The sequence below is a fragment of the Ovis aries genome, chromosome 10 (genome assembly GCF_016772045.2).
Source record: "Ovis aries strain OAR_USU_Benz2616 breed Rambouillet chromosome 10, ARS-UI_Ramb_v3.0, whole genome shotgun sequence".
Taxonomy (NCBI): domain Eukaryota; kingdom Metazoa; phylum Chordata; class Mammalia; order Artiodactyla; family Bovidae; genus Ovis; species Ovis aries.
The window spans coordinates 58,035,596-58,179,774 of NC_056063.1; positions in this window are offsets into that span (position 1 = coordinate 58,035,596).

Below are 144,179 nucleotides of genomic sequence, written 5' to 3' on the forward strand. Positions count from 1 at the left end.
TGAATAAACTTTAGTGGGTGTTGGACTGGAAGGAGAAGTATCCTTAACTCATGGTTTATCAATGTGTATATGTAGTTAAATAAATGACTGTAGATGCACGCATGTGTTAATGTATTTATATATGTGTACATATATGTGTTTATCCATACGTTCTCTGTCTCTGTGCAAGAGAGAGCTCTGGATCAGTGAGCCCCAAATTTAAAACCATAAACACACGTAACATTAAAAGGAACCATGATTCCTTGGAAAAATGACTGATCATAACAGGACTTTGAGTAGAAGCAATACAAGGTGAATCAGTAACTTCCTGTTGTGTCAAAAACAAAGAATAACTCAAACAAAGATGGGACATGTCAAAAGCTTGAAGGGGCACCCATTTGCCAAGTCTCTCTAAATTTGGCCTCAAAATAAATGATTACATGGATTTTAAGTCACTGAAAGAAAGGGAAATTGTGGGTTCTTGCTGTCAAGGCTGTATATTGTCACCCTGCTTATTTAACTTCTATGCAGAGTACATCATGAACGCTGGGCTAGAAGAAGCAAAGGCTGGAATCAAGATTGCTGGGAGAAATGTCAGTAGCCTCAAATATGCTGATGACACCACCCTTATGGCAGAAAGTGAAGAACTAAAGAGCTTTTTGATGAAAGTGAAAGAGGAGAGTGGAAAAGTTGGCTTAAACTCAACATTCAGAAAATGAAGATCATGGTATCTGGTCCCATCACTTCATGGGAAATAGATGGGGAAACAGTTAGACTTTATTTTGGGGGGCTCAAAAATCATTGCAGATAGTGATTACAGCCGTGAAATTAAAAATTGCTTACTCCTTGGAAGGAAAATTATGACCAACCTAGACATCATATTGAAAAGCAGAGACATTACTTTGCCAACAAAGTCCCGTCTAGTCAAGGCTATGATTTTTCCAGTGGTCATGTATGGATGTGAGAGCTGGACTGTGAAGAAAGCTGAGCGCCGAAGAATTGATGGTTTTGAACTATGGTACTGGAGAAGACTCTTGAGTCCCTTGGACTGAAAGGAGATCCAACCAGTCCATCTTAAAGGAGATCAGTCCTGGGTGTTCATTGGAAGAACTCATGTTGAAGCTGAAGGTCCAGTACTTTGGCCACCTGATGGGAAGAACTGACTCATTTGAAAAGACCCTGATGCTGGGAAAGATTGAGGGCATGAGGAGAAGGGGACGACAGAGGATGAGATGGTTGGATGCATCATCGACTCAATGGACATGGGTTTGGGTGGCCTCCGGGAGTTGGTGATGAACAGGGAGATCTGACGTGCTGCAGTTCATGTGATTGCAAAGATTCGAACACGACTGAGCGACTGAACTGAACTGACGCAGCATCCCAGAAAGCGAAGTGAAGTCGCTCAGTCATGTCTGACTGTTTGTGACCTGTGGACTGTGGCCCACCAAGCTCCTCCATCCATGGGATTCTCCAGGCAAGAATACTGGAGCAGGTTGCCATTTCCTTCTGCAAGGCATTCCAGAAGGCCTTTAAATTTCACTGGATCACAGTGTTGAGCATTTCACTGAACAAATAAACTTCATAAATGTATATTTTAAGTTTGGCATCAGTTCAGTTCAGTTCGGTCACTCAGTCATGTCCGACTCCTTGCGACCCCATGAATCGCAGCACGACAGGCCTCCCTTCCATCACCAACTCTCGGAATTCACTCAGATTCACATCCATCGAGTCAGTGATGCCATCCAGCCGTCTCATCCTCTGTTGTCCCCTTCTCCTCCTGCCCCCAATCCTTCCCAGCATCAAAGTCTTTTCCAATGAGTCAACCCCTTGCATGAGGTGGCCAATAAATTTAAAAGTGTGTATCTCCTTTTTTCCTAGTTGTTAATTTTATGAAATCTTTATGGATTTCATAAAGTAAAAATTATCTCTAAATAACTTCATATATTAGAGTTTTTAAACCTGGCCTAGCCAAAAATTCTTTGGTATGTATGGTATTGTCATACTATTAAAAGACTTATAGTATTCTAATACATATGTTCAATATCCACATTATCCTGTATTTCATATTTATGGAGATATCTTTCCTTGAGATCCTATGCTTCTTGTTCAGCTTTCCTTTATTATGGATCTTGGATTCCATGCTTTATTATTTCAAACCCTCCTGACATTCTTCTTCCACAGCATATTTTTGATTATAAATGTAATTATTTGAAGACGTGTGTGTTTGGTGAGGGGATATTGCACAAATCAAATAAATTGTTAGTTAAAATTTTAAGGATATCATGTTACAATGTTTGTTAATTTATAGTTTAAAAAGATACATTAAAGCCACTTGTAATTTACTGATATAAAGTTTAAGGAAGATATAGCAATTGCTGATAACATCTAAGAGCTGTGGTAGGAAGAATGAAAGTGTATGAAAGCATTTTGTTTTTATACTTTTCTCTATACAGTCTATAGACTCTTTATTACTTTAAATTTAATACTTGACCATATGTTTCTGTATAATTAATAAAAATCTACTTGAGTTTTCTCTAAGTCAGAAACTTTTAGAACCTTTGAATATTTGCAGCATTGCAATAGCTACTGTGATCAATGCTAAAGAAAGAGATAATATTGTCTCTAAAATTAGGGAATATACATGTTGCCTTTACAGGAACATTGGATAAACCTCTTATAGACTTACATGATACTTTAAAATATAAAAATAATTAAATGGCCACATTAACAGAGATAATGATAAAAATTCAAATAAAAGACAGTGAGTTCATTATAAAATCTGTATGAAGACTAAGTTTCACAATAAATGATAAAGCCATATCAATCTGTGTTGAATAGATTTCCATACTATGTAGAAATAAACAAAATCATCAGCAGATAAAATGTTGTTTTCAGAATATCTAAAGAAAATTTCCTATTCAACTTTGGATGCTATGTATAATTCAGTAAGTTCAAAAGTTAATAGATTAATAATTTATATTTAACAAAGACAAGTGCAGAAATGTGCCACTTCTATGTACTCTAGTGCCTGAGAATCCACATATACAATTTCATAATTATTATTAGTTATGATGTCATAACTCAGAAACTATGAAGCTATGTGTTTTCATTTATTTTTTTTATTTATTTTTTTAATTTTAAAATCTTTAATTCTTACATGCATTCCCAAACATGAACCCCCCTCCCACCTCCCTCCCCATAACATCTTTCTGGGTCATCTCCATGCACCAGCCCCAAGCATGCTGCATCCTGCGTCAGACATAGACTGGCGATTCAATTCACATGATAGTATACATGTTAGAATGGCATAGAAATTAGTAAAACTTTCATGGAAGATTCTGTAATGCTATTTCAGTTCTGTAGTCTTATTTAAATTTCATTGACAAGACAGACTTGAAGTTTTCAGTGAAAGGGGACAAAGCTATGGTAATGGTGTGCATGTTTAAGGTATTTTAGCTATTCCATGAACTACGGGTCTTACAAAGATGATACTGCTATGTCTGACCTGTTCTTTATTTATCTCTTTCTTTTATTGCAATTAAGATGACTAGTTCAACTTTAAAAAATATTCATATATTTTGTTACTTCAAAAATTATATTCCAAAAAAGAAGTGATACAGAACAAACATAGTAACACTTGGGAAAAGGTTTTTTGTTGTTGTTGTTGTTGTTGTTGTTGTTTAGTCACCAAGTTGTGCATGACTCTTTGAGATCCCATAGACTGTAGCCCAGCAGGATCCTCTGTCCATGGGATTCTCCAGGCAAGAATACTGGAGTGGGTTGCCAATTCCTTCTCTAGGGGATATTCGGATGCCATGATGTTCGTTTTCTGAATGTTGAGCTTTAAACCAACTTTTTTGCTGTCCTCTTTCACTTTCATCAAGAGGCTTTTAAGCTCCTTTTCACTTTCTGCCATAAGGGTGGTGTCATCTGCATATCTGAGGTTATTGATATTTCTCCCGGCAATCTTGATTCCAGCTTGTGTTTCTTCCAGTCCAGCATTTCTCATGATGTACTCTGCATATAAGTTAAATAAGCAGGGTGACAATATACAGCCTTGACGTACTCCTTTTCCTATTTGGAATCAGTATGTTGTTCCATGTCCACTTCTAACTGTTGCTTCCTGACCTGCATACAGATTTCTCAAGAGGCAGGTTAGGTGGTCTGGTATTCCCATCTCTTTCAGAATTTTCCACAGCTTATTGTGATCCACACAGTCAAAGGCATTGGCATAGTCAGTAAAGCAGAAATAGATGTTTTTCTGGAACTCTCTTGCTTTTTCCATGATCCAGCAGATGTTGGCAATTTGATCTCTGGTTCTTCTGCCTTTTCTAAAACCAGCTTGAACGTCAGGAAGTTCACGGTTCACATATTGCTGAAGCTTGGCTTGAAGAATTTTGAGCATTACTTTAATAACATGTGAGATGAGTGCATGGGAAATAGATGGGGAAACAGTGGAAACAGTGTCAGACATTTTTTGGGCTCCAAAATCACTGCAGATGGTGACTGCAGCCATGAAATTAAAAGACACTCACTCCTTGGAAGAAAAGTTATGACCAACCTAGATAGTATATTCAAAAGCAGACATTACTTTGCTGACTAAGGTCCATCTAGTCAAGGCTATGGTTTTTCCTGTGGTCATGTATGGATGTGAGAGTTGGACTGTGAAGAAGGCTGAGTGCCGAAGAATTGATGCTTTTGAACTGTGGTGTTGGAGAAGACTCTTGAGAGTCCCTTGGACTGCAAGCAGATCCAACCGGTCCATTCTGAAGGAGATCAGCCCTGGGATTTCTTTGGAAGAAATGATGCTAAAGCTGAAGCTCCAGTACTTTGGCCACCTCATGTAAAGAGTTGACTCATTGGAAAAGACTCATGCTGGGAGGGATTGAGGGCAGGAGGAGAATGGGACGACAGAGGATGAGATGGCTGGATGGTATCACGGACTCGATGGACGTGAGTCTGAGTGAACTCCGGGAGATGGTGATTGACAGTGAGGCCTGGCGTGCTGCACTTCATGAAGTCACAAAGAGTGGGACACGACTGAGTGACTGAACTGAACTGAGGGATCAAATTTGCATCTCCTGCATTGACAGGTGGATTCTTTACCAGTGAGCCACCAAGGAAGTGGGGGAAAGGTTTTACACAAGGAAAATGATTAATTAATCTGAAAAATTACATATTCATAGAGTATTTTTACAGTGTGTTATATTTATGTACAGACACAAAACTACTTTGACTCAATAATATAAATGTGATTTTTTAATATAAAATATTGAATATAAATCCCACTCTGCTTTTCTCATTAATGATGTCTTCTTCTCTTTTAATAATTAAATAATTGAAAACTAATTATTTTATTGTAAATCACAGCAAAATATAATCAGGACAATAAATCTGCTGCAAAAAAATATATATAATATATATCATTTAGAATACACTTTCCTATATTTTCCCCATCAACAGTACAGATGCCTGAGCAAATTGTTCATGTAGGTGAATGAATTAACAATTTGTTCATATTACTAGAATCACCATGATTTATATTCTTTCACCTTTGATATACTCATCTTACTTTTTCCAGACAAATGTTAAGTATGTTAATTATTGTTTTTATGTAAATGTCTATAATAAACATTAAATAGTATTTAAAAAATATTTTTCAATGTGAAATTATATTTATAAAAAGTGGCTCATCAAGAAATATAAAATGGCTCAGTCATGGAAAATTTTGCTTTTGATATTTAGAAAATGGACTGAGATGTTGGGATCACTCCAGGGGTAAGAAATAAACAAAAATCTAGTCAAATTAAGTAAGAAGAGTAAACTTTACTTTCAGGTATATATTTAGGGATCTTAGTTTAGATGCAAAGATATTCAAGGACTATTTCACATAAACTGTGTCATATAGAGAAGATATTTAGGATATTTTAAGTGGCATTGACCTATTTGAAGAATATATAATGAATCTCTACTTTTTGCATCCATATACTGATGATTATTTGTATTTGTTCTACATGTCATTTTGGTTGGATATGAAGTAGCAGACATTCCATTAACATCATGAAATTAAGAATGTTAATGGATGAATTAAGTGTGGTAATGAATGGAGTTACTTTCAGATAAATATGTATACAAATAGGTTATATCCATAGCTTTGATCTGAGTAAAATTTTAATGAGAATTTAACAATACATTCTTAATTATTTTTACCAAGGGTCAAAGTGTGAAGAAAAATGTGTATTATAATTGTTGCAATACAACAAAGTAATTACATCATAGTTGTCAATAAGGAGTTTGCAAAGTAACTTAGTAGGATTGCAAAACTATACCAAGACAAGTTTAAAGTGATAAAAAATATATAATATATAGAAAAGATTAGTCAACCTATGCCTGATATGGAAGACACTTGGTGAATTTAAAGAAAAAAGATAATGTGAAATTTTTATTCAGTTGGATATTGCAATAATTACTTCACTTAAATTCCACTTCCCAGGTGACTCATTTTCAACAATTAAAGAGATTATGACAGAAGAGAGATCAGATTAACAACAATCTGTCTTCAAATAACACAGTACTTTTTTAAAATGAGCAAAAGATCATCCAGGGAGAGGATAACTGTGCTTCAGGCAGTTTGGGCAATACAAATGAGAGATCAGTGATTGTTAGAGAGTTAAAAAGTTTCCCCAAACAAACTGTTCCCCTGTGAAAAGTTGAGTTACTTGTTGCATTTGATTTTGACTAGGAGAAGCTGGCCTTGACATCTGTTATCTTACTAAGCTTATTATTACTCCAGATGGCAACTTCAAACTGTTCTCCAGTGTTTCACTTCTATAGAATAATAATTTTGCGCTTTCAGAGCACAAGACACTTATCTTCACATCACTGTTTCCATTTCATTATGTTTACTAAAATGTTTTATCAATAAGATTTAAGGATATAAATTAAACAGTGGCATTGATAAAGCTTTTTTGAACTAGACAAATAATCTCCAAAAACAGCTATTATTTAAATACTAAGAAAAAATGTTTTCCTAAAAATCTAATAAAATCACATTTTATCTCTTCTAATTAGATAAATAATTCTACCATGTCAGACCAAATGAAAGAAAATGAAACATAGAATTTAGGAAGGACGCAAACCAGAAATTTGGAGAGCAGTTCTAAATTCAGCAGAACAAAATATCAGAAAGATAATCCTTCTCCAAGATTAAAAAAAATAAATAAAAAAGCTCATGCCTAATTACCAGATTTAAGCTATTGATCAGAATTTTCTAATTAGTTTCATTAACCAATTATCCTTAATTCTTCCACAAAATTATGGGGTTCAGCTCCTGCTTATGGAATTTGTTTGGGAAGGAGGGTAATCATAAAAGGAGGATTAAATGAAAGATATTATCAATAAGACATATAACCCGAAGTAGCTGATTGGGGAGATAGAGTAAAGAAACAGAGACTGTGATATGAACTGGATAGTGTTGAATAAATTTAAACTGAGCAAAGATTGAAGACAAAGTAGAAGGAGGAAGAGAAGAGGAAGTAGAAGAAGAAGGAGGAGGAACAAAAGACAAGAAAGAGAAGAAGGAGGAAGAGAGGATGGGTAAGGGAGGAGATAAAAAAGTAGCAAATCTCTGACATTTATACCTAAGTGCACTGTAATAGAAATAGTTGCTAAGCTCAATCACAGACTTGGTATTATTTCTCATGATATTTTTTAACGTGCTTTTTCTTAACGAACTACTCTTTTTCACAGATAAGCAGTCAAGAAAAGGGAACATACACAAACATGCACACACGAGGCAAAGAAAAATGAGTGAGAAGAATACAATTGATAGTTGAGGAACTGGAATTTTGGGGGCAAAGAACCAGAGAGAGGAAATGGATCAGAGGGGGCAAAGAAACAAGCACCCCAGAAATTTGCATAAATATCATTGTAGTCTCTCATTAAATAAAAACATGTTCGCATGCAAGGGGAAATTCCACAAGGCTAGGAAAATTGCTACTGGATCAATGTTAGACGAACATTCCCAGAACTCAGAGAAGGACTTGAGACTTTCAAATTCCAACCAGCCAGGTGGAAAAAACCTAATTGAATAAGTATTATACTCAGTAAAGATCTAAAACAATTTACACAGTAATTATAAGTCTAAGCTAGAATTAAAACAACTCTGAGTAGATCATAATATAACTTAAAATGAAAATGTAAAAGAAAATGCTAATCCACAACTTAATGGCATTCAAATAAATTTCAACAATCTTAAATCTGCAGAAAGATAACAAGATCCACAGAATCGCAAAAGAATATTCATCAACGTCAGTATTGAATCAAAAAATTACTAGACAAAATTTCTACTTACAAGTTTCAAAAAAAAAAAAAAAAAGCCAGTTGCACATGGCAAAATAAAACAGAACTTGAAGACTAATCAACAGAGATTATTCAGTCTAAGGGGAAAAAAAAAAAAAAAGGACACTTAGTGACCTATGGACAATATATTGTGTATTGTGACTGAAGTTGCAAAAAAGAGAGAAGACAGTAAAAGGGGTGGAGGTGGGAGGTGGGGCATTTGTAGATAACTACTCAAACATTCCTAAATTTTGTTTGAAAAAAAATTAGAAATATATAAAATTCAGGGAATATCATTGGATATATTAAAAGACAACAATGCCAAGGTATATCATAGTCAAACTGCTGAAAACAAATTTTAAAAGACTATCTTGAAATCTTCTGCAGATCAAAGACAGTTATAACTGAAAAGGCAGTTATAACTGAAATTCCCAAATTGTCTAATTAACATAAACAACATTGAATTGCTTTTCCCAGTGTTGTCTGAAACCACCTGAATTACCCACTTCTCTTATTGTGTATACGTATAGTCAGAACATAGTAATGAAGAACCTTTATATATTTCTAAATTGTGTAATGAATGTGAATATTATCCTATCATGTTTTTGTTTGAAAATGCCAAATCATGTGAACTTTGCTTGTGAGACAGAACCAACTGTCATATAGAGACCATATTCTGAGAAGGCCACTAAGTGTTTACAAAAAGCAATGGAAAGAAGCTTTGTAGATTTCTGAAATTAAGCAAAGTCTTAAAGGTTATAAAGAAGCATAGATATGCCAAGCTAAAGTCCTCCTCTCTTTATTTGCCCTAAGGAGAATATTTAATTCACTTTTACCAATTCTATCAAAACAATGATTTGTAACAGATATGAGCAAAAACTCCAGGAGATGTGATGGACAGGGAGGCCTGGTATGCTGCAATGCATGAGCTCATAAAGAGTTGGACAGGGCTGAGCGACGGAACAACAACAATGAGAGAAAATATAGCATAGGGTGAAAGTAAAAGTTGCTCAGTCATGTTCAACTCATTGAGACTCATGTTATATACACTTTATGAAATTCTCCAGGCCAGAATCCTGGAGTGGGTAGCCTTTCCCTTCTCCAGGGGATCTTTGGAATACAGGAATCTTATCAGGGTCTCCTGCATTACAGGCGGATTCTACTCCAACTGAGCTATCAGGGAATTCCTTGCATAAGGTAATGCCATTCTTAAGACATTCAGTTCAGTTTAGTTCAGTCTCTCAGTTGAGTCCGACTCTTTGCGACCCCATGAATCGCAGCACTCCAGACCTCCCAACTCCCAGAGTTCACTCAGACTCATGTCCATCAAGTCAGTGATGCCATCCAGCCATCTCATCCTCTGTCGTCCCCTTCTCCTCCTGCCCCCAAGCCTTCCCAGCATCAAAGTCTTTTCCAATGAGTCAACTCTTCACATGAAGTGGCCAAAGTACTGGAGTTTCAGCTTTAGCATCATTCCTTCCAAAGAAATCCCAGGGCTGATCTCCTTCAGAATGGACTGGTTGGATCTCCTTGCAGTCCAAGGGACTCTCAAGAGTCTTCTCCAACACCACAGTTCAAAAGCATCATTCTTCGGCGCTCAGCTTTCTTCACAGTCCAACTCTCACATCCATATATGACTACTGGAAAAAACCCATTTTTCATCCATTTTGAATAAATTTAGGAAGACTTTGTATAGCAATCCATTAATACAAGTAAGTAGAAGAGTAAGGTTTAAAATGTAAGATTATTAGTCTTTCCAATGCATAATATTTGTTTTACATGTGAAGAGTCTTATCTTGAGATTCAGCAAGCTATTTCCACATAGTTGAAAACACTTAACAAATAAATTCACTTAGCTTAAGGTACAAAGCACAATCTGCATAAAGCCTAGAACTAATCATTATATTCTTCCTTTCCCAAAATATTTATCTCAATCTTGTTTTTTCTTTTCCAACAGCAAACTATTTTAAATTTTATTTTTGCTCTACTCAACAGATTTTCCTTGAGAGATAATTATATATAAGAACCTAGATAGACACTGGGGATTCAAGGTGAAAAATGCTAATAAGATTTCAATCTGGTAGATTATTTAACATGCATGCAACTAAATATAGCATAAGATGAGGTAAAAAATGTTCTCCAAAATTAGACTTGGGTAACAAGCATGGAATGAGTCATTTTTCCTGTATTATCTTCAGTTCAGTTCAGTCACTCAGTCTTGTCTGACTCATTGTGACCCTATGGACTGCAGCTCACCAGGCTTCCCTGTCCATCACCAACTCTGGGAGTTTGCTCAAACTCATGTCCATCAATCAGTGATGCCATCCAAACATCTCATCCTCTGCCATCCCCTTCTCCTCCTGCATCTATCTTTCCCAGCATCAGGGTCTTTTCCAGTGAGTCAGTTCTTCACATCAGGTAGCCAAAGTATTGGAGTTTCAGCTTCAGCATCAGTCACTCCAATGAATTTTCAGGACTGATTTCCTTTAGTACTGACTGGTTTGATCTACTTGCAGTTCAAGGGATTCTCAAGAGTCTTCTCCAACACCACAGTTCTAAAGCATCAATTTTTTGGTATTCAGCTTCCTTTATAGTCCAACTCTCATGTCCATACATGACTACTGGAAAAACCGTGGCTTTGACTAGATGGACCTTTGTCAGCAAAGTAATGTCTCTGCTTTTAAATTGAGATTAGTGGGAAAATTATTTTATGTTGCAAGCATGTTTTATTTTGGACTTTGTAATAGATACTTGTAAAAGTATCTCTGTTTTCAGTTAATTTTCTTTAACTGGCAAAGTAGGACAACCCATATTAACATAAATGGGGTAGACGGTCTCAATGATATATAGCATGTCCACAAGCATAGCCAGAAACCTTACAAGTCTATTCCTGAATCACACCCCTCACTGCATCTCTGAATGATTCTGTTACAATATAAACATTCCAAGAGAGAAAAAAAAATATTTCACAACTGAAAAAAAAATCTTACAAATTATGAAATATCACAAGTATACTATTTGAGACTACATGATTTAGATATTAAACAGAAATTGTAGCCTGGATATGTTAATACTAACCTTGGAAAGATGAATTGGAGAAGAAGTTTGGTAGTAGGAAAAACTTTTTTGATACCTGAATTTGTAATTAAAGATGAGTAGAGGGCTGCCATCAGTTCAGTTCAGTTCAATTTAGTTGCTCAGTCATGTCTGACTCTGTGACCTCATGAATTGCAGCACGCCAGGCCTCCCTGTCCATCAGCAACTCCCGGAGTCCACCCAAACCCGGGCAGTCTTGATTTCAGCTTGTGCTTCTTCCAGCCCAGTGTTTCTCATTATGTACTCTGCATAGAAGTTAAATAAGCAGGGTGACAATATACAGCCTTGTTGTACTTCTTTTCCTGTTTGGAACCAGTCTGTTGTTCCATGTCCAGTTCTAACTGCTGCTTCTTGACTGCATATAGGTTTCTCAAGAGGCAGGTCAGGTGGTCTGGTATTCCCATCTCTTTCAGAATCTTCCACGGTTTATTGTGATCCACATAGTCAAAGGCTTTGGCATAGTCAATAAAGCAGAAATAGATGTGTTTCTGGAACTCTCTTGCTTTTTCCATGATCCAGCAGATGTTGGCAATTTGATCTCTTGTTCCTCTGCCTTTTCTAAAACCAGCTTGAACATCAGGGAGTTCAGGGTTCACGTATTGCTGAAGCCTGGCTTGGAGAATTTTGAGCATTACTTTACTAGCATGTGAGATGAGTGCAGTTATACAGTAGTTTGAGCATTCTTTGGCATTGCCTTTCTTTGGGATTGGAATGAAAACTGACCTTTTCCAGTCCTGTGGCCACTGCTGAGTTTTCCAAATTTGCTGGCATATTGAGTGCAGCACTTTCACAGCATCATCTTTCAGGATTTGAAATAGCTCAACTGGAATTCCATCACCTCCACTAGCTTTATTCGTAGTGATGCTTTCTAAGGCCCACTTGACTTCACATTCCAAGATGTCTGGCTCTAGATTAGTGATCACATCATCATGATTATCTGGCTCATGAAGATCTTTTTTGTACAGTTCTTCCGTGTATTCTTGGCACCTCTTCTTAATATCTTCTGCTTCTATTAGGTCCAGACCATTTCTGTCCTTTATGGAGCCCATCTTTGCATGAAATGTTCCCTTGGTATCTCTAATTTTCTTGAAGAGATCTCTAGTCTTTCCCATTCTGTTCTTTTCCTCTATTTCTTTGCATTGATCCCTGAAGAAGGCTTTCTTATCTTTTCTAGCTATTCTTTGGAACTTTGCATTCAGATGCTTGTATCTTTCCTTTTCTCCTTTGCTTTTTGCCTCTCTTCTTTTCACAGCTATTTGTAAGGCCTCCACAGACAGCCACTTTGCTTTTTTGCATGTTTTTTTTTTCCCTAGGAATGGTCTTGATCCCTGTCTCCTGTACAATGTCACGAACCTCATTCCATAGTTCATCAGGCACTCTATCTATCAGATCTAGACCCTTGAATTTATTTCTCACTTCCACTGTATAATCATAAGGGATTTGATTTAGGTCATACCTGAATGGTCTAGTGGTTTTCCCTACTTTCTTCAATTTAAGTCTGAATTTGGCAATAAAGAGTTCATGATCTGAGCCATAGTCAGCTCCCAGTCTTGTTTTTGTTGACTGTATAGAGCTTCTCCATCTTTGGCTGCAAAGAATATAATCAATCTGATTTCGGTGTTGACCATCTGGTGATGTCCATTCTTACTCAGTCCCAAAGTTCCCATATAATCACTACTTCTGGCTCTAAGTCTGAAATTTTTTGGTGTTACATGGTTTTCTCTATATCAGGCCAAATATATGGCTTCTTTTTTATTTTCGAGAATTATGACCTTAAAAGAAAAGTTATCTTCCTTCCAAAATCAAACTATAAAGTAATGGAATTGAGAAAGGCAATAATAGTAAAAGAGGTTTCAGGCAAGAACTATTAGATTGCAAGATATATAACCAAAACAAACCACAGGAATCAAAATTAAATATAGGCACAGAGGAACATTAGTTATAGGCACATTAGTTATTAGTTTAAAATTAATCTTATTAATTAAGCAATTATCTTAGTGGTTAAATGGTTTATATAGCATATAGTCAATAAAACTAGATGTATGATTCTACTGGGAATTAACTGGGCTGATTTTATGCCTCATTATTAATGACCTGAAACATTAAAAAAAATAATTTAGGCCACTGGATACTTACTAATTTTAAAAATTATGTTTTTATAATAGTCTCAGTATATATATATATTGAACTTAATAATTTCCCTGTGCAATAATTCAAATTTATGGAAAATTATTAAATATTTAAAATTATTAGTAGACCAACAAAAATGTTAATTAGTCACATTCTTACCAAAGGTAACAATGTAGTTTGGGGGAGTCAATAATTGAATATCAAGTCCAGGAGAGTTCATGATTTTCAATCAAAATTTTTCCCTTTTATAATGTTGCTCCATAAATATAGGACAATCTATTTTAATTAGTATATAGGAGAAATATGTATTAAAAATTTGTATTACCTTTAATAAGCTTTTGGTGTTGTAAATGCCAAAGAATTACAATTATTTTCAGGAAATACATCTAAGAGGAAAACAGGCTAAGAATGTCATAATGAAAAAATGATTATTTGCATCAAATTTTTAAAATAAGCCTGCCATTGTCCAATCTGTACATTTGTTGTAAAAGTGCTGAAATGGTATAGTATCATGCATTTGCATGTTTCTTCTCTTTGTTCAGTTCAGTACAGTCACTCAGTCGTGTCTGACTCTTTGCGACCCCATAAATTGCAGCACGCCAGGCATCCCTGTCCATCACCAACTCCTGGAGTTCACTCAGATTCACATCCGTCGAGTAGTGATGCCAATCCAGCCATCTCATCCTCTGTGGTCCCCTTCTCCTCCTGCCCCCAATCCATCCCAGCATCAGAGTCTTTTCCAATGAGTCAACTCTTCGCATGAGGTGGCCAAAGTACGGGAGTTTCAGCTTTAGCATCATTCCTTCCAAAGAAAACCCAGGGTTGATCTCCTTCAGAATGGACTGGTTGGCTCTCCTTGTAGTCCAAGGGACTCTCAAGAGTCTTCTCCAACACCACAGTTCAAAAGCATCAATTCTTCAGTGCTCAACTTTCTTCACAGTCCAACTCTCACATCCATACATGTCATTTAACATAAGCCTAACTAAATATTTTAAGTATGTTATATTAAAAAAATTATAATTTCATGATCAAATTTTTTGTGGAATAATCACTTACACAGTGGTTTTTGAAAGTTCTTTAACTACAAGGCTTTTAAATCATCAGCGAAATAGTACAACTTCCAAGAAATGCCAAAAAGTTTCCAGAGTAAAAAGACCCACAGAATGATCATGTGATCAGTAAAGACTCATACGTAGATGCACTGCCATAAATTTCAAAATCCTTGATAAAAATAACAAATCCTAAGAGTTTTTACATAGAAGGAGAGGCAGACAGGAAGACAGACAGACATAAAGATAGAAAGAGACAGAGAACATTAAAAGAGGAGTTTTAAATGGCAGAAAACTTTTCAAAATACACTATACGTTCTGAGAAAAGCAATGCAATATGCTTTCAAAATTTGTTGTTTATAATCCAAGATTTCAAGAAGGCGTAATATATAGTCTTAGGAAACTTATTTTCAGATATGCAGGAAAATAGGCCTATATGTAATCTTTGATGAACAGTAGGCACCTATTTTCTTAAAGTACATCAAGATCTTTGAAGAGTTGCTTCAAGTTAACTGATAAACACGAATATTTTCATACTGACTAATTTGCATTAACAAACAAACATGAAATTAGGGAGTTCAGTATCATGCTGTTACCTTCAAGAAAAAACATCACAAAATTTATTGTCTCAAACTCACAGTATTTCATGCAAAACTTCATTCAGTCTGTTCCCAACTTGTTGCTTCTTTGGCTGGTCCTCTGAGTGCCTTTTTCTGGTGGCTTAACTAAGGCTGGATGGTCAAAGCCAGCCTCACTCACATATCTGTGGGTTGCATGAGGCTGCCATGTATCTTCAGCACTCTTCATTGATTTGTATCCACCATGACTAGACTGTTTCTCAACCAAAGATATATTTATTCCAACCTTGGTAAGATGAATTTAAAACTGAGACCTTCTTTTAAAATAATGCTTTCTCAAATATTTAATTTCACTTTCTCACATGGCCATTAAGAAAATGTGTCCCCTAAAAGAGCCTCTATTTCTATTTCCCTAAGTCTTAGAGAACACACAACCTCCTTCATACAAAGAAAGATTTAGAGATCAGGCATCTGAAAAGAAATTTCCTGTAGTATGTGTATTCCCAATCCATTCAAGCATGTAACCGAAAGGATGTCCCATGCTGCTTTTCCTCCAGTGAAGGCAACTTACATCTAGAGAACCACTGTCTGATCCCAAAACAAGATTTAGTTTTAGTGTAATTTACTTCTAATTATGCTAAGCAAGATCCTTCTGAATAGGTATGAATTTTCATTCTATCTGTCCTCTTTGAGCATAATTTTAACTCTAAAAGTTCTTAATGTATCTTCCTAATACTTACTCCAGGATTAAAATACACAGATCAATGGTCTCCAAGTTTTTCCTCATACAATCCCATATAACAAGTTTTTAATAACTCCATAATATTTTTAGAGTTATGCTCTATACAGTCAACAGAAACAAGACTGGGAGCTGACTGTGTCTCAGATCATGAACACCTAATTGCCAAATTCAGAATTAAATTGAAGATAGTAGGGAAAACGGCTAGACCATTCAGGTATGACCTAAATCAAATCCCTTATTATTATACAGTGGAAGTGAGAAATAGATTTAAGGGTCTAGATCTGATAGATAGAGTGCCTGATGAACTATGGAATGAGGTTCGTGACATTGTACAGGAGACAGGGATTAAGATCATTCCCATGGAAAAAAAAATGCAAAAAAGCAAAGTGGCTGTCTGGGGAGGCCTTACAAATAGCTGTGGAAAGAAGAGAGGCAAAAAGCAAAGGAGAAAAGGAAAGATATAAGCATCTGAATTCAGAGTTACAAAGAATAGCTAGAAGAGATAAGAAAACCTTCTTCAGAGATCAATGCAAAGAAATAGAGGAAAAGAACAGAATGGGAAAGACTAGAGATCTCTTCAAGAAAATTAGAGATACGAAGGGAATATTTCATGCAAAGATGGGCTCGATAAAGGACAGAAATGGTCTGGGCCTAACAGAAGCAGAAGACATTAAGAAAAGGTGGAAAGAATACACAGAAGAACTGTACAAAAAAGATCTTCACGAGCCAGATAATCATGATGATGGGATCACTAATCTAGAGCCAGACATCTTGGAATGTGAAGTCAAGTGGGCCTTAGAAAGCATCACTACGAATAAAGCTAGTGGAGGTGATGGAATTCCAGTTGAGCTCTTTCAAATCCTGAAAGATGATGCTGTGAAAGTGCTGCACTCAATATGCCAGCAAATTTGGAAAACTCAGCAGTGGCCACAGGACTGGGAAAGGTCTATTTTCATTCCAATTCCAAAGAAAGGTAATGCAAAAGAATGCTCAAAATAAAGCACAGTTGCACTCATCTCACATGCTACTAAAGTAATGCTCAAAATTCTCCAAGCCAGACTTCAGCAATACGTGAACCGCGAACTCCCTGATGTTCAAGCTGGTTTTAGAAAAGGCAGAGGAACCAGAGATCAAATTGCCAACATCCACTGGATCATCGAAAAATCAAGACAATTCCATAAAAACATCTATTTCTGCTTTATTGACTATGCCAAAGCCTTTAACTGTGTGAATCACAATAAGCTGAAAAATTCTGAAAGAGATGGGAATACCAGACCACCTAACCTGCCTCTTGAGAAATCTGTATGCAGGTCAGGAATCAACAGTTAGAACTGGACATGGAACATCAGACTGGTTCCAAATAGAAAAAGGAGTATGTCAAGGCTGTATATTGTCACCCTGCTTATTTAACTTCTATGCAGAGTACATCATGAGAAACGCTGGACTGGAAGAAACAAAAACTGGAATCAAGATTTCCGGAAGAAATATCAATAACCTCAGATATGCTGATGACACCACCATTATGGCCGAAAGTGAAGAGGAGCTAAAAAGCCTCTTGATGAAAGTGAAAGAGGAGAGTGAACAACTTGGCTTAAAGCTCAACATTCAGAAAATGAAGATCATGGCATCTGGTCCCATCACTTCATGGGAAGTAGATGGGGAAACAGTAGAAAGTGTCAGACTTTATTTTTTTGGGCTCCAAAATCACTGTAGATGATGATTGCAGCCACGAAATTAAAAGACGCTTACTCCTTGGAAGAAAAGTTATGACCAACCTAGATAGCATATTCAAAAGCAGAGATATTACTTTGCCAACTAAGGTCCGTCTAGTCAAGGCTATGGTTTTTCCTGTGGTCATGTATGGATGTGAGAGTTGGACTGTGAAGAAGGCTGAGCACTGAAGATTTGATGTGTTTGGACTGTGGTGTTGGAGAAGACTCTTGAGAGTCCCTTGGACTTCAAGGAGATCCAACCAGTCCATTCCGAAGGAGATCAACCCTGGTATTTCTTTGGAAGGAATGATGCTAAAGCTGAAACTCCAGTACTTTGGCCACCTCATGTGAAGAGTTGACTCATTGGAAAAGACTCTGATGCTGGGAGGGATTGGGGTCAAGAGGAGAAGGGGTCAACCGAGGATTAGATGGCTGGATGGCATCACTGGCTCGATGGATGTGAGTCTGGGTGAACTCCGGGAGATGGTGATGGACAGGGAGGCCTGGCGTGCTGCGATTCATGGGGTCGCAAAGAGTCGGACATGACTGAGCGACTGAACTGAACTGAACTGAACTGATAATAATTAAAACTCACAAGAGTTGGACATGACTCGGTGACTAAATCACCACCACCATATTAGAAGTTAATACTGAGAAAAATTGTAAAGCATTTATTTTTCATTAAAAAAATAAGAAACATTACTTATTAATATAAAGGTGTTTTATGAAAAATTACTAATTTTCCTAAAAGAATATTAAGAGAATGGTATTATCTTGCAAGTCTTTCAGTTCAGTTCAGTCGCTCCGTTGTGTCCCCCTCTTTGTGACTCCATGGACTGCGGCACACCAGACTTCCCTGTCGATCAGCAACTCCCAGAGCTTGCTCAGACTCATGTCCATAGAGTCAGTGATGTCATCCAACCACATCGTCCTCTGCTGTCCCCTTTTCCTCCTGCCTTTTATCTTTCCCAGCATCAGGGTCTTTTCCAAGGAGCCAGTTCTTCGCATTAAGTGGCCAAAGTATTGGAGTTTCAGCCTTAATGTCTTGGTAATTATGAAATAAGTTGATTTTTATGTCTGCTTTACATTAAATCTGTTGCAATATGTTGTTTGGGTTTAAATGTATGAAGTCATGCCTCACAGAGATATGCAGCTGAGACTAAAAGGAATATTTAATAGTGCTTTTAAGTATAATATGTTTTTATATTCTTCTTTGATAATAAACAAGAATGTGGTAAGTTGAAGCTTCAGAAAGACTGGCTGCAGTGTAGAATGTGAAACAATACCAATGATTTTTTGTGCTCTATTGCATTAAGACTGGCCTGTCTTCCAACTGGAATGTATTTTTAATACATGTATAATTGAATAAGATTTTGCTTTCATCATTTCTTTAAAAAAATTGAATTTAAATCTGTACTCTCCCAAATTCTGTTATTTGTGAAGATGTGTATCATATGCAAAATTGAACAAACTAAAAAGTTAGTATTTAACAGAACTTACACACACACACACACACACACACACACCACGCACACATACACAAACAGTCCTGAAATATTTTGATGGATAAGGAAAAACCATTTCAATTCCACATTATTCTTATAATTTTGTCAGTTCTTAATTTCATATGCAGACTTGGCCTTAAACTATACAATCCAAACTCATTACATAAATTTACAGCTTAAACGAACAAGCAATCTCCTTGTTCTTTACAGTTTTTTCCTACCATCATATCTTCTACTATCCTTCATTAAGTAACTGATTGAAAGCCTCCTTGACAGGCTGCCAGTGCAGGAGACACAAGAAATGCAGGTTCAATCCCTGAGTTGGGAAGATTCCCTGGAGGTGGACATGGCAACTACTCCAGTATTCTTGCCTGGAGAACTTTCATGGACAGAGGCGTCTGAAGGGCTACAATCCATAGGGTCACACTGAGTCAAACACGACTGAAGTGACTTAGCACGTATGAACATACGCTCCTTGACTATAGCGTATGTTAACCATACTTTCTTAGCAGTGCAAAGCTGCAAAGAATAACTGAAAAGATTTACCATGAAGTGACAGAGGTGTAGAGGCAGGGGATTGGAGGCTCTAACAGAGCAAAACAAAAGGTCATTTTTAAGTTGAAATATAGTTGACATTTTCTATATTATGTTAGTTTCAAGTGTACTACATAGTGGTTAAACATTTACATATATTATGAAGTGATTACCACAGCAAGTCTAACAGCTATCTGTCCCCCTGAAAGGCAATAGAAATATTATTAACCATATACTTATAGGTATATTCATACATGCTAAGTCACTTTAGTCGTGTTCGACTTAGTGCAACCCTATGGATTGTAGCCCTTTAGATGCCTCTGTCCATGAAAATTCTCCAGGCAAGAATACTGGAGTAGTTGCCATGTCCACCTCCAGGGAATCTTCCCAACTCAGGGATTGAACTTGTATCTCTTGTGTCTCCTGCACGGGCAGTCAGGTTCTTTACCACCAGCGCCACCTGGGAAGCCCCATCAAGGAGGCTTTTAATCAGTTATTTAAACAATAAACCCTGTGGTATATTTATTTTCTAACTCAAAGTTTCTACCTCTTAAACCCCTTTACCTATTTCACCCAATCCACCACTCTCCTTCCTTTAGGCAAGCACCGATTTGTTCTCTGAGTTTATGAGTCTATTTTCATTTTATTCTATTTGTTTTGTTCTTTGGATTCCACATTTAAGTGAGATTGAACAGCATTCGTCTTTCTGTCTGACTTATTTCACTTTTTCACTTAGCATCATACCCTCTAGGTCCATCTTTTTTTTTTTTTTTAAATCATTCTCTACAGGTTCTCCTGAGACTATCTTGTCAGAGATACATTGGTAAGCACTGCTAAGCTGGGGCAACACTGTTCTAATGACAAGATTTCTAGCCAGTACCGCCAAGGAACAAACATAACCGAGTTGAGACTTGTGAAAACTCAATATTCAGTAAAGGAGAAAGAACTTGAGAAATGAACTGGCCAAAGCTTTCAGAATGTTCTTTTCTGATTTTGCCTTATTTTCCTAGTTTAATGGCAGCTGATTCCAGGAATTATCATGGTTAGTCATTTTTGATTTTATCTCTCTAGATAGATTTTATTACATCAATTTAGGTTGAAATTATCTTAATATAGTTTGTAACTCTAACATGTAACTTTATTTAAAGTTTATTTTCCCTCTTTTTCCCCTTTTACAAGCGTAGACTGGACTGGTAGTAAAGAGAAATTTTATGAAGAAAAGTTGGAGATGGGCCAATAAAACTACCGTTTTACTTTCAAATTCAAATTGTTATCAATGGAATGTAGGTCTAACCCTTGAAATTAAACAGATAAACATAATTGCTTGTGGTTTATAAGATTTTATCTGATACCATTTTGCCTATTTACAGCACTTCATATATAATGAGGTTTTCCCTCAGACTTGAAATAAAACCAATAAGGCCTGGTGGGACCTTAATAGCTTAGGAGCTCAAATTATGCCCCAGTTTTTCTTTTGTCAATTTTTGCTTACCTAAAGCCAAAACATTCAAAAAATTTGTGGGATAAATGCAGTCACTGTTCTTAACAGGACCGTTAGTCATACTCATGGATATAAACATGTTAAGAACTAGCACACTGTAAAAAAGCATCATTTTAGGTTTTTCAGAAGTTTACCATGTTTGTCACGATAAATGGTAAATTACCATCAGTACACTTTTTAGAAAATTCTTTGTGTGTAAAGTTGCTCAATCATGTCTGACTCTTTGCAACTCTATGACTGCAGCTCAACAGGCTCCTCTGTCCATGGGATTCTGCAAGCAAGAATACTGCAGTGGGTTGCCATGCCCTCCTCCAAGGGATCTTTCCCATTGGAAAGATCCAGGGATTGAACCTGTGTTTCTTAGGTCTCCTGCTCTGACAGGTGGGTTCTATACCACTAGTGCCACCTGGGTGACACATTAAAGATTGACTTGTCTGCAGTTTTCGTACAGTCAGGACACTGCTATATTTGTGTATGAAATTAAGGACTCAAAGAAAAAAAATTAACATTTTTGAGCATTTAGTTATTCTACTGTGCTATGTTAACTGCTACATCAATTAAATTACTGATGTAAATAATAATGAATAGAAATTAAGTTATTTTTTCAAGTTATATAGACTACATATAACATTTTAGGGACTAGATCTGATAGACAGAGTGCCTGATGAACCATGGACTGAGGTTCATGACATTGTACAGGAGACAGGGAACAAGACCAGCCCCGTGGAAAAGAAATGCAAAAAAAGCAAAATGGCTGTCTGGGGAGGCCTTACAAGTAGCTGTGAAAAGAAGAGAAAGTGAAAGTGAAAGTGAAGTCGCTCAGTTGTGTCCGACTCTTTGTGACCCCATGGACTGTAGCCTACCAGGTTCCTCTGTCCATGGGATTTTCCAGGCAATAGTACTGGAGTGGATTGCCATTTCCTTCTCCAGGGGATCTTCGTGACCCAAGGATCGAACCTGGGTCTCCCACATTGTAGACAGATGCTTTACCTTCTGAGCCACCAGGGAAGTCAAGGGAAAAGCAAAGGAGAAAAGGAAAGATATAAGCATCTGAATGCAGAGTTTCAAAGAATAGCAAGAAGAGATAAGAAAACCTTACTCAGAGATCAGGAAAAGAAATAGAGGAAAAGAACAGAATGGGTGTGGAGGAGATGGAAGGCTTTGAGCAAATACTGAAAATGTATTTGCTCCACTCTTAATGAAGGTTGGAAGCTAGAACGAGCATCAATCAGTTCAGTTCAGTTCAGTCGCTCAGTCGTGTCATACTCTTTGTGACCCCATGAATCGCAGCATGCCAGGACTCCCTGTTCATCACCCTCTCCCGGAGTTCACTCAGACTCATGTCCATTGAGTCCTTGATGCCATCCAGCCATCTCATCCTGGGTAGTCCCCTTCTCCTCCTGTCCCCAATCCCTCCAAGCATCAGAGTCTTTTCCAATGAGTCAACTCTTCACATGAGGTGGCCAAAGTATTGGAGTTTCAGCTTTAGCATCATTCCTTCCAAAGAAATCCCAGGGTTGATCTCCTTCAGAATGGACTGGTTGGATCTCCTTGCAATCCAAGGGACTCTCAAGAGTCTTCAACAACACAGTTCAAAAGCATCAATTCTTCGGCACTCAGCCTTCTTCAAAGTCCAACTCACATCCATACATGACCACACGAAAAACCATAGCCTTGACTAGATGGACCTTAGTCGGCAAAGCAATGTCTCTGCTTTTGAATATACTATCTAGGTTGGTCATAAGTTTTCTTCCAAGGAGTAAGCGTCTTTTAATTTCATGGCTGCAATCACCATCTGTAGTGATCTTGGAGCCCAAAAAAAAAAAAAGTCTGACGCTGTTTCTACTGTTTTCCCATCTATTTCCCATGAAGTGATGGGACCAGATGCCATGATGTTCGTTTTCTGAATGCTGAGCTTTAAGCCAACTTTTTCACTCTCCTCTTTCACTTTCATCAAGAGGCTTTTTAGTTCTTCTTCACTTTCTGCCGTAAGGGTGGTGTCATCGGCATATCTGAGGTTATTGATATTTCTCCCGGCAATCTTGATTCCAGGTTGTGTTTCTTCCAGTCCATCGTTTCTCATGATGTACTCTTCATAGAATAAGCAGGGTGACAATATACAACCTTGACGTACTCCTTTTCCTATTTGGAACCAGTCTGTTGTTCCATGTCCAGTTCTAACTGTTGCTTCTTGACCTGCATACAGATTTCTCAAGAGGCAGGTTAGGTGGTCTGGTATTCCCATCTCTTTCAGAATTTTCCTCAGCCTATTGTGATCCACACAGTCAAAGGCTTTGGCATAGTCAATAAAGCAGAAATAGATGATTTTCTGGAACTCTCTTGCTTTTTCTGGAACTCTCTTGCTTTTTCCATGATCCAGCGGATTATGAGCGTTCACCAAGTGCCTGAGGCTGGGAACAGATAACGAAGGGTTATATGCCCGGCCTTGAGGCTTTCGAAGGCTTCCTCTGACCACCTGTTTCTGAGAGCAAGGACTAATGTTTCATGATAAGACTCCCTTTAGAGTTTCACCAAAGTTATGTTATGGCTTGGGTGGTGGGAACTGTGTTTTATGCTTAAATGCTTTGGTGTTTTTCTGAAATGGCTACATGCAAGTCTGTCTTATGCTCTATTCCTTGAAAATTATAAAACTACACAATTGGATAATAAACTTTGTCAGTCCACTAGAGGCTGTTCCTGAGTGTCCTTTTCAGAGTGCGGTTCTCTGAGCCTTACAATGGGAAAGACTACAGATCTCTTCAAGAAAATTAGTGATAACAAGGGAACATTTCATGCAAAGATGGGCTCAATAAAGGACAAAAACGGTATGGACCTAACATGAGCAGACGATATTGAGAAGAGGTGGCAAAAATACACAAAAGAACTGTACAAAAAGGAGCTTCACAACCCAGATAATCATGGTGGTGTGATCACTGACCTAGAGCCAGACATCATGGAATGAAAAGTCAAGTGGGCCTTAGAAAGCATCACTATGAACAAAGCTAGTGGAGGTGATGGAATTCCAGTTGAGCTCTTTCAAATCCTGAAAGATGATGCTGTGAAAGTGCTGCAGTCAATATGCCAGCAAGTTTGGAAAACTCAGCAGTGGCCACAGGACTGGAAAAGATCAGTTTTCATTCCAGTCCCAAAGAAAGGCAATGCCAAAGAATTCTCAAATGACTGCACAATTGCACTCATCTCACACAGTAGCAAAGTAATGCACAAAATTCTCCAAACCAGGCTTCAGCAATACATGAACTGTGAACTTCCAGATGTTTAAGCTGGTTTTAGGAAAGGCAGATGAACCAGAGATCAAATTGCCAACATCTGCTGGATCATGGAAAAAGCAAGAGAGTCCCAGAAAAACATCTATTTCTGCTTTATTGACTATGCAAAGCCTTTGACTCTGTGGATCACAATAAGCTATGGAAAATTCTGAAAGAGATGGGAATACCAGACCACCTGACCTGCCTCTTGAGAAACCAATATGCAGGTCAGGAAGCAACAGTTAGAACTTGACATGGAACAACACACTGGTTCCAAATAGGAAAAGAAGTACGTCAAGGCTGTATATTGTCACCCTGCTTATTTAACTTCTATGCAGAGTACATCATGAGAAACGCTGGACTGGAAGAAACACAAGCTGGAATCAAGATTGCCGGGAGAAATATCAAAAACCTCAGATATGCTGATGACACCACCCTTATGGCAGAAAGTGAAGAAGAACTAAAAAGCCTCTTGATGAGTTTGAAAGGGGAGAGTGAAAAAGTTGGCTTACAGCTCAACATTCAGAAAACTAAGATCATGGCATCTGGTCCCATCATTTCATGGGAAATTGATGGGAAACAGTGGAAACAGTGTCAGACTTTATTTTTGGGGGCTACAAATTTGCTGCAGGTGATGATTGCAGCCATGAAATTAAAGGACGCTTACTCCTTGGAATGATAGTTATGATCAACCTAGATAGTATATTCAAAAGCAGAGACATTACTTTGCCAACAAAGGTCCATCTAGTCAAGGCTATGGTTTTTCCAGTGGTCATGTATGGATGTGAGAATTGGACTGTGAAGAAAGCTGAGCACCGAAGAATTGATGCTTTTGAACTGTGGTGTTGGAGAAGACTCTTGAGAGTCCTTTGGCCTGCAAGGAGATCCAACCAGTCCATTCTGAAGGAGATCAGCCCTGGTATTTCTTTGGAAGGAATGATGCTAAAGCTGAAACTCCAGTACTTTGACCACTTCATGGGAAGAGTTGAATCATTGGAAAAGACTCTGATTCTGGGAGGGATTGGGGGCAGGAGGAGAAGGGGACGACCCAGGATGAGATGGCTGGATGGCATCACGGACTCGATGGACGTGAGTCTGATTGAACTCCGGGAGATGGTGATGGACAGGGAGGCCTGGCGTACTGCGATTCATGGGGTCTCAAAGAGTCAAAATATATATGCTCGGAGGGACTGAGTCATGTCCGACTCAATGGACATGAATTTGACCAAACTCTGGGAGTTAGTGAAAGGCAGGGAATCCTGGCATTCTGCAGTCCACAGAGTAGCAAACAGTCAAACATGATTTAGCAAACAACCGCAAAGACAACAATTGATGGATATGTGCACCTGGTGCATAAGGAATAGCTAGCTAATTCAGGTTTTGAGGAATAGAAATGAATATCGCTTTTCTAGGTCATACATTAACAACATTTAGGCTGCTGTCACAGGAAAGAGCTCACCCAATATGCGGTACCTGCTCTGCACTGTGATGTGCACTTTTATGTTTAAGATAAGTCATTTCCTTTGGTTAGCTCCCAAACAGTTTCTAGAAGGCATCAAAGTACAGGAGCAAAGAGCCACATCAGCAACTCTCTATGGTCTCCTGGCATGACTACTCCTTTTTCCCAAGCACCTATGATTCCCCCAATGTCATAAACTCCTTTAGTCTCTAAAGACAAGCTTGTTTTACCTGTTTCCTCTCCCCACCCCCACCTTCACCCCCCCCCCCCCCACTCAGGACAATACAGGCTTTGCTCTCCCTTTGTGATCTTATATATATTAGAATTTATTAGGTGATACCTCTATAACAGCAACAAAAATGTCTGGGTAGTTTACCTCAATGATATATTTCCTGCTCTAGTTACAGGTTCATTGTGGCTCAGCTGAGGCTTTGCTCCATGTCCTCTTTACTGTGCAACTAAAGAAAATGGAATAGCCTTCATCTGAGTCATGCCTAATTATCCTGGCAGATTAAAAATCAAAAAAGGAAAAGAAAATAAAAAGAATTGTGGTGGCTGTCACTCTGGCATTCATTATTTAAAGATGCTGGCCTCCAAGAAATATATATTATTAGCACTTTCAGTTCATTGCCCAGTTTGCCACAAGGTCCCACGAACCTACAAAGGCAGTAAGAAGTGCATACATGCTATCTGCTTCAAAGAGAGCAAGATAGAATATTCTGTTATAGCATGTTAAACATCATAAATCTATTTTTATGAGACGGCCTTAATCCCATGCCTCAGTTCTTGCCTAACAATCAGGAAGGTCTTCCTCTCTCCATGAGCCAATTGCAGAAAACAAACAAATTCCTCTTTTATTTTAAAAGGCTGCATTGCCCGCTATAACTGACATGAGCCAGAAGAGCATATATAAGGAAGTATGCAAAATAAATAACTACAATTAACATTTTCAATATGAATTTGAAGATATTGTTTCAGTTTATATGTAAAGGCAATATTCTCAAAGAAGATATAACAGATTCATGGTATTGCGCTCCTAGGGCAAACAGCAATGAAGGTGCAAGAGGAAAGAAGATGTCAGAAAGCAACAGTTCAGCATTCTCTTTGTTTACATACTTTACATAAGTGTAAATATATTTAAATTCAAAAGAAAGGGAAAGAAAAAATAAAGAAAGGAAGAAATGAAGAAACAAGGAAGGGAAATAATAAAATACAGAAAATATACTAAATAAAAATGTATGGGCCAAAAAACAAAGCAGGTGGCCCTTGATATTCAAGCATTGGGATTTTTTTTCCCCTTGGGAATAGGAAACTTATTTGTTTCTCAGAGGTCAGGAATATGATCAGATGTATATGCCTCAAGAGGAATATAATTGACATTATATATTTCAATTATTCATTACATAAGTCATAGTATATATGACAAACTTAGACTGCATATTAAAAAGCAGAGACATGACTTGCCCACACAGGTCCATATAGTCAAAGCTATGGTTTTTCCAGTAGTCATGTATGGATATGAGAGTTGGACCATCAAGAAGACTGAACGTCAAAGAATTGATGCTTTTGAGCTGTGGTGTTGGAGAAGACTCTTGAGAGTCCCTTGGACTGCAAGGAGATCAAAGTTGTCAGGACTGATGCTGAAGCTGAAGCTCCAATACTTTGGCCATCTGATGCAAAGAGCTGACTCATTAGAAAATATGCTGATGCTGGGGAAGATTGAAGGCAGGAGGAGAAGGGGACGTTAGAGATGGTTGGATGGCATCATTGACTCAATGGACATAAATATGAGCAAGCTCTGGGAGATGGTGAAGGACAGAGAAGCCTGCATTCTGCAGTCCATGGATTTGTAAAGAGTCAGACATGACTGAGTGACTGAACAACAGCAACAACAAAAGCACATATAGTATAATTTTATGATATAATTATATTGTATGGTATATTCTATGATAATATTCTATGATATAATTATAAGATATGTTAACTATATATTACCATGTGCTTATATTTAAAATATTATATATAGTTACATATTAATATAATAAGTATATTATTATTATAGTATATATTATTTGTTTTAAAGAATAACAATAATAAGATAGTAGCTTTCATTCACCTACTCCATGAAATAAGAATTATTCATCTACCTATGGTTCTCTAAAGTCTAACTATATTTAAATATATTAAAATTAGGCAACAAGAAAATTCTCAAAACCTGTTATCTATTAGGTTGGTACATAAGTCATTGTGGTTTCGGACTGTGAATTTTAAATCATTATAACTCGTCTCAAATACATATTTATTACTCAAAATAAGAACCATTACAATGAACAATTTTTGCCAAGGAGAAATGTTTATTTATTCCTGTAGCATAAAAATCCATGCTTTGGGATTCAGGGAATTCTTTTGCAAATATTTTTTGTCTCTTGCTGGTTGTGGAAGCCTGTTTCCCTGTAAAAAGTCATCATGGATGCTCAAAGAAGTTGTAGCAGGTTAGTAAGAGGTCAGATGAATGTGGCAGATGAGGCAAAGGTTCGTAGCCCAATTTGTTCAACTTTTGAAGCATTGGTGGCTTGGTTCTGACAGTCAGGTGTTGTCATGGAGATGAGTTGGGCCCTTTCTGTTGACCAATGCCAGCTGCATGTATTGCAGTTTTCAGTGCATCTCATGGATTTCCTGAGCATACTTCTCAGATGTAATGGCTTCACTGGGGCTCACAAAGCTGTAGTGGATCAGATCTGGCAGCAGTCCACCAAGCAATGCCCATGACCCTTTTCTTTTTCGGTGCAAGTTTGGTTTTGGAAAGTGCTTTGGAGCTTCTTCTAGGCCCATCCATTGAACTGGTCACTGCAGATTGTCATATAAAACCCACTTTCCATCACACATCACATCCAATCAAGAAATACTTCATTGTTGCTCCCTAGAATAAGGGAAGACACTTCAAAACAACATTTTTTATTTTTGCATCCACTTATTGAGCTTTTTCTCCTTTCCAATATAATGGTCTATGTTGTGTTCTTTGGCAACTTTTGTATAGTTGTAAGAGGATCGGTTTTGATGATGGCTCTCTATTGTCATTGTCAACTTCTGATGGCTGCCCACTATGCTCCTCATCTTCAAGGCTCTCCTCTCCTTTGTAAAACTTCTTGAATCACCACCACTTCACTGTACGTTTGTTAGCAGTTCCTGGGCCAAATGTGTTAATGTTGTGAGTTGTCTCCCTGCTTTTTGACCAATTTTGAACTCTAATTTTAAAAAAAAAATGCTTGAATTTTCTTTTTGTTTAATGTCATTTCTATAGTCTAATATATATATATATATAAAGCGCAGAAAGTAATGTCATTAGCCAAAAAAAAATAAATAAAGTGAGAAATGCACATTAAAATTATATTTAACATAACCACATTTACTTATTAATGTATTCCAATATCAAATGGCAAAGTTCAACAATGCAAAACCACAATTACTGTTGCACCAACCCATTACTGAAATGCTTATCATGTTCTAGGTATTAAACTATGCATATACTAATAATGGGATATCAATCATGTTAGGTAGCATTATTAGTATTAAATTTAGCAGGCACTTTGCCATGAAAGTCCCTTACCTAGTCAACACATTTAACCTTCACAATAGTTATAAAGTGAAGATATTATTAGTAGCTATATTTAATGGATGAGAAAACTAGAATTCAAAGAGGTTAAATAATGTGTTCAAGGTCACTACCTCAAAGTTGATGGTGGTGGTAATCAAACTCAAGTCTGGATACATGCTTTTCTCCCCACTGTGTGTTTGTTTTTCACTTTTTATATTATAATAAGAGCAAAAGTTTTGTCACATATGAATTTAAACAACGTAAAAACTAGTCACAAAAGAATAATCATAATAAAGAAGATGCACGTAGAAGGTGCACGAGGCTTTTAGAATGTGTGTACTTTCCTTACACTCAATTTGATTCCAGCACCTGAATGAATAAATCAATTACTTCTACTTTTTTTTCATTTGGGATATAGAGCAGAAAAATCTTATTTTCTGATGCCAATATTTTTGTTTTCTTTTGAAGACAGACTTTAATTTTCCTTTACAGAGGTAAAATGTCTTATAAATTTTTCAAATACACATTGTGTGGCAGGAGATACAACCAAGGGACAGAAACAGTTTTGAAAATCAGAGGTAAGTACAGTGCAGCTATTGTGGTTAAGCAAAGACAAAATATTTCCATATGTATCATGTCCCATACAGTCCAAGGATTTTTTTTTTCCAGAATATGACTTAAGAATAAACAAGCAGAGAATTTCATTTAATGTCACTGAGGAGGAAATTTGTAGTGAGTGAATTAAAACAAAAAAAAGAAAGAAAGAAAATAGGGCAAAATGCACCTTGTAACACAATTTTTCTCTTTTACTTTGTATTTCCATCCTAAACTCTAATTTGGGTTCCAACTGGCAAATCTTTTCTAATTCAGTATGTCACTAAACTTTCTAAAATGTGAAACACTGCAATTTTATTGGAATATAATAATTGATTACACATTCATTATTATAGCCATTTATTAATCTTCTATATGAATGCCAACTCAGCTTTTTTCTCATGTAAATCAAATTCGAAATAATTGCATGCATTCCTGTACATTTTGAATGATTTTATTAATTTATTTTGAATAATTTTCCTACTTTGAATTGTAAATTATGTCCCTATCTCTGAAATGTCCATGATTTTACAATACACTACTCACCTTATTTTTGTTTAATTCCCTGAGATTACCATTATTTTCTCCTTGCTACCTACATTAGGTTTTATAGGTACAAAACAAACTAGCTTGGAAGTGATTAGTTTAAGCAGAAGGATACATAGTTGAAGTCTCATAAAATACTAATTATAAAAGGCAAGATGCCTAGTGTCCACACTTACCAAGATTCTAAAGGGAGAAATGTAAGATTCTTTTAATCTTATTTAATGACATTTTTACAACAGTTAGAATTGGACATGAAACGACAAACTGGTTTTCAAATAGGAAAAGGAGTACGTCAAGACTGTATATTATCACCCTGCTTATTTAACTTCTATGCAGTGTACATCATGAGAAACGATGGACTGCAAGAAACACAAGCTGGAATCAAGATTACTGGGAGAAATATCAATAACCTCAGATACGCTGATGACACCACCCTTATGGCAGAAAGTGAAGATGAATTAAAAAGCCTCTTGATGAAAGTGAAAGTAGAGAATAAAATAGTTGGCTTAAAGCTCAACATTCAGAAAACGAAGATCATGGCATCTGGTCCCATCACTGCATGGGAAATAGATGGGGAAACAGTGGAAACAGTGTCAGGCTATTTTTTTAGGCTCCAAAATCACTGCCGATGGTGATTGCAGCCATGAAATTAAAAGACACTCACTCCTTGGAAGAAAAGTTATGACCAACCTAGATAGCATATTCAAAAGCAGAGACATTACTTTGCTGACTAAGGTCCGTCTAGTCAAGGCTATGGTTTTTCCTGTGGTCATGTATGGATGTGAGAGTTGGACTGTGAAGAAGGCTGAGTGCCAAAGAATTGATGCTTTTGAATGGTGGTGTTGGAGAAGACTCTTGAAAGTCCCTTGGACTGCAAGGAAATCCAACCAGTCCATTCTGAAGGAGATCAACCCTAGGATTTCTTTGGAAGGACTGATGCTAAAGCTGAAACTCCAGTGCTTCGGCCACCTCATGCGAAGAGTTGACTCATTGGAAAAGACTCTGATGCTGGGAGGGATTGGGAGCAGGAGAAGAAGGGGATGACCAAGGATAAGATGGCTGGATGTCATCACTGACTTGATGGACGTGAGTCTGAGTGAACTCCCAGAGTTGGTGATGGACAGGGAGGCCTGGCGTGCTGAGATTCATGGGGTCGCAAAGAGTCGGACACGACTGAGCGACTGAACTGAACTGAATAACATTTTTAATTATCCGTTGTGTTTAAACATATAAATAAAATATTTGAACTAAGATCCAAATGATTTCTAAGACTAAGAGATACCAACGAAATTAATGGAAAACGGTATGTGTTAACAACATGGGAAAAGGCCCAGATGACCTTCAGAATGCATAAATAAAAATAACTAGTGACACTTGCATAAGGGACCTGAAGATACTTCAATTTGTTTCTCCAAATGTCAAGTCACATGCAGTTTTAATTAAAAGTAGTTTCTTTTTCAATGCAGAAACCACTTTGGAGCTAAACTTTGTATCAGTTGGAAATTATATAATTCTCATTTTAATATGCATCTTAGTACCCAGAAGATTTGAATGTATTCACTAGAATAAATCACCAAACTCAGTTCTAAATTAGGTTGTTTTTTCTTATGTTGTTCACATAGTTTTATATTTTATATTCAAAAATTTTACACATCTAGAATGTAGTTTTATATAAAGTACATGTATAATGTTTTATGTTTTCCAAATTGATATCTAGTTGACCCAACACACAACCTGTGTGATGAATTTCAGAAATAAGATTCTCTAGCAATTATGAATATGTTCTTTCTTATTTGTATCATATTTTTATAACGTGTTTTTATATATTTCTATAAATTCACTGGGCTTCCCAGGTGGAAGGAGCAGTAAAGAACCATCCTGCCAATGCAGGAGACATAAGAGAAGGGAGTTTGATTTCTGTGTCAGGAAGATCCCCTAGATAATTGCATGGTGAACCACTTCTGTATTCTTGCCTGGAGAATCCCATGGACAGAGGAGCCTGGTGGGCTACAGTTCATAAGGTCTCAGAGTCGATCATGACTGAAGCGACATAGCAAGCATGCATGCACATATATTTACTAAGCATTCCTTTTTCCTCTGTTTCCTCTATTTTCTTTCAGATTGAACTTAAATAACAATTAAAAGACAAAGATTTCAAATAGTACAGATGATATCATCTTAAAAAAACACAAAAACTCACTTTTGTGTGCAGAACCTGTATTTGATATGTAATGGCTGGAGCTGCTGTGAACTCCTTGTCACTGAAAGTGGAGACCCTGATGCTGCTGGGAGCCATGTGTGCTAAGTTGCTTCAGTCGTGTCAGACTATTTGCAATCCTACTGGCTGTAGCCATGATCAGACACCAAATCTACCAGTGCTTTGATCTGGGACTTTCCAACACTCCAACAACTGTGAGAAATAAGCAATGTCCATCCATGTTATTGTAAATGGTAAGGTTTCAATATTTTTCTGTTGAATAAAATAATATTCCATTGTGTGTTTATGTATACCACAAGTTCTTCATTCATTCATTCATCGATGCACATTTAGGGTGTTTCCGCATCTCGGCTACTGTCAACAGAACCGCAGTGAACACAGGGGTCTGTATATCTTTTTGAGTTAACTAATGGTTTCAGTTTCTTAGAATGTTCAGAAATGTAATTGCTGGATCATATGGATCATTTTTTTGAAGACCTTCCCTACTGTCTTTCATAGTGACTACACCAATTTATATTCCCACGAACAGTGCAAAAGGGTTCCCTTTTCTCCAAATTCTGTCAACACTTGTTGTTTCCTGTCTTTTTGATAATTGGCCATTCTAAAAAGTAATATGAAGTAATATCTCACTGTGGTTTCAATTTGCATTTTCCTGATGATTAACAGTATTGAATATCTTTTCATGTTCCTTTGGCCATCTGTATATCTTCTTTGAAAAAATGTCCATTTGGAGCTTCTGTCCATTTATTAATCAGATCATTTACTTTTTTGCTATTAAGTTGCGTGTTATTTATGTATTTTGTATATTAACACATTATCAGATATATTTAATTAACTTTAAAACCATAAAATGAACATTAAGCCTGCATGTTATATGTAAAGAAAAAACATGTCAAAGAAATTCCAATGCTCACTAGGTATATAATAAAATTTTCTAACATGTTTAGCTTTCACCATATGCCAGTTACCATAATAAATATCTTTACATGCATCATCTCACAACGTTTCTGTGATAGGTAGAATTTAGAGAGCCAATTTTATAATAAAAAAACTGAAGCTCAAGAGGTAGTAACTTGCTGAAAGTCATACAACAAAAGAGAGGCATGGTCATATTTGGGACATGTTTGTTTGATTCCAGAGTCTGACTACTTACTCCTGCATTAGGTGGATTTCCAATGTGAAAGGACTAGAATTATAGGGTAGGAAGAATGGGATGTAGGGACTAGGTAAGTTAGCCTAGTAACTAGAGCATCACTTGTTCATTTGCTTACTCAGTAATTACTTACTTTCTTCCTAATATGTGCTGCCTCTAATACAATGATCACTGACAGAGGAAAATTCACTGCACTAAAGGAAATGCTCTTTAATCAAGCTGTTATCATTTTAATTAAGCCTCTAACCTCACAACTATTTCATTAGCTAAAATAAACATTTTAAAGTGGAGTATAGCACACTTGTTAAGCATAGATAGGGAAATATAAATAAAAGGAGCTGTGAAATGACTAGCGCAAGGAGGCATACAATTTAAAAAATATTAAAGGGGAACAAAATAGAAACATAAATGATGTAATATAGACCTGGACTACAATTTGAACTTTTGCAAGAAAGCTACTTTGAAGAAATCTAAGGGGAAAAAAAATGAACAGGATTTCTTGAACAATAGATGCATTCTGTAGAACTGAAACCCAATGAATTTCTAACTCTAAGAAGACTATACAAATCTGGAGGCATATACTAGGAAAATAAATGAATAGACTAGAAGACAAAAGAGAAGGTAATAGACGCAGGATGTCAAATACAGTATGTCATGATGCAGATTGTGTATACTGGCAATGTATAAAGCCCAAGTTCATAGCCTTTGACTAATATTGCCTGAAGTAACTGTAGGGTAAACAGTCACCCCCTTCATGAATCGCAGCCTTGTCCTGGTGAAGAGGCTTGCTAATTCAGTGAAGCTATGAGCCATGTCGTGCAGGGTCATGCAATACGGATGGATCCCAGTGAAAAGTTCTAACCAAACCTGGTCCACTGGAGGAGGAAATGACAACCCACAGTATTTTTGCCTGAAGAGACAATAAACAGTATAAAAAGGCAAAAATATATACAAATATGACACCAAACAATGAGCACCCCAGGTCAGAAAGTGTCCAATATGCTACTGTGGAAGAATGGAGGACAATTACTAATAGCTCAGAAAGAATGAAGTGGAAATGGTACTCAGTTGTGGATGTGTCTGGTGGTGAAAGTCAAGTCTGATGCTATAAAGAAAAATGATGCATAGGTATCTGGAATAGTAGGTCCATGTATTAAGGTAAATTGGATGTGGTCAAGCAGGAGATGGCAAGATTGAACACTGACATCTCAGGAATCAGTGAACTAAAATGGATGAGAATCAGAGAATTCAGATGAATGTTATACGTATTACTGTGTGCAAGAATGTCTTAGAAGAAATGGAGCAGCCCTCAGAGTTAACAAAACAGTCTGAAATGCAGTACTTGGGTGCAACCTCAAAAATGACAGAATGATCTCAGTTTATTTCCAAGGTAAATGATTCAATATCACAGTAATCCAAGTTTGTGCTCCAATCACTGATGCTAAAGAAGCTGAAGTTGTTAGTTTTATGAGATCTATAACACTTTCTAGAAATAATAACAAAAAAAGATGTCCTATTCATCAGATGGGATTCGAATGCAAAAGTAGGAAGTCAAGAGATACCTGGAGGGAGTAGCAGGCAAATTTGGCCTTGGAGTACAAAAATGAAGCAGGGCAAAGGCTAAACAGATTTTTCCTGAGAGAGAACTGGTGATAGCAAACACTGTCTTCCAACAACACAAGAGACGACTCTACACTTATACATCACCAGATGATCAATACTGAAATTAGATTGATTATTTTCTTTGCAGCTGAAGGTGGGAAAGCTCTATAAATTCAGCAAAAACAAGACATGTAGATGACTGTGGCTCAATTCACGAGCTCCTTATTGCAGAATAAAGAAAAGCGCTAGGCCATTGAGGTATGACCTAAATCAAATCCCTTTACGATTACACAGTGGATGTGACAAATAGATTCGGGGAATAGATCTGGTAGACAGAGTATCTGAAGAGCTATGATGGAAGTTTATAGCGTGGTTCAGGTGGCGGTGATCAAAACCATCCCAAAGAAAAGGAAATGAAAGAAGGACAAGTGGTTGTCTACGGAGACTTTACAAATAGCTGAGGGAAGAAGAAAAGTGACAAGAATGGGAGAAAGGGAAAGATATACCCAACTGAAGGTAGAGTTCTAGAGAATAGCAGGGAAAGACAGGAAGACCTTTTAAAATGAACAATGCAAAGAAATACAGGAAAATAGGATGCAAAAGACTAAAGACCTTTGCAAGGAAATTGGAGATATCAAAGAAACATTTCATGTAAGGAATGACACGATAAAGGACAGAAACAGTAAGGACTTAACAGAAGCAGAAGAGATTAAGAAGAGGTGGCAAGAATACACAGAACAACTACACAGACAAAGTCATGATGACCTTGATAATGATGATGATGTGGTCACTCAACTAGAGCCAGATATCCTGGGTGTGAAATCAAGTGGGCCTGAAAAAGTATTACTATAAACAAAGCTAGTGGAGGTGACAGAATTCCTGCTGAACTTTTGAAAATCTTAATTAATGGCTGCACTCAGTATATCAGCAAATTTGGAAAACTCAGCAGTGGCCACAGGACTGGAAAAGGTCAATTTTCATTTGAGTCCCAAAAAGAGCAATGACAAAGAAATTTCAAACTACTATACAATTGTGCTCATTTCACTTGCTAGCAAGGTTATGCTCAAAATCCTTCAAGCTAGGCTTCAGCAGTATGTCAAAACTGAGAACTTCCAGATGTACAAGCTGGGTTTAGAAAACACAGAGGAAACAGAGATCAAATTGCCAACATTTGTTGGATCATGGAGAAAGCAAGGGAGTTCCAGAAAACATCTACTTATGCTTCACTGACTGTGCTAAAGTCCTGGACTGTGTGAATCACCACAAACTATGGAAAATTCTTAAGATAGAAGAGTACCAGCCCACCTTACCTATCTTCCAAGAAACCTGTATATGGGTCAAGAAACAACAGAACCAGACATGGAACAACTGACTGGTTCAAAATTGGGAAAGAATGACAAGGCTGCATATTGCCATCCTGCTTATTGAACTTATACACAGAGTACATCATGTGAAATGGAAGTCCTGATGAATCAAGGGCTGCAATCAAGATTGCCAGTAGAAATATCAACAATCTCAGATATGCAGATGATACCATTCTAACAGCAGAAAGTGAAGAGAAACTAAAGATCCTCTTGATGAGAGTGAAAGAGGAGAGTGAAAAACCTGGCTTGAAACTCAACATTCAAAAAACAAAGATCACTGCATCTGGTCCTATCACTTCATGGCAAACAGAAGGGGAAAATGTGGAAGCAGTGACATATTTTCTTTTCTTGAGCTCCAAAATCACTGCAGATAGTGACATGACTGCAGCCATGACATTAAAAGACACTTGCTCCTTAGAAGGAAAGCTATGACACACCTGGACAACATTTTGAAAAGCAGACACATCACTTTGCCAACAAATGTCTGTATAGTCAAAGCTATGATTTTCCCAGTAGCCATGCACAGATGTGAGAACTGGACTGAAGAATTTATACTTCTGAATTGTGGTTCTGGAGAACATTCTTGAGGGTCCAAGGGATCAAGGTGATCAATGCAACGTGATCAAACCAGTCAATCCTAAATAAAGTCAACACTGAGTATTCGTTGGAAGTTCTGATGCTGAAGGTAAAGTGCCAATACTTTGTCTAAGGAACTGAGCAACAATATAAACTGCTCACAGGAGAAAAGAGGGCTAGTCACATGCAAAAGCCATACTCCTCTCAATTTTTCCTTTGTTTTTCTTTTGTATTAGAAATGGTGTGCCAAAGGTAAAATACAAATTAGAATATGTCAATATATTAGATACACAGTTATAGTCAAAGAAGAACCCAAAACTTAAAACATTGCTATTAATATAAATTTCCAGATTTTATGTCTCAGACAAAATGTGAGCAAGAGAAAGAAGTATATAAATCAGTGAGTGAGAGAAAGAAGTATATAAATATGGATTCCCAATAGTAGTCTATCCAATCCTCAGTATTCCTCCCAGTGTAAAAGTAGTACTGCCACAGTTAAACTTGAAGATATAATTCTCCAAAATTATGGAAGTCTCTTTCATTTGTGGTTCCAGAATAACCTTGGTGAATTGATTAGGTGCATAATGTTGAAAATGAAATTCTGAAGAGTTTTTCTTAACTTTTTTTTCTTCCTTCCCTTATTAACCTCATACATCAATAACAATGTAAAAGATAAGTTTTTAATTAAGCTAAGTTAAAAGGGATGTAGAATGGTTCTATTAAATCCAGTTGATTCTTTGGACTTTTGGGAAAGTGTGATATACAAAAGTCTTGGATTATTCAGATAATTTAAATTTAGAAATAGTAAAAGAACTGTATTTGATTAATTGGCAAATTAACATTGCAGTCTACAGTGCTAATCAGGCTACAGACTTCGTCAAAATATTAGTGTGATCAAAAAAAAAAATAGTAGTATGGGTTTCAAATTCCTCTACTGCATTGCTCTATGTTCTGTAGCAGTAACAGAAATGATATTATTTAACAGGAATACTGCTTAGTAGCTTCCCTATCAAGCTGTACAGGAAAATCACCTGGGTCATCTAAAAATGATATGCCCCAAACTACTGAATCAGATGAGGGTAAAGGAACATAGGTTGAAACATGTTTTTAGAAGCACTTTAGGTGAATTTTATGTAGTCATGTACTATATTTATTCAGAATAGCTCTTGAGGAAAATGCTGATCCAGGGTTTTCATTTCTTTGCGGCTAAAAAGAAAAAGAATTTCCCTTTAAATATCATAATTATATGTTTTATAGGATTTAATAATAAATTTGAGCTAATAGTTGCCTAACACAGAACACTGTATAACATTTGCAGTGGGTTATTTGAGCAATGCTACTATGTCAAATTATCTTTATTGGTAATTTTGATTAGAAGACTTAGCTAGGCATAATTCAATAGAGAAACAGACTAGGGGATAAAGACTCAGCAAGGCTTATAGTATACCTTTGGTGTTAGCTTGTCTTGACATGTTTCAGAAATACTTTTTCCTACACATGAAAAAGTAATTTTCCCGTCAGTGTCTCATCTACACAAATTCCTGGTCTATGGAATGAGGATTTGACATTGGGAGGCAAAAATATATCACTCAGCCATGAAATTTTTCAATATTCCTTGATTTTCTCTTCATGAGTGTGCAATTACCACATACACAGTGGACCATGAGCTAGGTCATTAAGTATAAACTTTTATTAATAGAAAGGACAAAAAGCATGTGAGCACAGGTCTCAAGTTCTTTAACTCACTAGGGGCTAGGAGTCTAATCTGATACATTTATTAGGGGAAATTTATTAAGACGTGTTTTCACTTCATACTATCAACAAGGTTATATTTTAAAATTAGAATAAAATTAATCAAAGATATACACTTTTTTATATAAGAAATTATAGAATATTACTGGAAAAGAAATCATATATATCTAAATAAATGAATAAGTACTTATTTCATGTTTATATGTTGTAAACATGGCATTTCTCCTCAAATTATTCTTCACTTTTAATGAAATACAAGTAAAATTTCAGGTGGATTTTTGAAGAAATTAAGAAGTAAGTTAATTCTAAAATTCATACAGAAATGGAAATAACCAAAGTTTGGAGGGAAACACTTAAAGAAAAAGAAAAAAGGGGAGGGGCCTGGGAGACTTGCATCACTAGCCACCAAGATCTATAAAAAAACTGTCACAATTAAGACAGTGTGGTAATAAAAAAGCTCACTAATGGAAGAGACTGCACAGTCCAGAAACATACACATGGATTTTTTTTCTGATGAATAACTTTTACTTGGGATTCCCTGGTGGCTCAGAGGGTAAAGCATCTGCACTTGGGCTGGACAAAACATTTGGAGAACTCTACTGCAGCTGAGAGCACTGACTCTGCTGTGCTGAACTGAGTCGCTAAGCCATGTCTGACTCTTTGTGACCCCATGGACAGTAGCCTTCCAGGCTCATCTTGTCCATGGGGATTCTCCAGGTAAGAATACTGGAGTGGCTTGCCATGCCCTCTTTGAGGGGACTTTCCAACCCAGGTCTCCCACATTGCTGGTGGATTCTTTACCATCTGAGTCATCAGGAAAGTCCAAGAATACTGGAATGGGTAGCCTATCCTTTCTCCAGTGGATCTTCCTGACCCAGGAATCAAACCAGAGCCTCCTGCATTGCAGGCTAAAATCAAGGGTATTTCTTTCTTTCCTCTGCTTTCACAGTTCAGAGCTGAACTGTGGTTTAAAGGCTTCTTTTTTGTCTTGACCTGTTCCCTTTAACTTTATATATATATATTTATCTTTATCAGATGTTTCCCCAATAATCTCTTGTATTTGTTATCTTCTCCTGGCACTTAAGTCTCAGATGACCTAAACTGACACCAGGAGCTATAAAATCATATGCGTATATGCATTCACATACAAAATTATCATCGACACATACTACATGTCATATAATACTAATATTGCCCATGTCTGTATATTAAGTTGAACTATATTGAAGGAGGGGACTGACTTCCCAGGTGTCACCAAGAATCGCCCAGTCAATGCAGAAGCCACAAGAAACACCAGTTCAATCCCTGGGTTGGGAAGATCACATGGAAGAGGGCACGGTAACCCACTTCAGTATTCTTGCATGGAGAATCCCATAAACCAAGGGGCCTGCTGGGCTACAGTCCATAGGGTCACAAAGAGCTGGACACAACAGAAGTGACAGCGCACACACACATATTGAGGCAGATTAGGCCTATATATATATATATATATATTTTGTCTCAATCATTAAGAATAAATTTCATTAAAGAACATTAAAGTTCATCAAAGGTATGGTAATTATTACATTTGAAATAGATGTATGTAAAGAAATTTTAACTTGTGTTTAAAAAGCACTATAGGGATTCCCCTATACACGACCCTTATGGCAGAAAGTGAAGAGGAACTAAAATGCCTCTTGATGAAAGTGAAAGAGGAGAGTGAAAAAGTTGGCTTAAAGGTCAACATTCAGAAAATAAAGATTATGGCATCTAGTCTCATCACTTCATGGGAAATAGATGGGAAACAGTGGAAACAGTTTCAGACTTTATTTTGGGGGGCTCCAAAAATCACTGCTGATGGTGATTGCAGCCATGAAATTAAAAGATGCTTACTCCTTGGAAGAAAAGTTATGACCAACCTAGATAGCATATTGGAAAGCAGAGATTTTACTTTGCCAACAAAGGTTCAACCTAGATAATAGCACATTCAAAAGCAGAGACATTACTTTGCCGACTAAGGTCCGCCTAGTCAAGGCTATGGTTTTTCAAGTGGTCATGTACGGATTTGAGAGTTGGACTGTGGAGAAAGCTAAGTGCCGAAGAATTGGTGCTTTTGAACTGTGGTATTAGAGAAGACTCTTGAGCGTCCCTTGGACTGCAAGGAGATTCAACCAGTCCATTCTGAAGCACATCAGCCCTGGGATTTCTTTGGAGGGAATGATGCTGAAGCTGAAACTCCAGTACTTTGGCCACTTCATGGGAAGAGTTGACTCATTGGAAAAGACTCTGATTCTGGGAGGGATTGGGGGCAGGAGGAGAAGGGGACAAAAGAGGATGAGATGGCTGGATGGCATCACTGACGTGATGGATGTGAGTGTGAGTGAACTCCAGATGTTGGTGATGGACAGGGAGGCCTGGTGTGCTGCAATTCATGGGGTCGCAAAGAGTTGGACACAACTGAGCGACCGAACTGCACTGAACTGATAGGGATTCCCTGGTTGCCCGTTATTAGGACTCAATACTTCCACTGCCAAGGCCTGGGTTCAATTCCTGGTTAGGGCACTAAGATTACACATATAATGTGGCATGGAGGAGAAAAACAAAAGAAAGAAAGATAAAAAGCAGTGTAAAACAGTTTTTCATAGACCTATATTATTATTTCCTTAAATAACAATATATTACCAGGAGCTCACTACCAGTATCTTTGAACTTCCCTCGTGGCTCATACAGTCACCTTGCTTATTTGACCTATATGCATAGTACATCATGCAAAATGCCAGGCTGGGTGAGTCACAAGCTGAAATCAAGACTGCCAGGGGAAATATCGAACCTCTGATAGTCAGATAATACCATCCTTATAGCAGAAAGTGAAGAGGAATTAAAGAGCTCCTTGATGAGGGTGAAAGAGGAAAGTGAAAATGCTGGCTTAAAACTCAGTATTCAAAAAGCTAAGATCATGGTATCAGGTCCCATCACTTCATGGAAAATAGATGTGGAAACAATGGAAATAGTGACAAATTTATTCTCTTGGGCTCCAGAATCACTGCAGATGGTGACTGCAGCCATGAAATTAAAAGAAGCTTGCTCCTTTGAAGAAAAGCTATGACAAGCCTAGACAGTATATTAAAAGGAAAGGCATTCCTTCGCCAACAAAGTTCTGTATAGTCAAAGCTATGATTTTTGCAGTAGTCATGTGAGAGTTGGACCATAAAGAAGGCTGAGCACTGAAGAACTGATGCTTTCAAACGGTGGTGTTGGAGAAGACTCTTGTGAGGCCCTAGGACTGCAAGGAGAGCAAACCAATCCATCCTAAAAGAAATCAATCTTGAATATTCATTGGAAAAACTGATGCTGAAGTTGAAGCTCCAAACCTTTGGCCACCTGATGCCATGTGTGTTTTGCCAGGCTCAGTCATGTCTGACTCTTTGCAACCCCATGGACTGTAACCCACCAGGCTCCTCTGGCCCTGGGGGTTCTCCAGGCAAGAATACTGGAATGTGTTGCCATGTCCTCCTCCAGAGGATCTTCCCAACCCAGGGACTGAACTCAGGTCTCCCACATTGCAGGCTGATTCTTTACCATCTGAGCCACCACCTAATGCAAAGAGTGAGCTCAATGGAAAAGACCCTGGTGTTGGGAAAGATTTGAAGGCAGGAGGAGAAAGGGTCGACTGAGGAAGAGATGGTTGGATGGCATCATCGACTCAATGGGCATGAGTTTGTGCAAGCTCCACAAGAGGATGGACAGGGAAGCCTGGCTTGCTGCAGTCCATGTGGTCACAAAGAGTCAGACACGACTGAGCGACTGAACAACAAAATGAAATGAATGTCAGTAATTCGTGTCTGACTGTTTATCACCCCATAGACTATAGACTGCCAAGCTCCTCGTACATGGAATTCTCCAGGCAAGAATACTGGAGTGTTGTCATTCCCTTCTCCAGAGGATCTTCCCAACCCAGGGATCAAACTCAGGTCTTCTGCATAGCAGGTGTTGGAGAGGTTTTAGAGATCAGAACATATTTCTCTTAGATGTTGGGGGAAGGTTAGAATTCTGCCTGTTGTGCATAGATTACCTGTGAAGTTGTTATTATAATTGTGACTTGATACTTCCTATCAGTTCAGTTCCGTTCAGTCGCTCAGTCATGTCCGACTCTTCGCGACCCCATGAATCACAGCACGCCAGGCCTCCCTGTCCTTTGCCTTTTCCTACTGTTCATGGGGTTCTCAAGGCAAGAATACTGAAGTGGCTTGCCATTCTCTTCTCCAGTGGACCACATTCTGTCAGGCCTCTCCACCATGACCCTCCCGTCTTGGGTTGCCTCGCAGGCATGGCTTGGTTTCACTGAGTTAGACAAGGCTGTGGTCCTGGTGTGATCAGATTGACTAGTTTTCTGTAAGTATGGCTTCAGTGTGTCTGCCCTCTGATGCCCTCTTGCAACACTTACCATCTTACTCGGGTTTCTCTTACCTTGGCGTGGGGTATCTCTTCATGGCTGCTCCAGCAAAGCACATAAATCAGCTTTTTTGAGGCTCAAAAATTGAAGTATTTGTATAAAATCTAGTCATTTGTGTCAGAGTTAGCTAGTTCTTAAATCAATGACCTCTAAATAAATGTATTTTCCCAAATAAAATGTATCCTTTCAACTTCTAGCTAAACAAAGGTAAAAGTGGAAACAAATAACTCCAATGGTTGCTGCCAATGCTTTTGTGTTTTGTTTCTGTTGAAACATACTAAGGAGGAGCGGCAGGAAATAAAGATGCTGTCACATAACCTGACTAATAAATGCTCAATATTATCTTGGTTATGGGGATTTCATAGCAGTCAATGAATATACACTAAAAGATGGTACATATGAATAATTATCCAAAGAATATCCAAAAGATTAGCTATTGTCATCATTGTAATGATCTATTTTTCTAGAGCTGCACTATCCAATACAGTAGCCTTATTACTGTGATTATGGGGCACTTGAAATATGGCTAATCCAAATTGAAATGTACCATCTAGTATAAAAGATATATCTGATTTAAAACGTTCAACATGAAAAGATATAATATGTCCCATTAATAATTTTATATCAATTATCTTTAAAATAATATTTTAGAATTTGGGGTTAAATAAATTATAGTAATAAACCAACCTCATGCATTTCTTTTAAATTATTTTAATATAGCTCCTTAAAATGTTTCAGTTATATATCTGTCTCATGTACGTATTGAGTCGTGCTGCTCTTTTTCTTCATTGGAGTATAATTGCTTTACCATGCTGCGTTAGTTTCTGCAGTACAATGAAGTGATATATATATATATATACATGGAACTGTGCTGCTTTTAAAACAACTTAGCAAGAAATACTTTCTTTAGGATCGACATTCACACTTGAGGAAATTTTTTTTTTTATTATTCCCTGCAGTTATTTATAATGTTTATTTATTTATAGATGTTATTTATAAACAAATCTTTTACCCTTCACTTACATTCAATCAGTTTGTTAAAAACAAATGAAAATGAAAAAAAATCAACATTTAAAATTGGAAAAGCTATTTATTTGACTGGGGCTTCCCACGTGCTGCTAGTTCTAAAGAGCCCACTTGCCAATGTAAGGGACATAAGAGACATGGGTTTGATCCCTGGGTAAGGAAGATCCACTGGAGGAGGACATAACAACCCATTCCAATATTCTTGCCTGGAGAATCCCCATGGACAGAATAGCCTGGTGGGCTATAGTCCATAGGGTTGTACAGAGTTGGACACGACTGAGCGACTTAGCAAGCACGCATGCCAATGCAGGAGACACAAGAGTCATGGGTTCAATTCCTGTGTTGGGAAGATTCACTGGAATAGGCAATGGCACCATACTCCAGTATTCTTGTCTGGGAAATCCAGTGGACAGAGGAGCCTGGCCAGTTACAATCCACAATTTATGGGGCCACGAAGAGTCAGACACAACTGAATGACCAAGCACAGACACACACACATTTATTTGACTATTAGAAACAAAAGGCCAATGAGGCTCTGAGCCTGGTGTAAACCAGATTCTGCTCTTGTCCTTGTTTGTACTCCAGACTGCTCCTCTGCTTCTTGAGCTCATTTCTTCTCTCCTTCCAAGTCTTATAAACTGACCCTAGTGTTCATCTTCTATTAATTCAAAAGGGGCTAAGTGCTTGGATCAGCTCTGCCTGGCACAGGAGAAAATGAGAAATGGGGCCACTGTTATGCACAGAAGGCCAAGAAGGCTAGGCTAAAGGGGATGACTCTTGGCCAGCTACTTCCAACAGAGCTTATTTAAAATTCTCACTTGTTTGACTAAAACAAAATATTAATGAATCTACTTAAGAGAGCTTATGAATGCTGAAGAATTAAAAAGGATGGAGCATGAAAGGCATAAGAATAATTTTTCAAAAAATTATCTCTGACCACTCATGCACAGGTATAATATGTATGTAACTTCTTATTTTTATGAATCTTTCTATTGTAAATGGAATCAGTATGACCTTTCCCATAAGGAGAGAAGAAAGTGATTTTTTGATAAAATGTCTTAGAGAGTTGCCTATGCTTTTAAAAAATCATAAAATGACTAAGTAAGTTTGAGTAACATACAGAGACTGGAGAAAGATTACATTGATAAACAAACTCTGCTTGGAATGGAAATAAATTAACTCTAAATTGAATGTAGGTAGTTAAGTCCAGAAAGGCTAATATATTTTTAAATTTTTAATATAAAAGGTTATATTGCATAGATAAGAACATAGTTGGTTTTCTTAATTTGCAAAATAATTAGTTTAGCTTCTTAGTATTTATATGTACCAACAACAAAATTTAATAGGTTTTTATTTGCTATTGATGCCTCTCAAGTGTACATTGTTTCTTTGATATACATTATTTGGGAAGTGTTTGCAAGTGTGAAAAGAAAAAAGAGTAAAAACGTAAAGGATTAACACCTGCATATCTCATAATAGCTGCAAAACAGCTCCATCTAAATAGTATGCAGACAGTAAACCTGCACTTGCGTTAACTATGCACGGTTTCCTTGAAGACACGATAATTTACCGTACAATGGCCATGCCTCAAAAATTATACACTGAAAACCCTTCAGAAGATTTGTAAGGCAACAGATTTATGAAGAAAGAAAAATGCATCATTTTAAACACTTGCATTAACAAGGAAGCAACATTTAAATTGAATAATAAAACATGAAACTAAAATTTTTGCAAATAACACTCTACATACTAATAAATGAAGATATTAAATGCAAAAACAGAGACTTTATTTTAGAAATGAACGATTTTATTTTTCAGCTTTGATATATTTGATACAAATCCATATTTGGTGCATGGAAGAATAACAAGGTTGACATAGTACTTGCTAGTCAAATTATAAAAATGGAAACAGAAATACTATGATCAAAATTTATAAAAGGAATAAATCTATAGAGATAAAATTAAAATTGTACATGATTGTAGACACGTTCTGTTAATAAATGGGCTTCCCTGGTGGCTCAAATAGTAAAGTGTCTGCCTGCAGTGCAGGAGACTGTGGTTCAATCCCTGGGTAAAGAAGATTCCCTGGAGAAGGAAGTGGCAACCCACTCCAGTACTCTTGCCTGGAAAATCCTATGTATGGAGAAGGTTGGTAGGCTACAGTTCATGGGGTCACAAAGAGTTGGATACGATTGAGAGACGTCACTTTCACTTTTCACTTTCTTTCTGTTAATTAGAGTGAATATTTCATTACTATGTTGGATATTCTAGATAAATGGAATAATTCAAATTGAGTTAAATCATTTAAATAAACAAATTGTGAAAAAAAGAAATTTAGTAACTTCAGAAAGCAAACTTCAGAAATGGCTTACTTCATAAGTAAGTGCTTTAAAATCTTAAGTATACATGACTATTGTGTAATTTTGCATCTTCAATAACGTAAAAGAAGCAGTAAACTCTTTTAGTTATTTTAAAAAAGAAAATTTAAACTTATTGCAAAAATAGAAAAATATATAAAAGGAAAAGAAAAACAAATAGAAATTGAATATGTATGCCTATAGTGGCTGAAATTACATATCATTAAATTGAATCCAGTGCATATATATATGTATTCTTTTTTTAAAGGAGAGAAAAGCCTTTAAATGCCCCCCACCCTCGCCTTTCTTCTTTCCTGTTGTCTGGCAAACACATGAAATTGTTGGTGCCCCAGGAGCTACCCTGAGTCATGGAATGACCTAAAATATGGAAACCACATGGCTGGGACTGATAGAAAAAAAAAAAAAAACAAAACCTTGGGCCAATGCTCCCTCAGTAGAGCTAAAATACTAACTTATTCTCTACAACTCTGTGCCTGTTTAGTTGAGAAAATTAACTCCTGTTTAAGCCATTATCACTTAATATTGAAATTAATTCTACTGATAAATTATTTGGATGTCTCAAATTTGCTTACTCCTTTGAGCATGATATGAAGATATAATAAGGGTAATATAATAAGGGTAAGGGAGGGGGTTAAGAAGAGTACCAGGGGCTTCCCTGGTAGCTCAGTTGGTAAAGAATCCACCTGCAAAGCGGGAGACCTGGGTTCAATCCTGGGTTGGGAAGATCCACTGGAGAAGGGAATGGCTACCCCCTCCAGTATTCCACCCTGGAAAATACAGTCCGTGAGGTCTCAAAAAGTCAGACAAGACTGAGCGACTTTCACTTTCACTTAAGAAATATACACTAGGTCTCAATGCATAAGATGTAAAATGTGGAAAGACTAATGTAAGACCAGATTATGGAGATGCTAGATTTATTTTCTATAAATATAAAATATTTGGAATATGACTTTAAATTTAACAAAAGTATAGTGAGAAAAGCAAGAAGTCCTGAACCATGATTTTTTAAAAATGAAACTTAAAAATACAGCTACTGAGTGATCCAGCTTAGTTAGAGCTATTGGTAACAAAAGCAAGGGCTTCAGTTGACAGAGTTAAGCACAATCAATGGTATGAGTGCTTCCAAAATCTCATACAAATTTAGCCAACAGAAGTAACATTATTAAAGTATGATTAAATGTTTTAATAGTATTATCAAAATATGATTACATGCCTGTTTTATTACTTCATTACTTTATCTTAAAATTTTTAAAGCACATAAAAATATCAAGTTTAATCTATGCTGCTTCAGTTCTCACCTGTTACTATATGTTGAATTAGCAGGTACTCAATAACTTATTCCACAGTGATGCTATTGTTTTCTAGATGTAGCATTAGTTCATAAGCCATTTTCACAACATGTTAGTATTATGAAACATTCAAGAACAATTTTCTCACAGTTTAAAATGTCTTAGCAATATATAAATTTCTGCATGAACTTCAGTCCTTATATAAGTAATGCATGAAACAGTAACCACTGTTTACTATATAGCATTCTCATATGTCTTATCATTTTTTCAATACATTTTTACTTCTATGAAATTTATTTTTGTTAAGAAATTAAAAGAAACATATTTTACTATTTGAAAACACAAAACATTATTCATCTGAATACCTTTGAGAGATTAAATAAGAACAAATACAAAATTATGACGCTCTTCTAAAATCAGAACAGGGAATTAAAGCTATATACAAACTCAAAATAATCTTTGATATTTAATTTCTCAAATGGTGATAATGAATTATACATGATTTTTCATTTACAGATAATTGTGATTCTTGGTAATCAAATCAAATATGGTATTAAAATAGTTTTTATAAGCTATTTGTCTTACACTAATAAAATACTCAGATCCCATTTATTTTTTTAGTATCTTACCTAGCTAATGTTTCACAGTATCTAATATCATTCATGTTTTGAATGTTTTACCAACAGAAATAGGACAACCAGAATGCAGTATTTATCAGAGCTTTAAAATAGTGACCACATTCCCTAGGGCATACATCTATTTTATCAGTTCTCATATCATTAAAACTTAAACAATCAATGTATACTAACAATTTGCTTTCAAATGTAATCTTAGAAATTCCTGAAAGCAGTGACCTTCATTTTTGTAAGCTGTTAAAGGCTTCCCTGGTGGCTCAGAGGTTAAAGAGCCTGCCTCCAATGCCAGAGACCCAGGTTTGATCCCTGGGTTGAGAAGATATCCTGGAGAAGGAAATGGTAACTCTCTCCAGTATTCTTGCCTGGAAAATCCCATGGACAGAGAAGCCTGGTAGGCTACAGTCCATGGGGTGACAAAGAGTCGGACATGACTGAGCAACTTCACTTTCAAAGGCTTTAGCAGAAGATATTAAGGAGAGGTGGCAAGAATACACAAAATAACTTTACAAAAAAGATCTTCATGACCAAGATAATCATGATGGTGTGATCATTCACCTAGAGCCAGACATCCTGGCATGTGAAGTCAAGTAGGTCTTAGAAAGCATCACTACAAACAAAGCTAGTGGAGGTGACAGAATTCCAGTTCAGCTATTTCAAATCTTGAAAGATGATGCTGTGAAAGTGCTGTACTCAATATGCCAGCAAATTTGGAAAACTCAGCAGTGGCCACAGGACTGGAAAAGGTCAGTTTTCATTCCAATCCCAAAGAAAGGCAATGCCAAAGAAGGCTCAAACAACAGCACAATTGCACTCATCTCAACAACTACTAAAGTAATGCTCAAAATTCTCCAAGCCACGCCTCAGCAATACATGAACCATGAAATTCCTGATGTTCAAGCTGGTTTTAGAAAAGGCAGAGGAACCAGAGATCATATTGCCGATATCCACTGGATCATGGAAAAAGCAAAAGAGTTCCAGAAAAACATATATTTCTGCTTTATTGACTATGCCAAAGCCTTTGACTGTGTGGATCACAATCAACTGTGGAAAATTCTAAAAGAGATAGGAATACCAGACCACCTGACCCACCTCTTGAGAAATCTGTATGAAGGTCAGGAAGCAACGGTTAGAACTGGATATGGAACAACAGACTGGTTCCAGATAGGAAAAGGAGTATGTCAAGGCTGTATATTGTCACCCTGCTTATTTAATTTGTGTACAGAATACATCATGAGAAACACTGGGCTGGAAGAAACACAAGCTCAAATCAAGATTGCTGGGAGAAATATCAATAATCTCAGATATGCAGATGACACCACCCTTATGGCAGAAAGTGAAGAGGAACTAAAAAGCCTCTTGATGAAAGTGAAAGAGGAAAGGGAAAAAGTTGACTTAAAGCTCAACATTCAGCAAATGAAGATCATGGCCTCTGGTCCCATCACTTGATGGGAAATGGGGAAACAGTGTCAGACTTTATGTTTGGGGGCTCTAAAATCACTGCAGATGGTGATTGCAGCCATGAAATTAAACACTTACTCCTTGGGAGGAAAGTTATGACCAGCCTGGATAGCATATTGAAAAACCCTCATATTACTTTGCCAACAAAGTTCCATCTAGTCAAGGCTATGGTTTTTCCAGTGGTCATGTATGGATGTGAGAGTTGGACTGTGAAGAAAGTTGAGCACTGAAGAATTGATGCTTTTGAACCGTGGTGTTAGAGAAGACTCTTGAGAATCCCTTGGACTGCAAGGAGATCCAACCAGTCCATTCTAAAATCCTGGGTATTTGGAAGGAATGATGCTAAAACTGAAGCTGCAGTATTTTGGCCACCTCATGCAAAGAGTTGACTCACTGGAAAAGACTCTCACACTGGGAGGAATTGAGAGCAGGAGGAGAAGGGGATGACAGAGGATGAGATGGCTGGATGGCATCACCAACTCTATGGACATGAGTTTTAGTGAATTCCAGGAGCTGGTGATGGACAGGGAGGCCTGGTGTGCTGCAGTTCATGGGGTTGCAAAGAACTGGACATGACTGAGCGACTGAAATGAACTGAACTGAACTGAAAGGCTTAAGGCAATTTTCCTCTTAAGGATTATAGTTCACATTACATTAAGTGAGATCACGCCAAAAAGAAAAAAAAAAAAATTCTGAGAATTAAAGCTATGAGTATCTATGTCAGAACTGCAGAAATATCTCATGGGGATATAATCATATTTTAGAGAAATAAAAATATATATATATATTTAACATTAATAAACTTTACATTTGAAAACCATTTTCATATAAATAAGAAATATAAGGATTTTACAAAGAACTTCCTATGCCTTACATTCAGTTTCTTTATTATTAATTTGTCACAGTAGTATTGTACACATCTTATAATTAACTAATCAATATTAATCCTTTATTATTAGTGAAAGCTCATGATATTCAGATTTGCTTTATTTTTTTCTAGGGCCTTTTTGTCTGTACCAGAATCTTTTCCAATATTTCAAATTATACTCAATCTGTCTTCTTAAGCTTCTCTTGGCTATGACAGCTTTTTTCATATGATTAAACTGGAGTTCTGGGGTGTAAGGATTGAGATCACAGAGGTTAAGTGTCATTTTCATAAAATTATATTAAAGATGCATTATATCAGCATGATTCACCATTGTTGAATTTGACTTTGATTACTTGGCTGAAGAAGTATTTGTCACTTCTTCAGTGTGAAGTTATTCCCTGTTTTCCTTCCTGGTTCTATCCTTTTCTTACTCTCTTTTTTGAAAGGAGGTCACTATGTACAGCTTATACTTAAGAAATGGGACCTTACACTCTTTCTGGAGGGCAAAATATCTTCATAAATCAATTGAAATTCTACACTGGAGATTTACTTCTTCTCCCATTGATTTGCTTATATAATGTATTAATATAAATATGGATTAACAGATGTTTATTTTATAATTTACTTTATTATCAAGTACAACTTTATTTGGTTACTTCAATTGTTTCAGCTTTGGCCATTTGGCTTTTTCAGTCTGGTGTCTCTTTGATGTTCATCAGTGTTTTGTCTTTTGAGCATAATTTTTTCTGGTCACTACAGATACTCCAGGCTCAACTTCTATATTTTTGTTTTCCTTGGTCCTAGAGCCAATCGTTTGTCCAAGGAGTCCTCTGACAGCTATTCCTCCTCAATCTTTTTTTAAAAAATGTTTTGCTCCAGCTTTTATTGAATTATTTATTTTTTGCTATGCTGGGTCTTCATGGCTGCATGGGCTTTTTTCTCTAGTTGCAGCAAAGAAGGATTACTCTCTGGTTGCAGTGCACGGGCTTCTCATTGCCCTGATTTCTCTTGTTGCAGAGCATGGCTCTAGGGGACCCGTGCTTCCGTAGCTGCTGCATATGGGCTCTGTAGTTGTGGCTCCCAGGTTCCAGAGAACAGGCTCAGTAGTTGTGGCACATGGGAGTATTTACTCTGAGGCACGTGGGATCTTCCTAAATCAGGGATGGAACTTGTGTCTCCTGCACTGAGAGGTGTATTCTTTACCACTGGGCCACCACAGAAGCCCATCTCCTGAATCATTTTGTTAATGATTGCTGTTAGAAACTGAAGTTTGATTCTAGGTGTGTTTTTTGTTACTGGGATCTCAGAAGACAACACAATTACATGCACTGTAGATATAAACCTATATATATATATATATATATATATATATATACAGATATCTGCAAATATTTCCATAAATAACCATGTGTATAGCTATTAAACTGCACAAATTTAGATGGATATATTCACCTTTATTATGTTACCACATGAATATTACCACAGAGTATATCCTTTTGCTAACTTGTATCCCCTGGCTCTGACAGTGAGGAACTTGGCCCCCACAGTCTGCTGTCCATTCACCTGTCTAATTTCAGAACTTTTCAAAGTAGTATCAGAATTGTTATCTTATGCCCAGATAAGATACTTTAAAGCTAGAGTGCAGTGTTGGTGTATAGTTCCCTTTCCCCTAGTTTTACAGTCTCCTCCTTTTTAAAGTTACTTAGGTTACATGGTATTCCTCCATACCTTCCTTCAGTGAGATTTTATCATGTGTTTTATACAATTCATTTGTTTTATCACATTCTGCCTTCCATCCTAGGATTCCTCCTACCCTTAAGGATTTCAAGAAAAGTTAAGTATATTGTTAGAAAGTATTTTATTTCCATTGTAGGCATTGCAGGTGAATTCTTTACCTGCCCAGCCATCAGGGAAGCCCAGCTTGTATACAGTCTCCAGCTATTCAATCAAAAGCTAGTTGTGATTAAAGGCAATAATAATTGAAGAAAGGGTTTGATTCAGGTTGAGTGAGTGAGTGAGTGAGTGAGTGAAGTTCCTCAGTCGTGTCCGACTCTTTGCGACCCCATGGACTGTAGTCTATCAGGCTTCTCTGTCCACAGGATTGTCCAGGCAATAGTACTGAAGTGGGTTGCCATTTCCTCATTTTAAAGATGCTAAGAGCAAAATGAATTCCAAGAATAAATGTCCACAATAGACTGCAGATTAAGCTTGTGTGTTAGAGGAAAGCTTCCAGCCTTCCTTTCCTGAAAGGACCCCCCTAGGGCAAGATGGCCTGCCCCTAACAATAAGATACTTGTCTAGCCACTCCCTAAATTGTCTGACCCAATTCCTTGCAATTAATTTTCTATAGGTTCTACTTCTCTGGTCAAAGAGGCTAATACAAATTTTGGTACCAAAAAGGGATCTAGAGAAAGAGAATTTTTTGAATATGTTCTCACAAATGGTGTTGGGTTTTCTGGAATTGTTTCTTGAATGTGTGTAGGAAGGAAACATTCATTCTGAGTGGTAAAGAAAGCATTGGCAGTCCTTGAAATGATTTTGTAATAGAAACATGTAAAATGCTGCCATTGGATACCACAGACTAAATATTTAACAGAAATTGAAGCCCAAGGTGACAATGTCAAACACTTCAATTTTGACAAATCTTTTTTGCTCATAGAAGTGAGAGGGTAATAGGTAGGAAGGCCAGGAGTCTCTAAATGGAGGAAATAGGGTGCAAGTGTCAGACATTTTTGATCTCTCTCAAGTGCTCTGAGGAAACAATCTAGTGTTATATTTTTTCTCCTTCTCTATACAAATCTAAAGACGTTTCTCTTAAAATTCTGTATTGCATAATGACACCTGGTTCCACCTGAACTTAACTTTTCTCAAACCTTGAGCTAACCAATGCATTTTTCTTATGGAAATGTTTGTCTTATGCTATTTTAATGTACCCTAGCATTTACCGTAGACTATGCATTTACCCTAGACTCTATCTTCAAGTTGGTTTCACCTAAAAGCTCAGAACTGACTTGACAAACCAGTATGGCATACTCATACATTGTTCTACTAGTCTGTGTTAATGAAATTATATATTTGTATGGAAATCTGCCTTTTTTCAAGATTCGTGTCAATCATTTTATGGCCCGGGATGACTCACCTGGTGCCATTCTCTAAGTTTTGAGACATTTCCTTTCTTTAATGAGCAGACTACTAGTAGCTATATAACATCCAGCTAGAGACTAGCAGGGGGGACTCTTTCTGCTCCCTTCTGATGTCCGTGTTAGAAGCTTTCTCTATCTCTTTTATGCTTTAATAAAACTTTATTACACAAAAGCTCTGAGTGATCAAGCCTTGTCTCTGGCCCCAGATTGAATTCTTCTTCTCCGGAGGCCAAGAATTCCGGCATCTTTTGTGGTTTGCTGCTAAGCCGCTTTAGTCGTGTCCAACTCTGTGCGACCCCATGGACAGCAGCCCACCAGGCTCCTTTGTCCACAGGATTAGGGAGTGGGTTGCCATTTCCTTTCATGATTTAGCAACAACTTTTCAGAAGCAACCCTTCATTCTCTCCTTGAGGATGTGAGCTCTCCATTGTCTGAAGAATTTGTAACGACCTCCCCCACTGATGGAGGAGCCTGGAAGGCTGCAGTCCATGGGGTCACTGAGGGTTGGACACAACTGAGGGACTTCACTTTCACTTTTCACTTTCATGCATTGGAGAAGGAAATGGCAACCCACTCCAGTGTTCTTGCCTGGAGAATCCCAGGGACAGGGGAGCCTGGTGGGCTGCTGTGCTTGGGGTCGCACAAGAGTCGGAAACTACTGAAGTGACTTAGCAGTAGCAAGATAGTTATAGAGTAAGTCACTGATGATTCTCCTCAAGACCTAGGCCAACACCCTTATGTTCTAGATTTATAAAGAGACTCGGGTCCCAAGAGACCCAAATTGTGATTGTGCTCCATAAAGTAGTGCACTGTACACCAAAATAGCAACACACATTTTCTAATTTGTGCTTAGCTGCTCAGTCATGCCTGATTCTCTGCAGTCCCATGGACTATAGCCCAACAGGGTCCTCTGTCTACGAGACTCTCCAGGCAAGACTCCTGGAGCGGGTTGCAATTTCCTGCTCAAGGGGATCTTTCTGACTCAAGGGATGAAACCTCCAGACTTTTGACCCTCCTGCATTGGCAGGTGGATTCTTTACCTCTAGCACCACCTGGGAAACCCCTTGCTAATTTACATTAACAGGAATATGAGGATATGTGTGGAAATGGATCTTAAGGGTGTGGCACCATGGTGAAAGGAAATGAAGTTCGAAGGCCAGATTTATTGACAAGAGCCCACTAAGCAGATATTCTAGATTACAAGTTGTAGTTTGAGGTGTCAGAAAGGACCCTTACAGTCGGTCTCATTTGTTGGATCACCCAGATGAGGGTGAAATGCGTAACTGCCTTGGTATACTGTAGAGGAAGGTATCCCAGGATGGAGAGAGAATGGAATTATGTGTGTAAGGTGTGCTTATCTAGATTGGGTTAGAAGGACATACATTTTACTAAGACTGTGAAAAATAAATTTGAGGAGAGTCCCAGAATCCTTGAAGAGCCTTGTGTTCACACCTTCAATATGTTGGAAATTATAGTGCAAACCCTTCTCATTTAACTGGGCTTCCTAAATGCAATGAAGATAATAGGACCTCAGGGTGGCAGGGGCTAAGGGCAGCATGTAATTACCACAGACAAGGTGGAGAGGTAATGGATAGCAGAGTCAAAGCAGTAATATGAATAATCTGACTTGCAGAGACCTATGCATTGATTATGGTATCCCTAGAAAGAAGAAAATAAATAGATTTGTCATATATTGGTTTCCTAGTATTCAATAAAAAACTACAATGAAGTGGTTGGCTGAAAATAGAAAAAACTATCTTCTCTAACAGGTCTGGAGGCTAGAAAACTGGAATCGAGGTGTTGGCAAGGCCAGGCCCCCTCTAAGTAAGAATCCTTGCTTTCTCTAGTGTCTAGTGATTGCTGACAACTCTTAATATCACTCATCCTTATTCTGTATCACATGACATTTTCACTGTATGTCTGTGTACAGATTTCTTCTTTTAATATTGACATGAAATTATTTCATTAGGGGACATTCGCCATTGTGACTGCATTGAGGAAAGAGAAATAGTCATATTCCCTAGGGATCACTGTACACAGATTCTGAACTGACTAATTTCTGAATATCCAAAGCATCACTATTGTCCACTAGTCAGAGAGGGGTTCATGGAAGTCAAGCAATCACAGGAGTTTCATCTCGGGTCTATCTCACGGTAGGCCCAGTTGTCCCTGTCTGCATCCTGTAGTTATTTCACCAATCCCAGAATATGTAATTTGAATAAATATTTTTAGCAACTGGCAACACCCTTACTGATTGGTGGTGTGAGGGCTTTTATGGTGGGAAAGTCCAAGTGATTTCCTCTGCATCCTATTCAACTTCTCATTTTGGCCTATGCAGAAAATGAATCTGGAAGAATGGCAGTGGATTACAGGAAGTTGAATCATTTGTTAACTTGTTTTGCAATTACTGTTCCAGATGTGGTTATGCTACATGGGGAAATTAACACATCCTCTGGTGCTTGCTACACAGCTATTGATCTGGAAAAAGCTTTCTCTGGACACTTGTTAGCAATGTTCTTCAGAAGTCATATATCTTTTGCTAGCAAGGCTGGTGATACACTCACCAGTCCACCTCAGAGGTTTAAATGCCTTTGACTCCCCAAGTCATAATTTATTTTGTAGGAAGCCTGATACATTTCCTTTCGACAGAACTTCACACCACTCCATGAAATTGGTGGCATCAGGCTGATTGAAACTGGTGAGCAGGAAACAGCAGCTACTCTAGGTGTTGTTGTTAGTAAAAAATCTGCTGTGCAATGCAGAGATATAAGAGATGTGGGTTCGATCCCTGGGTCAGGAAGAGCCCCTGGAAGAGGGCATGTGAACCCACTCCAGTATTCTTCCTGGGCGATTCCTATGGAGAGAGGGGCCTGGCAGGCTATGGTCCATAGGGTTGCAATGAGTCAGACAATGACTGAAGCAATTTAGCATGCACGCACAGCACTTATCAGTAAGACGTTTCCATGCCAGAGGTTAAGAAATAGACCCAACAAAAAATCAGAGACCTTACACTCGAATGATATTTCTAAGGGTCTAGTGGTGCGGAGCATGTTGAGACAGTCATTTTCTGTTGAAGGGTAAATTATTGGACCACCTATAACCATACAGGAGACACAGTCCCCAGTGTGTCTTGTTGGAATTTGATGATGCAAAGTATCATTCTTATGGGTGTGCTATTGTGAATGATCCTATTAGCCTATGAATGATCCTAATGAGCCTATTAGTGAATGATCCAAGAAGTTGCTACTTTCAAGTGAGCACCAGAACAGGAAAGTCTCTGCAACAAGTCCAGCCTTCTATGCAAAATGCTCTGCCATTGGGCCATATAATTCAAAACATCTAGTCATGCTTGAAGTGTCCACTGCAGATAGTGATGTTATTTGGAACTTCTAGAAGTTCCTTAGAGATGATTCATAATTCAAACCTTAAGGATAACTATATTCCTTAAAAACAAAAACAGCTCTGGGCTTGCTATTGGTTTTCATTAAAGACTGAACACTTGGGATTTCCTGATGGTTCAGTGGTTAAAAATCTGCCATGCAATACAGGGGACACTGGTTTGAGCCCTGGTCTGGGGAGATCTCACATGCCACAGAGTAAGTAAGCCTGTGCACCATAACTACTGAACCCATGCGCCATAGAACCCAAGCTCTGAAACAAGAGAAACCACTGTAATGAGAAGCCAGAAGGAAGCCCCTGCTGACTGCAACAAAAGAAAGCCTGTGTGCAGCAATGAAGACACAGCGTAGCCAATAAATAAATAATAAGTAAAATATATATTGAAAAGAGCCTGATGGATGGGGAAACAGTGGAAACAGTGTCAGACTTTATTTTTGGGGGCTCCAAAATCACTGCAGATGGTGACTGCAGTCATGAAATTCAAAGATGCTTACTCCTTGGAACAAAAGTTATGACCAAACTAGATAGCATATTGAAAAGCAGAGACATTACTTTGCCGACCAAGGTCCATCTAGTCAAGGCTATGGTTTTTCCAGTGGTCATGTATGGATGTGAGAGTTGGACTGTGAAGAAAGCTGAGCACTGAAGTATTGATGCTTTTGAACTGTGGTGTTGGAGAAGACTCTTGAGAGTCCCTTGGACTGCAAGGAGATCCAACCAGTCCATTCTAAAGGAGATCAGCCCTGGGATTTCTTTGGAGGGAATGATGCTGAAGCTGAAACTCCAGTACTTTGGCCACCTCATGCAAAGAGTTGACTCATCGGAAAAGACTCTGATGCTGGGAGGGATTGGGGGCAGGAGGAGAAGGGGACGACAGAGGATGAGATGGCTGTATGGCATCACTGACTCGATGGGCATGAGTGTGAGTGAACTCCGGGAGCTGGTGATGGACAGGGAGGCCTGGCATGCTGCAGTTTATGGGATCGCAAAGAGTCAGACATGACAGAGCAACTGAACGGAACTGAACTGAACTGAACACATAACAGTGGGCTGCTAAGTTACCGTTGACCTCAGGTGCCCCTTGTGAATGGGATGTCGTCAGGATGTCACCACGCCACAAAGTTGAGTATGCAGAGCAGTACTGTATTATCTAGCACAAGTCGTCAGTATGATCAGAATATGATAGGCACAAGTAAGTGGTCTGATTCTCCATAATTCCTACTTTATTATCTCTTTCTCAGCCCACACCTATGGCCACATGAGGAGCTGCCTGTGACTAACTGACTAAGGAACACAAAACACAGGACTGATGTGTAGATAGTTCTGTTTGATATACAGACACCATTCCAGAAGTGGGCCCTGTGACCCAGAGTAGTTAGAATCAAATAAATCAAAAAATGGTCCTGATAGGAGGATACCTCTCTAAGTCAGTTGACCTATTTATGGATTTAACATAACTGTGTCTTCACTTCCCCAGAAGTGTTTATCCAGCAAGCCTGCTCAAGAGAAACTGAGGCATCAGAAATCAGAGAGAACTTTGGGATGGGCAGGTAGAACTACAAGATCGCCAACACCATAAAATATACAACACTTTAATAACTTTATGTGCATGGACTCATTCAATCTTCAGTCTCTTTTTCATACCTAAGTACAAATATTACTGTTTTATTATATTTATGGGCTTATATAAATATGTGTATAGAAAAGTGAAAGAAGTGAAAGTGTTAACTGCTTGGATGTGTGTAACTCTTTGCGACCCCAAGGGCTGTAGTCCCTCAGGCTCTTTGTCCCATGGAATTTCCCAGGCAGGAATACTGGACTGGTTGCCATTCCCTTCTCCAGGGGATCTTCCGAACCCAGGGACTGAAGATGAGTCTCCTGTATTGCAGGCAGATTCTTTACCATTTGAGCTACCAGGGAAGACTTATGTGTATAGAAATAAACTTCAAATAGTCACAAAAAAGAGTTAGACTCAGAACCAAATGTGAATACTATGTATTTTAAAAATTGTCTCTGTTGAGGAATAAGAAATACTCAAAAGAAAATACAGCTGATTTTGTTGCTGTTGTTGTTGCAATTTCCTGTTTTAATGGAAAGAGGGTGAGAAGAATAACTGTTAAATTGAAATTGAGACCTACTGAGTGGTAAGTTATTGAATGACAGACCTCTGGATTATTTTGCATAACTACCTTGATTCTGACAATGCAATTCTGGAGTTTCCTTAAAAGGTGCTATTTCCCTTATTTTGCATTCTTACTCTAAATCTGATTGAAGTAATAGTTTTCATTTTGCTAACTATGCAAATTAAATGATGAAAACAACAAAATAATTTCTTATCAAGGTCCTAGAAACTGCTGTTTTCTTTGTTTTCCAGATTTATTGTTTTAAATTTTTATTGTAAGGGTAAGTGTGCATTTACTTATCTACAAACAAAAGCAAATTGGACTAATCTAAATTGTTATCAGTTTTATAGATGGCAACAAAAAGGTTGAACCTCCTCCAACTTTATTTGAATTGCATTTTATAGGCTAAAAGCAAAGTTACAAATGAGAGTTTGTACCAACCCAATGCATATACATACATTCATTCCACAAATCTTTATTGAAGGCCTTGTCTTTACCAAGGAAAATACTATTATAAGCAGTTTCCAACTCAAGTATGGATTTGCTTCCAAGAGTTTCTTGCAAGTGTTGACTAACAACAACAACAAAAAAACCTACTTGAAATTCAAAACACCTCCTAAATTGATATACAGTATGGGCTTTGCAAAGCTATCTGATTAAAAAAAATCATTTAATGTCTTATAGAGATGTACCCTAAATGAAAATCAGGTTCAGGAACACTTAATCCTAAAGTTGTGTTGCCCTGATCTCTAAAATGCAGACTCTGCATTCTCACCAAATCAGCATTCTTTGTGTTTGAACCATTTATCTTATTCTCTAGCCTTCCAGAATGACAATAGAAGGAAAGCATTTGAGGGAAAAGGAAAAAAAAAAAAATCCACAAGGGAAAGCGGAGGCTGCAGTTGAGCATTTAAGCTTGGGACTAATAAAAGTCGGTGTGTTTTTAAAACTAGCACTAAAGTTATAGCTTTACACACCATTTCTCCTTCCCTCATCCTTCTCCTCATGAGGTGCCTCCTTTTATACGGATACATCATTTCTATTTCTCTGTCAAACTTTAGATTTCTTTTCCTCTTAGAATAGTTGGTCATGTATACACTAAAACAAAAGGCAATTATTCCTACTCCCATCATTAAACTCATCAAAAGATCATTTTCCAAATAGAAAGCTATGGTGAAATACACCTTGAATAGCACTGTGACATAGCAATCTCTCCAGCTAGTTGAGCCCAGCTTTGCATTCTTATTGTAAAAGCAGGACATTTCTTCTCTGCAGAATCTGCCTGCCAATGCAGGAGACATGTGTTTGATCTCTGGGTCAGGAAGATCTCCTGTAGTAGAAAATGGCAACCTACTCCTGTATTCTTGTTTGGAAAACTCCATGGACAGAGGAGCCTGGCAGGCTACAGCCCATGGGTCGCAAACAGTGGGACATAACTGAGCAACTCAGCACGTACTACTTGGCCCATCACCACTACATGCAGTGTGCATGAGCAGACTGCACATGCGCTCTTACTTGGCTTTTCTGTTGCATGATTTCAAGTTACTGTATTTAGTATTAATATCTGATTCTGACTCCTTTAAATATGTGTGTATGTGTGTGTTAGTCCCTCAGTAGCGTCCAACTCTTTGTGATCCCATGGTCCTCTGTGACCAGGCTCCTCTATCTGTGGGATTCTCCAGGTAAGAATACTAGAGTGGGTTGCCATTTCCCCCTCCATGGGATCTTCCCAAACCAGGGATTTAACCTGGGTCTTCTGCATTGCAGGCAGATTACCATCTGAAGCACCAGGATAAATATAACTAAAGCATTCTGGGGTCCTACAAGTATGTGGGCATGCTAAGTTGCTTCAGTTGTGTCCAACTCTGTGCGACCCTATGGACTGTAGAACGCCAGGCTCCTCTGTCCATGGGATTCTCCAGGCAAGAATACTGGAGTGGGTTGCCACACCCTCCTCCAGGGGATCTTTCACACTCAGGGAAAGTATTTTGGGGTCCTGCAAGGATGCTTATGATTAAAGTAAGTGCATACATCTTGGGCTTCCCTGGTGGCTAAGCAATATAGAATCCAGCCACAATGCAGGAGATGTAGGAGATTTCTTAATCCCTCGGTCAGGAAGATCCTCTGGAGAAGGTGATAGCAACCAACTCCAGTATTCTTGCCTGGAAAATCCCATGAACAGAGAAGCCTGGCAGGCTACAGTCCACAGGGCTGTGAAGAGTTGTACATGACCAAAGCAACTTAACATGCAAGGACACATACTATATTTACTATAAATTATATTTTAAAATGGTTTGGTTTTAGTTTGCCCTCTCCAATCAAAATTTATCTCAACAAGATGCTAGCTTTTACTTCAAGGTTTGATATTTCTTGTTGTATAATTCAAGTTTTAAATTGTCTAAACCCTGAGGTACTGGTGACTGTTATAATATGAAAAGTCTATGATGGCTCAACATCAGAGAAACTTGGGATTATTTAACTCAGAAGTACCACTATTAAATTATTCTGATCATACTGACTAAAAGTAATATTTGGCATATTTCATTGAAACTTCTTTCAAGTACACAAATAGAGCACAGTATAATAATAGTTTTCACAGCTCTATGAATAATATCCTATAAAATAATTTGCTTATCACTTTTTAGACAATAACTTATTAAAACTTTAAAGTTTAATTTCTGAGTCTAAAAATACACACAGACTTGTATTATTATATTTCCCATTTGCCTATCTGCATAAATGTGTTCTCATTTTTTCTTTTTTCCAACTGCAAGGATAGCAAGTGCATAAATTCTTTTCTATTTGCAAACCTCAAGTCAGCATTAAAAATGATAAACAGTATTTCTCTTTAAAAATGGCCTTGTGGAGGCTGAGAAAGAATCACTGGCAATTAAATACTTTTTTTTTGTCACTCCTTAATATAAGGCTTTATTTTTCCATCTCTGTGTTTAATATGGGAATAAAAATAAAATGACATGAACTAATATTAATGAAACCCTTAAGCAAGTAATGGAGGTGAAAAGTTCAACAAGCAATAGAAAACCCAATATTGAGGAAAAGAGAATATATGACAATGAATGGTTATCCACATATTAGCTCAGATGGATAGAGTACATCATTTATAATTCTGAGAGCCCTGTTTAGTTTTCACATGAATTTTACTTTATATAATACTAAGAAATATTGTTCCATCATTTTGGATCTTTCAAATATGTAGATTAAAAAAAATCAGGTAAGCAAATGATTGCTTGAGGGCCAATTTATGTTTATTTGAATACCTATCAAACTCAACATTCTGTTCTCAATGGCTGGATGAAGCAGGGAAGAGATGATATGAAATATCATTTTTTCATCTGCATAACTCAGAAGTATCATGAATAAAGCACCAAGATGCCAGAGCTAAGGAGAATATTTTAGCCCCATAATTCAGGAAATGTTCAGCAAAAGTTTATTTTAAGGTCAGCTACAATCTAGAATTGATTCTTTCTGCCAAGAGACCTTATTTGTATACACTTATTGGGCTTCCCTGGTGGCTCAGCTGGTAAAGGATATGCCTGCAATATGGGAGACATGGAGTCAATCCCTGGGTTGGGGAGATCCCCTGGAGAAAGGAATGGCTAGCCACTCCAGTATTTTGGACTGGGTTGCAAAGTGCTGGACACAACTGAGAAACTTTCACTTTTCATCCATTACTCAATGCTTTTCATTTGTGTAAACTGTCCCTGAAAATTCTGGACTCAACAAAATTATTAAATACATATTGATTTTATTATTTTTATATTAGTATATTCTCATACTTATTGACAAGTTATAAAGTAGAACAAAGAACTCCCATGTACCTTTTATGCATACCAACATTTTTGCCATTTGTTTATATATATCTCCCTTCCTAAACATACAAATTTTTTGCTCTCAATTATGTAGTAGAAATTTGCAGATATTATATGCCATGATCTATAAATACTTCTGTATATTTTATGCTAATAATCAATGCACTCACATTATAGCGAGAGTTGGACTATAAAGAAAGCTGAGCACCGAAGAATTGATGCTTTTGAACTGTGGTGTTGGAGAAGACTCTGCAAGGAGATCCAACCAGTCCATCCTAAAGGAGATCAGTCCTGGGTGTTCATTGGAAGGACTGATGTTGAAGCTGAAATTCCAATACTTCGGCCATCTGATGTGAAGAGCTGACTCATTTGAAAAGACCCTGATGCTGGGAAAGATTTGAGGGCAGGAGGAGAAGGGGATTACAGAGGATGAGTTGGTTGGATGGCATCACTGACTCAATGGACATGAGTTTGGGTAAACTCTGGGAGTTGGTGATGAACAGGGAGGCCTGGCGTGCTGCATTCCCTGGGGTCGCAAAGAGTAGGACACGACTGAGTCACTGAACTGAACTGAATGCACGTACAGGCCTTGTCTAGAATCAGTTTGAGAAATGAAATGAAATGAAATGAAGTCGTTCAGTCATGTCTGACTCTTTGCAACCCCAGAGACTGTAGCCTACCAGGCTCCTCTGTCCATGGGATTTTCCAGGCAATAGTCCTGGAGTGGATTTCCATTTCTTTCTACAGGGGATCTTCCCGACCCAGGGATCAAACCCGGTCTCCCACATTGTAGACAGACGCTTTACTGTCTGAGCCACCAGGGACCACATAAGATTGTTAATGCCAGGAGGACTTTTTCATGGTCACCAAAGTCAGAGTCAACCACACTGATATAACACTTTGCACATAAGGCTGGTCACTTTGAAAAGTGACAGTGACACATTTCTTTCCCTTCATGATATTTCTGGTGTGTAACTAAACTGAATGGTTTTGTGAACTAGGATAGACTTGAGAATGTTATAAGACTGTAGATAACTCCTAGTTCTGGCTTCATTATATCATTATTAAAACACAAACACCCTGTCGAATTCATGTCTGTAGTGCTCTCAATTATTGACCCCTTGTTATATTTTCAAGTCTGATGAAACAGCTAACTAATCCTTATAATTTTTTGTACTCCAAGGTACTCAGACAAGTAGCCATACTATTCAAGCAGAGTTCACTTAGCTATTCATACTGCAATGGACTCTTGGATTCCTTTTGTATTCAGTGGGTTATAATCCATTCTCATTATTATTCTGATGTTCAAAATGTCCCATATCTGTCCATGGGAATTCTTTAAGCTGGCTTTTGTGATTTTTGTCAAGCCTCAATCATTCCTTGAATTCTTATTTTTCTGGTACAAAATATATTCCAAACTCACATTGTACTTTTCCTCCCCTAGCATGGAAACCTGTGATTTCCTTAAGGAATTCTTGTTCCTGGGTAACTGTGGAGGATTATATTTGGAAACAAAGATCGAGACATTGATGTGTTTATTGTTACTTGAACGTAGCAGCACTCATGCCCTTATGATGGATAGAGCAAGCTTCACATGTGTGTGGCCATGGATATGTGCATATACAGAGCTCGCTAGCTATCTACCTATCTCTATTCTCTATCAAGATCAATGAGCACTTCACAAACGACCTCATCTACCATGCAAATTCTCTCAACAATTCCAGCTTGGATAATGCATGGGAGCTTCCTTTCTCAAACTAACTGGGCGCTAACACCCCACTGCAAAACTGCCCATATAAATTCACCAATTCAGCAGTAACCCCAGGCCAGTGTGCGCTCCGTACTGTTTCACTTCTCTCCCAGCTCACACTTCATACCACAGTCCCTGCCACTCACCCCTTCTAGGACACCCAACTAATTTCACTAGACTCCAACACCTATTCTGCTTAAATAATTATTAAAGCATGAGCTTTAGTTTCAGAAGTTACATTTCTTCCAAAATTTAAAATTCATTGATGACTTATTTAAACATTCTCCACAGTTAAGATACTTCATCTTTTTAAGCACTTTTAACTGTTAAACACTGAAAATATATGACTGAAGTGACTTAGCAGCAGCAGCAGCATTATTTGTACAGTTGTGTCTGACTCTTTATGACCCCATGGTTTTTAGCCTACTCAGTCGTACCTGACTCTTTGTGACCCGTGTCTAGCTGGCTAGGCTCCTCTGTCCATAGAAGTCTTCAGGTAAAACACTACATAGAATTAGAATTATTGCAGTGTTTTGTTACGGTTACATTCTCATTTAAAAGCTTTAATGGCCTTTTTATATTTATTGCCTCACATTGATTATCTTGTTTTCATTTGTTAATAAGTACCAGTAAACCAGCTGGGAAATTTGACCTATTTGCTCCATGAACACCATCATCTCTGAGCATTTCATCTGAGAAGACATCTTGAATCTCACTATCATATGTTATAAAGTTTTAAAGCATCCATGATGTTATTAAAAAGGACATATGCATGCATACACACACACACACAGATACCCACCCATACTCACACATTATTCTTTTAAGTTAGTAATTGGACATCACTGTTTTTGCACATTCCCAGGTCATCAGCTATTTTTTTTTCAGTTACATTTATATGATTCATCTCTATTCTTGTGTTCACCCTAATTCAATTACTCAGTCACGTGATATTCTCTGTTGCTCATACATCCATTTTCCTGCCAGTGAAATCTAGTGGTTGTTTTCTGAAATTTCTTATGAAAAGTACTGCTCTGAACATTCATGGAAATGTATCCTAGAGTACCTGCTGACAAAGTTTCCCCTTGGCTTGTCGCTGGTGTTGCTTAGTCACTTAGTCGTGTCCAACTACTTTGTGACCCCAAGAACTGTAACCTGCCAGGAGTCTCTGACCATGGGCTTTCCCAGGCAAGAATACAGGCGTGGGTAGCCATTTTCTTCTCCGGGGGATCTTCCCGATTCAGGGATCCAATCCACGTTTCCCGCATCGGAAGGTGGGCTCTTTACCACTGAGCTACCAGGGAAGCCCTTTCCCTCAGTACACACTGGCAAAGAGAATTTCTGGGTTGCAAGATATGTAATATTTTCACCCTTCAGAAACGGAGCGACTTAAAATCCTACCAGTAACGAAGCATCTGGAGTCATATTCTCACACTTCATTCTGTCATATTTTGTTTTATATTAATGGATATGTAATATTTATGTTCATAATTTGAAGTTCATAATTCTTAGTTTACCAGGGGACCGAGATGGTTAGGCTTTTCTTATTAAATCAGCTGAGATTTCAGATGGGTTTAACGAACCATAGGACCACGGATAAGAATTTCAGGTGAGTCTTTCTTTGCATATGTTTAGATTCACCATCCGAGTGGACAAGTCTCCTTCCTAGGTACTTCAATTTTGGAATCTTAATTATTTCCCCAAAAGATGTCTGTATTGAGTATTGCATCCTTCTATTATATAATCGCTATTTAAAATTTTCAACTCTGTTCTCTGAGTTGTCTCATGGTAGATACCAGTCTATAAAGCTGCTTACTCTAAGTGTGGTTGAATGTGGTCTGATTTACTCTGAACATTTTGTCGTCAGCTATGATTTCTTAAATTATCTTTATCACTGATCAACATTATTGTTATCCCACCAAGATTAGTAATTCACATATTAACTTTACCCATTTAAAAATTCTTAGCATATTGTAATTGATTTGTGGCATAAACAGCTATTTTACAAGACTATTCAATTAGCATTACAAGGATTATTTATGACATTGACATATATATGTATACACACACACACATATATATATGTATATATATGTATATGTGTATATATATATATCTGTAGAGGAGAATATAAAACCGAGAAATAAATTCACTAATATTGTGACAAGGTCACAAAATATTTTTGACTAAGTCTGCTCTGATAGTATATATGTAATATTGATTGTTTTTACTCAATTTCTTAGTTTGATATTTTATAACAATACATTGACAAATGTTTATAATTCATACTAATACTTTACTATTAAACTTATGTGAACTAATTAAAACATAGCTTTAATATATAACTTATGCTTTACTGAAGCACTCAGGCTTACTTTAAATTTCCTATATCAAACAACATTTGAGTTTTTAATCTTAGACATAAACTTTTTTAGGATAACAGTAAACATTTAACATTCCTTGGAGAAATGACTCATTTTAGAAGTGGGATAAGGAAAGTACAAAATGAGATCCCAATAGCCTCTTTTCTAGGCCAGAAAATAGAGAAGAACTCAAAAATGTTAAGTGCATGCCTAGAAATATGAAAGTCAATTTAAAGAGATATTCACTGTACAAAATATTTAAATATTAACATGATGATATTAATGAATTATACTCAGTTATTTAAAACAAGAACTCAGGAGCCTATACTAATATAAATTAGTGAATAGATGTTTGATGAAGTCTCAGAATATCTCCATCCCAGTACATATATATATATATATATATATATATATATATACACAAAAAGAAAGGAAAAATGAGTAACCTTAGAATGGATAATATATATGTCATCTCAATTAGGTGCTCAAAGTAAAAATCAAAAAACAAGTAATGAGACAAATTAAAACAGTGTGCCCTTAATAGGACTGGATGGGAAGGACATGACACTGCTCGTTGTTAAATCTGCCAAAGATGCTTAATATGAATCTAATTTTGATGAAACATTTTAGACTCCCAAGTTGAAGGGCATTATAGAAAATAACTATCGTTTGATATTCCCATGTGTCAAGATCATGAAAGTCAAGATAAAACTGAGAACTATTCCAAATGAATAAAATCAAAATTAGTTAGAAAATATATCTATGTGTGCAATTCTGAATTTGAGCCCTTTATTCAAGTGGATGTTACTAGAATAACTGGGGAAATTTAAATGGTCTCAGGAGCAGATTGTAGTACTATATTAATATAAATTCCTGATATTTATGTTTGCATTTTGTTTTTTCTAGAACAAGAAAAAGAAATGCAAACAAGCAAAATGGCTGTCTGAGGAGGCCTAACAAATAGCTGTGAAAAGAAGAGAAGTGCAAAATAAAGGAAAAGGAAAGAAATACCCATTTGAATGCAGAGTTGCAAAGAATAGCAAGGAGAGAAAAGAAAACCTTTCTCAGCAAACAGTGCAAAGAAATAGAGGAAAACAATAGAATGGGAAAGACTAGAGATCTCTTCAAGAAAATTAGAGATACGAAGGGAACATTTCATGCAAAGATGGGCTCAACAAAGGACAGATATGGTATGGACCTAACAGAAGCAGAAGATACTAAGTGGCAAGAATACACAGAAGAACTATACGAAAAAGATCTTCGTGACCCAGATAATCACGATGGTGTGATCACTCACACTCACCTAGAGCCAGACATCCCGGAATGGGAAGTCAAGTGGGCCTTAGGAAGCATCACTACGAACAAAGCTAGTGGAGGTGATGGAATTCCAGTGGAGCTCTTTCAAATCCTGAAAGATGATGCTGTGAAAATGCGGCACTCAATATGCCAGCAAATTTGGAAAACTCAGTAGTGGCCACAGGACTAGAAAAGGACAGTTTTCATTCCAATCCCAAAGAAAGGCAATGTCAAAAAATGCTCAAACTACCACAAAATTGCGCCTGTCTCACACGCTAGTAAAGTAATGATTAAAATTCTCCCAACCAGGCTTCAGCAATACATGAACCATGAATTTCAAGATATTCAAGCTGGTTTTAGAAAAGGCAGGGGAGCCAGAGATCAAATTGCCAACATCTGCTGGATCATTGAAAAAACAAGAGAGTTCCATTAAAAACATCTATTTATGATTTATTGAATATGCCAAAGCCTTTGACTGTGTGGATCACAATAAACTGTGGAAAATTCTTCAAGAGATGGAAATACCAGACCACCTGACCTGCCTCTTAAGAAATCTGTATGCAGGTCAGGAAGCAACAGTTAGAACTGGACATGGAACAACAGACGGGTGCCAAATAGGAAAAGGAGTATGTCAAGGTTGTATATTGTCACCTTGCTTATTTAACTTATATGCAGAGTACATCATGAGAAACCCTGGACTGGAAGAAGCACAAGCTGGAATCAAGATTGCAGGGAGAAATGTCAATAACCTCAGATACACAGATGACACCATCCTGATGACAGAAAGCTAAGAACTAAAGAGCCTCTTGATGAAAGTGAAAGAGGAGAGTGGAAAAGTTGGCTTAATGCTCAACATTCAGAAAGCTAAGATCATGGCAGCTGGTCTTATTATTTCATGGGAAATAGATGGGAAACAGTGGAAACAGTGGATGACTTTTATTTTTCTTGGCTCCAAAATCACTGTAGATGGTCATTGCAGCCATGAAATTAAAAGATGCTTACTCCTTGGAAGAAAAGTTATGACCAACCTAGAGAGCATATTAAAAAGCAATGAGATTTCTTTGCCAACAAAGGTCCATTTAGTCAAGGCAATAGTTTTTCCAGTAGTCATGTATGGATGTGAGTGTTGGACTATGAAGAAAGCTGAGCACAGAAAAATTGATGCTTTTGAACTGTGGTATTGGAGAACACTCTTGAGAGTCCCTTGGACTGCAAGGAGATCCAACCAGTCCATCCTAAAGGAAGATCAGTCTTTGGTGTTCATTGGAGCGACTGATGTTGAAGTTGAAACTCCAATACTTTGGCCACCTGATGGGAAAAGTTGACTCATTGGAAAAGACCCTGATGCTGGGAAAGATTGAGGGCAGGAGTAGAAGGGGAAGACAGAGGATGAGATAGTTGGATGGCATCACTGACTCAATGGATATGAGTTTGGGTAAACTCCAGGAGTTGGTGATGGACAGGGAGGCCTGGCATGCTGTGGTTCCTGGGGTCAGAAATAGTTGGACATCACTGAGCAACTGAACTGTAACTGAGAACATGATTGGAAGAAATAAATGTGGAAATGCTTTTGCAAGTGATTGGACATCATGTCAGCAGTTTAATCTTAGATGATTCAGAAAACAAAAGTTATTTTTGGGTACTTGCCACATTTATTAACTTTGATATTGTTTCAAAGAAACAAGAGACTGGGATTCAGTCCCTGTTTTGGGAAGATTCCCTAGAGTAAAACATGGCGATCCACTCCAGTATTGTTGCTTAGAAAATCCCATGGACGACTGAAGTTATTTAGTAATCACGCATGGCCTAGAGAACGTTTAAATCCCTTGAAACAATAAAAAGGATGCAAATAGGAAGCAAATAGTAATTTCTCATTCAAAATAGAGGATACTTTTCTCACACATGGTTTACTCTACTTTAAAGTCTAAAACTACAATATTTTCCTCGGAAAAGAGACTCCCTGTCAGTAACTACATGTTATTACTTGTGCAGGCTACATTTCCCAGTTGCTGCAGGATATTTTGACATTTGACTTCAACACATCCCAGATTAGTATTCAAGACTGCCCTTTTCTCAATTGTTTTTGAGTGGGCAGGGGATATATACAGGGCACTTCCTGTGAACTGAGCTATATATAACTTAGATGCATAGTACATCATGTGAAATTCCTGGCTGAATGAAGCACAAGCTACAACCAAGACTCTGGGAGAAATATCAGTAACTTCAAATACGCAGATGCCATCATCCTGATGGCAGAAAGCTAAGAACTAAAGACCCTCTTGATGAAAGTGAAATAGGAGAGTGAAAAAGTTCGATTAAAACTCAACATTCAGAAAACTAACATGGCATCTGGTCCCATCACTTCATGGCAAATAGATGGGAAAACAGTTGAAACTGTGACAGATTTTATTTTACTGGGCTCCAAAATCACTGCAGATGGTGATTGCAGCCATGATATTAAAAGACACTTGCTCCTTGGAAGAAAATTTCTGATCAACCTAGACAGCATATTAAAAAGCAGAGGCATTACTTTGCCAATTAAGGTCTGTCTTGTCAAAGCTGTGGTTTTTCCAGTAGTCATGTATGGATGTGAGAGCTGGACTACCAAGAAAGCTGAGCATCGAAGAATTGATGCTTTTGAAATGTGGTGTTGGAAAAGACTCTTGACAGTCCCTTGGACAGCAAGGAGATTCAACCAGTCCATCCTAAAGGAAATAAGTCCTGAATATTCATTGGAAGGACTGATGCTGAAGGTGAAACTCCAATATTTTGGCCACCTGATGGGAAGAACTGACTCACTGGCAAAGACTCAGATGGTGCGAAAGTTTGAAAGTGGGAGGGGAAGGGGACAACAAAGGATGAGATGGTTAGATGGCATCACCAATGCAATGGACATAAGCTTGAGTAGGCTCCAGGTTTGGTGATATACAGGGAAGCCTGGCATGCTGCAGTCCATGGGGTCACAAACAGTCAGAAACGGCTGAAGGACTAAGCTGAACTGAATATTACAATGATGCTCATGTCCATTGTGTTAAAAGATAATGAAGTGATGAAACTATAGTAATACCCTTTAAAAAAATCTTGATTCAATTGGCTTAAAGCTCAACATTCAGAAAATGAAGATCATGGCATCTGGTCCCATCAGTTCATGGGAAATAGATGGGGAAACTGTGGAAACAGCATGAGACTTTATTTTGGGGGCTCAAAATCACTGCAGATGGTGACTGCAGCCATGAAATTAAAGACGCTTACTCCTTGGAAGAAAATTTATGACCAACCTAGATAGCATATTGAAAAGCAAAGGCATTACTTTGCCAACAAAGGTCCATCTAGTCAAGGCTATGGTTTTTCCAGCGGTGAGAGTATGGATGTGAGAGTTGGACTGTGAAGAAAGCTGAGCACCGAAGAATTGATGGTTTTGAACTGTGGTGTTGGAGAAGACTCTTGAGAGTCCTCTGGACTGCAAGGAGATCCAACCAGTCCATTCTGAAGGAGATAAGCCCTGGGATTTCTTTTGAGGGAATGATGCTAAAGCTGAAACTCCAGTACTTTGGCCACCTCATGGTGATGGACAGGGAAGCCTGGCATGCTGTGATTCATGGGATTGCAAAGTGTTGGACACGAAAGAGTGACTGAACTGAACTGAAGGGAAGGAAATTTAAAGATGCAAGAGTGGATTTACAAAAAAGTTGCAGAAATAAGTAAAATACAAGACATTGAGTTGAAGGGAAACAGAATTGTTGTTCAGCTGCTCAGTCATGCCCACCTCAAAGATATGAGTCTGGATTTACAAAAAATTTGCAGAGATAGGTAAAATACAAGCCATTGGTTTAAATGGACACAGAGAATATTTCAAATACTTCTCTAAATTCTATACATGATATAAAATATTAGTACATTTTCATAACATACTCATTTACTATTTCTTTTCACTTCAGTGTAATGAAGCATTATGCTACAATTATGCAGATCATGGGATAAAAGAAAAATATGAAAGGAATGAAAGTATTACATGCACACACATACACATATATACACACTGTATCAGTTCAGTTCAGTCACGCAGTTGTGTCCGACTCTGCGACCCCCATGAATCGCAGCACGCCAGGCCTCCCTGTCCATCACCAACTCCCGGAGTTCATTCAGACTCATGTCCATTGAGTCAGTGATGCCATTCAGCCATCTCATCCTCTGTCGCCCTTCTCCTCCTGCCCCCAATCCCTCCCAGCATCAGAGTCTTTTCCAATGAGTCAACTCTTCGCATGATGTGGCCAAAGTACTGGAGTTTCAGCTTTAGCATCATTCCTTCCAAAGAAATCCTAGGGCTGATCTCCTTCAGAATGGACTGGTTGGATCTCCTTGCAGTTCAAGGGACTCTCAAGAGTCTTCTCCAACACTGCAGTTCAAAACCATCAATTCTTTGGCGCTCAGCTTTCTTCACAGTCCAACTCTCACATCCACACATGACCACAGGAAAAATCATAACCTTGACTAGACAGACCTTTGTTGGCAAAGTAATGTCTCTGCTTTTCAATATACTATCTAGGTTGGTCATAACTTTTGTTCCAAGGAGTAAGTGTCTTTGAATTTCATGGCTGCCGTCACCATCTGCAGTGATTTTGGAGCCCCCTAAAATAAACTCTGACACTGCTTCCACTGTTTTCCCATCTATTTCCCATGAAGTGATGGGACCGGAAGCCATGATCTTCGTTTTCTGAATGTTGAGCTTAAGCCAACTTTTTCACTCTCCTCTTTCACTTTCATCAAGAGGCTTTTAGTTCCTCTTCACTTTATGCCATAAGGTGGTGTCTTCTGCATATATGAGGTTATTGATATTTTTCCTGGCAATCTTGATTCCAGCTTGTGTGTCTTCCAGCCCAGCATTTCTCATAATGTACTCTGCATATAAGTTAAATAAGCAGGGTGACAATATGCATAAACTTAAAATCAACATCAGGCAAGACTTAAAAAGTAATCATGACATTGTATTAGGAAGAGTTTTCAATAAAACAAAACAAGATAAAAATACTTTATCTAAATATTATCTGGAGTAATTTCTAACCATTTTATGGCACTAGAATTTGAATGTGGAAATTTAACATAGTCAAAATGATAAGTGCTCCAATATTTTGGCCACCTGATGTGAAGAGCTGACTCATTTGAAAAGACCATGATGCTGGTAAAGTTTGAGGGCAGGAGGAGAAGGGGGCAACAGAGGATGAGATGGTTGGATGGCATCACTGACTCGACAGACATGGGTTTGGGTAGACTACAGGAGTTGGTGATGGACAGGGAGGCCTGGCATGCTGCAGTTCATGGGGTTGCAGAGTTGGACATGACTAAGCTACTGAACTGAACTGAACTGAAGAGAATATTCTTTAGAATTTAATTAGATCAATTAACCATACCTACATAAGACTATTTCTCTTTTCATGTTTTTTTCTACTGTAAATTTAATGTTCAGTTCAGTTCAGTTCTGTCACTCAGTTGTGTCCGACTCTGTGACCCCATGAATTGTAGCACGCCAGGTCTTCCTTTCCATCACCAACTCCTGGAGTTCACTCAGTCTCACGTGCATCGATTCAGTGATGCCATCCAGCCACCTCATCCTCTGTCGTCCCCTTCTCCACCTGCCCCCAATCCCTCCCAGCATCAGAGTCTTTTCCAAGGAGTCAACTCTTCTCATGAGGCGGCCAAAGTACTGGAATTTCAGCTTTAGCATCATTTCTTCCAAAGAAATCCCAGGGCTGATCTCCTTCAGAATGGACTGGTTGGATCTCCTTGCAGTCCAAGGGACTCTCAAGAGTCTTCTCCAACACCACAGTTCAAAAGCATCAATTCTTCAGTGCTCAGCTTTCTTCACAGTCCAACTCTTACATCCATAAAAATTTAATATACTTTCTTATAAATAAAACAGTAAATGTCTTAGCAAATATAACTCCTTTACATTATCAACATATATAATGCCAAGGTGATAACCACCTCATTAGTGTGTGCCCATCCCACCAGATAACTTTTATATAACTATAAATATCCTTATAATAACAATGGTGATAAAAATATTTTACATAGAAATGAGTACATTTGGCTTATTCTTTTCGAATACTCTCTTACATAAAGGAAAACACAGGTTCGCTATCAGTCATACTTTGATTTTTTTTTGTTTTGTTTTTTAGTTTTTATTTTTTAAATTTTAAAATCTTTAATTCTTACATGTGTTCCCAAACATGAACCCCCTCCCACCTCCCTCCCCATAACATCTCTCTGGGTCATCCCCATGCACCATCCCCAAGCATGCTGCATCCTGCGTCAGACATAGACTGGCGGTTCAATTCTTACATGATAGTATACATGTTAGAATGTAATTCTCCCAAATCATCCCACCTCTCCCTCTCCCTCTGAGTCCAAAAGTCCGTTATACACATCTGTGTCTCTTTCCCTGTCTTGCATACAGGGTCGTCATTGCCATCTTCCTAAATTCCATATATATGTGTTAGTATACTGTATTGGTGTTTCTCTTTCTGGCTTACTTCACTCTGTATAATCGGCTCCAGTTTCATCCATCTCATCAGAATTGATTCAAATGAATTCTTTTTAATGGCTGAGTAATACTCCATTGTGTTTATGTACCACAGCTTTCTTATCCATTCATCTGCTGATGGACATCTAGGTTGTTTCCATGTCCTGGCTATTATAAACAGTGCTGCGATGAACATTGGGGTACATGTGTCTCTTTCAATTCTGGTTTCCTCGGTGTGTATGCCCAGCAGTGGGATTGCTAGGTCATAAGGTAGTTCTATTTGCAATTTTTAAGGAATCTCCACACTGTTCTCCATAGTGGCTGTACTAGTTTGCATTCCCACCAACAGTGTAGGAGGGTTCCCTTTTCTCCACACCCTCTCCAGCATTTATTGCTTGCAGATTTTTGGAACAACTCATCTCAAAAATATACAAGCAACTTCTGCAGCTCAATTCCAGAAAATAAACGACCCAATCAAAAATGGGCCAAAGAACTAAATAGACATTTCTCCAAAGAAGACATACGATGGCTAACAAACACATGAAAAGATGCTCAACATCACTCATTATTAGAGAAATGCAAATCAAAACCACAATGAGGTACCACTTCATAGTTTGATTTAATCATTATGCATAGATGGGTAGTTTTTCTTTTTTTAGGAAAATGTAATTTAAGAAGTAGAGGAACAAAATATAATAAATCTTAATATAATTTCCATCTTTGGGATATTTTTGTTTATTTTTCACCTACTTTACTATTTAAGTCAAACTGGTTGCATATACAGACATAAAAATAGTGCAAAATTGATGCATCTGAAGAAAGCATTGTTCTTTGAATAATATGGATTTCAAGAGGAATATCATGCAAGTATAAAATGCCTTTATCTGTGTTTTTATTAGACAAATATGTGGCATGTTTTATTTCATCACTTTTGCTGTGTAAGAAATGAACAACAACCATCTATTGATGTTGTGGATACATTACAAAATTCCTATATCAATTCTGCATAACTTGATATTCTGTATATTTGGTTCGTATATTACTTCTAGACTAGAATTTTGTTTTTAAATTAAATATTGAATTCATGAAGAAATACTATCATATTTCTCTACAGATGACAATCTAAAAGATAAATTCTTACTATTTAATAATTAAAGATAACATTTTGTTCATAATGGTTTAAAAACAATATTTGGTCATAATGGTCAAATACTATCTGGTACTGACACTATTTTGGGGAAGGAGAGGAAATTACATAATTTGAGGCAAAACATAAACATTTAGCTTTTAAGAAAATATGTATGGAAACTTTAGGATTATTTTTTCTCTATGTTTAAAAAATTTATGTGGTAGTATCATACTGAATTTTATTTACTATTAATAGCTTAGTAACAACAGATAGGGCATATTAAATCTAATTCTTTTATACACTAAAGTTTCTGAGGGAAAAATGTGTGTACAGGCTTCTCCTTGGCTACATTTATAATACAAGGCCATAAATACACACCCAGAAAAGGAGAAGTGGACTATGAAAAATATGGATTAAAGAGGGCAAGGAATATTAGAGGCAGTGATAATACGTTGAAGGCACACTTAGAGTATCTTCTTACTTTTCCCAAAAATTGTGTGTCACTGTGGGTAAATCTTTCAGTTTTATTACACCAGGCCATAGCATTCCTAACCATAAAATACAGTGTAATGAACTAGTTTGGAAATGAGGGATTGTGTGGGTAGTGTTAGGAGAAGTATTTCATGTCTTCTGAATTTTAAAGGTCTGTTTTCTTTCATTGATTTACAGCATCAATTCCCTGCATGATCTGATCATTTCAAATTCTGAAGGGTTTGAAAACAGCAGGTAACCTTGTAAGAGTGATTTTAAAACCTTCAAAAGTTCCTACTTTTATTTCTCATAGATGTCAAAACTCCACAAGCTACATGTGATCTTCACTAAAGGAATAATCCTACATCTTTATTTTGCTCTAATGGTAAACATTTCTCATCTCTGTCAGCTTTGAATGAATAACTGTATTAGAAAACTATGTTTATTGGTCACAGGAATATTTATCACTTGCTATACGAATCACATTGTCTGTAACAAAGTTGATCACCAGTGCCAATTCACTTTTAGGTCCCTGAAGGGCAAAAACCCTGGTGTTAGAATTGAAATCTATAGTAAGAGCAGAAGACAGAGAGATAATTATGTTTAATGTTCAATAATATTGTGGATAAGAATGAAAATTAAATCAGCATTCAAATAAAAAACACTGAATCTTTGTTTAAAAAAAAAAGTTAAGGCTGCATTTCAGCAGTATTTTCTAATGTAATGCAATTTTTCTTCTGATGCTGGATTTTGCCCTTCTTTGGTAAACAGAACATTACACAGAAAAGACATTGAGAAGAGGGACAAGAGATACACTAATATACTTTAATGATTTTTGGGCAACTATAAGACTGACGAAAGAAAGATGAGGGGAATTTAATATTCATAAATTTCTTGAAACCTATCATTTAGTGATCTAGAAAAGGTAAATAAGAACTTTTGTTCTTATTTTATTCATTATAAGTTTATTCTTTGTAAACTTTCTCATTTTATACCTTATAAACATTTACTTATGGAAAAGTTGTTATAGGTGGAAAAGAATTGCACAAAGCATTTTATTACTGTAGCATGAGAAACCTTTAAAAAAATTTCAGATTCTTTACAATTTCACTTGGTAAAATGCTAAAAATCATATCTTCATAAAGTTAAGTTCACAACTGAGTAATTTTTAACTGGGAGATTATTTCATCCATAAAAGAATATCTGCTTATGTAATTAATTTCCAGAATATAGGCTGCAAATAAATGTGTACAAAATTACCTATAATATATTTTAGCTTTAAACCTTAAGATGTCAAATTTTATAAATTAATATAGGAAAGCACAAGATATGACTGACTTGCTAAAAATTTTGTAATGATACTAATATTTTGGTAACATCATTAATTCAGAAATTGCCAAAAGTCTGCCATTAATTTAGTCAGCATCAGGTTTTAAAACTTATTTGTTTGATTCAAGCATATATACAATATGCATTTTCTAAAAAAATTATATCAATAATTAAAAAATACATTGATATTTGGACAACCACCTTTCTCTCTTAGAAATCTGGGTTTTTGAACAAGAAAGACAATCTCTGGCAAATCTTTTTCACTTTATGTTACTTATGAAATAATATAATTCCATTTAAAACAAAAAGGCATTAACTTGTTGTTGACCAAGTTAAAGAAACTAAAAGAAGGTTGACATATTCTGACTTGTAAAATGAGGCAGAGAAAGGGAAGAAATCTTAAGGGACAAGAAGACATGCATCAGAATCACTTGGGAAGCCTATTAAAACACAGATTGTTGGGCCCAACTTAGAGTTTCTGGTTTTGTGGGTCTAGGGTGAGGCATTTCTAACCATTTCCTGGTTGATGGCAATGCTACTAGCCTTGGAACTACACTTTGAGAACCACTTAATCAGGGCTATGTATGATTCCACTATTGCTTTTGTTCTGTTCATGAAGCATGTGGAATCTTAACTCCCTGACTAGGGATTGAATCCATATCCCTTGCATTGCAAAGTGAGTTTTTAACCACTGGACCATGACAGAAGTCCCTCCATTATTGTTTTGATAGCTATATTGTTGTTTTTGTTGTTGATTTAGTTGCTAAGTCTTATCTGCCTCTTTTGAGATGCCATGGACTGTTGCCTGCCAGTTCCTCTATCCATGGGATTTCCCAGGTAAAAATACTGGAATGGGTTGCATTTCCTTCTCCAGGGGATCTTCCTGACCTAAGGATCAAACCCATGTCTTCTGCATTGACAGGTAGATTCTTTACCACTGAGCCACTGGGGTTTCCTGTTGCTTTTCAATTTGTACTAAACAATTGCACACTTGATTCCTGATGAAAAACAAAATGCGTATCTAAAAACGGCGCATCGACCTTCAGCATTCAATGATAGTAAGACAATGTCATATTATAAATTGAGGAAGCTCAGTTTAAAAAAAAATAACTTCAGATAGAAGTTTGAACAATGTTGGGAAGAAAATTTTGCCTCTACCCCATTAGGTTTGATTGATTTGGGACCTGGAAGTTAATTAACACAAGTCTGATTTGTTGTTCAGTCATTAAGTTGTGTCTGAATTTTTGAGACCCCATGGACAGCAGCACGCTATGCTTCCCTGTCCTTCACTATCTCTCAAAGTCTATGGTTTGACTAAAGTCTGATTAAAAGTGGTCAAAGAAGTTAAGTGTATTCATATGGAGGTGCATTTGAAGGTACACAAAAGAAGTGGCTCTCTGGATAGCTTAGAGATATGGATTTATATACCCACTTAATTGGGCTTCCCAGGTGGCACTAATGGTAAAGAACCCACCTGCCAGCGCAGGAGACCTAAGAAACTCAGGTTTGATCTCTGGGACAGGAAGATCCCTGGTGGAGGGCATGGCAACCCACTCCACTATTCTTGCCTGGAGAATCCCATAGACAGAGGAGCCTGGCAGGCTATGGTCTATAGGGTCACAAAGAACTGGACACAACTGAAGCAACTTAGCATGCATGCACTCACTTAATTAGGTGGAAGGGAGAGGGGAAAAAAGACTTCAATGAGAAGAGTAAAGTGCTTAATGCAGGGAAAAGCAAATGAGTTTTTAGGGAAACAGATGTAAGTTAAGAAGTTTGTGACAGCATTTGTTTCTTTAATTTCTCCTCAGATCTTTCTCCCTTCTAGTGGCAAAACTCCCTCACAATGAGGATTTATTGCAATTACACTCTGTGGGAGTGAAGCTGCCCAGAAGGGGAGATTATAGATGCCTCACCTCAGAAGGTTCTGCCTTTAATCAGGTAAGGGAAACTTGCGAAAGACTTCTGTGTACATCTTTTGAATTTATAAACCTATGGTAAGAAATCAGCTTCCAACCTTCCTATGGACTGAAGTATGATCAACTTCTTCCTATTCTAGAACCAGAAATGTTTGAGTTAGGATTGAAAGCTGTAAAAGGGCTGTAAAATCACAATGAAGATGTGAATTAACAACAGCTAATATATATGGTTTCTGTCCCAGATTCCTGATAAGAGATCTAGAAATCCTTAGAACCTCTTATGTCACAAGGATGCCTTTAGTATGCTAATGAATGAACAGTGATTCTGGGTCCCTTAGATGGCTTCAGGATGGTTTAGGGTCTCCAGAAAGACTAAGCCATGATTAAAGGTGTGAAATTTTCTCACCTGTACTCCCCTCAGCTCCAGGGAAAGGAGTTTAATTTTTTACAATATTTATACATTATTAAATACAAGGGATAGGATTTTAATATCTGTCAAAATAATAAAGATTCCTACAAACTTTGATGCACTACTGAGAATTTGCTTTAAGGAAATTATTCAGCATAATAAAGCTCAGTTCGGTCAGTTCAGTCACCCAGTCGTGTCCAACTCTTTGCGACCCCATGAATCGCAGCACGCCAGGCTTCCCTGTCCATCACCAACTCCCGGAGTTCACCCAAACTCATGGGCATCGAGTTGGTGATGCCATCCAGCCATGTCATCCTCTGTTGTCCCCTTCTCCTCCTGCCCCCAATCCCTCCCAGCATCAGGGTCTTTTCCAATGAGTCAAACCTTCTCATGAGGTGGCCTGGCAAAAGAGTCCAATCACCAATGGAAAAAGATTTAATAAAGCAGGCAGAAGTAATGAAGCTTCCATTAAAAAAAATTATAATACTGAAGCTTGGAGAGCTTCCAGGTTGATGAATACCAGAAGAGCTTGGAGGGTGATGTGCCCTGGGGACAGCACGGCAGTTTTGTGTCTCTCCCTCAGTAACTTGCCTTATGCATCTGTTCCACTTGGCTGTTGTGGGTGGCATCCTTTAGAATAAACCAGTAATGGTAAGTAAAGCACTTTCCCAAGTTCTGTGAAATTTTCTAGTCAATTGCTGAACCAGAAGAGGGGGTTGTGGGAGCCTCAAACTTATAAACAAGTCAGATAGAAGTTCAGGTAGCATGGGCACCCTGTTTGCTGGCATCTGAAGTAGGGGCAGTCTTCAGGGACTGACCCTTCATTGGTTGGAGATGATGTTAACTCTGGGTAGTTAATGTCATAACTGAATTTAATTATTGGACACTCAGTTAGTATCAGGGAATTGGAGAATCTGTGCTGGAAAAGATACAAACACAACCATGTTTTTGTGTTGGAAGGGGAGAAAACAAGGGTGGTGGGTCGCTGCTGCTTTAATAGCTTCAGTCATGTCTGACTCTGTGTGACCCTATGGACTGTTGCCCACCAGGCTCCTCTGTCCATGGGATTCTCTAGGCAAGAGAACTGGAGTGGGTTGCCATGCCCTCCTCCAGGGGATCTTCCTGACCTAGGAATCTTCCTGACAGGACAAACCCTGTCCTGAGGAGGTAAATTATTACTCTTGATCACAAGAAGCAAAGTAATAGAAGAGGCAAATAAGATGAAAGAGAATTCCAGTTTCTCTAAAATGCTTTGAATAGTCAAAATTAATCATCTAAAATTAGAAATCTTTATTTCTACTTTAGTTAAAACTTATATGATATATTTTTGCAAAATTAATTTGATATATAAAATTCCTTCAAGGGGCATCTGTTATGAATTCTTACAGGTATATATGTGTATAATCTCAAAAAAATGTAAAATGTCTGCACCTAAATATCATATTGAGCATTTTAAATTTATAAACCTATATATTTCAAAATACACATTATAAAAACTTTTAAAATGATAAATTATTATAATAATAAAAGTTACATGTATTATAAAGAAAATATGAATAATTCATGAGAGGAGAAACAGTGGGGAAATTAAACTGGAGTCAAGATATGCCAAAAAATCCCATTTAATTGCATGTACTTCTCTGTAACATCTAATGACTTTCACAATTATGATGAATTACCTAATACTAAGTTATTGTCTTGACTTATAAGATGATTGATTAAATCATTTCTCCATGCCCCCTTTTTTCTCCACAGAATTTATTTGTAATATTAGCTCTTATTTCACTGAAACAATATTTTGATGAACTCATTTCTGGCGCAGTTCAGTTTAGTTCAGTTGCTCAGTCGTGTCCGACTCTTTGCAACCCCATGAATTGCAGCACACCAGGCCTCCCTGTCCATCACCAACTCCTGGAGTTCACTCAAACTCGCCTCCATCGAGTCAGTGATGCCATCCAGCCATCTCATCCTCTGTCGTCCCCTTCTCCTCCTGCCCCCAATCCCTCCCTTCATCAGAGTCTTTTCCAGTGAGTCAACTCTTCGCATGAGGTGGCCAAAGTACTGGAGTTTCAGCTTTAGCATCATTCCTTCCAAAGAACACCCAGGACTATCTCCTTTATTTTATTATTATTATTATTTTTAGTTAGCAGTTTTCTTTTTTTTAATTTTTATTTTTACTTTATTTTACTTTACAATACTGTATTGGTTTTGCCATACATTGACATGAATCCACCACGGGTGTACATGCATTCCCAAACATGAACCCCCTCCCACCTCCCTCCCCATAACATCTCTCTGGGTCATCACTGTGCACCAGCCCCAAGCATGCTGTATCCTGCGTCGGACATAGACTGGCGATTCGATTCTAACATGATAGTATACATGTTACAATGCCATTCTCCCAAATCATCCCACCCTCTCCCTCTCCCTCTCCCTCTGAGTCCAAAAGTCCGTTATACACATCTGTGTCTTTTTTGCTGTCTTGCATACAGGGTCATCATTGCCATCTTTCTAAATTCCATATATATGTGTTAGTATACTGTATTGGTGTTTTTCTTTCTGGCTTACTTCACTCTGTATAATCGGCTCCAGTTTCATCCATCTCATCAGAACTTATTCAAATGAATTCTTTTTAATGGCTGAGTAATACTCCATTGTGTATATGTACTACAGCTTTCTTATCCATTCATCTGCTGATGGACATCTAGGTTGTTTCCATGTCCTGGCTATTATAAACAGTGCTGCGATGAACATTGGGGTACATGTGTCTCTATCAATTCTGGTTTCCTTGGTGTGTATGCCCAACAGTGGGATTGCTAGGTCATAAGGTAGTTCTATTTGCAATTTTTTAAGGAATCTCCACACTGTTCTCCATAGTGGCTGTACTAGTTTGCATTCCCACCAACAGTGTAGGAGGGTTCCCTTTCCTCCACACCCTCTCCAGCATTTATTGCTTGCAGATTTTTGGATCGCAGCCATTCTAACTGGTGTGAAGTGGTACCTCATTGTGGTTTTGATTTGCATTCCTCTAATAATGAGTGATGTTGAGCATCTTTTCATGTGTTTGTTAGCCATCCGTATGTCTTCTTTGGAGAAATGTCTATTTAGTTCTTTGGCCCATTTTTTGATTGGGTCATTTATTTTTCTGGATTTGAGCTGCATAAGTTGCTTGTATATTTTTGAGATTAGTTGTTTGTCAGTTGCTTCATTTGCTATTATTTTCTCCCATTCGGAAGGCTGTCTTTTCACCTTGCTTATATTTTCCTTTGTTGTGTAGAAGCTTTTAATGTTAATTAGATCCCATTGGTTTATTTTTGCTTTTATTTCCAGAATTCTGGGAGGTGGATCATAGAGGATCCTGCTGCAATTTATGGATTAAAGATCTAAATGTAAGACCAGAAACTATAAAACTCCTAGAGGAAAACATAGACTATCTCCTTTAGAATGGACTGGTTGGATCTCCTTGCAGTCCAACGGACTCTCAAGAGTAGTCTCTTTTAAATGAGAAACAATATAATATAAACAGTGTAAACATTCCTGAATAGAAGATATTTGCATGTTCTAGATCAGATCTGCAACACTGTATCGGAGTAAGTTACTTGAACCAGTCATTTTTACTGGGTTTCCCCAGTGGGTGAGTGGTAAAGAATCTGCCTGCAATACAAAGGACACCAGTTCAATCCCTAGTCTGGGAACACAAGGTTCTTGCCTGGGAAATCCTATGAACAGAAGAGCCTGGCGGGCTGCAGTCCATGGAGTCGGACATTGACCTAGAGAATAAACAATAGCATCTTTACTCAGTCAAAGTAAAATTTTTGGTTTCTTATAAATCCAATGTGTTATGAAACAAATATTAAAATTCTCTTAAACAAGTATTTTTTTATTTTACCTCAATTATTAAATATATCAATGATAATATCTACAGCCTTATGTCCTATCTCCCAAATTAGAGCTGCATACTGTGTCACACGATTTTTTAATAAAATGAAGAGAGAAGCATTGCATTCGTTTTCTATTTTTCCTATATTAAATTACCTCAATTTAGTAACTTAAAACCACAAATGTATTATCTTATGGTTTTGGAGGTCTTAAGGTCTGACGTGGTTTTCACTGTGCTGACATCAAGGCGTTTTCAGATCTGTGTTCCTTTCTGGGGACACAGGAGGAGCTTCTAGACACTTCACGCATTCCTGTGACTCTTGGTGCTCTTACTCGATTTTTAGTCAGCAAAGTTGCATCTTTCTGACTCTTCATTCATCACATCTCTCTGTCTCTGACCTCAGTGAGCAAAGTGTCTCAGCATGAATGTCCCTTATGATTTGACTTGCTTTACTTGAGTAAAGGAGAATGATCTCCTGATCTCAATATGTTTAATCATATCTGCATATACATTTCACCTTGTCTGTCAGGTGACATAGTCACAGGTTAATGAACATTAGACCTGGGTATCATGTATTGTGAGGGATTATTATGCCAGAGAGAGAGAAAGACAGCGAGAGAATAAATGAAAAGCAGGAGGAATGGAGAGGAAAGTGTTTCCATAAAAATAAATGTACCTAGATATCAGTGTTTAGAATGATAGAATTCACACTGTATTGCCTAATACACAACTATTTAATTGACTTTTCTTCAAATTCTATTCAGTGGCCAATAGAAACCATAAGGGAGTGAAAATAAGGCATAAACTTTTAAATAAATGAAATATGTTTGTGCTAATAATTTAGTAATATTTTCTTGAGACATACAAACATACAAATAATACTGGAAATATTTTTTCTAGATATTTAAAGCACATAATCATTTGATTAAAATGACTTATTTTACTTTATGTCTTACATCACTTAAAAAGATAAATATTTGATTACTGTATAAACTGAATTCAAAACATAATAAAAACATGTTTCAAGAAACTCCTTAATTGAAAAGTGCTATAAATGTCTTTTATTTAACCTACACTAGAGTTGATTCATTGGAAAAGAGCCTGATTCTGGGAGGGATTGGGGGCAGGTGGAGAAGGGGATGACCGAGGATGAGATGGCTTGATGGCATCACCGACCCGATGCACATGAGTTTGGGTGAATTCCAGGAGTTGGTGATGGACAGGGAGGCCGGCGTGCTGTGATTCATGGGGTCGCAAAGAGTCGGACACAACTGAATGACTAAACTGAACTGAACTGATACAGCATGACTATCATCCTTCACAATTAAATACTTGGAACAGAGCAGGCAATTAGTAAACGATTTTGGAATAAATGTAAAGATAAATGTAGAATACATCCCCAAATTACTTATCTGTCAGAATATAATCCTATATTTTCCAACATATGCTTTTCTTTCACCAAAAAAGTATTGCCTGCTATAATATAATACATGACCATTAGAGATCTGTATCTTTCTACCTGACTTATATCAAGGTTTAAAGAAAGAATTACAAATATTGGTAACTTAATTTTATCAATTTATATTGTAATCAAAATATTTAAATATGTCTTTTTCGCTTCCCTATCACTATTAGATAGATACCCCTACATTATTTATTGAGAATATTTGGCCATTGGCAAAGTTTATCATTACTATCTACTACCACCTAAATTGCCTATATCCAATTGCTTGGATGATAACCCTTATGAAAAATATTCTTCATTTCCTGATAGGTATTGCTTCATCCCAATCCTATGCAAAATTAAGAGTTTATTTTTGTCAAAATTTTAGAGGATAGGCCACAAGCTCAAATATCTAGAGAGAGTGTCACCTAAAGCCTTAAGGTGAAGAGACCCCATTTTGTTTTGATTTGCAAGACACTGTAGGACACTCTGTTTATATCTTTTGAATAGAATAGTTCACTTTAAGTACTTGGAAATACTTTCAGCAGGGTTCTGTTATCTACAGCAAGTATAGACTATAGAGTTCAACTGCACAGCTAAACAGATTTTCTAGAGTGATCGTCCCTTTCCATAAGTGCTTGAGATGCCTGGTGTAGTGGCAGATTCAATGCTAATTGATACTCTTAGCTTTTCAAACTTTCTATGAATGAGCTCTCAGTAACACTTCTTTTTTTCTTTTTCTGACTTAATGGAATGCATTTAGGCTTTCATTTTGCTTTCTTCCTGTTAGCTGTTCTGATATATTTTAATTAAATATATATACACATATATATATGTGTGTATGTGTATGTATATGTATATATATATACATATATATATGTGTGTGTGTGTGTGTGTGTGTGTATATATATATATATATATATATATGCTTGGAGAAGGAAATGGTAACCCACTCCAGTGTTCTTGCCTAGAGAATCCCGTGGACAGAGGAGCCTGATGGGCTACAGTCTACAGAGTCGCAAACAGTCAGACATGCTTAGCTACTAAACAACATATATATATGCCATTGGCTTCAAGATTAGTGTTTCAGGCATATGACAGTGCTTCACATTGAAGCCAATGATGCATATATACATATATATATGCAATATAGCTGAATCAGTTATATTATGCATATACATATATATTCTTTTCATATTATTTTCCATTATAGATTATGATAAGATATTCAGTAGGTCCTTGCTGTTTGTCAGTTTTACATATCAGTTTTCTACATAGTAGTGTGTATCTGTTAATTCCAAATTTCTAATATATCCCTCCCCTAATTAATCATATATTTAAAAAAATTTAACTATATGCCGACTTACATTTTTAATTAAAGAATACTATAATTATTTCCCATGTTTTGTTCCCCACGTCTAGTAACACACTAGAATATATCATATCAAAAATACTCACATGAAATATACGAAAATGAAACTTTTGAATTCTATACCTTCTTGAATCAGACTTTTATTGACATGGTCAATGAAGTATAATTTTAGCTTTCAACATATATTTTCTGCTATTTTAATATGAAGTCAGTAAGATCTTTTTCTCAACATGTCCTTTCAAGAGAACTAGCACATGGAATCTTCATGGAAATAACTTGAGTCATGCTTAAGCAATCATTTATTCCTTCCTGTTTAATAAATATATATTCTCTAAAAGAGGAATGAGGACATTCCTTCTTTCAGTAATTGTGAAAAACAAATTAGTAAACTGTGCATTTGTGAATTCAAGGTAAACTTTTCATACTTCCCTAGAATTGAGCTCACATTCTGCAATGGAGAGAATCAATATCCTTTAATTAGTGTCCTGCAATTGTCATCACTTTTGTGCCATTATCTTTCATTTCTTGCACAGTCAGCTACTATCTCTGACATTGCTATGTTCTAAAACTAATTTCCAGCTGCATAGCTGTTCACACATCTGAAAATGAACAATAACAACAACAACAACAAAACCTGTACATGCACGTGGTATAATGCAGAGGATTTTTGTTTTGGAAATAAAAAGATCTAAGTTGCTAAGTCACATTTAATCATATAAAATTCATGTATTTTAAACCTATTCTTTTGTCATTTAACATTGTATGGCCTAGATAATAAAGCTCTGATAATGAGGAGTTATGTGACCCTGGAGTAGTTACTTAGCATCTTCAAATATTCACTCGTTTTGTTTATAAAGCATAAATACAAGTATTACATATCTAATAAGACTTTTGAAAATATGTTTTTATAACTATGTATATGCATGGCTCTGGAATAGTTCATGATACAATTTCATATAGTATATTTGCTTAACAACTGATAGCTTCTCTCTGCAATTGGAAGAAGATAATAAAGTATATCACATTTATACATTCTTATGGGAATAACCACATTTACGACATATGCTATTTGATAAAATAAAGGATATATTAAAGTATGTAATGGTGTAGAGGGGGAATTTTCAGTTATCCTAGAAAATCACATAGAATAAAGCCTCAATGCCAAGAACAATAAATAAAAAACACCATCGGTCTCAATATTGACTCAAATAGCACCTTTAGATTCCTTAGTAGAGGACTGATCACACAGCTATTTGATGGTAAATACTCATTACTCTCTCCAGTTGCATGTAAACAGTCTAGAAATTTGTATAAAAAAATATTTTTAGGGAAAATTGTGCTACTGAGAATGCTGCATAAATGTCCCCCCTCCATTTTCTATTTGAAACCTTGCATTTACTCTCCCTCCCCACAACCAAATGAAAGAATTCTTGGATCTCCAGGAGTTTGAAGGACAGAGTCATTTTCTTGATTCTTGCCTTGAAAATCTTAAGATGTGACTCTTGGAACCTCTCTTCTATACAAAAGGATCTCAACCATTACAAAAACAAGACAAAAAATTTAAGGTGTTAGTATTTTCACAGAATGCTTTGTTTGTCATCTCAATGAATAGATTAACTATCACAAAAATAATTACAGGTGTGGCTTTCAACTACTGAAATAACGTATAATATGACACTCAATCTGTCAGCAAATTTGGAAAATTCAGCAGTGGCACAGGACCAGAAAAGGTCAGTTTTCACTCCAAACCCAAATAAGGGCAATGTCAAAGAATGTTCAAACTACTGCACAGTTGAGTTTATTTCACATGCTAGCAAGGTAATGCACAAAATCCTTCAAGTGAGGCTTCAGCAGTGTGTGAAGCAGGAACTTCCAGATGTACAAGTTGAATTTAGAAAAGGTAGAGGAACCAGAAGTTAAAATTACCAACATCTGTTGGATCATAGGAAAAACAAGGGAATTTCAGAAAAACATCTACTTCTGTTTCTTTGACTATGTTAAAGCCTTTGACTATGTGGATCACAACAAACTGTGGAAAATTCTTAAAGAGATGGGGATACCAAACCATCTTACCTGTCTCTTTTGAAACCTGTATGCAGGTCAAGAAGCAACAGTTAGAACTGGGCATGGGACAACAGACTGTTTAAAACTGGGAAAGTAGTATGTCAAGGCTACATACTGTCACCCTGCTTATTTAGCTTATATGCACAATACATCATGTCAGGCTGGATGAATCAAAAGCTGGCATCAAGATTGCCAGCAGAAATATGAACAACCTCAAATATACAGATGATACCACTCTAATGGCAGGAAGTGAAGAGGAATTAAAGAGCCACTTGATGAGGGTGAAAGAGGAGGGTGAAAATCTGGCTTAAAACTCATGGCAAATAGAGAAAAAATAGAAACAGTGACAGATTTTCTTTCCTTGGGCTCCAAAATCACTGTGGATGGTGAATGTAGTTGCAAAATTAAAAGACACTTGCTCCTTGGAAAAAAGTGAAGTGAGTTTCTCAATTGTGTCTGACTCTTTGCAACCCCATGAACTGTAACCTGCCAGGCTCCTCTGTTCATGGAATTCCCCAGGCCAGAATTCTAAAGTGTAGCAGTTCCCTTCTCCTAGGGATCTACCCAACCCAGGGGTTGAACCCAGGTTTCTTGCATTGCAGATGAATTCTTAATCACCTGAGTCACCAGGGAAGCCCAACTATGACAAGCTTAGACAGCAAGCAAATTAAAAAGCAGAGACATCACTTTGCCAACAAAGCTCTGCATAGTCAAAGCTATGGTTTTTTCAGTAGTCCTATGAGATGTGGGAGTTGGACCACAAAGAAGGGTGAGCACAAAAGAATTGATACTTTTAAGTTGTGCTTCTGCAGAAGATTCTTGAGAATCTCTTTGACAGCAAGGAAGTCAAATCATCAATACTAAAGGAAATTAACCCTGAATATTCATTGGAAAGACTGATGGTGAAGTTGAAGCTCTAATAATTTGACCACCTGATGCAAAGAGCCAACTCACTGGAAAAGACGCAATTCATTGGAAAAGACCCTGATGTTGGGAAAAATTTAGGGGAGGAGTAGAAGATGATGACAGAGGATGAGATGGTTGGATGGCATTGCTGATTCAATGGACATGAGTCTAAGCAAAATCCGGGAGATAATGAAAAACAGGGAAGACCGGGATGCTGAAGTCCATGGGGTCACAAAAAGTCAGGCATGATTTACTAACTGAAAAACAACAAAGTATAATTTGTGACCCCATGGTGGACTGTAGCCTGCACCAGGCTTCCTGTCCATGGGATTTTCTAGGCAAGAGTACTGGAGTGGGTTGCCATTTCCTTCTCCAGGGAATCTTCCCGATCCAGGGATTGAACCCAGGTGTCCCACATTGTAGACAGACGCTTTACCATCTGAGCCACCAGGGAAGTCCATAATTTAGCAGAAAGCTTATAATATTTTAAAAGTACTATAACAGCTTAAAGCAAAAGACAAAAATGTAGCAAAACATAAAAAGAAACCTTTGAACCTGAAATGTACTACAAGCAAAAGCAGATCCAGATATCCCAAATATTCTGTGTGCATAAACAGATGTTCAGTCATGCCTGATGCTTTGTGATTTATGCACTATAGGATGCCAGGCTCCTCGATCCATGGGATTCTCCAAGCAAGAATACTGGAGTGGATTCAGTTCAGTTCAGTTCAGTTCTGTTGTTCAGTAGTGTCCGACTCTTTGCGAGCCCATGAAATGCAGTACACCAGGCCTCCCTGTCCATCACTAACTCCCAGGGTTTACTGAAACTCATGTCCAATGAGTCGATGATGACATCCAATCATCTCATCCCCTGTCATCCCCTTCTCCACCCGACTTCAATAGTTCCCAGCGTCAGGGTTTTTTCAAATGAATCAGTCCTTCCCATCAGGTGGCCAAAGTATTGGAATTTCAGCTGCAGCATCAGTCCTTCCAATGAATATTCAGGGCTGATGTCCTTGATGATTGGCTGGTCGTATCTCCTTGCAGTTCAAGGGACTCTCAAGAGTCTTCTCCAACAACACAGTTCAAAAGTATTGATTCTTTCTTTATGGTCCAATTCTCACATCCATACATGACTACTAGAAAAAAACATAGGTTCGACTAGATGGAGGAGGAGAATTGGTGGCAAAGTGTTGGCAAAGTGATGTCTCTGCTTTTTAATATGCTGTATAGGTTGGTCATAATTTTTCTTCCAAGGAGCAAATGTCTTTCAATTTCATGGCTACAGTCACCATCTGCATTGATTTTGAAGCCCCCCAAAATAAAGTCTGTCACTATTTCCACTGTTTCTCCTTTTATTTGCCATGAAGTGATGGGACCAGATGCCATGATCTGAGTTTTCTGAATGTTGAGTTTTAAGCCAACTTTTTCACTCTCCTCTTGCACTTTCATCAAGAGGCTCTTTAGGTCTTCTTCACTTTCTGCCATAAGGGTGGTATCATCTGCATATCTGAGGATATTGATATTTCTCCTGGAAATCTTGATTTCAGCTTGAGCTTCATCGAGTACAGCATTTCTCATGATGCACTCTGCATATAAGTTAAATAAGTAGGTGAAAATATACAGAATTCAGTTCAGTTCAGTTCAGTCACTCAGTCATGTCTGACTCTTTGTGACCCCTTAAACCGCAGCACACCAGGCCTCCCTGTCCAACACCAACTCCCGGAGTTTACCCAAACTCCTGTCCACTGAGTCAGTGATGCCATCTAACCATCTCATCCTCTGCTGTCCCCTTCTCCTCCTGCCTTCAATCTTTCCCCAAATCAGGCTCTTTTCAAATGAGTCAGCTCTTCACATCAGGTAGCCAAAATATTGGAGTTTCAGCTTCAACATCAGTCCTTCCAATGAACACCCAGGACTGATTTGCTTTAGGATGGACTGCTTGGATCTCCTTGCAGTCCAAGGGACTCTCAAGAGTCTTCTCCAACACCACAGTTCAACGGACTCCTTTCCCTATTTGGAACCAGTTTGTTGTTCCATATTCAGTTCTAACTATTGCTTCCTGACCTCAGATTTCTCAGGAAGCAGGTCAGGTGGTCTGGTATTCCCAACTATTTAAGAATTTTGCAGAGTTTGTTGTGATTCACACAGTCAAAGGCGTTGGCATAGTCAATAAGCAGAGTAGATGTTTTCCTGGAACTCTCTGGCTTTTTTGATGATCCAGCGGATTTTGGCAATTTGATCTCTGGTTCCTCTGCTTTTTCTAAAAGCAGGTAAATATCTGGAAATTCAAGGTTCACATACTGCTGAAGCCTGGCTTGGAGAATTTTGAGCATTACTTTGCTAGCATGTGAAATGAATGCAATCGTGCAGTAGTCTGAACATTCTTTGGCATTGCCTTTCTTTGGGAACAGAATGAAAACTGACCTTTTCCAGTCCTATGGCCACTGATGAGCTTTCCAAATTTGCTGGCATATTGAGTGTAGCATTTTCACAGCATCATCTTTTAGGATTTGAAATAGCTCAACTGGAATTTCCTCACCTCCACTTGCTTTGTTCGTAGTGATGCTTCCTAAGGTCCACTTGACTTCATATTCCAGAATGTCTGGCTCTAGGTGAGTGATCCTACCATAGTGATTATCTGGGTCATGAAGATCTTTTCTGTGTAGTTCTTCTGTGTATTCTTGCCACCTCTTCTTAATATCTGCTGCTTCTGTTAGGTCCATACCATTTCTGTCCTTTATTGAGCCCATCTTTGCATTACATCTTCCCTTGGTATCGCTAATTTTCTTCAAGAGATCTTTAGTCTTTCCCATACTATTTTTTCCTCTTTTCTTTGCACTGATCACCAAGGAAGGCTTTCTTATCTTTCCTTGATATTTTTTGGAACTCTGCATTCAAATGGGTATTTCTTTCCTTTTCTCCTTTGCTTTTCACTTCTCTTCTTTTCACAACTATTTTGTAAGGCTTCCTTAGATGGCCATTTTGCTTTTTTGCATTTCTTTTTCTTGGGTATAGTCTTAATTCCTGTTTCCTCTACAATGTCACAAACCTCCACCCATAGTTCTTTAGGCATCAAAGATCTATCAGATCTAATCCCTTGAATCTATTTCTCACTTTCACTGTATAATCGTAAGGGATTTGAATTAGGTCATACCTGAATGGTCTAGTGGTTTTCCCCAGTTTCTTCAATTTAAGTCTGAATTTGGCAATAAGAAGTTCATGATCTGAGCGATGGTCAACTCCCTGTGCTGTTTTTGCAGACTGTACAGAGCTTCTCCATCTCTGGCTGCAAAGAATATAATCAATCTGATTTCAGTATTGACCATCTGGTGATGTCCATGTAAGGAGTCTTCTCTTGTGTTGTTGGAAGAGGGTGTTTGCTATGACCAGTGCATTTTCTTGGCAAAACTATTAGTCTTTGCCCTGCTTCATTCCTTATTCCAAGGCCAAATTTGCCTGTTACTCCAGGTGTTTCTTGACTTCCTACTTTTGCATTCCAGTCCGCTATAATGAAAAGCACATCTTTTTTGTGTGTGTTAGTTTTAGAAGGTCATATAAGTCTTCATAGAACCATTCAACTTCAGTTCTACAGCATTACTGGTCAGGGCATAGGTTTGGATTACTGTGTTATTGAAAGTTTGCCTTAGAACTGAACAGAGATCATTCTTTTGTTTTTGAGATTCCATCCAAGTACTGCATTTTGGACTCTTTTGTTGACTATGATGGCTATTGCATTTCTTTGAAGAGATTCTTGCCCATAGTAGTAGATATAATGGTCATCTGAGTTAAATTCACTCATTCCAGTCCATTGTAGTTTGCTGGTTCCTAAAATGTTGATGTTCACTCTTGCCATCTCCTGTTTGACCATGTCTAATTTACCTTGATTCATGGACCTGACATTCCAGGTTCCTATGCAATATTGCTCTTTACAGCATCAGACTTTGCTTCTATCACCAGTCACATCCACAACTGGTTTTTTTCTTTAGCTCCATCTCTTCTTTCTTTCTGGAGTTATTTCTCCACTGTTCTCCAGTAGCATATTGGGCACCTACTGACCTGAGGAGTTCATCTTTCAGTGTCCTATCTTTTTGCCTTTTCATACTGTTCATGGGGAACTTTCACAGTGTTCACTGGAGTGTGTAGCCATTTCTTTTTCCAGGGGATTTTTCTGACACAGGGATCGAACCCAGGTCTCCTGCATTGCAGGCAGACTCTTTACCATCTGAACCATCAGGGAAGCCCTGAGTAGGTGAAGTGCCAGTCATTCTTTAGCTCACAATAATTATTTTTATATAATATAATTTAATCCTTATAATTTCATTTTCAATTCATGCTTGAAGAATTTGAAGCTCTGAGACAGAGCTTAGCAAACTAAAGCGGCTGAATCAATATCATTTTCTTCATTCAAGAATATTTTCTCTGAAGTATGAAATGAATGGTTAAACTCAGTATGACAACTTACCAGACATTTTGGTGGGTAAACTGCCTGAAGCTTAACCTCATTATTCAAAATACCTTTTCAATGTCATATTCCTTAGTGGTGATATGATCTAATTCTAGGCCTTTGGAAGAGAGAACTAAATAGACTAAAAGAGAATCTAAAGAGCTGAATACATAAAGTATCAAGTGCGCTCATAGCAGTTTTATCCACAAAAACTTTAAAAGCAAACAAACAAACAAACAAACAAAATCTTTATGAATATAAAAATTGCTTATTATGATTTTCTGGCTTTGTAAGAAGTTAAAAGTCATCTGCATTGCAATGTCATGGGAATTAGATTGACAGAAATGCATTTTTTAAAGTCTATATAATTAGAAATTAAGTTATGTCTTTTATGTCAAATTACATGATATAAACCATTTTCCATATTTACTGTATATCATGTTTTAAAACTAAAATACATAGCACTCTTTCCTATCTCTTTATTTATTCTCTAATAATTAGTGAAGTATTACTGAATTGTTCCACGATCCTCTCCTGTTATCTCCTCAGATGCTAAACTAGATGTCCCACCACCAACAGGTAAAAGATTTCACTGACATTGTAACTCTTTATAAACTGCTTCTATGGCTACTGATAATGTCAACTGAGAATCTAAAATCACCCAGCAGGGTCATCAGGAATTGATTTATACATATATATCATATATATGGTATGTATATACTTGAGTTATAGATAATATATTAATACAAATACAGAACTGATATCTATATCTCCTACACATGTATTTGTCATGGAACCTATTAGTTCTGTTTCTCTGTTCTGCCTTTCAATAAATACACACACACACATTTTCATATGTTTCAGAACAGCAGGTGGTCCTCCATTAAATGGGTGGGATTTATCCAATTAGTTGAAGACTTTAAAAGCAAATGCATTTTCCTGTACTAGAAAGGAATTTTGCCTCAAGACTGTAATATAGAAATCCTGCCTAAGTTTTCATCCTGCTGCCTTGCTTTGGAGAGTTCAGACAATCATGTGGTCAATTTCTCAAATCTCTAATACATATTAGAAATCTTTCTAATATACTCTCTTTATAATACATATATAAAGTCTATAGATTACAAATATCAATCACACCTACAAAATACCTTTACAGCAACATCCATATTACTATTTGACCAAATAACTGGGTACACAACCTAACAAAGCTGAAACATGTAAAATTAACCATGTCAAGAATCAAGATTATTACTTATCATCCTCTTTAAGGATATACACCTGAATACAAACCTATGCAGCACAAAGTTTTCTGTATTTTGTACCTTATAGTTGTATTATAATTAAATTTATGTCCTTATCATCTGCATTCTACAGAGATAGCAACTCCTTGACAGTAGGAGCTTAATAGTACTATTTTTATATCTACAGCACAAAATATAAGACCTACACAAAATTCATTTAACAAATGATACAATTTTTAAGGGGCTTCCCTGGTGGCTTAGTGGTAAAGAATCCACCTGCCAATGCAAGAGATGCAGGTTTGATCCCTGGCTGTGAACCATCTCCTGGAGGATGGCAAGGCAACTCACTCCAGTATTCTTGCCTGGAGAATCCCATGTACAGAGAAATCTGGTGTGCCATGGTCCATGGGGTCACAAAAGAGTTTGACATGACTTAGCAACTGAAGAAAAAAATTATGGCATGATATATTATTACTGAAAGTGTATTAGTTTTTTATAAATGGAATCCATGGAAAAACAAAATTAGATGAGGTTTAAAGAGAAAAAATGCTCTAAGTGACTAATATTAAACATAATTTTTAACTGAAATATTTATGATGTTCAACAGTGAAATTTCCGAGATTTAAGAGCCCTGCAATGTGTTTAGTATATAAGTAATAATGATATACTACTTACAGTATTGCTTACTGTAAGCATCTCATAGTCATAATTTTATATGACAGTGGCAGATTCTATGACATCAATACTAACAGATGGTAATTACAAAATGAATGAAGCAGATTGTAAGTACACTGCCATTTAGATTGCACATATCTATTGTATTATGAAAATAATCATCTAATGACTCAGATGGGTTGCATCTACATTAGCAATTAGATATCTGAATAAACATTTTGGAACAAAACGAATTGTACAGTTGAAAATACTTGATTAGCTAGACACTGACTCATTTGAGAAGTTTCAGACACAAAATATTTACCACAGTATGCTCACATCTGATAAGAGAAGCTAGGTAAACCTTGCATAGGTCAAAAACAGTAACCCCATATTTTATTATAAGTCAAACTAGAAACGGGTCAGTTAGAAATTGTGTGTGTATGAATGTAATTCTTACGCTAATTTGCTGTAATTGTTGAATTCATAAAACCAAATTATTCATAATTTTGTGTTAACTATTAGAGAAAAAGGGTACACTAAAAATCACCAGACTTTATTTTACATCATTCATAAATATTAAAGATCAGATGAGAAAATAAATTCCTTTGTATTTTACCTGTTTTTTTAATCCTCTTTACTATCAAAGTTAAAGGGGCATCTTTGTCACATTATGTTTATCAGACATATAATTTTAAAATCAAATCCTTTATATATCCACTGATTTTCTTTCAATTGTTTTGACATATTCAGGGTGAATGCATTTAAAAAAAATTTACGTCTCACTCTCTCTTCCCCTCTCCCCATGTCCATAAACCTATTCTCTATGTTGCCCTATTTCTCAATTGTTGCCCTGTAAATAAATTGCTGAGGTTTGATAGAAAACAGAAAAATTCTGTAAAGCAATTATCCTTCAATAAAAAATAAATTAATTTCAAAAATAAACATTTACAGAAGTGGGAGGCATACAAATAAATGTGATTTGGATATAGAAAAGCCTATGGATGAGTAATGCATATGAATCGTACCAAAGTTTCATAGCCCCTTACACTACATTCACTGTTCATCTTTTAATAGCTCTGTTCTTTTCCTGTGATGTTATTAGTGAGTAAGAAATAAACAATGGGTGGTGTATAATTTAGCAGAATATATGTCTGTTTATTGATACAAGTGAGACAGTTTCAAACCATTTGGATCAGCCCCTATTCCTATTTCCACACACAATTGTATATTACCACATTTAGCTATGCATTAAAAGCTAGAACATTTAATTTTTGCTTTTTAGGTATACTTTCTAATACACAAGTCTTTTTTAAAGCCCTATAATAATTACAATGTGTTTTATTTGTATTCCCCCAAATCTAGCAACAAGTTTAATATAATAGAAGAAATGATACTGTCTCCAAAAAATGTCTTTTAAATTAAGTTCAAGCAAACTGAAATCTAGACATGTGTTTACAGAAATCAATGATCCAAAATGTTTGATCAGGTAATACTACTGAATTTCTCATACTTTAATATTGGAAAAATAGAGTATTTCTGATGATCCAGAAATCTTATTTATAAAAGTGTATAATTCCCAACCCTTGTAAACACAGAAACTCTGAGCTCAATAATCCTTTATTTTAAAATCAACAAAAACTCAGCTCTCTGTAAGTGCATGCAGCATTTAAACTTCAACAAACAAACCCTATTTTCTGATACATGATAACTGTGCCTTTTAAATACCATAATCATTAGTTTCAACACCCTCCAGAGCATGAAGGATTTGATCACAGTACTGAACTTTTCATCTCATCTCAAACAGAGATGTCCATTTGAAGTGAAGATGTCAATTCAGAATAGTAAAGCAACATCTTCACTTACAGATAAGGAAAACGTTTAGTTACATCAACAAATCTTATGAATCTCTGGAGGCCAACTTCTCTATTATTCTCATCAATTATATGTTTCTTTGACAGTTAAGCTAAAACCTCTTCCTACTGAAATAGTTTAGCAGAAAAATCAAGTTTACAATGTAGTTTCAAAGAGTACAAGAAAACCAAGACTAATTGTCTGATAAAGGAAGCAACCATAACCTGGGGTTTGAAAATTAATCATGGTTGCAAACAAGAACTATACAGATTCTTTAAAAGTGCCATTTGACAACACTAAGGGAATTCAGGAACATGAGAAAATAGAATCAAGTCTGTTTTAGAAAGATCAGGAACAGACCTGTCCACGTGGTAATGTAGAACATTATCATTCACACACATTGGCAGAAGAAGTAAAAACCTACAGATTAAATCACCTCCTCAGAGGAGAGGAACTGAAGGTCCTAGTACCTAAATGGCTCCGCATGGCCCTCTGCACTCTGTTCAGTCAAAAGCTCTCAGAACAATTCCTGAATACTCAGAGTACCTACTTGCCCTAGAGTTACCTCACATGGCCACTATGATTATATAAAGCACATGCTTCCCCAATGGCTCAGCGGGTAAAGAGTCTGTTTGCAATGTAGGAGACACAGGAGATGTGGGTGCAGTGCCTGAGTTGGGAAGATCCCATGAGAAGGAAATAGCAACCCATGCCAGTATCCCTGTCTGGAAAATCCCATGGACAGAGGAGACTGGCAGGCTACAGTCAAGGAGGTCGCAAAGAGTTGGACACCGCTGAGAACACAGCACACTTTCTTCCTATCAATTATCCGACAAGCCATGGGGGCTAAAGAGAAAAAATATAATTGTTTGAATAAAGTTGAGCATTCAGTGTGTTACTATGACTAAGCTAAACTTTGTATATAGTATCTAGCATCTTTATTTCAAAATAGATATGTATAATGTATGTATATATACATATATATGTATATATACATATATATGTGTATATATATATATGTAAAGGAAGATGAATACTTTAAAAATATATATGAAATATTTAGTGAAAGTCACTCAGTCCTATTTGGACTCTTCCTGATCCCATGGACTATACAGTCCATGGAATTCCCCAGGAAAGAATACTCAAGTGCTTAGCTTTTCCCTTCTCTAGGGGAATCTTTCCAACTCAGGGATCGAACACCAGTCTCCTTCATTACAGGCAGATTCTTTACCATCTGCGTATACACAAACTTTATCTATGATTACATACTTTTAATAGATATAAGAATATATTGGATATATTAAAGTTTTGAAAATTTTAAATAAATGAATTAAGTAAAAATCAATATAAGCTATTAATAGAGTGCTGTGGCACATACTAGGTGATTATTCATCAATAATAAGAACCATATCTTCCCTAAAACACTACTGAACTGTATTTTTCTATCCACTTGTATCTGTTTGGAATTATGTGCCTGGTTTTCACCACGGGAAAATGAGTACAAAGGATATATGCCCACTACCTGCCCCCACTGGCTGAAGGGTTAATAGTATGTGTCTTGTGCACAGGTTTTGTCTTTCTTGCTGTCAGCCAGATGATGCAGGTGATACAACACCCAAATCCCAATTATTGGACCCCTAGGCTTCACAGAAATATTTGTCCATGAGACATAGCTTGGAACAAAGATCCTTATTTCCTTTTCCCTTTGCCCCTTCTGGAAGGAGATTGGAGGGATAAATAAACATTATTCTGTAAACGCCCCTAAGATTTTGTAGTTGATTGTTTACATTTACCTTAGCTTAATAAATACGATAAACCAAATCTAGGTGTCAAAAAAAAAAAAGCAAAAAGCAAAACCCTCAAATATATACCATTCACTTAGTAGTGATTCAGAGATTGGAGAGGAAGCTGGCATAAGATAGTGGAAAGCAGCACCTTTGTGTTATTGAGGAGGCCCATTAAGAACTGCCTTCCAACATACTTGCCTTGTGTTGCTGGATATGTTTTTTCCTATCTAGTAAGAGAGTCTGAGATGACTGCTGAGTGAAAGGACAAAATTTAGCCACTGCTCCAATTGGCACAGCTCTTCAGAAGATACTTGAATGAAGTTTCCCACCTACACCAATCAGACTACTATCTCCCAGACAGTGGAGTGAGAACACTTGAGACTGTCCAGACCCAGATGAAAACTGCCCAGGTTAGAAAATCTGTCCTGTCAACCAACAGTGCTATAAGAATTAATACCAAATTCTTATCTTAAGCCAGTACAGTTTGAGATAATTTACCATACAGAAAGAGCAAAGTGGCACACAATTTGATGTGAAGAGAGAAGTTCTGCTTTAACAAAAATACATACCACATGGCATTGACTAGCGCCATATTGAGGCTGAAAATGTGGAAGGAAAACAGAACAGGATAGGAACATGATGCTCTAATTTTACAGTGATTTTTTTTTCTTTGTCAGATTAGAGTAACTAGAACTATAGGAGTAGTGGTACAACAATTAGCAAAATGTGAAAAATAGAAAATACATTTAACATACTTGAGCAGAATAATCTAATCAGGCAAAATATCATAAAAGTCCAACCTATTGGTTGGACCCAGAGTCTGTGATAAGGTAAGAGAAAGACAATCTAAAAAAAAAAAAAAAAAAAAAAGTTTAGCTTCCAAGCAGACTTTAAAGGAATCAGAGAAGATCCAGTTCTTGATGAGTTGAATAATATTGTCATCATCTGTGTCTTTTGCTGATGAAGATTCATGAAGTGAAATGAGATCTGGTACTGAAAATCAAATCAAGTTTTCAGCTCTAAGAATCCTTGTTTAGCACCTCTGAAAGGTGAAAAATTTAAAGAAGTCCCTAGTAGTCATTCTCAGATTGACAAAAAAGGCTTCTGATATTTTTAAGGTTGTTGTCTTTAAGTAGCCTGATATGGAGGTCAAAGTAGAGAAATATATTATGGATGTGGCTTTTGCCACATGGAGTGAACTCACGTCAGATGTATAAGAAACCAATACAACTTTTAATAAGGGTGTACTAGCAGCAGCACTACTGGCTTGGAGCAAAAAATGAGAAGACAAGTAAAAATTAAAAAGAAAAAAGAACTTTGGACATCCAACTTTCAATTGTTGAGAAGCAGACTGAGAAATCAAATTATGAGCAATTTATTATTGAAAAAATAATTTTATATCAGTGGAAAGAACTTGGATCAAAGAAACTTTAAAAAAGTACAATATGTAATGATGAACGTGAGAGCCACTATCATGGAACAAAGCTAAATCCTCATCAAGGAATATTTTCTCTCCTAAGGAGAAAGATCTGGCAACTATTTGTTTACCTGAGATTCAGAATTACCAGTGACCAGTGGTTTTCATGTTCTCCCTGTTCTGCCAAGGGAGAAGGCAATGGCAACCCACTCCATTATTCTTGCCTGGAGAATCTCAGGGATGGGGGAGCCTGGTGGGCTGCCACCTATGGGGTTGCACAGAGTCGGACACGACTGAAGTGACTTAGCAGCAGCAGCAGTAGCTGTTCTTCCAAACCTTTCCAAATGGCACTGTGATTACAATTAGCCTATTCCTATTTCAGTGAGGTTTGCTGTGTAACTTTGTGGGATAAATCACTTTATTATGCAGTTCACCATTATCTGTCAAGAGAATATCATGCTTTGCTAATATTGGTAAGCTCACTGAGCCATTTCCACTTACTTCCTATGTACACACTGCTGCAAAATCCCCAAGTTTCTTTTGCAGCCAACTTATTTCAAGACTCTATTGTCAGAAAGAAATCCAAGTTTTATTTTAATGGTCTAAAGGAAGTGAATTTGAGTCAGTGTTTGAAAATTATGGTTTAGTCTTCTTGGGTTTAAACTAACAACTGACACTTCAATATTTGTAAGTTTCCGCAAATGAATGGTGCTGTCTTATCATGTAATAAGTTCTGCATTCCAGGAAGTGTACAGGCAGAATCAAGATGATGTCCTGAGAGGTATGTGTGACAGAGAGAGAATTGGATGAAGTACAGAATGACAAATAGAGTTCATCTGAACTTCTAAGCATGATTCATTGAGAGTGTTGCCTGGAGGACTGTTGAAGAGCATTGGGAAGTCAAGTCCATGATGTTCACAGCATGAGTGATATGACCAATAAATAATACTTTTCTTAGAAAAAGAAAAAAAGTAGTGAATGACAACACGTTTAAATGGCCTTTAGCTCTAATTCCAATTCTACACTTGTAGTAAGCAATCTCTTACATACAGCCTGCTGTTGCTGCTGCTAAGTCACTTCAGTCATGTCCAACGCTTTGTGACCCTATGGAGTGTAGCCCACCAGGCTCTTCTGTCCATGGGAGTCTCCAGGCAAGAATACTGGAGTGGACTGCCAAGCCCTCCTCCAGGGGACCTTCCCAATCCAGGGATTGAACCTCTGTCTCTTATGTCTTCTGCATTGGCAGAAGTGCCACCTAGGAAGCCCTATATATAGCATAAAAAATATTCAAAATGCTGACTCACCATAGGAATAAATTATTACAAATTATTTGTAATATATAGCTTATCAAATATATTGTTATTTAAATAAGAGCAATATACCCAAATACAGACGTGAAGAACTGCTAGGAATTACTGTAAAACTCATTAAACCTTCTTGTTGACTCTAAACGGTTGGATATTCTGTATTTCAAAACTGGTTATTACATCAAGATGAAAACATAACAGATTATATTGAGTTGGCCAAAAATTTTATTCAGGTTTTTTCCTAAGATGATATGGAAAGATCCAAATGAAATTTTTAGTCAATCAAATGTTTGAAACACACAATATTGTATTTTTCTTTGAAACAAAGAATGATAATTTTAGTCCTAAATCACAGTTTTAGGGATATAAGTGTATCTGAATTGATAATATTATCTTAGATGTTATTTACTATGATTTACAAATATGTTTGACTTTCTTTTTAAAAGCAGTAAATTTCACTTGGAATATGGAGCTTTTCAGAGAAAGTAAAAAACTTGCTAATACTAATGTTCTTCAGGCAGTAAATACCCTAAGGACTTCCTTAGTGGGAAAAGGCTGCTGAAAAATATCCATTGACTTTCAAGAGAACTTGGTAATTAACCTCTTGGCAGTTTTCTCCAAGCTATTCTGTTAGTCTCAGCACAATAGCAACTTAATTCTAGAAACAGAAATTAAATAGGCTTTGGAACAAAATCTTTTGAAATATTAAACTTAGTATTCCATGTTTACTAAATGTAACTATTAGGACTGACATAAATGAGATTTTATTCTTGTGCTGTTAAATCTTATAGTATTTAGTTCTCTGGTTGAAAAATTTGGGAAAAATGATTTCATCTATACTACTATATTTAATGTAGTATATAAAAATTATTGAAAGACATAAAAGTTTTGTGGACTCCCCTAGACATTTAATATATTACAAATAACCTAGTATTCATACTATGTAAATTGAAAACCAGATTACAGATCACTATATAGTATGATCTTAAACTACAAAACAGATATTATATATTGTATTTTAACTATTTAAGACTCTATTTTGAGAAACATATTGCACTAAGAATAAAAATTATCAATGCTAATCCTCAAACCAATGTTAACCCTCAAACTAATTCTATGAGGTAAAAGATGGCATTATTTAAAATTATGCAAATAAAATGAAGCACAGAGCAATTGAGTAAACTTTCCAACCTCACAATTTAGGTAGAGAAAAAGGGTAAGCCTGAGGATAGGCAGGTTAACTGAAAAATTTATGTTACTATCTAATGTAGACAGCTGTCTGTTTATACAAGGAAACCTATATAACATTGTGGATTTTTAAAAGCCTTCTTTACTTTCTGGCATTGAAAGAGTTCCCAGATTCAGCTTGCATGTTTCCCACCACCGTTCTAGAATAAATCATATTTCCAAGAAGTCTTTGTTTCTTAACTATATATTTATATTGATATTAAAAGTTAGTTTCTCAGACATAAGAAACAATGGGTCTTATTTTAAGATCCACTCATTCAATTCCTATTTTAACTACTGTATTTAGACCATTCACATTTAAAGTGATTACTTACATAGTTGCATTAGTATCTACCACAATTGTGACTGTTTTCTATGTGTTGCATTTGCTATCACTTCACTTTATCTGCCTACTCTAGTTTTAACTGTTTTATATGCTTTAATTTTGTATTCTCTCTTGACATACTCATTACAATTTTCTTCTTAATGGTGTATACACGTGTATGGTTGCCCTATCACTACAGTGTTTTAACATAGAATTCTCAATTCTTTATTCTTTCTTTTACCCTCTTTATTTAGGTTAGAACCAGGTTTCTGATTCATATCATTGATATGCTATATGATGGATTTCTTTTAATATTTCTTGTCTGCTAGCTATGTCTTGAATGTCTCCTTTGTTTTTGAGTGAAACTTTTGCTGGATATGGAATTATTGTCTGTTTTGTTTTTGTTGTGCTTTTCTTTCAACATGTTGAATATGCCACTTCACTTTCTTCTTATGTACATGATTTATGATGAAACGTTTCCTGCAATTCATACCCTTGTTCCTCTATGGTCAATGTTAGGTAAAAGACGACCAGGTACACCAAAAGAATGTCTTACCAGGCTTTAATGGCGAAGCACTCCCCGTCAGGGTTCCGGACCCGAAAGGGGCAGGTCGAGAAAATCCGCACAGCCGTGGCCACGAATTAGAAGTTTGTTTATATATGCATGCTGCGGGGGATGGCAGGGTTTAGTGGATGGGGGTTTGGATAGGTCTCTGGTGCGCGGCATCGCTGGCTGATAGGTCTTTCTATGCAGCTGGGGCGGGGTGGCTTTAGCGGTGAAGTGTGCTGTCATTGTTCCCCGGGATCTGGGAGCCTCTTTCCCTTAGGGACTTGCACCGGTGGGGGAGAGGAGGGACGGCTCGTCATGGCAGCCACGCGCAGTGTGCTATCATTGGTCCCCGGGATCTGGGAGGATCCTTCCATTAGGGACCTTCTAGCTGGCAGGAGGGAGAGGAGGGGCGGCCCAACATGGCCCCTGTGGTGTTTTCCTTTGTTTTTCTTTGGTGTTTCCAGTCAAGGTGTTTTCCTTTGGTGTTTTTTCTCTAGACCCTTTCAATATTTTCTTCTTGTGATTGTTTTAATGCAGTTTGAATATAGTATTCTCAGATGTAGTTTTTATTATTATTATTGTTTATCCTCAAAAGTGTTTTCTCTCTCTCTCTCTCTTTTTTTTTTTCCCCTTAAGTCTCTGGTTGGTACATGTCCTTAATATGGAAAAGTTCTTGGCCATTCTTACCTCAAGCATTTCTTCTAGTCCTTCCTGTCTTTTTTCTCTTGATATTTCAATCATGCCCATGTTGTATCATTTAAAATAGAATATTAGCTCTTTTGGATGGGGCTTCCCAGGTGGCTCATTGGGAAAGAATCTGCCTGCAACGCAGGAGATGCAGGAGATGTGAGTTCAGTTCTTGGGTCGGGAAGAGCCCCTGTTGAAGGGAATGACTACCCAATGACTCCAATATTCCTGCCTTGAGAATCCTATGGACAGAGGAGCCTGGAAGGCTACAGTCTAAAGGCTACAAAGTATTGGATGTAACTGAGCACACACACACAGCTCTTATGGATATTCTGGTATTTTATCATACTTTTTTTTATTTTTGCAGTTTAGTTTGGAAATATCCATTGGTCTATTTTTGATTTCACTATTTTTTTTTTCCAGGCTATGTCTAACCTATTGATAGCTTATGGTGAACAGTGTCGGATTTGTGATCTCCAAAGAAGATTTTACTTTGGGACCAGGGGCCAGGCTTGATCACTCAAGAGCTTTTGTGTAGCAGAGTTTTATTAAAGTAAGAAAAGGGGCAGACAAAGAAGTTTCTGACATAGACATCAGGAGAGGATGGAGAGTGCCCCCCTCACTAGTGTTTGCAAGGGAGTTATATACTTTTTAAATTAGTTATTACAATAAATCAAAAGAATGTCTCAAGTTTGTAAAAATTTTACTAGACCTACTCCCATTGTTTACATTTTAGGATAACAGAATTACAGTTTAACAATAGAAAGATCCTACCAGACGCACTCCCATAATATACATTCTAAAATATCAGTATTAATCAGAAGGTTTTCAGGAAGGAGAAACTGTCCTCAAGCAGGATACATTGTTGCTATTTAATCCCTAGTACAGAGTTTAAACTGAGTCCTGTAATCATCAATTCCAGACTTAAAGAAAAAAGACCGTTTTATGTGACTAAGACTAAAGAATGTAGAGAAAAAAAAAATGTGTGTCCTTTCAACCTCCTTGATAACCCCAGACCCCTCTCTCCTCCTCGGGGACCCTGGAATTCTAATCAACCTGCCTAGGAATTGACTCTGTCACTATTGATGAGTCCATTGATAGCATTCTTTATTTATATGACCGTGTATTCCATTTTTATCATAAGCTTTTGATTGTTAACTTTTGCTTACCTTACTTATCTATTCTTGCATGTTGTCCTCTTCATTCACTAGAGCCCTTACTTATTTAAAGTTACCTTAAATTTTCTGTCGAATGATTGCATCATCAGTGCCAAATATTTGCTTTGTCTCTTCAGACAGAGTTGTATCTTGTATCTTAGCACACTTTGTAACTTTTAACTGAAGCCAAACTGGAAGTATCTGATAACAGGAACATTGGTAAATGGGTCTTTAACACGGTTTCCAGTTAATTTGGCTAGGAGTTGGGTTGTGTTTAACGTTTGCTGTAGCTATGAGTGCCCCTGGCTTCAGACTTCTCCAATGTCACTGTTTATTTCTCTTCTGTTTCCTTTGTTCTTCCCTAAAAACTCTTCTTCAGATAGCGTCTGTGTCTTGAAGGTCTCCCACTTTCAATGCACTGTTACTCTACTGGAGCTGTATTACTGCTGATGTGGTAAGGTGTGGGGAAGGAGAAACTGCCTGCAATCTTATGATTTTGTAAGATCTTAATCATATGGTTAAGTCTCAGTTTTTCAGTGATCCTTTCTCCTGGGGCTGTGACATTCATGATGCTTCTAAAGCTTTCCCCCACTCCTTAAGTGAAAAAGAAAAGTGTAACAGAGACTTGTCCATGTTTAATCCTTGTGTACCCTGTTAGAACCATGGGAGGAATCTCTCCTGTCTCTTCACCTGGTGATGCTCTTGGATATTAATCCCAAGAGAGTATGCTCTCTTACCTCTGCAGCACCCAGCTGTTTCTCACTCTCATGGTAGTCCACACTCATCTTCTATTAAAATTACTGTTTAGGGTGGCTGTGAATTTATGACTCCAGGAGCTCTGCTTTATGGAAGTGTATCTTAGCTGTGACTCTCTCTATTCACCTGTATCTCCAGATTTCACAGCAGTGGTTGACTCTCTTTAGTTCTTTGATAGATCCAAGGAAAATCATTCATTTTCAGTTTATTCAAATTTTCTTCTTGTGTAATAGGGACATGAGTAATAACTTTCAAACTATGAAACATAGCTGAAATCTGAGTTTTTTAAGTTTAAACCTAAATAAAAGTATAAAACATAATAGATATTTAATTATATATTCTGTTTCCATGGATGAGAAGTACTAATATTTATCAAATGTTGGCCAAGTTGATGTATAAGAAGTTAAGGATCTTGTGATGGGGTAGTCACAAATCTTACTAACTTCTTTCCCCCTTCCATTATATCAGGAATCCTTAAATTTTTATGAACAGAAATCTCTTATGGATATGTAAAAATGTAAATATATTTACTCCTTGTGCACTTGGACTCTTTGTTATAAACTTATTCAACAGCAAATGAATAGATGAAGATTTGACTTCCACGTGGAAAATAATGCTGAATCCAGTTTCTCCACATCGTGCTCTCAAACCACATATAATCTGTTCAGACTGCAGCATAGTTGACTTTAAAACAGCAATCTTTTACAAACCAAGAGTAAACAGTTGTACTGTCCAAAATAAGATATACACACACACATATCTACATGTATTTGACTCAACTCTGAATATTAAAGAGTATGACAATATGATGATCAGGTCCTTAAGCATATTGTAATCTATAAAGCTTCCTTTCTCCCATTATGGAAAAGAAACTTTTTTCTTTTTCTTTTTCTTTTTTTTTTTTTCTGAAAGAGAAAGCCTCATTTTCACTGGTGTAAGTTTTATTTATTTATTTATTATCACTATACCGCCTAATACAGTACTACTAATGACTATGAAATGTTTGGACTTTTTTTAAGGGGAAAAAAAATGGAGAGAACACTGAGTCAGTAATGAAATAACAATGTAAGAAAATGGCTAGTGACTATTAGGAATCCAGATGAAGAGATGAAAAGAAAGAGATTTTTCAAGAACATGATCTCTCCTACCTCACTTGACTCCTTACTCTAAGTCATTCAAAATACTAAGTCTTCTTCCTTGAAATGTTTCACAATATAATAAAATATATATTCAATTATTTAATTACCACATTACTTAATTATTTAATAGCCTTTAATTGCCATGTGGTAATTATTTAATTACAATGACACCATTACCAACTGCTTACATTAATTTTTCAAGTCTTTACAATGTAGTAAAATTAAATAATAAAACAAAATTATAACTTTTATATATGCTGCAGACAATCATAAAAACATAGTCACTGTACTGATATTTTTATAATATGAATCATCAGTTGATGCTCTAAATGAATAAAACATTTTTTTTAAGTTTCTTCTAAGATTTAGAAGCAAATAATTTGGTAAATTGAAGGAAAGTCAGAAAAACATTCATGTTGGACATATTTTAAATCAAATTTTTTAAAAGTGGATAAATTTAAGAGATTAGTTAGAATGAGGCTTTAATCTACTCTATTTTTTTCTATTAAACTTGAAAATGCATAAATTATTCCAAATGACTGAGAAAGTTGGTGTGAGGTTCCAGCTCAGATGACAGGAAAATAGCATAGAGGCCCTTCTCTATTTTTGCTTATAAATCTTTAGGAATCTAAGGCTGACATTTCTCTCAAGATGTCAAACAGCTATTCAAGTTATAACGTTATGCCACACACCACTTTGAAAAGAAATGTGATTCAAATATTTGAATAAAATATTTACTTAAACTAGATTTGGATTATATGTGGATTTTGAGAAGTTAGATGCAACTAAAATTTACAGAAGCTCATACTAGAGTATCTGGTAAAGCATAAAGATGTAATCCACCCTTGAGATCAAAAAGTTGTACATGATTCAATGAGACTGGATGTGTAAAAAATGCTCTTTTGCTTCTCTTCCACTTTGATACCATTTCTGTTCCTATGTTCTGTTTTATAAATATGTGGAAACTGCCTATAAAAGTAACAGTAGGAAGTTGGCATTTCATAGAAATAAGAAGGCAAAAGTTGTATTATACTCACACTGTTTTATTTTTGTTTCAGTCTTATCAGCAGAGCTCCATTTACAGTTGTAACTGGAATATAAGTATGTCTGAGTAAAGATATTGTCCTTCTTTTCAGTGCTACTTCCATTCGCCCATGACTTGACATTCATCTTTGGATACTAAAGAGTTGGTGTAAGCCACATTAAAGATGACATTTTGCCACTGTCAAATATTTCCACAGGTCTAAGAGTCAAAAATAAATATATTTACTAGGTTTCTTTCTTTGTTTCTTTTGACAGTCTCAAAATAAGTATTCCAAGTCTATGTATATAGCATATTCACACACAGGAAGTGCAATTTCATTTGCATTCTTATTGAGTTCAGACAGAAAATGCCAGGTATGCACCAAAATGTATTTAAAGCTCTCTATTTTACTGTCAGCACAAAGATTTACAAACATATCTCCTCACAAATATGCACATGCATAACTCCATGCAGGGCAATAAGTTAGGTATTAAAAATGCTTACGGCAGTCTTTGTCCAATATGATTTTCCCCTCCAGTATTCTATCATTTCCCACATACAAGATATATAAAAAAACAAAATAAGTAATTTTCCCAGAGGGATACTGAGTATAAAAATTATATGTTTCAACTTCTTGCAATCTGGCTTCAATCTGTATTTTAACAGACAATTGCAAGTTCTTTGTAATCTGACTTCATCTGTATTTTAACTGACAAATAACTATCACTGCTGCTGCTGCTAAGTCGCTTCAGTCGTGTCCGACTCTGTGCGACCCCATGGACAGCAGCTCACCAGGCTCCTTCATCCATGGGATTTTCCAGGCAAGAGTACTGGAGTGGGGTGCCATTTCCTTCTCCAATGTATGAAAGTGAAAAATGAAAGTGAAGTCACTCAGTCGTGTCCGACTCTTAGCGACCCCATGGACTGCAGCCTACCAGGCTCCTTCATCCATGGGATTTTCCAGGCAAGAGTACTGGAGTGGGGTACCATTGCCTTCTCCAAAATAACTATTGAGCATATACTTAACGTGAATCATCGTGAAATTAAGGATTTGGAATTGATAATGGTAGAAAATCAATAGGACCCTTTTATTACAATAAGGATCATTCATTCTCATTAAAACAGATACATGAACCATTTCATTATTATAAGAATATATAATTTAATTAATATATAAATGCTTCTTATGGGAGCACAAAATTTTTTTAAACAATTCATTTTGGCAGAGGAATACCAAGCAAGATATTATGTAGGTGATTCTTAATCTGGACTTTGACAAATAAATAAAGTTAGGGAAAGAGGAAAGGAGCACAATGGACCAAGTCCAAAATCAAAGAAATAATGATATGAATTTGTGTTATATGTGTTCTGATTATAAAAATACCCTGGATTGTCAACAGTGGTTATCTGTGAGATGCATGAGAATCTGTGCTGTATCAGTGAATAGGTAAGTTAGAAAGATTTATACAGTCTACATCACAGACAATGTGAACAGAAATCTACTCTCAGCTCATCCCATCACAAGTTTCTACAGTCAATAAAAGGGAGCTAAATATTATACCCATACTCACACAGAGCTAAAATATAAATTCATGTCATATATCACATATACATGGAAACATATTGGCTTTTATTTTTGGTGTTTGTCATTTAGGAGTCACTAAGCTAAGTTGCATATATTCAGTAGCTCATGGAATCCTCTTTAGAACTCGAGGTGGTCAGTATTTATGTTTTCATTACATTTTCCAACTACTTCTGGCTCAGGAAGCTTATATAACTTGCTTAAAATGCATATTAATGGAAAGAATCAAGATTTGTTCACCTATGAATCTGTAAATGGGGGATGGAAATGCCTTACAAAAACAATATTAATGAAGATTAGTTGATACATTGTCTATAAAATACACATTAATATATGGCCATAGTAATTATTTCCTTTCTTTAAGATTCCTGATAAATCTAATACAAGACTTTACTGGGATAATATTCAACTACACATAGGAAGATACAACTAACTGACCCAGTTAGGAAAGGCTGTATTTTTTGTTATAAAGAATATATTGAACTGCACTGGAAAGAAATAATGAAAGGGAGGGGTGGGACTTCCAAGAATGGCAGAGGGACTACACCAGTGTTCTTCTTCATAAAAACAAGGAAGTCATTGGCAACAAACTGTCAAAGTCAAAATTTTCAGAACTGTGGAAATTAACAAAAGTGTTGAAACAAACAGGGGCATGTTTCTTTGAGAAAATCTGCTAAACTTTAGTAAGGACAGTAACATTTATATCAATATGGCTCTGCCTAATCCCATCTCCTTCTCTTCAGCTCTACAAGAGCCTTGAAAACTAGTAGACTCACAATCATGGTAATTGAGAAAATAGGCTGCCCTGTAGATACAGGAGTGGGGTGGGTAGGCCAGATTTGGAGTCCCTCAATAAGTTCAGTACCTGGAGCAGTTCATTATTTGACTTATCTGGCAGATCTACAGAAAAGTCTCAGTTGCAGGATGATATCATGATTTGAACTGTCTAGAAGCTTACAATTAATTTAATTCAGATGACCTTTATATCTACTACTGTGGGCAGGAATCACTTACTAAAAATGGAGTAGCCCTCATAGTCAACAAAAGCATCTGGAATGCAGTACTTGGGTGCAATATCAAAAAGCTGTGGTACATATACACAATGGAGTATTACTCAGCCATTAAAAAGAATTCATTTGAATCAGTTCTGATGAGATGGATGAAACTGGAGCCGATTATACAGAGTGAAGTAAGCCAGAAAGAAAAACACCAATACAGTATACTAACATATATATGGAATTTAGGAAGATGGCAATGACGACCCTGTATGCAAGACAGCAAAAAAGACACAGATGTGTATAATGGACTTTTGGACTCAGAGGGAGAGGGAGAGGGTGGGATGATTTGGGAGAATGGCATTCTAACATGTATACTATCATGTAAGAATCGAATCACCAGTCTATATCTGACGCAGGATACAGCATGCTTGGGGCTGGTGCATAGGGATGACCCAGAGAGATGTTATGGGGAGGGAGGTGGGAGGGGGTTCATGTTTGGGAACGCATGTAAGAATTAAAGATTTTAAAATTAAAAAAAAAAAAAAACATATTTATCCCGGTCCATTTCCAAGGCAAACCATTCGACATCACAGTAATTCAAGTCTATGCCCCCTACCACTAATGCCAAAGAAGCTGAACTTGAATGGTTCTACAAAGATCTACAAGACCTTCTAAAACTAACACCAAAAATGATATCCTTTTCATTATAAGGGATTGGCATGCAAAACTAGGAAGTCAAGAGATACCTGGAGTAACAGGCAAGCTTGGCCTTGGAGTACAAAATGAAGCAGGGCAAAGGCTAACAATTTTGACAAGAGAACACACTGGTCATAGCAAACTCCTCCTACCAACAATACAAGAGATGACTCTACACATGAACATCACCAAATGTTAAATATTGAAATCAGACAGTTTATATTATCTGCAGTTGAAGATGGAGACTCTCTATATAGTCAGCAAAAACAAGACCTGGAGCTAACTGTGGCTCAGATTATGAGATCATTATTGCAAAACCCAGGCCTGGAGAATTCCAGAGACAGAGGAGTCTGTTGGGCTGCTGTCTGTGGGGTCGCACAGAGTCGGACACAAGTGATGTGACTTAGCAGCAGCAACAGCAGCAAGCCTAAACTGAAGAAAGTAGGGAAAACCACTAGGCCATTCATATGACCTAAATCAAACCTCTTATGATTATACAGTGGAGGTGATGAATCAACTCAAGCAATTTGGCCTAGTAGACAGAATACCTGAAGAACTATGGATGAAGATTTGTAACACTGTATAGGAGGCAGTGACCAAACCATCCCAAAGAAAAAGAAATGCAAGAAAGCAAAGTGGTTATCTGAAGATGCTTTACAGAGAGCTGAGGAAAGAAGTGAAGTGAAAGGCAAGGTAGAAAAAGAAAGATACAACCAACTGAATGCAGAGTTCTAGAGAAAAGCAAGGAGAAATAAGAAGGCCTTTTAAAATGAACAATGCAAAGAAATAGAGGAAAACAATAGAATGGGAGAGACTAGAGATCTCTTCAAGAAAACTGGAGCTATCAAGGGAACATTTCATGCAAGGATGCTCACGATAAACAACAGAAATGGTAAGGACATAGAATTAGAAGAGATTAAGAAGAGGTGGCAAGAATACACAAAAGAACTATACCAAAACAAGGTCACAACGACCTGGATATCCACAATAGTGTGGTCACTCACCTAGGGCCAGACATCATGGAGTGTGAAGTCAAGTGGGCCTTAGGAAGCATCACTAAGAACAAAGCTAGTGAAGGTGATGGAAATCCAGCTGAGCTATTTCAAGTCCTAAAAGATAATATTGTGAAAGTGCGGCACTCAATATGTCACCAAATTTGGAAAACCCAGCAGTAGTCACAGACTGGAAAAGGTCAGTTTTCTTTCCAATCCCAATGAAGAAGGTTGCCAAAGAATGTTCAAACTATCATACAATTGTGCTCATTTCATGTGCTAGTAAGGCTTTGCTTAAGATTCAGCAGTATATGATCCAACTTCCAGATTTACAAGCTGGGTTTAGAAAAGGCAGAGGAATTAGAGATCAAATTGCCAACATTTGTTGGATCATATAAAAAACAAGAGAATTCCAGAAAAACATCTATTTCATTGACTACCCTAAAGACTTTGACTGTGTGGATCACAACAAACTGTGAAAAATTCTTAAAAAGATGAGAATACCAGACCACTTACCTTGCCTTTCTCCTGAGAAACTTGTATGCCAATCAAGAAGCAACAGTTACAACTTTACATGGAACAGCTGACTGATTCACAGTTGGGAAAGGGGTATGTCAAGGCTGTATATTGTCACCCTGCTTATTTAACATATATGCAGAGTACATCATGCGAAATGCCATGCTGGATGAATCACAAGCTGGAATCAAGATTGCTGGGAGAAATATCAATAATGTCAGATATGCAGATAACACCGCCCAGCAGCCTCTTGATGGAGGTGAGAAAGGAGCATGAAAAAGCTAGCTTAAAATTCTATACTCAAAAAACTAAGATCATGGACTCTGGTCTCACGGCAAATAGAAGGGGAAAAAGTGGAAGCAGTGACATTTTATTTTCTTGGGCTCCAAAATCACTTGGACAATGACTGTAGCCACAAAATTAAAAGATACTTACTCCTTGGAAGGAAAGCTACGACAAATTTAGACAACGTATTAAAAAACAGAGACACCACTTTGCCTACAAAGTTCTGTATAGTCAAACCTGTTTTGTTTTGTTTTTTTTTTTTTTAAGCTGTCATGTACAGATGTGAGAGTTGGACCATAAAGAAGGGTGAGCCCGGAAGAATTGATGCTTTCAAATTGTGGTGCTGGAGAAGACTCTTGGGGCTTCCCAGGTGGCGTTAATTATAAAGAACCCACCTGACAATGCAGAAGACTTAAGGGATGTGGATTCAATCCCTGGGTCTGGAAGATCCCTGGAGTAAGGCATGCTACTCGACTCCAGTATTGCTGCTTAGAGAATGCCATGGACAGAGGAGCCTGGTGGTCTATGGTCCATAGGGTTGTAAAGAGTCAGCCATGACTGAAGCAATTTAGCATGCATGCAGAAGACTCTTGAGAGTCCCTTGGTCTGCAAGGAGATCAAACCAGTCAATTCTAAAAGAAATAAAAGCTTAATATTCATTGGAAGTACTGATTCAGAGGGCTTCTCTGATAGCTCAGTTGGTAAAGAATCTGCCTACAATGCAGGAGACCCAGGTTTGATTTTTGGATCAGGATGATTACCTGGAGAAGGAAATGGCAATCCACTCCAGTATTCTTGCCTGGAAAATCCCATGGACAGAGGCGCCTGGTGGGCTACAGTCCATGGGGTCGCAAGAATCGGACATGACTTAGTGACTAAACCACCACCACCACCACCACCACCACCACCACCACCACCACCACCACTGATTCTGAAGCTCCAATACTTTGGCCTGATGAGAAGAGCTGACTCATTGGAAAATGCCCTAATTCTTGGAAAGTTTGAAGGTAAAGAAGAATGGGAGGAAGAGGATGAGAAGTTTAGATAGTATCACTGACTCAGTGGATATAAGTTTGAGCAGACTCTCAGAGATAGAGGAGGACAGAGAAGCCTAGAGTCCTGCTGTCCATGAGGTGGCAAAGAATTGAACACAATTTAGCAACTGAACAACAACAAGGAGTTTACATCAAGGGAGTAAGCCCTATCTCCAGGGTCTCTGTTGAATATAGTGACTGAAATACATATTAAAACACAGCTCCATAAAGCTGTGATATATGTTGTGGTAAAGAAGAGATGGATCAAAAAGTTAAAAGGAATACCTAGGGAAGGAGATACGCAGAAGGGGATTTGAAAAACTCTGAAATATTACAGGAGCCCTAAACACTCTGCAAGGGTAACAATGTGTCCAGAACCTTGCTAATGGAAAATAGCACAAACTCTCACTTCTGATTGACCCTGAGGTCCTATGTGAGCAGAAAGTGAAATTTAAGGCAGAATTATAAACTACATGAGCATTAAAGTCATGCCCAATCATAGACACAGGCCCTCTGGTAATAGGCAAAAGATTCATGGTTCAAGACATTAAAAACTAATCATTAGTAGCCCTCTAAGTTAACTGAGCAGAAACATCAATGGCCATATGTGACAAAAAAAAAAAAAAAACCCAAAATTTAAATAATTATTTCTGAAAGGCAAAACTATAGAGGCAATAAACTAAAAGATCAGTGGGTGCCAAAAGTGTGAAAGTGAGGAGAGATGGAAAGGCAGAGCACAAAAGATTTTTACAGTGATGACTATGTATAGTTATGTTTTGTCCTACAAATACACTGTGTGTGTGCTGCTGTGCTCAGTGGTGTCCGACTCAGTGGTTGTCACCTCCTTTTCCAGGGTATCTTCCTGACCCAGGAATTGAGCCCATGTCTCCTGCATTGCAGGCAGACTTTTTACCACTGCATCACCTGTTTTGTCTGGGCTTCCCTGTGACTCAGATGGTACAGAATGTGCCTGCAATGTAGAAGAAGCAGGTTCAATCCCCGGAATGGGATGATCCCTGGAGAAAGAAATGGCAAAATATCCAGTGTTCTTGCCTGGGAAAAACCATAGCAGAAGAGCCTAGCAGGCTACAGTTCACGGGGTCACAAAGAATTAGAGAGGACTGAGTGACTCACACACACACACATACACACACATGAGCGCACTTTGTCAAAACCCAATGCATAATACCGAGGCAGTGTACAAAACCAAGAGTGAAACCTTAGATACAATTCGGATGTTGGATGATTATGACTTGTCAATATAAGTTCATCAGTGGTAAAAACATAAAGCACTTTGATGAATGTTGCTGATAATGGGGAAGGCCACTTGTACTGCAGAGCAGCGGATTTATAGTAAATATCTGTAACTCTTACTCAGTTTTATTATAAACTGCTCTTTTAAAAAGGATTTAATTCTGAAAATTCATTAAGCAAATGTCAGCAAAAATGACACAACAATGAAAACAAAAAACATCAATAAAATAGTCATTTAAAATATCTCTCAGAATAGAAGCTGTGGCATTCTTGACTAGCCCAAAAGAACAGGAGGATTTCTTAGAAGAAAGGCTGGATATTAGATAATAAATTAATGACATTAAAAAGCAAAGTGAGATTTTCAGGGCTAGGATAAATAAAAATGAATTTAAAAAATAATCATATCTTTGAAATAATGCCATTTGCAGAAATATGAATGCACCTATAGATTATCATACTAAGTGAAAAATGTCAGATAAAGACAAATATCATATGTGGAATCTAAAATAAAATAATACAAACTAACTTATTTACAGAATAGAAATAGATTCACAAATGTAGAAAACTAACCTAGGGTTACTAAGGGGAAAAGAAGGGAAGGATAAATTGGGAGATTGGAATTGACATATGCACACTACTGTAATAAATAAATAAAGTAGATAACTAATGGGCATACCTGGTGGCTCAGTGGTAAAGAATCCATCTGCCAATGCAGGAGGCTCAAGTTTGATCCCTGGGTCTCAAAGATTCCCTGGAAAAATAAACGGCAACCCACTCCCGCATTCTTGCCTGGGAAATCCCATGGACAGAGGAGTCTGGAAGACTACAGTTAGCCTATCTGGGTCACAAAGAATTGGATATGACTTAATGACTAAAAACAACAACAGACAGATGGCTAATAAGGACCTATTATACAGCACAAGGAATCCTACTCAATATTCTGTAATGACATATATAGGAAAAGAATCTTAAAAAGAGTGGATATATGTATATGTATAACTGATTTACTTTGCTTTACAGCAGAAACTAACACAACATTATAAATCAACTACACACCAATAAAATTTTTTAAAAACCAGACATTAAAAAAAATTGAAAGCCATGTTTTAACTGGTCTTACAAAGGATATTAGAATAGAGATATATATTTTGTTTTTAAATCTAAATGTGTGACTGAGGCCACTGAGAAAACTAACGGAAAAAAAATGATAAGATATTGGAAATGATTGAATGAGTGCACTTATTTATGGGCCAGAGAGTGAGTGAAAGAGAAAAGGAATATGTTAACTTAAATGCAGCAAACAGTGGTAGAGCTGAAATAGAAATGAAAAGGATCTATTTAAGCTAGAGATTGAATGAACACAAATTAAGAATCTTGAAAGGAGGAACAGCAAGTGAAAATGAAACACTAAGCATATCTCACTGGAAATCTAAGAAATGCTTTCATAAGCCTCAGTTCAGAAATGTCCCAAGGATGATTCCTCTGATAAATAAATAAGCAATAAATAACCCTGCTTATTTAACTTATATGCACAGTACATCATAAGAAGTGCTGGGCTGGAAGAAGGACAGGCTGGAATCAAGATTGCCAGGAGAAATATCAATAACCTCAGATATGCAGATGACACCACTCTTATGGCAGAAAGTGAAGAGGAACTAAAAAGCCTTTTGTTGAAAGTGAAAGAGGAGAGTGAAAAAGTTGGCTTAGTGCTCAACATTCAGAAAACTAAGATCATGGCATCCGGTCCCATCACTTCATGGCAAATAGATGGGAAACAGTGGAAACAGTGGCTGACTTTATTTTTCTGGGCTCCAAAATCACTGCAGATGGTGACTGCAGCCATGAAATTAAAAGATGATTGCTCCTTGAAAGAAAAGTTATGACCAATCTAGACAGCATATTAAAAAGCAGAGACCGTACTTTGTCAACAAATGTCCCTCTAGTCAAGGCTATGGTTTTTCCAGTAGTCAAGTGTGGATATGAGAGTTGTACTATAAAGGAAGCTGAGCGCTGACGAATTCATGCTTTTCAACTGTGGTGTTAGAGAAGACTCTTGAGAGTCCCTTGGACTGCAAGGAGATCCAACCAGTCCATCCTAAAGGAGATCAGTATTGGATGTTCATAGAAGGACTGATGTTGAAGCTGAAATTCCAATACTTTGACCACCTGATGCGAAGAGCTGACTCATTAGAAAAGACCCTGATGCTGGGAAAGATTGAGGGCAGGAGGAGAAGGGGATGACAGAGGATGAGATGGTTGGATAGCATCACTGACTCGATGGACATGTGTTTGGGTGGACTTAGGAAGTTGTTGATGGACAGGGAGCCCTGGCATGCTGCGGTTCATGGGGTCGCAAAGAGTAGGACATGACTGAGTGACTGAACTGAACTGAATAAATAAAATTGGTAGGAGGGAAAAAAGCTTTAAGAGATACATTTCTTTATACACTGGGTTGACCAAAGAGTTTGTTCTGGTTTTTCCATAAGATGTTATGCATTAGGAGGGCAGGCTTTTCTACATTTTCTAATATTTGTTAGGATATGCATGAATGTGAAAGTGTATATGTGTTGGGTTAAGAAGGTAAGGACTGTAAAATCTTTTGTGTGCCTTTTCTTTATTTGGACTCTAAATATGATACACAGAAAAAACAAGTTATCTTATTGAGATTCTGAGGACACTGTCTTCACTCTAGAGTGAAGTATCATATTCTGCTAGTCAAAAAATGCCATATTCTTCAAAGCAGTGGAAAAACGACTTGCCTTATGATGATCAGAACAAAACATCAGGATGCATGAATTTGGGGTTTTCATTTCTTTGGATTTTTATTTATTAATGCAGTAAAAAAGGATTTTAATTGTAATTTCTAGGGTTTTAATTCTTAGAGACTGGAATATTAAAACAAATTTAACATTTAAACTTTGATATCTAGTAAGAATTTCAATATATGAAAAACTTTCACATTTATAGCTTCTGCATCACTATTTTATTATTGCTAATCGTTTACATGTTATTTACCTTTGTTGAAACACTTCTGATGGGTTTCATGGGATAAAATTATTATAAAAGGTTTTTTTATAAAGCAAAATAGCACGTTAAATATCTGTCTTAGAAACAGAATGCCATTAGTAATTAACCTTTATGGCCCAGTTTGTAGTGTAATTGGAGAAAAAGCATATGATCCACTGGAGGTCCGATAAATACAATCAGGAAGCTATGAGAAGATACTTTCAAAAGTAACAATTGAAACGTCCCCATATACTGATAATCTTCTGATAGATTTAAAATGAAATATAGTAAGAGAAAAAGGTGGAGAATGGTAAAATAGCACTTAAACTCCTCTCCTCAGGTTGCTATATATAAAGACATCCTTGAAGATCTGCTATCATCTACACTCTGGAGGAGTGAGATAACCAGTTGATAAGAAATGGAGAAGTAGCTGAAAATGTTAGCCCTTGGCAGTGATCCTCTGTGCTTAAGGTTAATGTAGGCTTGACAATGTGGCCATAGGAGAGATTCACAGTTTTGGGGTTAACAGTTATATTTGGAGTTTGGGGGAGTATATCAGCAAACTTACTTGGGTATGGAGTAAGGTCACATTCTCCAAATAGCTTTATCAAAAACTATGAATGATATGTTCAGATGTATCTGCTCGACTCTTAGCCCTCTCTCTCAATTGTTCAACTCAAAAGATATGAAAGAGGGTTATTATTGACATTTATAGATTTCCTATAATCCAGGCAGCTTGCATAGAATTTTACCCAACAAGGGACAGAATTTGCTGGATTAATGAAATAATTATGTTCAGAGGATGCCACCATGAATTTGAAATGTTCCCTCATTGGATGGCCTTAAGAGCTATCATTTTAAAAATGTTTGGACCACTGACAATCTTGAAAGACTGAAAGATATTATAAAGTTTCTTTTCAGAAAACATATACTTATGAATAAAATCAGTCATATGACTTCAGAGATTCATGGGCTCTAGGGTTATAATTGCTCCTTAGGAAAGACTTAAATTGAAATTTAAGTCAACCTACAAATTAATTTCTATATAATATTTAGCATTCACTGTACCTTTTAAATTTAAAACTGGATTAAGTATCATGAACTACTTTATAATTCAGTGGAAGGTAAATGGCTATAAAAATTAAATATAAAGCACATGTTATAGTTGAGTAAAACTGGCATATTAAGAACCAGTGGTAAGAAAAAAACTCATTTTCACTACTATTTAACATGCACTATTGTAATTTATAAACTGTCAAGGACTGAACAAATTATCAATGCTTTAGTATACTGTACATTTTCCATTACTGGAATATCTATGTCTGAAAAACAATGGAGAAACTTATATATTAGGTTGGACAAAACATTTGTTTGGGTTATTATGTAAAATCTTATGGAAAAACCAGAACCTACTTTTTGGTCAACCCAATATAATGGTTTTATGAAGACATACAGCATCTTCTAGAACTAACACCGCAAAAAGATGTCCTTTTCATTATAGGGGACTGGAATTCAAAAGTAGGAAGGCAAATAACAGGCAAATTTGGCCTTGGAATAGAGAATGAAACAGGGCAAATGCTAATAGAGTTTTGCCAAGAGAATGCACTGGTCATAGCAAACACCCTCTTCCAACAACACAAGAGAAGACTCTACACATAGATATCACCAGATGGTCAATACCAAACTCAGATTGATTATATTCTCTGCAGCCAAAGATGAAGAAGCTCTGTACAGTCAGCAAAAGCAATACCCAGAGCTGACTGTGGCTCAGATCACGAACTCCTTATTGCCAAATTCAAAATTAAATTGAAGAAAGTAGGGAAAAACCACTAGACCATTCAGGCATGACCTAAATAAAATCCCTTAGGATTATACAGTGGAAGTGAGAAATAGATTGAAGGGATTAAATCTGATAGATAGCATGCCTGAAGAAGTATGGACTGAGGTTTGTGACATTGTACAGGAGGCAGGGATCAAGACCATCCCCAAGAAAAAGAAGTGCACAAAGGAAAAATAGATGTCTGAGGAAGCATTACAATTAGCTGTGAAAATAATAGAAGTTGAAGGCAAAGGAGAAAAGGAAATATATACCCATTTGAATGCAGAGTTCCAAAGAAAAGCAAGGAGAGATAAGAAAGCTTTCCTCAGTGATCAATGCAAAGAAATAGAGGAAAACAATAGAATGGGAAAGACTAGAGATCTCTTCAAGAAAATTAGAGATACCTAGGGAACACTTCATGCAAAGATGGGCACAATAAAGAACAGAAATGGTACGGACCTAACAGAAGCAGAAGATATTAAGAAGGGGTGGCAAAAATACACAGAGCTATACAAAAAAAAAGATCTTCAGGATCCAGATAACCCCAATAGTGTGATCACTCACCTAGAGCCAGCCATCCCGGAATATGAAGTCAAATGGGCCTTAGGAAACATCACTACGAATAAAGCTAGTGAAGGTGATGGAATTCCTGTTGAGCTATTTCAAATCCTAAAAGATGATGCTGTGAAAATGTTGCACTCAATATGCCAGCAAATTTGGAAAACTCAACAGTGGCCACAGGACTGGAAAAGGTCAGTTTTCATTCCAATCCCAAAGAAAGGCAATGCCAAAGAATGCTCAAACTACCGCACAATTGCACTCATCTCACACGCTAGTAAAGTAATGCTCAAAATTCTCCAAGCCAGGCTTCAACAGTATGTGAACCGGGAACTTCCAGGTTTTCAAGTTGGTTTTAGACAAGGCAGAGGAACCAGAGATCAAATTGCCAACATCCCCTGCATTGTCAAAAATGCAAGAAAGTTCCAGAAAAAATCTACTTCTGCTTTATTGACTATGCAAAAGTTTTGACTGTGTGGATCACAACAAACTGAAAAATTCTTAAAGAGTTGGGAACACCAGACCACCTCATCTGCCCCCTGAGAAATCTGTATGCAGGTCAAAAAGCACCAGTTATAACTGGACATGGAACAACAGACTGATTCCAAATCAGGAAAGGAGTACGTCAAGGCTGTATATTGACACCCTGCTTATTTAACTTAAATGCAGGGTACATCATGAGAAATGCTGGACTGGATGAAGCAGAACCTGGAATCAAGATTGCTGGGAGAAATATCAATAACCTCAGATATTAACTAAGGACAAATAAGTTTCTTAAATATTGTAGGCTTATATTAGCTCCCAAAGTTGTATTCATGTTATAATCCCTAGAATATGAAAATATCATTTTATCTGAAAAAAATGGTCTGTGTATATGTGATTGAGATAAGAACCTTGAAATGAGTATATCATCTTAGATTATTTCAGTGAACTCTAAATATAATCACAAATATCCTTACAAGAAAGAGGCAGCAGGAGATAAGTGCCAAACATCTGGAGGAGAAACAATATGGAAACAAGCAGAGGGTGGTGTGCTGTGGTGCCAAGGTGCTGCTATCAGCCACCACAAGTTGAAGAAGGCAAGGAAAAGATTATCCCTGTAGTCTCCAGTGAAAGACTGGCCCTGCTGAACCTTATTTTCAGACTTCAGGACTCTAGAACTGTGAAATAATACATTTCTGTCATTATAAGCCTCAAATTTGTGTGTGTGTGGTTTTTTTTTTTTTTTTTTTTTTTTTACAGCAGCTAATAGAATTGAAGAAGGAAATGGTAACCCACTCCAGTACCCTTGCTGGAAAATCCTATGGACTGAGAAGCCTGGTAGGCTATAGTCCATGGGGTCCTAAAGAGTCAGACATGACTGAATGACTTTGCTTCACTTCAATAGGAACTAACTGTAATCATTGTTCAGTTGCTAAGTTGTGTCCAACTCTTCACAACCCCATGTACTACAGCATGCCAGGCTTCCCTGTTGTCCACTATCTCCCAGAGTTTGCTCAAGTTCATGTCCATTGAGTCAATGATTCTATTCAACTATTTCATCCTCTGCAGCCTTCTTCTCCTCCCACGTTCAATCTTACCCCACATCAGGGCATTTTCCAATGAGTCAGCTCTTCATATTAGGTGATGAAAATAGTGGAGCTTCAGCTTTAGCATCAGTCTTTCCAATGAATATTCAGGTTTGATTTCCTTTAGGACTGACTGGCTTGATCTCCATGATATCCAAGAGACTCTCAAGAGATTTCTCCAGTACCATAATTCAAACACCAATTCTTTAGTGCTTAGCCTTTTCCAAAGTCCAAATCTCACATCCGTACATGACTACTGTAAAAACCATAGTTTTGACTAGACGGACCTCTGATGGCAAAATGATGCCTTTCCCTTTAATATACTGTCTAGGTTTGCCGTAACTTTCCTTCCAAGAAGCAAGCATCTTCTAATTTAAAGGCATAAGTCACTATGCACAGTGATGTTAGATAGAGCCTATGAAATAAAATCTCTCACTGCTTCCACTTTTCCCCCTTCTATTTTCCATGAAGTGATGGGACTGGTTTTCTTGATCTTAATTTGAGCCAGGTTTTTCACTCTCCTCTTTCACCCTCATCAAGAGGCTCTTTAGTTTCTCTTTGTTTTCTGTCACTAGAGTGTTATCGGCATATCTGAGACTGTTGATATCTCTTCTGGCAGTCTTGATTCCAGCTTGTGACTCATTCAGCCTGACATTTCCAATGATGTACTCTGTATATAAGTTAAATGAAGAAAGTGACAATTTACAGTTTTGTTTTACTCTTTCCCTATTTTGAACCAACCCATTGTTCCATATCCAGTTTTAACTGTTGCTTCCTGTCCTGCATACTGGTTTCTCAGGAGACAGTTAAGATGGTCTTTATTACCATCTCTTTAAGAATTTCCCACAGTTTGTTGTGATCCATACAGTCAAAGGCATTTTCACAGCAAATCTGGAAAACTTTAACAGCATCATTTTTTAGGATTTCAAATCGCTCAGGTAGAATTCCATTACCTCCACTAACTTTGCTGATAGCAATGCTTCCTCAGGTCTTAAGGTGGTCAAATTTGTGGTCATTTTTTACAGCAGCTAGTAGAAACTAACATGATAGATAATAACAATTAAGCATTGTTTTTTCCTAAGTGTAGCTTAAGCACTTTCTTTATTTTAGTGAAGTCTTTCAATCTATATAGGATTAAGGAATAGTTTACATTTATCTGAAGTGGTTATTGTTCTAAGCATTTCACATGAATAAACTCACATAAGGAGTGTATGGGTAATTAATACTATTATTCTAATTTTACAAAGGTGAAAACTGATGCAGAAGAAATTAATTACTTTTTTCCTTCAGAGCTAAATGACTAGTAAATTACAGAATTGAGACTTGAATCCAAATTATCTGGCTCCAGATTCTATACTTTTAACTATGAGACCATGTTGGCCTTCTGAGATTTTAGACACAAAGCTTTGGAAATAAATAGTCCTATTTCTTTCACATTTTACATAATAAAAGGGAAGAAAAAGAAGATTAAGAAAACCCCCAACTGTCATACACTTAGTGATGAATGCATGATTGAATCCATACAGTTTGACAACATAATCCTGGCTTTCAATCATTATGTTATCCTGTCTCCAAAGTACTTTATTAAATTCAGCCTATTTTTCTACAAGGTACTCTTCTGAAAAGCAAATTATCCAGGATATATAAATGAATTATGGTCACATTAAAAGAATTGCACAGGTACTCAGTAAACACTGACAGAAAATGTCTTAAAAGTTTCCTTTATAATTTGCAAATACAACTCACAATCATGGATTTCACTCAATATGAGTAGATATTTTTACAACCTGAGTGCCGAAGAATTAACGCTTTTGAACTGTGGTGTTGGAGAAGAATCTTGAGAGTCCCTTGGACTGCAAGGAGATGCAACCAGTCCATTCTAAAGATCAGTCCTGGGTGTTCTTTGGAAAGACTGATGCTAAAGCTGAAACTCCAATACTTTGGCCACCTGATGCTAGGAGCTGACTCACTGGAAAAGACTCTGATGCTGGGAGGGATTGGGGGCAGGAGGAGAAGGGGACGACAGAGGATGAGATGGCTGGATGGCATCACCGACTAGATGGACAAGAGTTTGGGTGAACTCCAGGAGTTGGTGATGGACAGGGAGGCCTGGCATGCTGCAGTTCATGGGGTCGCAAAGAGTTGGACACGATTGAGCGAATGAACTGAACTGATATGCAAATTTTAATTTCCCAGTGAATTTTGAGCCTTTCTTTAAAGAGAAATGGTAAAATATTGAAGACATGACACATTAATTCTAAATACCCTTCTCCCAAACAAAATATACTGTATTTGGACATCTCTTTTAGTTCCAAACAAAATGGAAGAAATTAATAGAGAATCCCTTTTTAATTGAATGTCATGTAAATTTTAGAATATATGTGCTATTATAGAATAAGGTGCTTGGAATTCATTGCATAAATAACTAAAAGTTTTGTGTTACTATTTTTCACAATGACTCAGCAAGTAGCTGAGACCTGCTTTCCATATTATTTTTCTCTTTATATTGTTAACATACCCCTTCATTAACATCCTACATACATGCCACACACACCTACACAAACTCACACACATGATAATTTTAGATATTTAGGGAAAATACAAAAGAAAAAAAAATGTCTACTACACTTTTCCAATGATGACATAATCCTAGCAAAAGGATTGCAACAATAACATTATATAAAAGCTTAATCATATGTATATGCATACACACACGTATATATGTAACATATCGATATATACATATGCTTTTACTTTAAAGATTTACATGGTGACTTCACATACAATCTATTTTTATTAATGCTTTTAGGTTTGTAGGCAGTGGTATAAACAATTAGTCATGTTAGAACAACTAAAATAAGTTGTTTGAATAGACTACTGAAACAGTTAAATCTTTATCTTTGGAGGATTTGGCATTTGTTAAATACTTAAGAAATAAATATTTGTGTCACATCATTATATAACTGGAATGACATGTATTTAACGCTGTTTATTAGTGGTTTTTAATAACTTGTTGGAGTGCTAAGAGGGGAACTTGGTATCTTGTTTTACTATAGCATTTGGCTTTCTACCTATTTTTAACATGGTAGTTTTTTCTTGTTCTATAACCTATAGTGATGAAGAGCTTTCTGAAGCTAACTTTAACTTCCACATTTGCAGTGAGCATTCTCAATACCTCAGCATACTCTTCCTTTTTGATACCTTTTTTTTTTTTCGAATTAACTCTGTTTCTTTGTCCAGCTTTATACATTCCTCTGTTTATTTTCTTAAAGGTTAAGTTCTTTATCCTAATTGGCTTAATTCTTTTTGGTTTTTGTTTATATTCCTTGTTGTTTTGTGTTGTTAAAGTGAAACTAGTATAATGCAATGAATATGCTCCCAAATATGTCCAGCATGTTAATCCTTAAGATCTTCTCATACTCAGTCCCCAAAGAACTCACACACCCATACACACCGATGATCTGTGCATAGTTACCCATTCTGTCTCTTTCCAATGCTCTAAACCTTCTTGGTGCTTTATATTTATAGGTATCCTTATTTTCCAAATATCTTTCAAGAACTTTCAGTTCATTTGAATGTTCTTTTAATACACCTACTGAAGTAAAGACATTCTGTTGACTGAAGGGAAGTTGCTTTAGGCCAACTGTGCCAAAGCACAGAAGTCTGCCAACATCCTTAGGGTTGCTAGATAGTGTAAAGGATGCCCAATTAAATTTGAATTTCAGATAAGCAATGAATGTTTTAGTATATATTCCAACTAATGTACATGACATACTCATACTAAAAAAAAACCCTAAAAGTATTCCTGGAAAATGTTAAATTCTAAATTAACTTGTTTTCCCGTGTTTTTATTTGCTAAATCTGGCAGTCTCAGGGTGACTAAAGAAATACTATCTTTTGCAGAATCTAATTTTCAAAGTGAAACCTTGGCTGTTATTCCAGCGCTGTAGGAAACAAAAATGAACTGAAAGATATACATGAACTAATCATATCAAATATATCTCAGGAAAAGAAAGACCAAAAAATTTAAAAGATAGTAAGAGACTGAAAAATGAAATGAGAACATCTATATCTAATGTGAGAGGCAATGTTTAAAGAGATAGTGACTAAACACACGATATAAATCTTTAAGAAAGGCACACTTAGACTCAGGAAACACAATTTACTCAAGAATAACTTTAGACTTTAAACCATATAACATGAGGCATAATTTTATACTTAAACTCTAGATTTAAAAGTTATAGCTTCAGTGAATTTAAATACTCTAAATTCAATCATTATTTTCCTTATAGATTCTTGAAAATCTTAAGATATATTGTGTATTCCTAGATTTTTATATCTTTCCTGAACAAGTTCAACAGTTTGTGAGGGGTACAGATGATGACTTAGCTACAAAAGGTATGGCTTTAAAATCTTGCTGCAGATTATTGCCTCTAAACTGATCCTGTCTGTCTTTGTAGAAAAGTACAGCTATAAAAAGTCAATTACTGGATTTGCTTTTCCAAACTGATGCTTTCTAAAGATCCCATTATATTGTTAACATGAGAAGCAATTAACAAACCACTCTACAGTTCAGCAACTATTGTTATCAATTTTATAAATCATGATAAAAAGCATGCATACAGTTATCATTTGTTATCTCTTCATCTTTAGATTTGTCTTCAGATTTTCAAGACCTATAATGAACTGGAATGCAAAAGTAGGAAGTCAAGAAACACCTTCAGTAACAGGCAAATTTGGCCTCAGAGTACAGAATGAAGCAGGGCAAAGGCTAATAGAGTTTTGCCAAGAAAATGCACTGGTCATAGCAAATGCTTTCTTCCAACAACACAAGAGAAGACTGTACACATGGACATCATCCGATGGCCAACACTGAAATCAGATTCATTATATCCTTTGCAGCCAAAGATGGAGAAACTATATACAGTCAGCAAAAACAAGGCCAGGAGCTGACTGTGGCTCAGATCATGAACACCTTATTGCCAAATTCAGACTTAAATTGAAGAAAGTAGGGGAAACCACTAAGCCATTCAGGTATGACCTAAATCAAATCCCTCATGATTAAACAGTGGAAGTTAGAAACAGATTTAAGGGACTAGATCCAATAGAAAGAGTGCCTGATGAACTATGGATGGAGGTTTGTGACACTGTACAGGACATAGGAATCAAGACTATCCCGAAGAAAAAGAAGGCAAAAAAGCAAAATGGCTGTCTGAGGAGACCTTAAAAATAACTGTGACAATAAGAGTAGGGAAAAGCAAAGGAGAAAAGGAAAGATATACTCATTTGAATGCAGAGTTCCAAAAGAATAACAAGGAGAGATACAAAAGTCTTCCTCAGTGATCAATTCAAAGAAAGAGAAGAAAACAATAGAATGGGAAAGACTAGAGATGTCTTCAAGAAAATTAGAGATACTAAGGGAACATTTCATGCAAACATGGGCACAATAAAGGACAAAAATGGTATGAGCCTAACAGAAGCAGAAGATATTAAGAAGAGGTGGCAAGAATACACAGAACTATACAAAAAGAGATCTTTAGGACCCAGATAACCACAATAGTGTGATGACTCACTTAGAGCTAGACATCTTGAAATGCAAAGTCAAGTGGGCATTAGGAAGCATCACTACAAATAAAGCTAGTGGAGGTGATGGAATTCCAGTTGAGCTATTTCAAATCCTAAAAGATGATGCTGTGAAAGTGCTGCACTCAATATGCCAGTAAATTTGGAAAACTCAGCAGTGGCCACAGGACTTGAAATGGTCAGTTTTCATTTCATCCCAAAGAAAGGCAATGCCAAAGAATGCTAAAAGTACAGTACAATTGTACTCATCTTGCACACTAGCGAAGTAATGCTCAAATTTCTGCAAGCCAGGCTTCAGCAATATGTGGACCATTTTATTCCAGATGTTCAAGCTGGATTTAGCAAAGGTAGAGGAACCAGAGATCAAATTGTTAACAATCGTTGGATCACCAAAAAACAAGAGAGTTCCAGAAAAACATCTATTTCTGCTTTATTGACTATGCCAAAGCCTTTGACTGTGTGGATCATATCAAACCGTGGGAAATCCTTAAAGAATTAAATACTACTGAGGAAACCAGAATTGAAAGAGACACATGTACCCCAATGCTCATTGCAGCACTGTTTATAATAGCCAGAACATGGAACATGGAAACAACCTAGATGTCCATCAGCAGATGAATGGATAAGAAAGCTATGGTACATATACACAATGGAGTATTACTCAGCCATTAAAAATAATACATTTGAATCAGTTCTGATGAGATGGATGAAACTGAAGCCAATACAGAGTGAAGTAAGCCAGAAAGAAAATCACCAATACAGTATACTGACACATATATACGGAATTTAGAAAGATGATAATGATGACCCTGGATGCAGACAGCAAAAGAGACACAGATGTATAGAACGGGCTTTTGGACTCTGAGGGAGAGGGAGAGGGTGGGATGATTTGGGAGAATGGCATTGAAACATGTATACTATCATGTAAGAAACGAAGTGCCAATCTATGTTCGATACAGGATACAGGATGCTTGGGGCTGGTGCATGGGGATGATCCAGAGAGATGATATGGGGTGGGAGGTGGGAGGGGGATTCAGGATTGGGAGCTTGTATACACCCGTGGTGGATTCATGTCAATGTATGGCAAAACCAATACAGTATTGTAAAGTAAAATAAAGTAAAAATTAAAAAAAAAAAGGAAACAAACAAAAAAAAGAAACACCAGACCACTGGACCTACCTCCTAAGAAATTTGTATGCAGGTTATGAAGCATCAGTTAGAACTGGACATGGAACAAGAGACTGGTTCCTAATTGGGAAAGGAGTGTATGTCAAGGCTGTATACTGTCACCCTGCTTATTTAACTTATTTTCAGAGTACATCATGAGAAATGCTGGACTGGATGAAGCCCAAGCTGGAATCAAGATTGCTGGGAGAAATTTCTATAAACTCAGATATGCAGATGCCACCACCTTATGGCAGTAAGTGAAGAACTAAAGAGCTTCTTGATGAAAGTGAAAGAGGAGAGTGAAAAAGTTGGCTTAAAGCTCAACAGTCAGAAAACTAACATCATGGCATCCGGTCAACTTCATGACAAATAGATGGGGAAACAGTGGAAACAGTGGCTGAGTTGGTTTTTTTTTTTGTTTGTTTGTTTTGTTTTTTGTTTTTTGAGTTTATTTTTTGAGACTCCAAAATCACTGCAGATGGTGACTGCAGCTATGAAATTAAAAGATGCTTGCTCCTTGGAAGAAAATTTATGACCAACCTAGACAGCATGTTAAAAAGCAGAGACCATATTTTGCCAACAAAGGTCCATAGAGTCAAGGCTATTGTTTTTCCAGTAGTCATGTATTGATGTGAGAGTCGGACTATGAAGAAAGCTGAGTGCAGAAGAATTGATGCTTTTGAACTGTGGTGTTGGAGAAGACTCTTGAGAGTCCCTTGGACTGCAAGGAGATCCAACCAGTCCATCCTAAAGGAGATCAGTCCTGGGTGTTCATTGGAAGGACTGATGTTGAAGCTAAAACCCGTTACTTTGGCCACCTGATGCAAAGAGCTGACTCATTAGAAAAGACCCTGATTCTGGGAAAGATTGAGGGCAGGAGGAGAAGGGGATGACAGAGGATGAGATGGCTGAATGGCATCACTGACTCGATGGACATGAGTTTGGGTAAACTCCAAGTGTTGGTGATGGACAGAGAGACCTGGTGTGCTGTGGTTAATGGGTTTACAAATATTTGGACACGACTGAGCAGCTGAATTGAACTGAATAAGGTACTCTCGGATATACTACAATAAATAGTGTGAAATTACTTTATCTTTATTACTGTTTACTATTCAAAGCATTATAAAGTCTAGTTTATGTTACAAATTCCTGAGGAATAGGAATTATTTATCACTTTTAATTTTTACAGGTTTTTTAGTTGGTGGTTATAGCTTGAAATGATGTTTACATATGCTCACATTGGCAAAACCCTTAGCAGTTCTATTATTGTTTCTCAGGCATAGAATTCTAATAGCAAATGTTATCTACATTAGAGATCTGGGTTTGCAGCCATTAGAAATCTGACAAAATATTCCTTTAAAGTTAGAAATAAATCTTGAAATTACTGATATTCACAACTGGGGGTACTAAAACATTTTTTTTTTTAATAATCAAGGATGAAAGAGAAAGTATAAAGGAAGAAGACATCTTGGATACCAAGATCAAATACTTCATCATACCCTTGTGCCAGAGTGCATTTGTGCATGCTAAGTCACTTCAGTTGTGTCCAACTTTATGCAACCCTATGGACTGTAGCTCATCAGGCTTCTCTATCCATGGGCTTTTCCAGGCAAGAATACTGGAGTGGGATGCCAAGGCCTCCTCCAGGAGATGTTCTCGAGCCATGATTGAACCCATGTCTCCTGCATTGACAGATGGGTTCTTCACCATTAGCACCACTGAAAAGCCCAGAATACTGACTTCTTTCAACTTCATAAAATTGAACACGAGTACATAAAAAAACAGTACATTTGTATCTTATTAAAATAAAAAAGCTACTTTGTTGTTTCCAGCTTTTGTTTTCCACCAACATTAATGTTTTCATATCTAAATAGACTTTGCAGAGTTACTCTAAAATTTGTATCTATGTAAATAATACACATTTATTTGCTGTGTGTGTTTTTTTAATATTCATTTTCCATTTTAATGAAAAGTCACAGGATTAATATGTTTTCTAGGATGTTCTGACATTGTAAGGTTTCTGGAGAAAGTTTTAGATTGATTTTGAGGATCTACTTAATCTTTGATGTATAATATTATTAAAAGACACAATTCCTTGTCTTATTATTAAGTGAAGAATTGGGATACTTAAACATCACTGTCTATTTTATCACTGTTTATTTATAGATATGCTGGAATATTTAAAAAAATGACTTAAATGTGAATCAGTGTTAGAATTACAATACTTACATTGCCTGGAGTGTGGCACTAAAGAATATCAGCTAGGAAATAACCATTGTCTCAAAAATCATAATTGTTCACTGGACAAGTGTTTCCTTATTTCCCCGTCTATTTCCCATGAAGTGATGGGACCAGATGCCATGATCTTCGTTTTATGAATATTGAGCTTTAAGCCAACTTTTTTGCTCTCCTCTTCCACTTTCATCAAGAGGCTTTTTAGGTCCTCTTCACTTTCTGCCATAAGGGTGGTGTCATCGGCATATTCAAGGTTACTGATATTTCTCCCGGCAATCTTGATTCCAGCTTGTGTTTCTTCCAGTCCAGGGTTTCTCATGATGCAGTCTGCATAGAAGTTAAATAAGCAGGGTGACAATATACAGCCTTGACGTACTCTTTTTCCTATTTTGGACCAGTCCGTTGTTCCATGTCCAGTTCTAACTGTTGCTTCCTGACCTGCATACAGATTTCTCAAGAGGCAGGTGAGGTGGTCTGGTATTTCCATCTCTTGAAGAATTTTCCACAGTTAATTGTGATCCACAGAGTCAAAGGCTTTGGCATAGTCAATAAAGCAGAAATAGATGTTTTTCTGGAACTCCTTTGCTTTTCCCATGATCCAGTGGATGTTGGCAATTTGACTCTTGTTTCTCTGCCTTTTGTAAAACCAGCTTGAACATCAAGGAGTTCATGGTTCATGTATTGCTGAAGTCTGGCTTGGAGAATTTTGAGCATTACTTTACTAGCATGTGAGATGAGTGCAATTGTGTGGTAGTTTGAACATTCTTTGGCATTGCCTTTCTTTGGCATTGGAATGAAAACTGACCTTTTCCAGTCCTGTGGCCACTGCTGAGTTTTCCAAACTTGCTGGCATATTGAGTGCAGCATTTTCACAGCATCATCTTTCAGGATTTGAAACAGGTCAAATGGAATTCCATCACCTCCACTAGCTTTGTTCGTAGTGATGCTTTCTAAGGCCCACTTGACTTCACATTCCAAGATGTCTAGCTCTAGATTAGTGATCACATCATCATGATTATCTGGGTCATGAAAATCTTTTTTGTACAGTTCTTCTGTGTATTCTTGCCATCTCTTCTTAATATCTTCTGCTTCTTTTAGATTCAGACCATTAAAACGAAGACCATGGCATCTGGTCCCATCTCTTCATGGGAAACCGATGGGGAAACAGAAGAAACAGTGTCAGACTCTATTTTTTTTAGGGGCTCCAAAATCATTGCAGATGATGATTGCAGCCATGAAATTAAAAGACGCTTACTCCTTGGAAGAAAAGTTATGACCAACGTAGATAGTGTATTCAAAAGCAGAGACATTACCTTGCCGACTAAGGTCTGTCTAGTCAAGGCTATGGTTTTTTCTGTGGTCATGTATGGATGTGAGAGTTGGACTGTGAAGAAGGCTGAGCGCCGAAGAATTGATGCTTTTGAACTGTGGTGTTGGAGAAGACTCTTGAGAGTCCCTTGGACTGGAAGGAGATCCAACCAGTCCATTCTGAAGGAGATCAACCTGGGATTTCTTTGGAAGGAATGATGCTAAAGCTGAAGCTCCAGTACTTCTGACACCTCATGTGAAGAGTTGACTCATTGGAAAAGACTCTGATGCTGGAAGGGATTGGGGGCAGGAGGAGAAGGGGACGACCAACGATGAGATGGCTGGATGGCATCACAGACTCGATGGACATGAGTCTGAGTGAACTCCGGGAGATGGTGATGGACAGGGAGGCCTGGCATGCTGCAATTCATGGGGTCGCAAAGAGTTGGACACGACTGAGTGACTGAACTGTACTGAACTGAAACTGCACATGCTTCTTTAAATGTTAGATTTCGGTTTAGTTCAGTTTAATTTCTTTTGTTCCTCTGCTTTTTTGGCATTAGATAATCTTGGCTCTTTTTTGCTCTAGCGCTAAAAGCTCTTAGCCCTATCAGAGCTTTTCCCATCATATCCCATGCTATTAACTTTAATGATATAATTAATAGTTAGAGCGCCATTTCCGTTTTGATTTCTCTAATGTGTTCCAAATACTCCACTGTAGCTTGACTTTTTTTTTAATGTTTTTTAAATTAAAAATGTAATCCAGATAACTGGTATGAATGAATTATATTTGGGTAAATACTAGTCATCAGTCATCCAACTGTTGTCTCAGTAATAATCACTGAGCAAAATAGCAATAATAATCATTAGATGTAATATAAATTATCTTGTTTTTCTTCATGAAAACTCTGTGAGATATTATTGCTAACTCTGTTTTGAAAATATGACAACCAAGACATGGAAAGTTTGTGACTTTTTCATAGATCAAGCATCTAGAAATTGGCAGAGTTTAGAACTGAATCCAATCCTTCTGGTTCAGATAGTTTTCTTTATATAAAACCATAGCTGCTAGCCAAGGAAATATTTCAAAGAATGCAGATTTTAAACTGAGTGTATCAGTTTTATCCATATAGACCTCCAAACATCTATACTCACCACCTTCTACCCCCTTATGAGTCTTCCTCTCCCAGAAGCCTGCATCATTTACTCACCATATATCTCCCTCAATAACGACAACTTCTATGGAAACTTTCATTCCATTTCCATATTAACTCAACTAAATCATTTCTTCAGACATGCAATCAAGCTGCTTAATTAAACTTCTGCTGACAGCAGAGAATGGTAGATATACTAGTGTCTTATTTTAGGAAATTATCTGTAAGGAGAGGCAAATGTAGCAACTTGTAACATTAATTTGGAACAGCAGTAAGTATTAAAATTAAATCTCTTGCTTAGAGAATTTTTCTTTATAAATTTTCTGTTTGTAGTGAGCCATTAGTTATTTTGATTGAATGTAGTTTTTCAGATTTTTTTCTTATGCAATATTTTGACTAAAATTTAATCTGAGACTTTAAAAAGTGGTGACTATTCATTACCTACAGATTTATTATTACTTCAAGTAGTTGCAATTTTTATGTGTTGTGATATGTTTTAAAATTATCCTCTTGCAAATTTCAAATATATAATATAGTATTATTAATTATAACTACAATGCTGTGCATTATATTCTCAGAACTTATTTATCTTAAAACTAGGCTTTTGTATCAATACCTTCTGACTATACAAATTTTATCTGCTTCTCATCCTTTGTCAGATAACAGCTGTCCTCTGTCTCTGAAGGATTGTTTCCTTTAGATCCCACGTGTAAGCGGATAAGACAGTATTGTCCTTCTCTGACTTAGTTCGCTTAAGTAATGCCCTAAAGATTCATCCATGTTGTCACAAACAGCAGAATTTCCTTCTTTTATATGGCTGAATTCCATTGTATATACAACTACATGTTCTTTATCCATTTATATGTTGTTGGACACTGTTTCCATGTTTTGGTGATTGTAAATAATGTTGCGTTGAATGCTGAGGTGCAAAATAGCTCTTTGTCGCTGTGATTTCATTTCTTTTGGGTACATATCCTGAGGTGGAATTACAGTATCATATGGTAATTCTCCAAGTCAGGTTTCAACAGTACATGAGCTGTGAACTTCCAGACATTCAAGTGGATTTAGAAAAGGCAGAGGAACCAGAGATTAAATTGCCAACATCCATTGAATCATCAAAAAAGCAAGAGAATTCCAGAAAAACATCTACTTCTGCTTTATTGACTACGCCAAAGCCTTTGACTGTGTGGATCACAACAAGCTGTGGAAAATTCTTCAAGAGACAGGAATACCAGACCACCTGGCCCCTGAGATATCTGTATACAGGTCAAAAAGCAACAGTCAGAACTGGACGTGGAACAACAGACTGATTCCAAATAGGAAAAGGCATACGTCAAGGCTATATATTGTCACCCTGCTTATTTAACTTAAATTCAGAGAACATGAATAATGAGAAATGCTGGACTGGATGAAGCACAAGCTGGAATCAAGATTGCTGGGAGAAATATCAATAACCTCATATGCAGATGACATCACACTTATGGCAGAAAGTGAAGAAGAACTAAAGAGTCTCTTGATGAAAGTGAAAGAGGAGAGTGAAAAAGTTGGCTTAAAGCTCAACATTCAGAAAACTAAGATCACAGCATCTGGTTCCATCACTTCATGCAAATAGATAGGGAATCAATGGAAACAGTGGCAGACTCTACTTTTGGGGGGTCCAAAATCACTGCAGATGGTAACTGCAGCAATGAAATTAAAAGACGCTTGGTCCTTGGAGGAAAAGTTATGACCAACCTAGAAAGCATATTAAAAAGCAGAGACATTACTTTGCCAACAAAGGTCAATTTAGTCAAAGCTTTGGTTTTTCCAGTAGTCATGTATGAATGTCAGATTTGGACTATAAAGAAATCTGAGCGCCTGAAGAATTGATGCCTTTGAACTGTGGAATTGGAGAAGACTCTTGAGAGTCCCTTGGACTGCAAGGAGATCCAACCAGTCCATCCTGAAGGAAATCAGTCCTGAATATTCATTGGAAGGACTGATACTGAAGCTGAAACTCCAATACTTTGGCCACTTGACGGGAAGAACTGACTCATTGAAAAAGACCCTGATGCTGTGAATGATCGAAGGACGAGGAGAAGGGGATGACAGAGGATGAGATGGTTGGATGGCATCACCAACTCGATGGGCATAAGTTTGAATAAGCTCCAGGATTTGGTGATGGACAGGGAAGCCTGGCATACTGCAGCCCATGTGGCCGCAAAGAGAAACGCCTGAGTGACTGAACTCAACTAGTTTCTTTTTTAATTTTTTGATGAAATTCCATATTGTTTTCCATGTGTGCATGCTAAGTTACTTCAGTCATGTCAGACTCTTCGTGACCCTATGGACTGTAGCTTCCTGGCTCTTCTTTCCTTGGGATTTTCCAGGCAAGAATATCGAGCAAGTTGACATTTCCTTCTGAAGGGATCTTCCTGACCCAGGGATTGAACCTGCATGTCTTATGTCTCCTCCATTGGCAGGATGGTTCTTTATCACTAGTGCCACAATGTTTTCCATAGTGACAACCAGCTTCCATTCCCACAAACAGTAGGGTTCCCTTTCTTCTCTCACATCCTCACTAGTGCTTATTATCTCTTCTTATAATAGTCATTCTAAAAAGTGGGAGGTGTTAACTCATTGCAGTTTTGAATTACATTTCTCTAATGATTGATGAAATTGAACACCTTTTGACTATCTTCTTTGGAAAATTGCTATTCAGATCTTTTGCTCATTTTTAATTGAATTTTTGTGGTTATTACTGACTTGTATGAGTGCCTTATGTATTTTGAATATTAACCCCTTATCACATATGTGGTTTGCAATTATTTTCTCCCATTCTATAGGTTCCCTTTTCATTCTGATTGTTTTGTTGGCTGTATAAAAGCATTTTCATTTGATGTAGTCCTACTTGTTTTTTCTGTGTTTGTTGCTTGTACTTTGGTTGCCATGCCTGCAAACTCAATAAGGCCAATGTTAAGATGCTTTTTCCCCATGGTTTTCTCTAGGAATTTTATGGTTTCTTTAATCAATTCTGAGTTAATTTTTTGTCAGTGGCATCAAGTAGAATTACAGTTTCACTTTTATGCATGTGAGTATTCAATTGTTCCAGCAACAACATTTATTTCCAGCAATCTTTTATTGAAAGATCAAGTAGCTCAGCTGGTAAAGAATTCACCTGCAATGCAGAAGACCCTGTTCAACTCCTGGGTTGGGAAGATCCACTGGAGAAAATATAGACTACCTATTCCACTATTCTTGGGTTTCAGGTGATTCAGCTGGTAAAAAATCTGCCTGCAGTGGAAGACCTGGGTTTGATCCCTCAGTTGGGAAGAGTCCCTGGAAAAGGGAACAGCTACCCACTCAAGTATTTCAGCCTAGAGAATTCCATGGACAGAGGAGCCTGGCAGACTACAGTCGATGGCATCATAAAGAGTCAGACATAACTAAGCAACTTTCATTTTCATACTTAGAGGTCAAAGTTTGAAAGCTTTTCCCCTGAGATCAAGAAAATGACAAGGATGTATACTCTCACAATTCTTATTCAACAAAATACTGGATAGCCTAGCAAAAACAACCAGGCAAAAAAAATAAATAAATGTTACACAAAACAGAAACGGAGAAGTAAAATTTATATTTGCAGGTGACATGTTCTTCTTTAATAGTAATAATCTTTTAAACTTCATGACTTTGATACACTTTTATTAAGAATATAATAAATGCTTTATTTAGAAGCATTACATTGGAATGCTGGCTAACGTACAAGTAAATTAACATTGTTTGTTTATTCTATTTTTTGTGTGTTTCATTTTAGCTAATTATTTTTCACTTAATTATTGATCTAATAATTGGTGGTATTATTTTTTAAAGTCATTTCTTCAAATAGCATTTATTAACAACATAATGGTGACCAAAATTGTTGAAGAATATTGGTAACTACATTGAATTATCATGATCAGTTTTTTTAATAACACTATTTTTATTATTTTGCCTTTACTTTATTCAAAGCACAAACTAACTTGTACCAACAATTACATATTTCAATTTAAATTGCAATGACATATATATAATTGTTTCCTACATATATTATTACCTATTGTTAAAAAAAATACAAACATACACACACAGACACAAGGCCTTATCATTATCAAATGTTTAATGAAACAACCAGACCCAAAGTTATTTATCTAGATCCAGGGAATTTGAATCTGGGACACTGTGACAACCTAGAGGGGTGGAATGGGGTGGGAGGTGGGAGGATGGTTTAAAAAGGAGGGGACATGTGTATAGTCCTGGTTGATTCATTCTGATGTACATCAGAAACCAACACAATATTGTAGAGCAATTATCCTCCAATTGAAAACAAAATTAAAGAAAGAAAAATTATTAATCTTATTAGGTACTTTCAAAAGTAATGTTTAAAAGTATAATCATTGTTGTCAATTTCCATATACAGTATTTTATATCACCACAAACTGTTTATGTAATGAAGAATAAAAGGTTTTCTGAGTTTTGAGTCAATGACTCAAAATGAAGAAATGTTTCCTGGATTAGTAAAGTATACTTGATTTTAGCCAAAACGTTGAGAAGTGATATATTAATAAAGTTAAGTTAATTTTGACAGTAAGATTAACCTTTGCTATTGTTCAGTTGCTCAGTCACGTCCGACTGTTTGCAACCCCACTGCAGCACATGCTAGGCTTCCCTGTCCTTCACCAATGTCCAGAGCTTGCTCAAATTCATGTCCATTGAGTCAGTGATACCATAAAATCATCTCGACCTCTGTTGTCCCCTTCTCCTCCTGTCTTCAATCATTCCCAGCATCAGGGTTTTTCTTAATGAGTTGGCTCTTTGCATCAGGTGGCCAAAGTATTGGAATTTCAGTTTCAGTATCAGTCCTTCCAAGGAATATTCAGGGTTGATTTATTTATAGCATAAATTTCCAGAACATATTATAAAATGAAACCTTTGTTCTCAAAAGCTAGCAAAGTCATATTATGCATACTTGCTTGACAAGAATGACTTCTTGATCTTAATAGAGAAAAGGCTTTATTAAAATGGATGATAGGCATGTATATATCTCATTCTCCTCATGCTTGGTAAGTAAATAATGCACTTCTTTACTTTGCAAGGTTTAAATATTATCTGCTAAGCACACGTAAATATAGTTTATATATATATATTTTTTTTGCTCAAGAGGGACTTTGGGCAGAAAAACCCACTTAAAGAAAAATAAAAGTTTGATCAATAAGTTGTTTTAAAATCCACCTTGATGAAAATGACACTTTTTTTTTGTGCCCAGTGAATCTATGGTTAGATAAATAAATAGATAAGCAAGAGGAAGTAGGAGAAAATATAATTTTACTTGGAGGTGACAGATTATCTGGCTACAGCTCACATTTGTAAGATGATAAGGGTGCTTCAAGTACTTTGGTTGATTTTCTATCATTCTGAGGAAAGTGAGATAATATTTAGAAGAATTAGTATATAACTGTTTTTAACAGATCTGAAATTAATAAAGAATTCTCAAAAGATTCACATACACACACATATAAACACATACACACAATGTGCCAGAAAGAGAATCTTCATCAATCATTAATCTCTTTAGAACAAATTTCATCCTCTATTCTTTATTCCTGCCCCCAAGAATAAAGAAGTGGAATTATAATTCTGATCAATTATCTCTTGCAGATAATATGTAAAATGTAAAATGAATCTCCTGTAGACAAAACATTACAAGAAGTTTATTTTGAATTTTGAGCCCAGAGAAATATTTCATGATCTAAGATAATTATATTATGGAATATAGGCAAACTTTTAACTAGTTTAAAGACTTGTCTGATACTGAGTAGTTATGCAACAAGTAAAAGAGGACCATCACACACTATAACCCTTATAAGACTCACACAATTAAAAGGAAACAGGAAAAGGAAAGAAACAGATTGTGCTCCATTTTTAGCATGAAATATCAAGTAGATGAGTCTTATATGTCAGAGAAAAACATAAAGCACAAGCCTGAGGAAATCAGTTAATACACATAAAACATGAGAGAATGATATTTAAAACTGATAAGGAGGCTACATCTGACAATGAGATCAATTACATTTTCCTTGATCACTTTTCTTCAACAGATATTTTATTTGTGTTTTTCCAAGGTTTATTGCAGTATAATTGAGAAAACTGACTATTAAAGGTACACAATGTCTTGATATACATATAGATGGTGAAATGATTACTGCAATCAAGTAAATTATACAACCATTACTTCACAAAGTTACTGCTTTTATGTGTGAGGTGAAAAGGCTTAAGATCTACTCTCTTAGCAAAATTTAAGGTCATAATACAGTGTTATTAAGTGTAGTCACCATGCTGTACATTATATCCCAGAACTCATCATTTTATAAATGAAATGTTGTATCCTTTGACCATCAACTGCCTACTTCCCTGACTCTCCTGTCCCTGACAACTACCATTCTACTTTCTGTATCTGAGTTCAATTATTACTACTACTAATAATGATTATTCCACCATAGGATAAGGAATCTTCCACCTATAAAAATGAGACTAGATTTAATAAATCACTGAGGTGTGGCCAAAAGTCATCCTCATAAAATATATATTGACAACTGAACTAGGTGGAGATGACCTTGGCGAAATTATCTTTAATTCTCTTAATTACAGGGCAAAGAGTGGCAGTTAAAAGTATTTATACAAACTAGGTTGTAGAAAACTATTAAGACTCAACATGGGGAGGGAGGTGGGAGGGGGGTTCATGTTTGGGAACGCATGTAAGAATTAAAGATTTTAATATTTAAAAAATAAACAAACTAAAAAAAATAGAAATAAAAATAAAAAAAGACTCAACATGTGGTTTATACAAAATTAAAGGCCAATAAAAAACAGATACTTGGCATTTGGCAGAAAGTGTATCTGGAATAATCAACTGAATTTGCTTGCATGGAAGACAGTTCAAACAAACAGCATCTAAAGTACAAAATGTATGAAAATGATAGATGCTCAGTCATGTCCAACTCTTTGTGACCCACTGGACTCCTATCAGGCTCCCCTGTCCATGGAATTCTCTAGGCAAGAATACTGGTGGATTGGCATTTCCTTCTCCAGGGGATCTTCCTGACCCAGGGATCAAACCCAAGTCTCCTGCATTGCAGGCACATTCTTCTTAACCCTCTGAACCACCAAGGAATCACAGTAAAAGTTTTGTGTTCATAAATTGAAGTAAAAAATGAAATAAATCATTATAAAACTTGAAGCCTAGGTAACTCTCACCTTTTCATTTGTTTCTAGGGAAAATGTTGGGCTAAAATAATTTTATAAATCCTAAGCAGGTGTCTAATTATTGTGTGATACTTCACCAGTGTCACATACTTGTCATCAGAGTCTAGCACTTGTATTCACACAGACTATTTCATATTTGGGTATTCCATTCTTCATTTATATATCTTCCCCATTTCATTTGAATCAATCTATTATCATTACACTTGTTAGTCAACTTCATAAAGATGCCTCAGATATAGTTATTGTTTAACTTGATATTTATCCTTCAACTTCCTGCAGACTTTACATATGTGTCGACCTAGTTTATACCCATGGCATAATTAATATTATGGCAATGATATTAATCCTCATGCTTGCTCACTGACTTTTATGTTCAAGTCTCAAATTATTTCAATTAATCTTCCCCTGCCTCTATTAATTGCTAAAAATAATTTTAAAAATTTACAGAATGAAATTGCAGTAAATTCATAGCTCATAACTTCATTTGCACTTTACTGTTTCACTGAAAATCAAGAGACTTTTATCAGTTGAGAGCTTTCCATGTCTCCACCATTCCTATTCTGAACCTTCTCTGTGTTCCTCACAACTTAGACCATCTTATTTTCCACAACACAGCAAAAATAGAAGGTATCAAAAATTTGTTTATTCACACCTAACTATATTTTTGTTTATTATAGCACTTAAAATCTAGTGTTTCCTATTCCTTTTAAGAACATCCCTACAACCTATCTTATTTCAGTTTCACTTGCCTTTCACTTCCTTTATTGTATGGGAGAGAATGTTGTTCATGCCTTTTATTCTCTTCTAAATATTTGAAAAGTTGAAAACATACACAAAAACTAGAAGATGA